Raw genomic sequence first — 143,187 nt, forward strand, 5'->3', positions numbered from 1 at the left:
TTTTCATAAAAGTATCCAGAAAAAAGTATTAGTTTCCAAAAATAAATACATAAATGAAGTAGTATATTATAGTATATAGTATTTATAGTATATTAAATCAGAAAAACAATATTTGAAATTAAAATAATATCTCACAAAATCACATTTTTTTTCTTCTATATTTTGATCAAATAAATACAGCCTTGATGAGCACAAGAGACTCAATTAAAAAACATTAAAAATCTTGCTGATCCCAAACTTTTGAAAGGTAGTATGTCAGAGCAATCTGATTTGGGCTGTAAAAATACATTGATCTGATGCTTAAAATTACATGTTGCAAATTAATTAATTTTTTATATATTTCAAATAATTGATTTTAAGAAAGTTAATGCTGCTGTGTTCAAACTGCTTTATTTTAAAAGCAAATTAAGGTAACACTTTAGTATAGGGACCAATTCTCACTATTGCTTATTAGAATGCCTTTTATTAACATATTGGCTGTTTTTTCATACTTATAAAGCACATATTCTACATCCCTAATTTTACCCAATTCCTAAACTTAATACCTTACTTACTATTAATGAGCAGCAAATTAGGAGTTCATGGATAATAGCTAATGGTTTGTTAATAAGGAGAATTGGACCTTAAAATAAAGTGTGACCTAAATTAACAGTTGCTTTCCTTCCCAAATTTTTAATTATTATGCATATTTTGGAATAATTGGAAAATATCCATAGAAATGTGGTTTAACTAGCCTTCACTCATTCCTTATGTGTTATACACCATTAATATGTGGTATGTAATGTAACATAATATGACCTCATTTGATTTGATGATCTATATTCCCCTATACTGTACATGGATAAATATATAAAAAATGTATCCAAAACAGTTTTTGGGGGCTGTGAATGTAACGCCTAGTGTCTTATTTTGTCAATATAAACTGTAGTAAAAATTTTATTCAAAAATAATTATAAAGTCTTTCAAAACGCTTGAATATACTGATTTCAAGAATGAAACTCAAATCGAATAATTGTCTGAACAAATATTTACACTCCTACATTTAATTTGTCCAGCAGTCAAGTGACTGATTGTGTCCCAAGCTAAAAAGATTCTGTGTCAAGGTGTGTTTGTGCCTCTCATCCATCAGATGTTCAGGTACTAACTACCACATGTTCTGTTTCCTAAGGCCCTCTTGAGCATGCCGAACGACTGCCAGGTCAGACAAATTCGGTTTTCTCCAATTAAAATCATTGTTATTCTGACTGCAGGAGCTGCGGTCTGCAGAACTCACTAGTAACTGCCACTTTAAAGTTTACATATGCTTTGAATCAAAAATAAGAATCTACATTTTTCATGCAACTCAATTATATTTTCATTGAATATAAATAAATAATACACACACACATATAAAGTACAGATAGATTCAGACAGATTAAAAGCATGTATTTTAAAGTGGAGATTACTAGTTATGATAGTGCTTGAAGAGCCAGATCTCTCTCACACACACACACACACACACCTGCACTTGTGTCATCACACGTCTGTCTTCACTTCTTCAGCAACAAATCCCTGGAATACCAGATTCCAAAATCCGCTCTCTGAAACAAAGCAAAAACTCAAACAGGGACACGGTTCGTGAGCTGTTCACACAGACTTATCAACTGAATGCTGCAGAGGTTTGGCAGATGAGGGAATCTGTCCTCGTCAGGGTCTCGGCCCTACGGAATTCAATCACCACTGGCTAATCTGGTTTATCTGGCTTGGATGGGCGCAAAGGCAATTTCCAGTTAAAGGCATTAAGGGCTTACTTTAGCCAGGTAATTGATTGTTTGAGATGAGAGGGGAAATTAGATAACACAAATATAGAGGGAGAGAGAACAGCGTCCTCGTGTTTGCCATAGTTCTGTAAAGCTAAGTTAAGGACGAGAGTAAAATTACATTGGACAAATGTCACAGGTCGGGGTGGCCAAGCCTGACTGCACCCACCCCTGAAACCCAGGATCACCTCGGGGAGCGTACCAGAGAAACCAGACAAACGAGAGAGTATAAAAATGAACAAAGTTTTATTTAGTTAAAAGCATTTAAAAGTCTCTGTACTAACTCTATGTCTCCCAACCAGACCGGGATCGGACCTCGGACGCCGGGAGGGCGTGGAGTCTTCGGGCAGTTCGTGCCCAGAGGATCCTGCGATCTGCACAGCAGAGTAAGTAATCGCCGTCGGTATGTGTTCTTGAATGAGGGGTGGGCTTACGGCTGGGAGATACTTCGGTTAAGACTGGGGGAGGAATAATTCTTGGGTCCACCTCTTTTCACAGGGACATCACTTGCGGCGTTCGGCCCAGAGGATCCTGCGATCTGCACAGCAGAGTAAGTAATCAACAGCGGTATGTGTTCTTTAATGGATAATGGGGCTTACGGCTGGGAGATGCTTCGGTCGAGACCGGGGAAGGAATAATTCTTGTGTCCACCTCTTTCCACAGGGACATCACATGCGGCGTTCAGCCCAGAGGATCCTGCGATCTGCACAGCAGAGTAAGTATCAACAGCAGGTATGTGTTCTTGAATAAGTAATGGGGCTTACGGCTGGGAGATGCTTCGGTTAAGACCGGGGAAAGGAATAATTCTCGTGTCCACCTCCTTTCACAGGGACATCACATGCGGCGTTCGGCCCAGAGGATCCTGCGATCTGCACAGCAGAGTAAGTAATCAACAGCGGTATGTGTCCTTTAATAAGTAATGGGGCTTACGGCTGGGAGATGCTTCGGTTAAGACCGGGGAAGGAATAATTCTTGTGTCCACCTCTTTCCACAGGGACATCACATGCGGCGTTCGGCCCAGAGGATCCTGCGATCTGCACAGCAGAGTAAGTAATCAACAGCGGTATGTGTCCTTTAATAAGTAATGGGGCTTACGGCTGGGAGATGCTTCGGTTAAGACCGGGGAAGGAATAATTCTTGTGTCCACCTCTTTCCACAGGGACATCACATGCGGCGTTCGGCCCAGAGAATCCTGCGATCTACACAGCAGAGTAAGTCATCAGCATGTACACACACAAACTTCCCGCAAACAGGGAGCACGCTGAATGCTTGGGTGTTGGTTACGGCGATGGTGGTGGGCTTTCGGAGTGGTGAGCGTCCGGCATTAACTCCATATATATGTTCCCCACACTCTGTAACTTCACTTCAAACAATTTATTATGTAAACCCACCACTTCAGGCACGGCACACCCACTCTTCGTGCAATTAGAGCCAGCACTCACCCAACGATTGCTCCGTCCACTTCACAACGTTATTAATCCCAGTACAGGTGTATACAATTTATCAAAGTCCCAGATCAGGTCACTTATCTTCCCTCTGATGATGATGGCGCGGCCTGGTCTTCACTTGCTTCCCATAACTCGCACCCTTTCCGTCCTTAATATCTCCACTCGATCGCTGATATATCTGTTGCACAGCCAGATAGCCGAAACCCCACAATAGTCCTCAACTACCTTCACACGCCAGCCCAAAACGTCCAAGGGATTCACCTCTCCCAGGGGAACACATCCGAAGAGAAGAACAACATCCGGGGAGAAGACAACGAGGAAGAACAGCCGGGGGAACGAACAGCCAGTAGGAAAACAACAACCCTCATGGTCTCTGTACTTCCCTTTTTATATGGTTACTCCGCCTCCATAATCCTCTCACAGATCGCCACATCAAACTCTCCACACCAGACGTCAATCTGTCATTAGCGCTGTTATTGTGGCGTAATGCGCAACCCGGAAGTTGACCGGTGTTACCGCGACACCATCCCGGGGGGAACACAATTCCAGCGGGACTTAGTTCCGCTTCTCTTTCGTCACCCCGTGACATACCCCCCTGCCAAACCGTTCTAGTCCCTAGAACGCCTTTCAGTCGCCCATTCTCCATAGCGTGCCGGGGGCCGACCTCGGTTCTCCCTCTGGGACCGTCGTGGTGGCGAGACAGGGTCGATGTCCGCAGGCATATCCATTGGGTCTCTGGGGGCCATTTCTGCGGGGACATTTCCCCGTTCTCCTGGGATCACGGCCCATCCTGCTATCCACGGGGCTACAGCTTCAGGCTCCATTGGCGCCTCCTCTACTGGGCTGGGATAGTTCGGACAGGGGCGGATCATGTTCCGATGGACCACTCTAGCGGGCCCGGCTTTTCCTTCGGGCCGAATCGTATATACCGGCTGTCCCGGCCGCTGCTGGCCCTCGACCACATATGGTGTACTCTCCCATCGGTCACTGAGCTTCCCCTTTCCCTGTCGCCGGTTGTCCCTTACCAGGACCCTTTCTCCTGGGAGGAGGGGGGCTTCCCGAGCCGTCCGGTCGTACAGCCTCTTGTTTTTCTTCCCAGCCGCTCGGATCCGTCTCGAGACTTGCTCGTATGCAAAATGGAGGCGTTGGTGGTGGCGCCCTACCCATTCGGTTACGTTCCCCTCCTCCTCGGTTGCTACTGTCCCCAGCAATAAGTCGGTGGGCATCCGCACATGCCTGCCAAACATCAAATAAGTGGGGGCGTAGCCCGTGGTACTGTGCGTACTGTTATTGTAGGCCTGAATCAGATTTGGTAGCGCACTCACCCAGTCGCTCTGATGTTCTTGATCTAGCGTGCCGAGCAAGTTCAATAGGGTCTGATTGAACCGCTCGCATCCGCCGTTTCCCTGGGGGTGGTAAGTAGTGGTATGGATCTTGGTGCAGCCGTACACTTTACACAGCTCTCTGATTACCCGAGACTCGAAGTTTGGCCCTTGGTCCGAGTGTAGGAACTCGGGGCAACCGAACGGCTGGAAGACAGCCCTCCACAGAGCAGTGGCGGTGGTATTCGCCGTCTGGTCCAAGGTAGGAATGGCCCAGGAGTACTTGGTGAACAAGTCGGTAATGACAAGGATGTTCTGATAGCGGTCTGCTGGCCGACCCAAAGTCAAGAAGTCCATTGCGACTATGTGGAGAGGAGCCTTTGCCTGGATGGGGACCATCAGTGCTCGTGCCTCCTTCCTGGCTTTGAACAAGGTGCAACGAGGACAGGCCCGAACGAAGGTACGTACCGTTGCTTCTAGGTTGGGCCAGTAGAAGTGTCGCCTCAAGAGAGAGACCGTTTTCTCGTGCCCTTGGTGGCCCAGCTGATCATGGTACGCTATCAAGAGCTCTTGCACCTGGCCTTCGGGGACAACGATCTGTCGGAGTTCCTCGTCCAGCCCCGGATCTCGGACAGACCTACAGAGTACTCCCTCCTTCACCTGTAGTCTGGCCCATTGTCCCAACAGCTTCCTTCCTGCTCCCCCTTGGGCCCGTTGTTCGGCCAACGTCGGTTTTCGCCCCCGTTCCAGCCATCGCATCAAGCCACTGATCTCCCTGTCGGCCTGCTGTCGCTCTTTCCAGCGGCAGGGGTCCCATCCCCAACTCACAGGCATCGCCTCACGTTGAGTCCCCGGCGCCTCCACAATGCCCACCATATACTCCTCTCCCTCGGGGTCTGGCGTGGGTTCCGGTGGGTCCCTCGGACCTTGAGCTTCCGGGAGTCGGGACAGGGCGTCAGCGTTGGTGTTCTCCCGTCCTGGCCGGTACCGGAGCTGGTAGTTATAATTGGCCAACTGGGCCACCCAGCGCTGTTCCACTGCCCCCAACTTCGCCGTCTGTAGATGCACTAAGGGGTTGTTATCAGTTACTACCGTCACCTGGGCACCCCACAGGTAATCTTTGAACTTCTCGCTGAGTGCCCATTTCAGCGCCAGCAACTCTAACTTGAAGGAGCTGTAATTTGCGTCATTCCTCTCTGCTGGATGAAGGCTCCGGCTTGCGTAGGCTACGACCCGCTCTACATCGCCTTGTTGCTGGGCCAACACGGCCCCCAAGCCCAGGTTGCTCGCGTCTGTATATAAGACAAAGGGCTTGGAGAAGTCCGCATACGCCAGAATCGGCGCCTGCAGCAACTCGTGTTTCAGTCGCCGGAACGCAGCCTCACACTCGGGGCTCCACAGGATAGCCGGTGATCCGCGACCTCGGGGGCGTCCTGTCCCAGCCAGCAACTGATTTAGGGGCTTTGCGATCTTGGAGAAGTCCTTGATAAAGCGGCGGTAGTACCCCACGAAGCCCAGGAAGGACCGGACCTGCTTCACCGTCTGTGGGGCAGCCCACTCTCGTACCGCCGACACCTTCTCCGGGTCGACCGAAACTCCCGCCGCGCCCACACAGTGTCCCAAGAATTTGACCTCCCGCCGTAACAGATGGCACTTGTCCGGCTGGAGCTTCAGCCCATATTTCTCCATGGCCCCGAAGACCTGCTCAAGGTGTTGTAAGTGGGAGTCGAAATCTGGGGAATAGACAATCACATCATCCAGGTACACCAAGGCGGACTCCATCAACTGACCTCCCAGGCACCGCTGCATCAGCCTCTGGAAGGTGGCAGGAGCGTTGCAGAGGCCGAAGGGCATCCGGTCCCATTCAAAGAGACCGAACGGGGTGGTAAAGGCGGTCTTCTCCCGGTCGGCCTCGGCCACTTGTACCTGCCAGTAGCCACTTGCCAAGTCCAGCGTGGAGTACCATGCCGAGCGTGTCAAGCCAGCCAGGGAGTCCTCGATCCGGGGTAGGGGGAACGCGTCCTTCCTAGTGACCAGGTTCAGCTTGCGGTAGTCAACGCAAAACCTCCATGCGCCAGTCTTCTTCTGTACCAACACGATGGGAGCTGCCCACGGGCTGCTGCTCTCTCTAACAACCCCTCGATTGAGCATACCCTGCAGCAGTGTGCGGACCTCCGCGTACAGGGTAGGTGGGACGGGTCGGTACCTTTCTCTACTGGGCTCTGCATCTCCGGTGGGGATCCGATGTTGCACGACGTTGGTGCAGCCGTAGTCCTCTTCGTGTGCCGAGAAGACATGTTGCCACTTGCTCAGCAGGTCTCGCAGCTTCCTGGCCTGTGCCGGTCCCAGCTCCTCCCCTTGCAGGGTACTTCCCTTCAAGTGGCCGGGCACCTCCTCCCCTAGACTCTGGGGCGACGAGCTCGCTTGGGTAAGGGCCACTTCCACCACCGCGGGGTGTACTTGGCGAAAGCTCACGTCCTGGTCCTCCCGCACCTGATGGGGTTCTACCGGCGTTACCTTGACCAGCCGCTGGTGTTTGTATAGGTGCACGACGTGGGGCGTCCCGTTCCGAACTCTCACCGGGATCCGTCCTCTTCGTGCCACGGCCAAACCTCTGGCGACTTCTACCTGCTGGCCATCCCAGTGGGGCTCCACCAACACCCATTCCTCCGCTCCTACGTCCCGCTGGGGGACTCGTACCCATACTAGGGCCTCGCTGTTCGCTGGCACGGACAGGGCATACCAGCACGCTACCCGACCAGTCCCTTCGCGGCCTTGCCGGGCCCGGGACATCTGGATCCGTCGGCAGTCAGCGGCGACGCGTTCCCATTCCTGTTGTTCGGCCGGCGAGATCCCTCGAGCGGGCTTTGCCCGAAACAATTCTTCCCAACATGCAGATAATACATTCATACCTAGTAAGGCCCGGTGACTCCCCAAGCAGTGGTCCTTTACGATGATCACTCCCTTCTGGGGCACGATCACTCCATGGATCTCCAAGTCCGTCAGCCTGTAGCCAATGTAGGGGATGTCCAGACCATTTGCTCCTTTCAGGGAGAGCCAGGGAGCCTCCGTCCCATGCATCCTCTGGTTTCCAAACAGCTCTTGCGACAGGCTCTCCGCGAACAGGGTCACCTGGGATCCGGTGTCGACGAGACAGGGCACCTTCACACCGCACACCTGGACCTCCACCACTGGGCTATGCCCGACCAGCCTGTCCTTGGAGCCTGCTCCGATGGGTGGGTCATCTAAGGGGGTCCCGACCACACGACCCACTGTGGCCGGTCGACCTAAAAACCCCCCTCCGAACCTCTTCGAGGGCCACACTGTCGGCTGTAATGGCCTGGTTGGCCACAGCGGTTGCAGATAGGTCGTCCTTGCTCGTCCCACTCAAACTGGGGTCGGTTGGGCCGGTTAGGTCGCCTCCCTGCGTCCCTGTTCCCGTCCGAGTACACCCGGTCCCGCGAGATGGGCCTCACCTCTGGCCTGGTAGCCCCGAGACGCAGCTCGTCCACGAGCGTCTTGGTTAGCTCCGCCATCTGCTCCCGGACATCCTTTAGGAGTTCTAGCTTCAGAGTCTGTTTCCACTCCGCCATGTCGGGGACAGCCACTACGGAGCTACTTACGGCCGCACACACAGGGGGCTCTTTCACCTCAGCCTGATCAATCTCCAATGCCACCGCTTCCTTCTTTAGGTCTTCGAAGGTGAGTTCCGGCTCCCTCCTAAATTGGACTCTAAGTCCCTGGCGTACCGGGCCTTCCCTTAGCCCCAGCAGGAATTGGTCTCTCAACAGGGTCTCACCCTCTCCGAGACCATGGTCTGGGCGCCCCTGCAGCCTGGTAACTTGCTCCCGTAGTTGGAGGGCGAAAGCTCTGACGGATTGGCGGGGGCCCTGCTTGCTGCTGAAGAACTGGGCCCGGAGAACCGCAGTTGGAGTAGCGTCACCATACCTTTCCGTCAGGAATCTGAACACAGACTGGGCGGTGGTTCGGACAGCTTCGGGGGCGGCTTGGACTTCCCGCCGTGCTTCCCCGTCAAGGGAGTTGAGGGCAAACTGTAGCTGTTGAGTCGCGCTCAGTCCCTGTAGCCCGGCCAGATATTCGATCTGAGCCCGCCATTCGGAGAGGCGCACCTCTGACTCACTTCCTCCATATTTCTGGACCCAGGGGTTTCCCATGAACACTGGCATGACTCGGGGTGGGGCCCCCAGTGCCTCGTCGTCGGCCATCTGAGAATCCCTGGTCGCTCAACCCGAGGTGAAATCCTGCCGACTACGCCAAATCTGTCACAGGTCGGGGTGGCCAAGCCTGACTGCACCCACCCCTGAAACCCAGGATCACCTCGGGGAGCGTACCAGAGAAACCAGACAAACGAGAGAGTATAAAAATGAACAAAGTTTTATTTAGTTAAAAGCATTTAAAAGTCTCTGTACTAACTCTATGTCTCCCAACCAGACCGGGATCGGACCTCGGACGCCGGGAGGGCGTGGAGTCTTCGGGCAGTTCGTGCCCAGAGGATCCTGCGATCTGCACAGCAGAGTAAGTAATCGCCGTCGGTATGTGTTCTTGAATGAGTGGTGGGCTTACGGCTGGGAGATACTTCGGTTAAGACTGGGGGAGGAATAATTCTTGGGTCCACCTCTTTTCACAGGGACATCACTTGCGGCGTTCGGCCCAGAGGATCCTGCGATCTGCACAGCAGAGTAAGTAATCAACAGCGGTATGTGTTCTTTAATGGATAATGGGGCTTACGGCTGGGAGATGCTTCGGTCGAGACCGGGGAAGGAATAATTCTTGTGTCCACCTCTTTCCACAGGGACATCACATGCGGCGTTCAGCCCAGAGGATCCTGCGATCTGCACAGCAGAGTAAGTATCAACAGCAGGTATGTGTTCTTGAATAAGTAATGGGGCTTACGGCTGGGAGATGCTTCGGTTAAGACCGGGGAAAGGAATAATTCTCGTGTCCACCTCCTTTCACAGGGACATCACATGCGGCGTTCGGCCCAGAGGATCCTGCGATCTGCACAGCAGAGTAAGTAATCAACAGCGGTATGTGTCCTTTAATAAGTAATGGGGCTTACGGCTGGGAGATGCTTCGGTTAAGACCGGGGAAGGAATAATTCTTGTGTCCACCTCTTTCCACAGGGACATCACATGCGGCGTTCGGCCCAGAGGATCCTGCGATCTGCACAGCAGAGTAAGTAATCAACAGCGGTATGTGTCCTTTAATAAGTAATGGGGCTTACGGCTGGGAGATGCTTCGGTTAAGACCGGGGAAGGAATAATTCTTGTGTCCACCTCTTTCCACAGGGACATCACATGCGGCGTTCGGCCCAGAGAATCCTGCGATCTACACAGCAGAGTAAGTCATCAGCATGTACACACACAAACTTCCCGCAAACAGGGAGCACGCTGAATGCCTGGGTGTTGGTTACGGCGATGGTGGTGGGCTTTCGGAGTGGTGAGCGTCCGGCATTAACTCCATATATATGTTCCCCACACTCTGTAACTTCACTTCAAACAATTTATTATGTAAACCCACCACTTCAGGCACGGCACACCCACTCTTCGTGCAATTAGAGCCAGCACTCACCCAACGATTGCTCCGTCCACTTCACAACGTTATTAATCCCAGTACAGGTGTATACAATTTATCAAAGTCCCAGATCAGGTCACTTATCTTCCCTCTGATGATGCTTCCCATAACTCGCACCCTTTCCGTCCTTAATATCTCCACTCGATCGCTGATATATCTGTTGCACAGCCAGATAGCCGAAACCCCACAATAGTCCTCAACTACCTTCACACGCCAGCCCAAAACGTCCAAGGGATTCACCTCTCCCAGGGGAACACATCCGAAGAGAAGAACAACATCCGGGGAGAAGACAACGAGGAAGAACAGCCGGGGGAACGAACAGCCAGTAGGAAAACAACAACCCTCATGGTCTCTGTACTTCCCTTTTTATATGGTTACTCCGCCTCCATAATCCTCTCACAGATCGCCACATCAAACTCTCCACACCAGACGTCAATCTGTCATTAGCGCTGTTATTGTGGCGTAATGCGCAACCCGGAAGTGGACCGGTGTTACCGCGACACCATCCCGGGGGGAACACAATTCCAGCGGGACTTAGTTCCGCTTCTCTTTCGTCACCCCGTGACACAAACATTTAAATAGCCTTTTTGTCACTTAAAAATGCAATGTCCCTGTCTTTAATTGAACTCATTACACCGTTATAAAGAACTGTAGGCCTTTCAAAACTAATCAAACTCTTCTGCACTGGGATTAGTCGTACAATCAAAAGGATTTTAGCGCATCCTCATGCTCAACTGGTGTTAGAAAGGTCGGGTCTGTGCGCGTGCGCCACCTTTGACATGTCCGCATGCGCAGAAAGTGTGAGAGTGTAGGAGAAGTGCAAAGACTGGGCGTGGGTTAATGTGTGTGTCACTGAACAAAAGTAAGTTATCTGATTATTAAGTTAGTAATAACTGCTAGTTGAACAGTTAATTATAAATGTGTTTATTGTGTCTGCAATGTTAGCACGTTGTTTAAGCATTTATCAGTGTCATGGGGTGGTCACACTGCACTTTTCGTTCCATTGACTTCCATTCATACGCATGCGAATGCGTCAGACCGGAAACGCAAGCTCATGCGAAAAATTTCGCATTTCGCTGCATTCCAAAGTTCAAGTTTGGTGAACTCTGACCTGCGAATTCGCATCACGTGAAGCTGTGGGACAAGTAGAAGATCGATACGTCACTGCGTGAACTCTCTGTAACGTTACAGAAATTCAAAAATGAAGGAAGTGCTATATAACTTTAGCTGTAGCACAGCGTCCTATTTTATATAATACATATTTAAAAGATTATAAAAATAAAATAAAAAAGAAGCTGCATGGTTCGCAGTGTCGGCGGAAACAGGAACAGATGGTACATTTGAATGAAGACGTTTTATAATTTTTTATTGCTTAGGGTGTAAGTAGTCCAAATGGTAGTTGTGGGAAGTCGTGGCCTAATGGTTAGAGAGTCGGACTCCCAATCGAAAGGTTGTGAGTTCGAGTCCCGGGCCGGCAGGAATTGTGGGTGGGGGGAGTGCATGTACAGTTCTTTCTCCACCTTCAATACCATGACTTAGGTGCCCTTGAGCAAGGCATCGAACCCCCAACTGCTCCCCGGGCGCCGCAGCATAAATGGCTGCCCACTGCTCTGGGTGTGTGCTCACAGTGTGTGTGTGTGTTCACTGCTCTGTGTGTGTGCACTTCCGATGGGTTAAATGCAGTGCACAAATTCTGAGTATGGGTCACCATACTTGGCTGAATGTCACTTCACTTCACTTCATATATTTATATAGAGAGGGAGATACAGAGAGTACAAAATAATAAGACGCTTTCGACGCCATCGCAAAAGACACAGTACAAGCACATATTAATCCATGTGATAATTGAGGAGAGACCTCAATTTTATCTTGCTCCCGCCCATATTCACAGCGGCGTCCGAAATAATTTCACACGTTTAAAGTCTAGTGTGACCGCCCCTTTAATCGCCAATCGCACACGTTCATGCACATTTGAATATGCTTTGCTGTCATGATCATAATGATTCGAGTTCTCTCAAACTAAGGTGTAATGATGTGAACGAATGTCAGATTTAGTATCCCACTGTGTGTAACTGCCATATTAGTAACTAAATCGCTGTTTATTTGATCTTTATGGATGCGATGTTCATGTTTATGTGCAGTTTATGCAAATTACCTCATAAGCGGTTCGAGTATGAAAGCAGTTTCCATTTCTAACCACAAATTGGTAGTGGTGTTATAATGTTTCATTTTTCATAAAGTGTTCTTTGATAATTTAACCTGAGAATATAATAAGAAACTAAGTATTTAATGTGAATGTCTTTGTAATAATATTTTTGAAACATGTAACTTATTACAATTCTTAATCCTTTTCTATTGTAGACCACATACACACCCACTCTCACAACAAATACCCAATTGATCACCTGTAATGCCCATGTACAGCTGTGTTGTGTGATAAGTCAAGCTCCATGATGAATGGCCGGTTGCCTACGAGAGGGAACCATCCTTTCAGAATGTGGATGGCACTAAACTGCAGCCACCTAGTCCCAGTTACACCCCACTGCAGTCTATTCACCATCATCAGCCTTCTCCATATTACCGGCCATGGGAAGTTCAGCAGCCCACTCCTTTACCACAGACATCTTACACTAAAGAGGATAGGCTTCCTATGAACCGTGAAGTTGCATCTTACCATCAAGGCTCTACGTTGACTAAGTCAAGGCTCCAGCCAATCTATGGTCAGCAACAACAGGCAGCACCCTCCCTGAGGCCACCCCAACCCTTTCCTATTATGACTGGAGGCTCCTCACTCAGTTTGAATCAGGGGACTGTTTATCAAAATCTGCCCAAACCAGCAGAAGGAAAAACTATAGATCCTCAGATTGACTCTAACATGCTAGCCATTTTGGGTAAGATGAATGAAATCCAAATCATGAAAGATCAGATTCAGGCTTCTACACCTATTAGACCACAGATAAATCCAGCCCAGTGGGGTGAGTGCAACTACCCAAGTCCCTCTCCTTTGCAGTATCCTGAGGAAACCAGTTCCATTCCTTATCAGAGAAGAACTCAGCCACTATCGGGTCACCAGCCAGATAATCCTGTCTCTCGTCAGTATTAGAGAACATTGTATGAGTACCCTGGAAATACTTTTACACATCCTGAAAAGGTGCATTTTCAGTCCAAGCAGACCACTGGGCCAAAGCCAGCTCAGAGAGCTCTTTATTTCTCGAATACGAATCCAGCAGGATGGGAAACAACATAGCGTGGTCCAGTGCCAACCATACCAGACTTTAGCACCAAAGATCCTAGTGAGTTTACACGGTTGAAGATAGCCCTTGAGAACCTCTTACCACCTGACACTACAGAACTATTCAGATACCAAATCCTGTTAGATCATCTGAGGCTGGATGAAGCTCGCCTGGTGGCAGACTCCTACCTCAATTCATCATTCCCATATTCAGACACCATGGCTGCCCTAAATAAAAAAAGGTTCAGCCAGCCACACAAGTTGGCACTTAAGAAGATCGCCAAAGTGATGGATTCCCCAGACATAAGGCGGGGAGATACTGAGGCATCTGACAATTTTGCTTTGCAGATAAGGGCTCTTGTTGATATGCTGGAGACTCTTGCAGATAAAGGTGAAGCTGAGCTTCAATGCGGGTCACATGTGGAGAGACTACTAAGTAAGTTACCTGCTGAGATGAGATCAGGATTCCGAAGACAGATGTACCACCGTCCTGGGTCAGTGTATAACCTTTGTGAGTTCTCTGAGTGGTTACAGTATGAGGCCTGGTGCCAGAGCAGTGAAGCACAGGTCAGTTACAAAGTCCAGAGAGTGGAACAGAAATCAGAGCGCAGACGAGAGACAAAACCAGCTGCACGTTCAGCCACTATCCTCCTTGGAGCTGAGGACATTGTTGTTAAGGCACCTGCTGAGCCATGTCAAGCCAAGCCAGCTAGAGCGGAGACCAAAATTCCAAATAAAGCCTTTTGCCCATACTGCGATAAAGAGGACCATTATCTTAGTCAGTGTGCAACCTTTAAGTCCTTCAGTAAACAACAAATGATAGACTGGATCCGAACAAATAATCATTGCTGGCGTTGTGGGCGGACACACCAGGCAGCTCAATGCACACTTAAGAAGCCTTGCAGTATCTGCCGGGGTGAGCACTTACAAATCTTACATGAGGTCAACACTAAGGCTGCCAAAGAAGATTCCTGCCTTGTCAGCTTGACTGCAGAGACCTTGTACTTGGATAGACCTGTCATCAGAGTCTTGCTACGCTACGGAGGTAAAACGCTCGACACCTATGCTGTCATGGATGACGGGTCGGAGCGGACTATACTTCTTCCTGATGCCGCCAGTGGACTCGGAATACAAGGCCAAGCTGAAAGCATAGCTTTACAGACAATTCGCCAAGAGGTGCAGACTGTCAGTGGTGCATTGGTTTCCTTTCACATATCTCCAGCAAATCAGCCTCAGAAGATGTTTAAGATTACAGCTGCCTTTACTGCCAAACGCCTTGGTTTGCTAATCACTAGTATCATTTGAACATCTTTGAGAAATATAAACACCTGAGAGATCTCCCTCTGCAGACCTTTGAAAAAGTATGTCCTCTACTGTTCATTGGGGCTGATAATACCCACCTGATAACACCAATAGAACCTGTCCATCTTGGCCCACCAGGTGGTCCGGCTGCCAGCAAAACAAGGCTTGGATGGACCCTGCAGGGACCAGTTAAGCTCCTGGAGACTTAGTTGCAGCCACAACAGTGCCTTTTCCTGTCTCTTAGTCCCGCAGAACTGGAACTCAAACGAGATGTTGAGAAGTTATGGCAACTTGATGTTCTGCCTTTCCGAAGTGAGAAGCAGGTCACAAGATCCAGGGAGGATCGGCAAGCCATTAACCTTCTAGAGACCAGGACAACTCGTGTGGAGGTAAATGGGATATTACGCTATGCGACACCCTTGCTACGCAGAAAGGTTTTTCCCACTGATTCAAACTCCTGAGAAAGCAGCCATATACAACACAGAGATAGAGAAGTTGGAACTGAATGGCGCAGCTGCTAGACTCCCCCCAGAAGGAGGCAGTGTAACAGGGGAGTCTTGGTATATACCACACCATTTGGTCAGCCATAATGCAAAGCCTGATATCTATGAATGGCGAGTACTGCCATTCGGCACCACATGCAGTCCCTGCTGTGCATCCTTCGCCCTTCAAAAACATATCTCATTGCACAGCATACCAGATGAAGACGTGAGACATTCCGTGGAGAGATGCTTCTATGTGGATAACTGTTTTCAGAGCTTACCATCTGCTCAAGAAGCAAGGCAGTTACTGGACAAACTTTGTAAACTACTAGCAACTGGAGGGTTTGACATCCGCCAGTGGGCCAGTAATGTGCAAGATGTCATCAGTCACTTGCCAACAGATGCCAAATCTTCGAAGTTAGAACTATGGCTTTCACATGATAAAGTAGATCCACGTGAATCCACCTTAGGATTGAGTTGGCACTGTGAGTCAGACAACCTAGGATTCAAGCACAGACCTGTTAACTATGGAGCTCTGACAATGCGGAACATATATCGTGTGTTAGCAAGTCAGTATGATCCCCTTGGTGTCATTCTTCCCTTTACCACTCATGCAAAGGTGATTGTTCAGCAGCTTTGGGTCAAGAACAGAAATTGGGATGACCCACAACTCCCTGAGGACCTTCAACGAGCATGGAAAGTATGGGAAGCTGAGCTTCAGTATTCACCTCTTGTAGTACTCCCTCGATGCTACACACCATACAGCATGGACCACCCTGAAGTCACTCATGAGATCCACATTTTCACTGATGCTTCAGAGAAGGCATATGGGGCAGTCGCTTACCTTCGTTCCGAAGATCCTAGTGGGAGAGTACACCTTTCCTTTCTCCTGGCCCAGTCCCGTGTTGCCCCACGTAAGCAGTGCTCCATACTTAGGCTTGAGTTGTGTGCCGCTCTTGTAGGAGCACAGTTGGCCAAACTCATTGGAACTGAACTTACCTTGAAGGCCCAAAAGGTCACATTCTGGACTGATTCAACAACTGTACTTCACTGGTTACATTCAGAATCCTGCCGCTTCAAGGTATTTGTGGGTAACAGGGTAGTGGAGATTCAAGAATTAACAGACCTTAAGGCATGGCATTACATCGACTCCACAAGGAATCCTGCAGATGATCTAACCCGTGGCAAGAATCTGAAGGACCTCACTGAACGGAATTGATGGACCCAGGGACCAGAATTTTTCCTCCAACCTCAGAGTACTTGGCCATCACCTCCAGCTAAGCACAGCCTGGAATCTGATGATAAAGATGAGTTAAAACGAGCTATCGTCTGTGGTGTGATTAACTCAACACCACAAACTGCAGATGGTAGTAAATTTAGTAGCTGGAAGGACTTGATTGAGTCGGAGGACGATTAAGACATGTAAAATGCCTCGATCCAAGTGCAGTACACCCTATTGTGTTGGATCCCAATCATCCCAACACCCGTTTACTCATCAAAGATCATGATACTCGCCTTTGCCATCCAGGACCAGAATGAGTGTTTGCAGAGCTGCGCCGAAGTGTGTGGATCTTGAAAGGCAGAGAAGCTGTAAAGAAACACCAGCGAACATGTCTTGAATGCTGTAAATGGAGGTCAAAGCCAGCTTCACAGAAAATGGTCGAGCTTCCTCCATCTAGACTTCGGTTATTCAAACCTACGTTCCATTCAACTGGAATGGATTGTTTTGGACCATTCTTGGTCAAGGTGGGACGTCGGACAGAGAAGAGATGGGGCCTTTTATTCAAATGCCTGACCACTCGGGCCGTGCACCTCGAAGTTCTGACATCGATGGATAGTGATGCATTCCTCATGGGACTGCGATGGTTCATAGGTCGACGTGGGAAACCGGCAGAGTTATACTCAGACCAAGGCACCAACTTCCGAGGTGGTGAGACAGAACTTAAAGAGGCATTTCGTCAGCTAAGTCAGGATCTACAGCAGCAGTTAGCTAAACAACAGATTAGCTTTCATTTCAATCCTCCTTCTACTCCACACTTCAGAGGGGTGTGGGAACAAGAGATTTGTTCAGTTAAGGCTGCACTTTACACAACTCTGGGATCAGATACAGTGACTGAAGAAGTTCTTCAAACTGTCCTCATAGAAATCGAGGCCATCTTAAACTCCAAACCACTTGGGTACGTATCAGCGGACATTGCTGATTTAGATCCGATCACCCCAAATTGCCTTCTGATGGGGCGGCCAGATGGTTCCCTGCCCCAAGTTATCTACCCAGTGTCAGAACTCCTAGGAAGACGGAGATGGAGGCATTCACCAGTGTTGGCCCACTGTGTGTAACTGCCATATTAATAACTAAATCGCTGTTTATTTGATCTTTATGGATGCAATGTTCATGCTTATGTGCAGTTTATGCAAATTACCTCATAAGCGATTCGAGTATAAAAGCAGTTTCCATTTCTAACCACAAGGTGGTAGTGGTGTTATAATGTTTCATTTTTCATAAATTGTTCTTTGATAATTTAACCTGAGAATATAATAAGAAACTAAGTATTTAATGTGAATGTCTTTGTAATAATAACTGATCAGACCCTGTGTTTTGACTGACACCCCTTGAGCAAGGCTAGATATCAGACCTCACCTAATACAGTCCTTTTAGTCATACTCCAAAACAACTGGAATTAAATCACATCAAATTGTATCTCTTACAGTCTTGGGTTTAATTAAAGGAAGAGTGCAATAAATCAATAAATAAATAAATAAAAAATATACTCACCCTCAGGCCATCCCATGTAGATTAGTTTTTTTTCTTCTTTACAACAGATTTGGAAAGTTTTATCATTACATCACTTGCTTCACTTCAATGGATCCTCTTCAGTGAATGGGTGCCGCCAGAATGAGAGCCCAAGCAGCTGCTAAAAACATCACAATAAACTCCATCAGTTATCACCTTATGAAAAGCTGCATGTTTGTAATAAACACAATTGACATTAAGATTTTTATCCTCTATATTGCTTTCCCCATGAAAAAGATAATAATAATCTTGTCTGAACCAGAAGAGAAATATGCAAAGATCAAGAACATCCAACATCCAAAACAGTTCTATTGTCAGTGATAAAAGAGGACAAATTAGGAAATCGATTTTTCACGGCAAGAAACATTATTATGGATTTTGGCCAAAAGCAGTGATTTAAAGTTTTAATGTATTGATTCGCTGTTTACTTCACTAGACAGTATTTATGTACTGTAGCTGTGTGGATTACTATGTTTTCATCAGCCGTTGGGACCTATTCACTGCAGAGGAACCAGTTATGTAATGTAATGCTAAATTTCTCCATTTGTTCCGATCAAGAAACTCATCTACATATTGGAGCCCCATTTATGGCCCTAACAGCCTGAAAATACAGAGTTGATTTAAATAAAATCCTCTTTTGAAATAGACAATCACCAAAAAAGTATTTCAAAGTCATATGGATCGTTGTGCTTCTTGCATTAGTAAAGGACTCTGTCCCTCCTGCTGTAAGTGGAAGGTCAGTGCACAGCAGCTGGGCAGACGCCGGCCTCTCCTGTCCCAGCTGGAAACATTAACACAATAAATGGACTGAAGGACTCCAAACAACCACCCACAAGTGTCTGCCCTTTGCTGCTTTGTGTTCTAATATAGCTATATTGATTTTATGTTTCTCTATGAGGGGAAAAAAGAAAGAAAGGCAGGAATCTTCCTTTATTGAAGTCCATTAATGACAGCTGTAGTAAACCCAAAGGAAGAAGAAAAAAATGCAGGGTAATGGAGCTTTCAAGCTTGTCAAAGGATGCAAAGCACCATTTAAGTATTCATCAAAGCAGTCCATGAAACTTGAACTTACTTTCAAATTCTTCAAAAGCCATATCATTAACTGAAATGTCTAGATTTTCAGATGTCCAGCTGGTGGAAAAAGTCAGATCTTTTCGAAGAATCAATTGATCTGCTTTGGAAAATCAGTCTAAATTATTAATTTACAAATCAAATCTGGATGATCCAGTTTCAATCGAGCTCACTGGAGGGAAAAAGTATACTAAAATTAATGACAAAGCTATAGCATATGAATTCAGAAGGCTTGAAATACATAAATCACCTTTTGATTAGGGTCTCCAGACCTAAAGTATAAAACTTAAATTTAATGCATTTTATTTTTCTGGGATTCTCAGAATCACAGATTTCACTGGGCACTGAAATGCTTTTGATAAATGCTTTTGTTTTGTTATGGTCATCAGCTGCAAGAAATAAGCATTCCTCATTAACGGCAAGACATAGGCATTCCTTTTGTTATTGTTGTTTGTTCATTTTTCTGTACTTTGTCATGTCTAGTCAATTTATTGCATTAAAGACAAAACAACAACAAGAAATAAGAACAATGCTAAATACAACTACCAATTTTTTTGTACATTTGTCTATTTTGTTTTATTATATTTTCTCCTATACTTCTTTGCTGATGGACCACAGACATGGGATTGAACCCAAATTAGATTCAATAGGCTATAGTTTGAGCATAATTTTCAAAATATATATACTTCAGTTTCAAAATCATCTGCTGTTAAATCTAATCGATAACTATATCCAGAGTCAGAAAGATGATGATAAAAAAAATTTAAAATAATGTTTTCATACCATTAACTGTTATTGAGAGCTGCTGGTAATGCTGTAAACACTGGAGCAACAGTGAACACGTGGAACGCGTTTTAATTGTGTTGGTGCCACCTGGCGGACGATGCAAGTAAGTAGTGCAGAGGACAGGATTTGTTATGAGTATATGATGATCCGATTTACCTTCGAGTCACAGTCATGGCTCGTCTTTTAGATAAAATCTAGAACGCGACTTCTATGTCGTTACGTCGCATTTTACTTTGGTGTTGGGTAATTTAACCCTTATATAATAATACATAAATAAAGATTATAATATACAACTTTTATAGTTATTGTAATACGTAAAATTAAAACGTTTTAACATGTGTTTTTCAAGAAAATCCAACCGTTTCTTATAAATCAACAGCGCATTTTTTTATTGGCCTCAGCCATAACACCAACACAAACTGTTCACCAAATGAACACATATTAAACAGTTTGTTAATCACATCATTTTCACCTCTTGCCTGACTTTGGTACATTTTCACTTACTGTTGATATAAAACATAATTTGACTCACATTACAGGTTCCTGTGTGTATGAGAACAAATGTGAAAACAAAAAGCAAAAAGTGTGTAAACTCTTAGCTTTATAATATTAACCCCCAAGTTAAATGATTATGATGCAATTAATGAAGCATTAGACATCCTGCTTTCAGATCTCTTTTCCACGTGAGTCTGGAAGTGCACTTTCAGATAATATGACTGTTGAAATCTTTTCGCGCAGTCCAAGCACTGGAAGGGTTTCTCTCCCGTGTGAATCAACAGGTGTCTCTTAAGGCTGGAAGAACTGAAGAAACTCTTGTTACACTGAGAACACGAATAAGGCCGTATGCCTGTATGGTGCCTCGTGTGGACTTGCAAGTAGCAGGCTTGTGTGAAACTCTTTTTGCAGTCTGGGCATTGGAAAGGTTTATGTCCTGTGTGGTAGCGCTGGTGCTTGAGCAACTCTCCAAGGGAGAAAAAGGCCTTTCCGCAGTCTACACAAAGGAATGGTCTTTCTCTGGTGTGTGTGAGTTTATGCCGGGTCAAGCTGGCCTTGAACACAAATGGCTTGTCGCACAGAGTGCAATTAAAAGTTTTCTCTGTGTGGTGGCTGTCTGAGTGTGAACAAAGAGAGTTCTTTATATTAGAGTTCTTACCACATGGATTCTTTTTGGAGTGGGTCCCCTGGTTTTTGCCCAAAGCCCCTGGGTACAGAAAACCCTTCTCACAGACCATGCAATGGTATGGTTTCTCTTCCAAATGGATGCGCTGATGAGCCAAAAGAGCACCACGGTACGTGAAGCCCTTCCCACAGTTACAAATTAATGGTCTTTCTGGTTGATGGGTCAGCATGTGTCGTTTGTACGAGGTTATGCAAATGAAGGTGGACTCACATTCGGTACACTTAAAGGGTCGTTCCTCTGTGTGGATTCATTTGTGTCTGATTAGAGCTGCCTGACAGCTGAGCTGCTTCCCGCAGGCGTTGCAGTGATGCACTGCTTCTTCAGGGTGGGTCTTGTAATGGTCTCTCCTGGCACTGTGTGAGCTGAAGGTCTCTACACAGTACAAACAGTCATAAGTTTGGGATTCTGGCTTTTTTGATTTGTTTTCCTCAGGAACATCGTTTGGTGATGTTAGGATGTGCTTGGCCACATGAACGAGTCTATGGTGACAGAGGGCCTGGGAATGGGAGAAACTACGGCCGCAGTTACCGGACAGAGGAAAGGATGCTCACCGGTGTGGGTGCGCTGGTGGGCTTTTAATAAGCATGGGAAGCGGTAGCTTTTGCCACAAACATGGCAGCTGTTGGGCAAAGAGGGGTCGAATGCAATCTCACTTCTCATAAACTTATAGTGGAGTGGACTTTCTTTATGTGACTTCTGAGGTTTTCCTCCTGAGGGTGGCTGAATGGACAATGCAAGCAGGAGAAGGTGTGAGAGGATCCATCTGCAAAAATAAACAATCATCAGCATAGTCATTCATTCATTTTTTTATATGTACCTCTATGGCATCTGTACATCACAACCTCAAAATAATCTAAGTAATCTAAGGTGCAATCAGATGTGTCAGACTCCACAGGGTGACCCCGAAACCATTTAATAATAGCCACAATGAATAGATGTGCTTGGTAAGATAAACACATGTTAAGGTTGTGAAATGTCAAGTGTTATGCGACTCTTCAAAAGCGTTATATATATATATGATGTAACATTAGTCATTTAACTGCTTTTCTTGAAGTCAAATCGCTCATTTATACTGTTCAGAATTTACCACGCGAAGTTACGGTACATCACAGGTCTCTGAATATTATGGATTTGAGTAAACAACACAGAACAAAGCTCTGACGACATTATGAAATAGTGTCAAAATAAAACCTCGAGTCGTCCGCTACAATTAAACGAAAATAATAGTAATAATAATAATAAAACGATAAAATAATGATGCTACAAGTGCTTCAGTGTTTAAAATAACAAACGAAGATGCTTTACTGCTATGATCATGACATTCAGATTTTATGAATCAAAAACTGTTTATGTAAAAAAAAAGAAATATTTGTAAATGTAGATGTATTTGTTGCAGTTATTACTATAGATATATAATGTCATTCATGTTTTTTAAAAAACAGAAGAAATCGTAAAAAAAATACTAATGTCTGAAATTGCTATTATTTTATAATTAGTTTATTATTTTTAATAATAAAACTTATTATCTTTCGAGATTTCCCTGTGGCTAGAAGGGAGCTAAACCCGGAAGCTACCAATACATTTAATTTTCTACCTATTAGATTGTGTTTTATTAACGTCTACACCTGTTTTTATACAGTCTATGGTCTACACCTACCCGAACCCTAAACCTACCCCTTACAATAATGCCAAAATAGTCATTATTGTTATACAGTGTAACAAAAATTGCGCTGTATTGATGTGCGCATGCCCAGTATGTTTCCCTTGAATCCCTCTAGCCTTAGGGGAAGTCTGCTTGATGTTGGAATGATGTTCACCTCTGCACCTCCTCCCAAAGGGTGTTTCCAGACCTGACCAATCAAATCCACTTACAAACCCACGTAATAGAAAAGCTTCAGAAGAAGAGGCTGCTGCTGCAGTTTGGAAAGGCTGTGGACGTGTGTGGACTAACAAGTGCTCTATATTAGGTCTAATAAAGTGCTTTATATTAAAAGTCACCATGACATTTGTAACTCTTAATAATGGAGCTAAAATGCCAATTTTTGGACTGGGAACATGGAGGGTGAGTATTCACAATTCTTTTTTTTTTTTCTTCCTTGTACAGTACAGTTTCATTCTGGATGGTTTCATTCATAGCATTTGTGTTTTCTTCCGTTGTTTATTGTAGTTTGCCAATTGAACACTGGAAATAGTTCTATTACATATTAATTATTTTCACGTTTTATGTTTCATTTTTGAGATTTTAGCATATTTGCAATGTAGCCTACATTACATTAGATTTAATAGAAACATTCTGAAACCTGCTCCAGTCTGCTCCAGGTGAGGTCACAGAGGCTGTAAAGACAGCCATCCTGGCCGGGTACCGCCACATCGATGGGGCTCATGTGTATGAAAATGAGAATGAAGTCGGGGACGGAGTCAATGCTATGATTAACCAAGGAGTGGTGAAGAGAGAGGAACTATTCATAGTCAGCAAGGTTGAAGCACATCTAAAAATTAGTATCTGAGGCACATGACAGGAGTCAAGGTCTCACAAGACCAATCATGTGCCTCACACAAAATCAAACCATGTCACAGATCATGCACAAGGCATTTGTATAACATGTATTATTGTGTGTTATAATCCACTGTTACGTCATGCTTTGATTACTGAAATATATTTCATGGTTTAACAGTTAAACATGTAGAAAAATGCTCAAGTACATTATTTGAAAGGAACTTTGGCCATTAACTAAATCCTGCATTTTTTACAGCTTTGGTGCACTTACCATGAAAAACACTTGGTAAGAGGAGCCTGTGAAACGACCCTAAGTGACCTAAAACTGGACTATGTTGATCTCTACCTAATGCACTTTCCCATGGGCACTAAGGTAGTACTAATAAGTATATAACTAATGATAAAATAAGAATTGCTTGTTTTTTCTGTGCATAATTAATGCGGATTTAATTCGTCAGCCTGGAAAAGAGTTGTTCCCAGTCGATAAGGATGGCCACGTAATTCCAGACAACAGCAACTTTCTAGAAACATGGGAGGTAATACATTAGAGTTTTGTGTTACTCGCATTTGATAGCTGATAAAAGAATTGCTGTAATGTCTTCTCACAAAGGCAATGGAGGAGTTAGTGGATGCTGGGTTGGTCAAGGCCATTGGTGTCTCCAACTTCAACCGGGATCAGATTGAGAGAATCCTCAATAAACCAGGACTCAAGTACAAACCTGCCAACAATCAGGTATTGTGTTGTTGGCAGTAAATCTGAAGAACTTAAAACGGATTAAGACTTTGTGGTTTACCGGTGCCAAAATCTTTCCAATAACTGCTTTTCACCTCCAGATTGAGTGCCATCCATATCTGACTCAGGAGAAGCTGATTAACTATTGTCAGTCCAAAGGCATCACAGTCACTGCATACAGTCCTCTGGGTTCCCCAACCAGACCATGGTATGTACTCTCATTCATTAGTTAATTAATAGTGAGATGGCTATACATTACTTCATGTAGATTTGACTTCCTTTAGGGCACAGGCAGGTGAGCCATCACTGTTGGAGGACCCAAAGATCAAGGCCATTGCAGATAAGCATGGTAAAACCACAGCACAGGTAGGTGTAAACTTGCATTTTTTATTAGTTATGAAATGCTGACTAAATTCACGTATCCATCAGCTTTGAAGTACAATGTTTTAATGTAAATTGACCCTTGCTAATATTTGCATTATTACAAATGCCTTCATTATATGACATTATATGCTAAGCAAGGAGCGTTCTTTCCAGGTTCTAATCCGCTTCCACATGCAGAGGAATGTTGTGGTCATTCCCAAATCTGTAACCCCTAAGAGAATCAAAGAGAATTTCAAGGTATTTCCATTTGAATTAAACCATGTTCTACATGTTACAGAAGTACACCAGATATAAAAGAATAACCCAATCAGATTTTGTAAATGGTCAACATATACTTTTGTCCCTACAGGTCTTTGATTTTGAACTGAGTAAGGACGAGATGAACACCATACTGAGTTTCAATAGAAACTGGAGAGCTTTTATGCTGGAATGGTGAGTCATCGTTATGCATATTGCAGTGGACTTTGTATCCATTTGTGTAGTATTAGGTCTCTAGAAGTTTTTACTTATGGCCTCCTTTTCCTTATTATTGCAGGGCTTCCAAGCATAAGGATTATCCATTGAATGCAGAATACTAAAGTGGTATTAATCCTGTTTCTAACTGCATCAGGGATAAATGAAGTATGTCAGTAATCTGCATGAAAGACATGAGCAAAACCACATTATCAACATTTATGCAAGTGTAATACTGTCATTTGAGGGTAAGTGTGGTTAATTTTAAGGAAATTCTCAAGTGAGCAGTTCAAGACACGAGAAACACATTTACAAACATATGCAGAGAGCTGTTGCAGAACTTTATTTGGATTTTTAAAAGCATACATCAATATACAGTATGTAAACAAGAGCTGCACTTGTGAACTGGAAGTGCTTCTATTGACTTTTTATGAAAATGAGTGTATTAATATTAAAAGAAATTGTATTCAAAGGACCAATACTTTCTCATGTTATCTGCCTAATTGTGCAAAGTGAGTGACATTGTTAAAAAAGAAAAACAGTTACTAGTATCTTCTTAGACTTTCTTATAATTCATTTGTGTTGTTTTATCATAATACATTTAATGCAAGTGTTTTTACATTTGTACTATAGTAATAGCTTAAAATTGTCATAGCATTAACAAATATAACTTTATGGGCAAAGAAAGAAAATTAATTTGAAGTTTATTGGCTGCTATAATAAGGCTTGCATTAAATTCCAAGCCTGCAAATCACATAAAACAGTGGCTCTGTTAGGAAGTTTCTCAGTAACTGGAAGATTCGTAAAGCAAAATGAAGAGATTTTCACATGACTCACTAATGTTTTGCTTAAACAACATGTTCCAAGAGTTCTTCTTTTAATACTCAGCATTAAATGGGTAGTCTTTGTGCTTCACACCCCTGCGTTGACAGAAAAACGCATTGTTAAATGATGAATAAATTACACAAAAATATTTTTTCCCTTTTCATATATGTGACCCTGGACCCCAAAAACCAGTATTAAATCGCTGGGGTATATTTGTAGCAATAGCAAAAAATACATTGTATAGGGCAAAATTATAGATTTTTCTTTTATATAAATAAATAATTAGGATATTAAGTAAAGATCATTTTCAATGAAGATATTTTGTAAATTTTCATAAATATAGCTATTTCTAGTAAACTAGATGACTGCAAATTTCAAGACTTATTTAGGACAAAGTAATGTAAATTGAAGGAATAAATTGAATGGAATACAATTATGGACTCTGAATGTAAATGCCTTGTATTAACAAACCTTCAAAGAATGTAACAATCAAGAGATCACCGTTCTATTTTGATTCATTTTACAAAAAAAGAAAAAAAACTCTTGAAAACCTCTGCTCTCAACCACTAGAATATGTAAATAACTTTTTTTAGACTTGCTTGATGAGATCAAAATGTAGCAAGTTTTTGATTAAAACAATATCTGCCAATGAGTTTTGAAAAACCTACTTAATTATCTCAAATGGAAAACAAGTAAAAAAAAATGTTTTTTTAATTTAATTTTGTTACATTTCTCAGAAAACAAGACAATATATCTTTAATTTGCACCTCAAGTACGGTAAATGCATCTTAATTAAGAATATTTAGATATTTGTATTGGAAAACAAAACAACAGTACTGAAAATATTCACCTTTTGCAGAGCATGCAACATTTAATGTCATGACATTTAATTTCCATGACATTTCTAAAATTACATGATGACCATAACCTGGGAACCCTGTGAAACATACTCACCATTGCATTGGACAAGCCCTGAAGTTCTTGTTGAAGCCCAAAATGGTCTTCATGTCCTCCTGACTCAACTCAAAATCAAAGACCTTTTGGTGTAAAAAAAATATAAAAAAGTAAAAAAATCAAAATCAATAATAATAATAATAATAATTCAGCATATTGATACAGTACTAGCAACACTATGATTCCAAGACCTTAATGAGGATGTGATTTCTGAAGATGAACTTACTTGAAAGTTCTCTTGAATCCGCTTAGGTGTGATGGACTTGGGGATGACGATCACATTCCTCTGAATGTGGAAGCGGATGAGGACCTGTGCATGGATGTCAAAGAAATATTATTCTATAAGTCAAGAACAAGCTTTGACATAAGTAGGATGGAGGTCTCCTCACCTGGGCGGTAGTCTTTTTGTGCTTCTCTGCAATGGCCTTGATTTTTGGGTCATCAAGCAGTGAGGGATCTTCAGGTTTACCCCTAAGTTTGAGAGAAAGCTCAAAGGTTATTCACAGAAAACATATATAAACTGCACATTGAACCCTCATAGCAAAAAAATGACACAGCTTCAGTATCTGGGAACTTCGGCCTACCAAGGTCTGTCTGGAGAACCCAGAGGACTGTATGCAGTGACTGTGATGCCTTTGGACTGACAATAGTTAATCAGCTTCTCCTGAGTCAGATAGGGGTGGCACTCGATCTGGAGAAGAAAAATAAAGTATAAAAAAAACAGGATTTTGATAATCACTAACTAATGTAATCAATCAGTGTCCCACGATTTATCAGAAATCATTCTAATAAGCTGATTTGATGCTAATGAAACATTTCTTATTACTAACAAAATTAAAAACGGTTGTTCTGATTACCTTTAAAAAAAAAATGAATTGATACAAATGCAGTTTTTTTACTTAGATATTCGAGATTATTCATACATGAAACAAAACATTACTGCACTCCCTATAACAAAATCTCCCTTAAAACAAGCATTAGGCCTGCGGACTAAAAGTTAAGCCTATATCTAGACAAATAACTGTGCCTGTTCTTGACAAGTAGCCGGAGATTAAAGGAGCATTGGATTACACAGTTGCTGTAGGCGAAATGCTGGTCATTAGATCAGTGTTGGGGAGTAACTAGTTACATGTAACGGCGTTACTTAATTTAATTACAAAATTATTGTAACTGTAATTAGTTACAGTTACTACGAAAAAATGAGTAATTAAATTACAGTTACTTATGAAATTTTTAACGATTACAAAGGGGATTACATTTGAATATTTACACACATCCACATACAGATTTAACTGATTTCTTTCCCAAATTGCGCTGACTATTCTGAGACATACCGCCCTAATAATTTCCGGGATGCGGAAATACAGTCTGTAGAATCCAGTCATAAAAACGGAATGCCTAACGCGGACAGAATATGCCACATTTTGGATGACTAAATCAAAAGTAGGTCAGTACACTTGAATCAAAACATGACATCGACTAGTGTCTGTGAATATTAAGCCCCAAAAATGCAATAGCCTATATGCACATTCTGCCTGTCTGTGGAAATCAGGCGCGGACTGGACACTGGGAGAACCGGGACAATTCCCAGTGGCCTGGCAGCCGATTTTGCCCCACTATTTAATATCATTATTGTATAATTGCCTGCCGAATGTACTAAAGCGATCATTTGCGAATCCGCCATTTGATAATTAAATCTCTAGTAAGTCATGAAGTGTTAGTCATGACTCGCGCGCTCTCCGCGCCTACGCCAAACGGTTTGGATCAGACTCCGAGTAATCAATGCGAGAGAGAGAGTGGACTGTGGAAGCGCACAGCTGGAGCAGAGAAGCAGAACTACTGTTCAGGGTTTCAGGTCAGTTTCATCTGTAAAGATGCTTTTTTGTCTTTGTTTTTTTATTTATTTAATCAAGCAGCAGCACGTTGCTCACCAGACATCACTCAAAATACTATATAAAGGACATCATTATTATCAATTGTAATGTTACAGTAGGAATTTATCTGAAAAAAATTCCGCTTTTTTTATAGGTTTAGGGGGAGCTACGACAGACAACAACACAACCCTTACGAAAATTTACATTTTAATATTTAACTATAAATCCAGAGAAAATGGTTACTATTGTTTAAATGTGGTAACCAAAAATGTAAAATTATTTTACAAATGTATTTATTTAAAAATAAATACAAATCCATTTGCAAAAAAACAAAAACAAAACAAGGTTATTTTACTTTTATATAGGCTAATAAAAGCAAGGTTAATTTTTGTAAGGGAAAAACATGACTCGTGTACAGTATTAGGATTTTTCTATAAAGATATTGTAGTATTGTAGAGTATTGTATTGTAAAGTATAGTTTTGTTCAATCTTGAGTATTAAAGTCACGAGAGAGATGCATAACAGGGCAAAATAAAGAGACTGAAGAGAAAAATGGAAGTGAAGGTGCAGTTCAGGAGAGAACTTTTAATTATTTTGCATGTCCCCAAATTAAAGATTTAAACCTTTTTTATGTCAGGTCCATACAAAAAAATAGTTTTGTCCATTAATTTGTTTGTATGAGTTTGAATTTTCCAGTCTGAATTTTTTTCCCAGTCCGCCCCTCCTGTAAATTAATGGCAAAGACATGGTTTCATTTACTACACATAGGACTGAAGCTCGCAGTGTTTTCAACCTCTGCCATCTCAATATAGGAGTACACGAGCACATAATTTCTAGAACTGCTTTGTGTCACTTAATGTGCTTTTTACTTATTTTGAGAAAACTATCATCATATACAGAGACAGCAGTTTAAAAAAAACACCAATGTTTCAGGAGTTTAGTACACAGAATACGTCACATGCTTATTAGATAACTGTATTTAAGTTGATGTATATGCTTTTATTTATTATTCTTTAATTTTCACAAATTTAGAAAAGTAATCAAAAAGTACTCAAAAGTAATTAGTTACATTACTTTAATAAAGTAATTGAAAAAGTTACACTACTATTACATTTTAAACAGGGTAACTTGTAATCTGTAACCTATTACATTTCCAAAGTAACCTTCCCAACACTGCATTAGATACATAGTGATCTTTCTCTGTCCGTCTGTAATTGTGTTTAAAGAGAATATTGTACCGACCTGATTGTTGGTAGGTTTGTACTTGAGTCCTGGTTTATTCAGGATGGCTTCAATTTGTTCTTGATTAAAGTTGGAGATGCCAATGGCCTTGACCAGCCCAGCATCCACTAACTCCTCCATAGCCTAACAAACATTGCTATAATTACACTTAATTAAATACAGCTAAAACAATAACTGGAATTGGAATAAAAGCTGTTATGAATGCAGAAATATGTAAAACAGATGAGTTTGTTAAAAAGGAATGTGAATGTTTACAAATCAAATCCATGTCCTCATACCTCCCAGGTGTCCAAGAAATTGGTGTCATCACCAATGGTTAACCCTTCACTGTCCAGTGGGAACTGATCTGGCCCTGACTGAAAAGCAATGATGAATGTATTTCTGAATATTGTTACAGTGAAAATTTAGCTTTTCATTGTGAAGATCAACAATAAATACTAGAAATAAATGACAGACAGGAAGGCGTTTCATATGGAATTTCTCAAAACTTTTTAATATATCACCTTAAAGCCCATTGGCCAGTGAACCAGGTAAAGATCCAGGTAGTCCAGCTTCAGGTCACTTAAAGTCTTCTGGCAGGCTCCTTTCACTAAGGCCTTCTCGTGAAAGGTGCACCAGAGCTGTGAAACAAAATGACATGCAATGAATTCGTCTTTCCTTCATCTCAAAGCTACTAAATCAGCACATGACCTTCCATTACATTAAAACAAAAAAAAACAATTCTTGAGATAAATGATGCAAGCTGGCATACCTTGCTGACCACAAAAAGTTCTTCTCTTTTAACCACACCATCTTTTATCATGGCCTGAATTCCCTCTCCGACCTCGGTTTCATTGTTGTAGACGGCGGCACCATCGATGTGTCTGTACCCTGCAGAGATGGCTGCCTTCACAGCCTCTGCCACTTTACCTGGAGGAGACTGGGAAGACAACGACAGAATATAATCACCAAAAAGGAAAGGAAAAAAATTGAGTGGAAAGGAAAGGAAATATAAATGATATGGGAAAGGAAAAAAAGAAAAATTAAATGGAAGGAAAAGCAAAAACAAATAACTGCACAATGTAAACTGTTTTTATTTTTTCCCCCAAATATGATTCTGCATATGGAGAATAGCAACAATGTTCTTTCCTCATTAGTCACTTTAGTATAAATTTACCTCTCAGTATCACATATTATCTATCAAACAAAGCACGTACTGAATGTTATCAGTTAACAGCCACAAAAAAGAATGATAAGAGGTAAAACTGCTTACTCACTTATGACCAAACTACTTTCTCTAGACACAGGCATTCATATTTTGAGAATTGCTCAATATAGTTTATTTGTCATCATTACAAACCGTCTCTGGAACTTATCTCTTCTGAACTAACGTTACGCCCTGTAAGATTCATTTAGCACTTTTTGCTAACTCATTATTACGGTGCAACATAAACATATTATTTTAAAAGTGTATTATATATTCTATTCTAATTATATTTCAATACTGCATGCAAAAAAAAACTTTTGGGCGTGAATTCCACATGCAACGTGCCAGCTGAATGAATGCACTTGTGTAATCTGCCACGATCACTCAGGGTGCTTTCACACTTGGTTCACTTGCCTGGTCCGAACCAGAGTTCGGTTGCTCCCACCTCCCCCTGCCCCCGCTGGACTGTGTTCATATTATAATATTTGAGTCCGAACAGCGGTTTGCTTGCGTCATCAAGCCAGCAGCTGTTTACCCCGTTGCTTGGTAACGACAGCGCAGGAGAAGGCGGCAAATGCAACGAGGCTGACTCCAGCTCCTTATTCGCCAGCTCCTTATTCGCCGAACTATCCGTTCCACCTTAAAAATTTCGGGTGGTTGTTAATCCTTCCCCCTCAGTGCTATTGGTTGTATTTTTTAAAGGAACAGTTGCACAAAAATGGCATGCTCCAGATAACAGTTAATAATGAAAGGAAAAAATACATAGTTCTGTAAAAATGTATTGTATGTTTCAATAAATGATTCACGTGACTAATTCAGGCAGAGTTCTTTTTTTATTTAAACTCCATGCATTACACAATGTCTTTTTCAACATACCCTGTATGAATGGAACACGATAATATTGTTTGCAGCTGTGATGTAATGGTTTTGTCATTTCAGATCTTTATTAAAATGTATCCATTACTGTAAAAGATTTTAAAAACATACATTATTTAACTGTCGCACAAAATCTTGTTTTACTGCAATTTCTGTTGAAGAAACATGTGCCCTAGTCAACTGTATTCTGACAAAGCAGAGTGGGCATGTCATCATTTTGTTATTTCAAAGGTTCTCTGACATTTTCTGATGTTTTATTATGGAAATATGACCCAGACAAAATGCCCTCCAAAGCATCTGTATATGCCGAAAAAGCACATTGGGCATGTCATCATTTTCTTATTTCAAAGGTTCTCAAAAAAAGGAGCAAGTAGAGGGCAGGAGTAATTCACTTTCTAACGAAATCCTGCATTCGAACATTTTCTGATGTGTTATTATGGAAATATGACCCAGAGGAAATGCCCTCCAAAGCATCTGTATATGCCGAAAAAGCACATTGGGCATGTCATCATTTTCTTATTTCAAAGGTTCTCAAAAAAAGGAGCACGTAGAGGGCAGGAGTAATTTACTCTCTAACGAAATCCTGCATTAGAACATTTTCTGATGTGTTATTATGGAAATATGACCCAGAGAATATGCCCTCAATAGTAACTTTATGTACTGAAAAAGCATATTGGACATGTCATCATTCTTCTATTTTAAAGGTTCTCAAAAAAAGGAGCACGTAGAGGGCAAGAGTAATTCACTGTCTAACAAAATCCTGCATTAGAACATTTTCTGATGTTTTATTATGGACATATGACCCAGAGAATATGCCCTCAATAGCAACTTTATGTGACGAAACAGCATATTGGGCATGTCATCATTTTCTTTTTTCAAAGGTTCTCAAAAAAAGGAGCAAATTGAAGGCAATAGTAATTCACTCTCTAACAAAATCCTGCATTAGAAAATTTTCTGATGTGTTATGGAAATATAACCCAGAGGAAATGCCCTCCAAAGCATCTGTATATGCCGAAAAAGCACATTGGGCATGTCATCATTTTCTTATTTCAAAGGTTCTCAAAAAAAGGAGCACGTAGAGGGCAGGAGTAATTCACTCTCTAACGAAATTCTGCATTAGAACATTTTCTGATGTGTTATTATGGAAATATGACCCAGACGAAATGCCCTCCAAAGCATCTGTATATGCCGAAAAAGCACATTGGGCATGTCATCATTTTCTTATTTCAAAGGTTCTCAAAAAAAGGAGCACGTAGAGGGCAGGAGTAATTCACTCTCTAACGAAATTCTGCATTTGAACATTTTCTGATGTGTTATTATGGAAATATGACCCAGAGAATATGCCCTCAATAGTAACTTTATGTGACGAAACAGCATATTGGGCATGTCATCATTCTTCTATTTTAAAGGTTCTCAAAAAAAGGAGCACGTAGAGGGCAAGAGTAATTCACTGTCTAACAAAATCCTGCATTAGAACATTTTCTGATGTGTTATTATGGAAATATGACCCAGAGGAAATGCCCTCCAAAGCATCTGTATATGCCAAAAAAGCACATTGGGCATGTCATCATTTTCTTATTTCAAAGGTTCTCAAAAAAAGGAGCACGTAGAGGGCAGGAGTAATTTACTCTCTAACAAAATCCTGCATTAGAACATTTTCTGATGTGTTATTATGGAAATATGACCCAGAGAATATGCCCTCAATAGTAACTTTATGTACTGAAAAAGCATATTGGGCATGTCATCATTCTTCTGTTTTAAAGGTTCTCAAAAAAAGGAGCACGTAGAGGGCAAGAGTACGTCACTGTCTAACAAAATCCTGCATTAGAACATTTTCTGATGTTTTATTATGGACATATGACCCAGAGAATATGCCCTCAATAGCAACTATATGTGCCGAAACAGCATATTGGGCATGTCATCATTTTCTTTTTTCAAAGGTTCTCAAAAAAAGGAGCACATTGAAGGCAATAGTAATTCACTCTCTAACAAAATCCTGCATTAGAACATTTTCTGATGTGTTATTATGGAAATATGACCCAGACGAAATGCCCTCCAAAGCATCTGTATATGCCGAAAAAGCACATTGGGCATGTCATCATTTTCTTATTTCAAAGGTTATCAAAAAAAGGAGCACATTGAAGGCAATAGTAATTCACTCTCTAACGAAATCCTGCATTAGAACATTTTCTGATGTGTTATTATGGAAATATGACCCAGACGAAATGCCCTCCAAAGCATCTGTATATGCCGAAAAAGCACATTGGACATGTCATCATTTTCTTATTTCAAAGGTTCTCAAAAAAGGAGCATGTAGAGGGCAAGAGTAATTCACTGTCTAATAAAAAATCCTGCATTAGAACATTTTCTGATGTTTTATTATGGACATATGACCCAGAGAAAATGCCCTCAATAGCAACTTTATGTGCCGAAACAGCATATTGGGCATGTCATCATTTTCTTTTTTCAAAGGTTCTCAAAAAAAGGAGTACGTAGAGGGCAAGAGTAATTTACTGTCTAACAAAATCCTGCATTAGAACATTTTCTGATGTGTTATTCTTGAAATATGCTACCCAGAACTTGCCTCACCATTTAACTTTATGTGCCGAAAAAGCATATTGGTCATGTCATCATTTTCTTGTTTCAAATGTTCTCAAAAAAAGGAGCACGTAGAGGGCAAGAGTAATTCACTGTCTAACAAAATCCTGCATTAGAATATTTTCTGATGTTTTATTATGGACATATGACCCAGAGAATATGCCCTCAATAGCAACTTTATGTGACGAAACAGCATATTGGGCATGTCATCATTTTCTTTTTTCAAAGGTTCTCAAAAAAAGGAGCACATTGAAGGCAATAGTAATTCACTCTCTAACAAAATCCTGCATTAGAACATTTTCTGATGTGTTATTATGGAAATATAACCCAGAGGAAATGCCCTCCAAAGCATCTGTATATGCCGAAAAAGCACATTGAGCATGTCATCATTTTCTTATTTCAAAGGTTCTCAAAAAAAGGAGCACGTAGAGGGCAGGAGTAATTCACTCTCTAACGAAATTCTGCATTAGAACATTTTCTGATGTGTTATTCTTGAAATATGGTACCCAGAACTTGCCTCACCATGCAACTTTATGTGCCGAAAAAGCATATTGGGCATGTCATCATTTTCTTGTTTCAAAGGTTCTCAAAAAAAGGAGCACGTAGAGGGCAGGAGTAATTCACTCTCTAACGAAATCCTGCATTATAACATTTTCTGATGTGTTATTATGGACATATGACCCAGAGAATATGCCCTCAATAGCAACTTTATGTGACGAAACAGCATATTGGGCATGTCATCATTCTTCTATTTTAAAGGTTCTCAAAAAAAGGAGCACGTAGAGGGCAAGAGTAATTCACTGTCTAACAAAATCCTGCATTAGAACATTTTCTGATGTTTTATTATGGACATATGACCCAGAGAATATGCCCTCAATAGCAACTTTATGTGACGAAACAGCATATTGGGCATGTCATCATTTTCTTTTTTCAAAGGTTCTCAAAAAAAGGAGCAAATTGAAGGCAATAGTAATTCACTCTCTAACAAAATCCTGCATTAGAACATTTTCTGATGTGTTATGGAAATATAACCCAGAGGAAATGCCCTCCAAAGCATCTGTATATGCCGAAAAAGCACATTGGGCATGTCATCATTTTCTTATTTCAAAGGTTCTCAAAAAAAGGAGCACGTAGAGGGCAGGAGTAATTCACTCTCTAACGAAATTCTGCATTAGAACATTTTCTGATGTGTTATTATGGACATATGACCCAGACGAAATGCCCTCCAAAGCATCTGTATATGCCGAAAAAGCACATTGGGCATGTCATCATTTTCTTATTTCAAAGGTTCTCAAAAAAAGGAGCACGTAGAGGGCAGGAGTAATTCACTCTCTAACGAAATTCTGCATTAGAACATTTTCTGATGTGTTATTATGGAAATATGACCCAGAGAATATGCCCTCAATAGTAACTTTATGTGACGAAACAGCATATTGGGCATGTCATCATTCTTCTATTTTAAAGGTTCTCAAAAAAAGGAGCACGTAGAGGGCAAGAGTAATTCACTGTCTAACAAAATCCTGCATTAGAACATTTTCTGATGTTTTATTATGGACATATGACCCAGAGAATATGCCCTCAATAGCAAGTTTATGTGACGAAACAGCATATTGGGCATGTCATCATTTTCTTTTTTCAAAGGTTCTCAAAAAAAGGAGCACATTGAAGGCAATAGTAATTCACTCTCTAACGAAATCCTGCATTAGAACATTTTCTGATGTGTTATTATGGAAATATGACCCAGAGGAAATGCCCTCCAAAGCATCTGTATATGCCAAAAAAGCACATTGGGCATGTCATCATTTTCTTATTTCAAAGGTTCTCAAAAAAAGGAGCACGTAGAGGGCAGGAGTAATTTACTCTCTAACAAAATCCTGCATTAGAACATTTTCTGATGTGTTATTATGGAAATATGACCCAGAGAATATGCCCTCAATAGTAACTTTATGTACTGAAAAAGCATATTGGGCATGTCATCATTCTTCTGTTTTAAAGGTTCTCAAAAAAAGGAGCACGTAGAGGGCAAGAGTACGTCACTGTCTAACAAAATCCTGCATTAGAACATTTTCTGATGTTTTATTATGGACATATGACCCAGAGAATATGCCCTCAATAGCAACTATATGTGCCGAAACAGCATATTGGGCATGTCATCATTTTCTTTTTTCAAAGGTTCTCAAAAAAAGGAGCACATTGAAGGCAATAGTAATTCACTCTCTAACAAAATCCTGCATTAGAACATTTTCTGATGTGTTATTATGGAAATATGACCCAGACGAAATGCCCTCCAAAGCATCTGTATATGCCGAAAAAGCACATTGGGCATGTCATCATTTTCTTATTTCAAAGGTTATCAAAAAAAGGAGCACATTGAAGGCAATAGTAATTCACTCTCTAACGAAATCCTGCATTAGAACATTTTCTGATGTGTTATTATGGAAATATGACCCAGACGAAATGCCCTCCAAAGCATCTGTATATGCCGAAAAAGCACATTGGACATGTCATCATTTTCTTATTTCAAAGGTTCTCAAAAAAGGAGCATGTAGAGGGCAAGAGTAATTCACTGTCTAATAAAAAATCCTGCATTAGAACATTTTCTGATGTTTTATTATGGACATATGACCCAGAGAAAATGCCCTCAATAGCAACTTTATGTGCCGAAAAGCATATTGGGCATGTCATCATTTTCTTTTTTCAAAGGTTCTCAAAAAAAGGAGTACGTAGAGGGCAAGAGTAATTTACTGTCTAACAAAATCCTGCATTAGAACATTTTCTGATGTGCTATTCTTGAAATATGCTACCCAAAACTTGCCTCACCATTTAACTTTATGTGCCGAAAAAGCATATTGGTCATGTCATCATTTTCTTGTTTCAAATGTTCTCAAAAAAAGGAGCACGTAGAGGGCAAGAGTAATTCACTGTCTAACAAAATCCTGCATTAGAATATTTTCTGATGTTTTATTATGGACATATGACCCAGAGAATATGCCCTCAATAGCAACTTTATGTGACGAAACAGCATATTGGGCATGTCATCATTTTCTTTTTTCAAAGGTTCTCAAAAAAAGGAGCACATTGAAGGCAATAGTAATTCACTCTCTAACAAAATCCTGCATTAGAACATTTTCTGATGTGTTATTATGGAAATATAACCCAGAGGAAATGCCCTCCAAAGCATCTGTATATGCCGAAAAAGCACATTGAGCATGTCATCATTTTCTTATTTCAAAGGTTCTCAAAAAAAGGAGCACGTAGAGGGCAGGAGTAATTCACTCTCTAACGAAATTCTGCATTAGAACATTTTCTGATGTGTTATTCTTGAAATATGGTACCCAGAACTTGCCTCACCATGCAACTTTATGTGCCGAAAAAGCATATTGGGCATGTCATCATTTTCTTGTTTCAAAGGTTCTCAAAAAAAGGAGCACGTAGAGGGCAGGAGTAATTCACTCTCTAACGAAATCCTGCATTATAACATTTTCTGATGTGTTATTATGGACATATGACCCAGAGAATATGCCCTCAATAGCAATGTGACGAAACAGCATATTGGGCATGTCATCATTCTTCTATTTTAAAGGTTCTCAAAAAAAGGAGCACGTAGAGGGCAAGAGTAATTCACTGTCTAACAAAATCCTGCATTAGAACATTTTCTGATGTTTTATTATGGACATATGACCCAGAGAATATGCCCTCAATAGCAACTTTATGTGACGAAACAGCATATTGGGCATGTCATCATTTTCTTTTTTCAAAGGTTCTCAAAAAAAGGAGCAAATTGAAGGCAATAGTAATTCACTCTCTAACAAAATCCTGCATTAGAACATTTTCTGATGTGTTATGGAAATATAACCCAGAGGAAATGCCCTCCAAAGCATCTGTATATGCCGAAAAAGCACATTGGGCATGTCATCATTTTCTTATTTCAAAGGTTCTCAAAAAAAGGAGCACGTAGAGGGCAGGAGTAATTCACTCTCTAACGAAATTCTGCATTAGAACATTTTCTGATGTGTTATTATGGACATATGACCCAGACGAAATGCCCTCCAAAGCATCTGTATATGCCGAAAAAGCACATTGGGCATGTCATCATTTTCTTATTTCAAAGGTTCTCAAAAAAAGGAGCACGTAGAGGGCAGGAGTAATTCACTCTCTAACGAAATTCTGCATTAGAACATTTTCTGATGTGTTATTATGGAAATATGACCCAGAGAATATGCCCTCAATAGTAACTTTATGTGACGAAACAGCATATTGGGCATGTCATCATTCTTCTATTTTAAAGGTTCTCAAAAAAAGGAGCACGTAGAGGGCAAGAGTAATTCACTGTCTAACAAAATCCTGCATTAGAACATTTTCTGATGTTTTATTATGGACATATGACCCAGAGAATATGCCCTCAATAGCAAGTTTATGTGACGAAACAGCATATTGGGCATGTCATCATTTTCTTTTTTCAAAGGTTCTCAAAAAAAGGAGCACATTGAAGGCAATAGTAATTCACTCTCTAACGAAATCCTGCATTAGAACATTTTCTGATGTGTTATTATGGAAATATGACCCAGAGGAAATGCCCTCCAAAGCATCTGTATATGCCAAAAAAGCACATTGGGCATGTCATCATTTTCTTATTTCAAAGGTTCTCAAAAAAAGGAGCACGTAGAGGGCAGGAGTAATTTACTCTCTAACAAAATCCTGCATTAGAACATTTTCTGATGTGTTATTATGGAAATATGACCCAGAGAATATGCCCTCAATAGTAACTTTATGTACTGAAAAAGCATATTGGGCATGTCATCATTCTTCTGTTTTAAAGGTTCTCAAAAAAAGGAGCACGTAGAGGGCAAGAGTACGTCACTGTCTAACAAAATCCTGCATTAGAACATTTTCTGATGTTTTATTATGGACATATGACCCAGAGAATATGCCCTCAATAGCAACTATATGTGCCGAAACAGCATATTGGGCATGTCATCATTTTCTTTTTTCAAAGGTTCTCAAAAAAAGGAGCACATTGAAGGCAATAGTAATTCACTCTCTAACAAAATCCTGCATTAGAACATTTTCTGATGTGTTATTATGGAAATATGACCCAGACGAAATGCCCTCCAAAGCATCTGTATATGCCGAAAAAGCACATTGGGCATGTCATCATTTTCTTATTTCAAAGGTTATCAAAAAAAGGAGCACATTGAAGGCAATAGTAATTCACTCTCTAACGAAATCCTGCATTAGAACATTTTCTGATGTGTTATTATGGAAATATGACCCAGACGAAATGCCCTCCAAAGCATCTGTATATGCCGAAAAAGCACATTGGGCATGTCATCATTTTCTTATTTCAAAGGTTCTCAAAAAAAGGAGCACGTAGAGGGCAGGAGTAATTCACTCTCTAACGAAACCCTGCATTAGAACATTTTCTGATGTGTTATTATGGAAATATGACCCAGAGAATATGCCCTCAATAGTAACTTTATGTACTGAAAAAGCATATTGGGCATGTCATCATTCTTCTATTATAAAGGTTCTCAAAAAAAGGAGCACGTAGAGGGCAAGAGTAATTCACTGTCTAACAAAATCCTGCATTAGAACATTTTCTGATGTTTTATTATGGACATATGACCCAGAGAATATGCCCTCAATAGCAACTTTATGTGACGAAACAGCATATTGGGCATGTCATCATTTTCTTTTTTCAAAGGTTCTCAAAAAAAGGAGCACATTGAAGGCAATAGTAATTCACTCTCTAACGAAATCCTGCATTAGAACATTTTCCGATGTGTTATTATGGAAATATGACCCAGACGAAATGCCCTCCAAAGCATCTGTATATGCCGAAAAAGCACATTGGACATGTCATCATTTTCTTATTTCAAAGGTTCTCAAAAAAGGAGCATGTAGAGGGCAAGAGTAATTCACTGTCTAATAAAAAATCCTGCATTAGAACATTTTCTGATGTTTTATTATGGACATATGACCCAGAGAAAATGCCCTCAATAGCAACTTTATGTGCCGAAACAGCATATTGGGCATGTCATCATTTTCTTTTTTCAAAGGTTCTCAAAAAAAGGAGTACGTAGAGGGCAAGAGTAATTTACTGTCTAACAAAAATCCTGCATTAGAACATTTTCTGATGTGTTATTCTTGAAATATGCTACCCAGAACTTGCCTCACCATTTAACTTTATGTGCCGAAAAAGCATATTGGTCATGTCATCATTTTCTTGTTTCAAATGTTCTCAAAAAAAGGAGCACGTAGAGGGCAAGAGTAATTCACTGTCTAACAAAATCCTGCATTAGAATATTTTCTGATGTTTTATTATGGACATATGACCCAGAGAATATGCCCTCAATAGCAACTTTATGTGACGAAACAGCATATTGGGCATGTCATCATTTTCTTTTTTCAAAGGTTCTCAAAAAAAGGAGCACATTGAAGGCAATAGTAATTCACTCTCTAACAAAATCCTGCATTAGAACATTTTCTGATGTGTTATTATGGAAATATAACCCAGAGGAAATGCCCTCCAAAGCATCTGTATATGCCGAAAAAGCACATTGAGCATGTCATCATTTTCTTATTTCAAAGGTTCTCAAAAAAAGGAGCACGTAGAGGGCAGGAGTAATTCACTCTCTAACGAAATTCTGCATTAGAACATTTTCTGATGTGTTATTCTTGAAATATGGTACCCAGAACTTGCCTCACCATGCAACTTTATGTGCCGAAAAAGCATATTGGGCATGTCATCATTTTCTTGTTTCAAAGGTTCTCAAAAAAAGGAGCACGTAGAGGGCAAGAGTAATTCACTCTCTAACGAAATCATGCATTAGAACATTTTCTGATGTTTTATTATGGATATATGACCCAGAGAAAATGCCCTCAATAGTAACTTTATGTACTGAAAAAGCATATTGGGCATGTCATCATTCTTCTATTTTAAAGGTTCTCAAAAAAAGGAGCACGTAGAGGGCAAGAGTAATTCACTGTCTAACAAAATCCTGCATTAGAACATTTTCTGATGTTTTATTATGGACATATGACCCAGAGAATATGCCCTCCAAAGCAACTTTATGGGCCGAAAAAGCATATTGGGCATGTCATCATTTTCTTGTTTCAAAGGTTCTCAAAAAAAGGAGCACGTAGAGGGCAAGAATAATTCACTCACAAACGAAATCATGCATTAGAACATTTTCTGATGTTTTTGTCATGATTCTGCCTTCTTGTCTCTGATTTTTCCCTAGTCTTGTGGCAGGATCATGACAGGCCCATGTTTTATGTGCAAGCACATGGCCATTTGTTTGGGCCATGTGCTTGCGTTGTCTCGTTCCCTTGCCCCGCCCCCCTTGTTACCCTAGTTTTGTCTTCATTGATTTATCTGTTCCACCTGTTGTGTTCATTAGTAGCCTCCCTTTATAACCTCGTGTGTTTCTCTGTCCCTTTGTCGGTTCATTGTTTAAATATTGTCACGTTGTTTAAGATTGTCTACTGTTGCTACCAGTTGTGATTTTGTCAAGTCTTGTCTAAGTAATTGTTTGATCGTGTTTTAGTCATAGTCTAGTTAAGTGCAGTGTTAGTCTAGTTTTGTCTTCCTTCGTCTGTCTAGCCCTTGTTTTGCCCCCTCGTGGGTTTTGTTTTCCTGTTTTTTGTATAATAAACTGTGTTGCTGTGACTACTGTCTGCATTTGAGTTCATCCCTCCACCACCCACCCTGACAGAATGAACCGACCAAGAAGGAACTCAGCAGACAGGGGGTCCTCCGAACTCCAGCGACAACTGGAGTTCCGCAAGCAGTGCTGGCTGTCCTCCCCTACTGACAAGAAGAGGGTCACCCTCCCTTACTCGTCCGAGGGTGAGTGGATCCTGCAGAACTATGCCCAACTATGGGAGAGTATCTCCCAGGAGGAGCCGCAGGTCTCCCCCTCGAGGTCCCCACCTTCGGCCAAGCTGCCAGTGATCCCAGAGGGTCGTCTCCTGGCCGTTGCAACACTGGGGGATCAGGCACATCCCTCCTCGAGTCCTGAGGCGCCTCCCACGCCTGTTAATCTTCATGGTAAACGAGGGAGACGGACTTCGTGGGATTCTTCGTCGGAGTCATCCTCGGCTGAGTCAGCGCTGTCTGAGACTGCCCATCCAACGCAAGTCACAGATCCCGCTGAGCTTCTCCAACCGGTCACAAGTCCGGCTATGACTACCACACCGCGACCTAAGAGGAAGAGGAGGAGAAAGGGAGCCTCTTGCCCTTCATCTCTGCCGGTCCCAGAGCCCGCTACTGCAAGCGCTCTCCCAGGTGCTGTCCCAGAGCCCGCTATCGTAAGCGCCGTACCCCAGTCGGCTGCCGTGAGCGCCGAACCCCAGTCGGCTGCCGTGTGCGCCGAACCCCAGTCGGCTGCCGTGAGCGCCGAACCCCAGTCGGCTGCCGTGAGCGCCGAACCCCAGTCGGCTGCCGTGAGCGCCGAACCCCAGTCAGCTGCCGTGAGCGCTGTTCCAGAGACTGCTACAGACAACGCTACTGACAACGCTGTTTCCAAGGCGGAGATGTGGAGCGTGGGTTCTGAGTCAGATTCTGTGAGCTCCATTCCTCTCTCCGCTCCTCGGCCGCCTGCTACACCCCCAGTCATGTGTCCTGTTGTGTCCCCTGCTGTTTCCCCGGTCGGGTTTCCTGTTTCTTCGCCCTCTGTACCCCTGTGCGTTTCCCCGGTCACCCCTGTCACCACATCACCCCAGACTGTTCCTCATGTGTCCCCATCGAAGTCTGCCCGGACCCCTCGCCATCAGCCATCGTCCTGTCCACCCAAGACCCCCAGTCCACTTGTTCACCCTGGACTGCCCCCTATGAACTTTGTTGTACCCCCACCCCCCCTCCCGTGTTTGTTATTTTTGTTGTTTAATCCCAACCTTGTTTTCGTGTCTGCCTTTATTGCTATTTGTCATGTTTTGTTGGTTTGTGTCCTGGTCTCAGTCTGTCATGTCACGTGTTTAGTGTTCCCTTAGGGAGCGTCTGGAAGCCGCTCCTTAGGGGAGGGGTTCTGTCATGATTCTGCCTTCTTGTCTCTGATTTTTCTCTAGTCTTGTGGCAGGATCATGACAGGCCCATGTTTTATGTGCAAGCACATGGCCATTTGTTTGGGCCATGTGCTTGCGTTGTCTCGTTCCCTTGCCCCGCCCCCCTTGTTACCCTAGTTTTGTCTTCATTGATTTACCTGTTACACCTGTTGTGTTCATTAGTAGCCTCCCTTTATAACCTCGTGTGTTTCTCTGTCCCTTTGTCGGTTCATTGTTTAAATATTGTCACGTTGTTTAAGATTGTCTACTGTTGCTACCAGTTGTGATTTTGTCAAGTCTTGTCTAAGTAATTGTTTGATCGTGTTTTAGTCATAGTCTAGTTAAGTGCAGTGTTAGTCTAGTTTTGTCTTCCTTCGTCTGTCTAGCCCTTGTTTTGCCCCTCGTGGATTTTGTTTTCCTGTTTTTTGTATAATAAACTGTGTTGCTGTGACTACTGTCTGCATTTGAGTTCATCCCTCCACCACCCACCCTGACAGTTTTATTATGGAAATATGACCCAGAGAAAATGCCCTCAAAAGCAACTTTATGTGCTGAAAAAGGGCATGCCATCATTTTATTTTTTCATTGGCTCTCAAAAAAAAGAGCACGTAGAGGCCAAGATAAATTAATTCTTCTAACAGTCCTACATTAGAACAATTTCTAATGGTTTGTTATGAAAATATGAAGCTCATAACCATGCCCATGTACTGTAGGTAACTTTATATATCAAACCAGTTAAAAGTGACTATAGGGTGCTACATAAAATTATCTGACTAAAATTACACTTGATTATGGAAATATGAGTTGCAGATGACCGCCACCTACAGCCAGGCTTTATGTTTGTTCAGATTAGGGATGGGACGGTATGAAAATTTAATATCACGATTATAGTGACTAAAATTATCACGATTATCAATATTATCACGGTTTTGTTGAAACAAGATGAAAGTGTTCAAAAATAGTTGATGCTCACACTGAAAACATTTCAGCAAGTTTTATATTTAATAATCAAAAAACAACTAATAAAACAAGCAACTCTATGCACTTAATTTAAAGAAAGATTAAATTCTGTGGCATTTCCTTCCTTACAATGAAAAGTGTAGAAGCATAGAAAAGCATAGAAAAGTCACTGACTTTCGCCATTCCTTCTCGAAAAAAAAACAAAAAAAAACATTGTGCGCTGCGCTTGCGTCAGACTGTTGCTGGCTGGACATGATTTAATAGTGAGTTATTAAAACCGCGATAATCAAACACGGTTTTAATGATAATTCATTTTTAAACGATATTACTAACCTTCAGCACATTTTATCACGGTTATCAATAAAACCGGTTATCGTCCCATCCCTAGTTCAGATTGTGCAAAATAAGCTCAGTCTGTAGAGGGCGCCAAACGGTTTCCTATATTAGCGGTAACATTTCCTTTAATTGCACATATCTGAGTTAATTACACGTGCATTTCCTGCAAATTCTTAGAAACAATTTGAACATTCTTTAAAGAACTGAAGTAGTAGAAAATGGGATCATTGCTGCGTAGCTATTTATAGTCTCACTGGGACTTTATTTTACCTGATGATTTCCTTTAATAACCTTATACTCAAATGTAATCCATAACCATAGTGCATAATCACAGAGGATACATTCTTACTATTTTCCTGCTCAAGATGACAAAACCACGTTACAGGTCAGTGAATTTTAATTCAGAAGTTTTAACATGAGTTTCAGACTTTAAGTTCTAAGTTTAAATCTAAGTTTTGGATTGTTTAATTTTGTATAAGTTAAAATGATTTGTTCAAATCTTAATAATAACTAATGCCTAAAACTTAAATACCTTTCATAAAGCTTTCTTCAGTTTGATACAATTGATCCATTTGGCTGATCACAGTTATCTTCATTCTCTTATTCTAAATTGTAATTGTATTACATACAGCAATCATAAATATATATATATATATATATATATATATATATATATATATATATATATATACTCTATCTTCTAATATAGCTTTTATTGTTACAGGTTCAAAGTCTTTGGGAACGTAAGTACAATTATTAATAGCATCACATATATCTGAACATATATCTGAACACACACACACACACACACACACACACACACACATTTATTTTTTTAAACTTTCAAATAATGTAAGTTAGCACTCCATTAATACAATGTCAACATATATGGTTACCTAGGAGGGCTGGGTTCTGACCAACATATTTTTATAACAAAATATTATAAAATGTTTTTATACAGCATTTCATTGGAGAATGAATTGTGAATTATTATTATTATTGAGAACGTGTAAAATATTTAAGTTGTGATGCTCTCTACACTGTGTCGGCACATACATATGGTTTGGAGGGCATTTCCTCTGGGTCATATTTCCATAATAAAACATCAGAAAATGTTCTAATGCATGATTTCGTTAGAGAGTGAATTACTCTTGCCCTCTACGTGCTCCTTTTTTTGAGAACTTTTGAAATCATAAAATAATGACACCTCAAAATTGCTTTTTCGGCATATACAGATGCTTTAGAGGGCATTTCCTCTGGGTCATATTTCAATAATAACACATCAGAAAATGTTGTAATGCAGGATTTTGTTAGAGAGTGAATTACTATTGCCTTCAATGTGCTCCTTTTTTTGAGAACCTTTGAAAAAAGAAAATGATGACATGCCCAATATGCTGTTTCGTCACATAAAGCTGCTATTTAGGGCATATTCTCTGGGTCATATGTCCATAATAAAACATCAGAAAATGTTCTAATGCAGGATTTTGTTAGAGAGTGAATTACTCTTGCCCTCTATGTGCTCCTTTTTTTGAGAACCTTTGAAACAAGAAAATGATGACATGCCCAATATGCTTTTTCGGCACATAAAGTTGCATGGTGAGGCAAGTTCTGGGTACCATAATTCCATAATAAAACAACAGAAAATGTTCTAATGTTGGATTTCGTTAGAGAGTGAATTACTCTTGCCCTCTACATGCTCCTTTTTTTGAGAACTTTTGAAATCATAAAGTAATGACACGTCAAAAGTGCTTTTTCGGCATATACAGATGCTTTGGAGGGCATTTCCTCTGGGTCATATTTCCATAATAACACATCAGAAAATGTTCTAATGCAGGATTTCGTTAGAGAGTGAATTACTATTGCCTTCAATGTGCTCCTTTTTTTGAGAACCTTTGAAAAAAGAAAATGATGACATGCCAATATGCTGTTTCGTCACATAAAGTTGCTATTAAGGGCATATTCTCTGGGTCATATGTCCATAATAAAACATCAGAAAATGTTCTAATGCAGGATTTTGTTAGAGAGTGAATTACTCTTGCCCTCTATGTGCTCCTTTTTTTGAGAACCTTTGAAACAAGAAAATGATGACATGCCCAATATGCTTTTTCGGCAGATAAAGTTGCATGGTGAGGCAAGTTCTGGGTACCATATTTCAAGAATAATACATCAGAAAATGTTCTAATGCAGAATTTCGTTAGAGAGTGAATTACTCCTGCCCTCTACGTGCTCCTTTTTTTGAGAACCTTTGAAAAAAGAAAATGATGACATGCCCAATATGCTGTTTCGTCACATAAAGTTGCTATTGAGGGCATATTCTCTGGGTCATATGTCCATAATAAAACATCAAAAAATGTTCTAATGCAGGATTTTGTTAGACAGTGAATTACTCTTGACCTCTACGTGCTCCTTTTTTTAAGAACCTTTGAAACAAGAAAATGATGACATGCCCAATATGCTTTTTCGGCACATAAAGTTGCATGGTGAGGCAAGTTCTGGGTAGCATATTTCCATAATAACACATCAGAAAATGTTCTAATGCAGGATTTTGTTAGACAGTAAATTACTCTTGCCCTCTACGTACTCCTTTTTTTGAGAACCTTTGAAAAAAGAAAATGATGACATGCCCAATATGCTGTTTCGGCACATAAAGTTGCTATTGAGTGCATTTTCTCTGGGTCATATGTCCATAATAAAACATCAAAAAATGTTCTAATGCAGGATTTTGTTAGACAGTGAATTACTCTTGCCCTCTACGTGCTCCTTTTTTGAGAACCTTTAAAATAGAAGAATGATGACATGCCCAATATGCTTTTTCAGTACATAAAGTTACTATTGAGGGCATTTTCTCCGGGTCATATTTCCATAATAAAACATCAGAAAATGTTCTAATGCATGATTTCGTTAGAGAGTGAATTACTCTTGCCCTCTACGTGCTCCTTTTTTGAGAACCTTTAAAATAGAAGAATGATGACATGCCCAATGTGCTTTTTCGGCATATACAGATGCTTTGGAGGGCATTTCCTCTGGGTTATATTTCCATAACACATCAGAAAATGTTCTAATGCAGGATTTTGTTAGAGAGTGAATTACTATTGCCTTCAATGTGCTCCTTTTTTTGAGAACCTTTGAAAAAAGAAAATGATGACATGCCCAATATGCTGTTTCGTCACATAAACTTGCTATTGAGGGCATATTCTCTGGGTCACATGTCCATAATAAAACATCAGAAAATGTTCTAATGCAGGATTTTGTTAGACAGTGAATTACTCTTGCCCTCTACGTGCTCCTTTTCTTGAGAACCTTTGAAACAAGAAAATGATGACATAACCAATATGCTTTTTCGGCACATAAAGTTAAATGGTGAGGCAAGTTCTGGGTAGCATATTTCAAGAATAACACATCAGAAAATGTTCTAATGCAGGATTTTGTTAGACAGTAAATTACTCTTGCCCTCTACGTACTCTTTTTTTTGAGAACCTTTGAAAAAAGAAAATGATGACATGCCCAATATGCTGTTTCGGCACATAAAGTTACTATTGAGGGCATATTCTCTGGGTCATATTTCCATAATAACACATCAGAAAATGTTCTAATGCAGGATTTCATTAGAGAGTGAATTACTCCTGCCCTCTACGTGCTCCTTTTTTTGAGAACCTTTGAAATAAGAAAATGATGACATGCCCAATGTGCTTTTTCGGCATATACAGATGGTTTGGAGGGAATTTCCTCTGGGTCATATTTCCATAATAACACATCAGAAAATGTTCTAATGCAGGATTTTGTTAGAGAGTGAATTACTATTGCCTTCAATGTGCTCCTTTTTTTGAGAACCTTTGAAAAAAGAAAATGATGACATGCCCAATATGCTGTTTCGTCACATAAAGTTGCTATTGAGGGCATATTCTCTGGGTCATATGTCCATAATAAAACATCAGAAAATGTTCTAATGCAGGATTTTGTTAGACAGTGAATTACTCTTGCCCTCTACGTGCTCCTTTTTTTGAGAACCTTTGAAATAAGAAAATGATGACATGCCCAATGTGCTTTTTCGGCATATACAGATGCTTTGGAGGGCATTTCCTCTGGGTCATATTTCCATAATAACACATCAGAAAATGTTCTAATGCAGGATTTCGTTAGAGAGTGAATTACTATTGCCTTCAATGTGCTCCTTTTTTTGAGAACTTTTGAAAAAAGAAAATGATGACATGCCCAATATGCTGTTTCGTCACATAAAGTTGCTATTGAGGGCATATTCTCTGGGTCACATGTCCATAATAAAACATCAGAAAATGTTCTAATGCAGGATTTTGTTAGACAGTGAATTACTCTTGCCCTCTACGTGCTCCTTTTCTTGAGAACCTTTGAAACAAGAAAATGATGACATGACCAATATGCTTTTTCGGCACATAAAGTTAAATGGTGAGGCAAGTTCTGGGTAGCATATTTCAAGAATAACACATCAGAAAATGTTCTAATGCAGGATTTTGTTAGACAGTAAATTACTCTTGCCCTCTACGTACTCTTTTTTTTGAGAACCTTTGAAAAAAGAAAATGATGACATGCCCAATATGCTGTTTCGGCACATAAAGTTACTATTGAGGGCATATTCTTTGGGTCATATTTCCATAATAAAACATCAGAAAATGTTCTAATGCAGGATTTTGTTAGACAGTGAATTACTCTTGCCCTCTACGTGCTCCTTTTCTTGAGAACCTTTGAAATAAGAAAATGATGACATGCCCAATGTGCTTTTTTGGCATATACAGATGCTTTGGATGGCATTTCCTCTGGGTCATATTTCCATAATAACACATCAGAAAATGTTCTAATGCAGGATTTTGTTAGAGAGTGAATTACTATTGCCTTCAATGTGCTCCTTTTTTTGAGAACCTTTGAAAAAAGAAAATGATGACATGCCCAATATGCTGTTTCGTCACATAAAGTTGCTATTGAGGGCATATTCTCTGGGTCATATGTCCATAATAACACATCAGAAAATGTTCTAATGCAGGATTTCGTTAGAGAGTGAATTACTCCTGCCCTCTACGTGCTCCTTTTTTTGAGAACCTTTGAAATAAGAAAATGATGACATGCCCAATGTGCTTTTTTGGCATATACAGATGCTTTGGATGGCATTTCCTCTGGGTCATATTTCCATAATAACACATCAGAAAATGTTCTAATGCAGGATTTTGTTAGAGAGTGAATTACTATTGCCTTCAATGTGCTCCTTTTTTTGAGAACCTTTGAAAAAAGAAAATGATGACATGCCCAATATGCTGTTTCGTCACATAAAGTTGCTATTGAGGGCATATTCTCTGGGTCATATGTCCATAATAAAACATCAGAAAATGTTCTAATGCAGGATTTTGTTAGACAGTGAATTACTCTTGCCCTCTACGTGCTCCTTTTTTTGAGAACCTTTGAAATAAGAAAATGATGACATGCCCAATGTGCTTTTTCGGCATATACAGATGCTTTGGAGGGCATTTCCTCTGGGTCATATTTCCATAATAACACATCAGAAAATGTTCTAATGCAGGATTTTGTTAGACAGTGAATTACTCCTGCCCTCTACGTGCTCCTTTTTTTGAGAACCTTTGAAATAAGAAAATGATGACATGCCCAATGTGCTTTTTCGGCATATACAGATGCTTTGGAGGGCATTTTGTCTGGGTCATATTTCCATAATAAAACATCAGAAAATGTCAGAGAACCTTTGAAATAACAAAATGATGACATGCCCACTCTGCTTTGTCAGAATACAGTTGACTAGGGCACATGTTTCTTCAACAGAAATTGCAGTAAAACAAGATTTTGTGCGACAGTTCAATAATGTATGTTTTTAAAATCTTTTACAGTAATGGATACATTTTAATAAAGATCTGAAATGACAAAACCATTACATCACAGCTGCAAACAATATTATCGTGTTCCATTCATACAGGGTATGTTGAAAAAGACATTGTGTAATGCATGGAGTTTAAATAAAAAAAGAACTCTGCCTGAATTAGTCACGTGAATAATTTATTGAAACATACAATACATTTTTACAGAACTATGTATTTTTTCCTTTCATTATTAACTGTTATCTGGAGCATGCCATTTTTTGTGCAACTGTTCCTTTAAAAAATACAACCAATAGCACTGAGGGGGAAGGATTAACAATCACCCGAAATTTTTAAGGTGGAACGGATAGTTCGGCGAATAAGGAGCTGGCGAATAAGGAGCTGGAGTCAGCCTCGTGCAAAACGCATAACATTACTCTCTGCACTTTTACTCACCTTTACGTTTTTGAACTGTTCGTTTTGTTTATAAAGCTTCGGTACATAACGGCACTTGCGTCTGTCTTACGAATGTACTGAAAATGCTGTAAAGAACGATGAAGGCGAACATAAATGAGATGCACAGCTCTCTGCTTGCAGCGCGTCAGTCATGCTCATCAGGAAAGTGAGTGAAACACTCACAAACACACATTTTCATCAAATAATTTGTCATTAAAAGCGGTTCACTTCCGCGATTTGGTACGATTGCGTTCGGACCGCCTTGTTCACGCAATGATTGACATGGCGCGAGGGGGCGGACACGTGATCGGCTCGGAATGCATTTTCAATGTGCACATTGAATTTTGCTCCATTCATTGCTGGACACTGAATGAAAATGCAATCGTAAGTGTCTTGACTGTGAGTAAAAAAATAGCATTTGAATGATAATTTTCCCACAGTTTTTGCTTGAACATGTTATACATATCTAATCATTTCTGTAATACATTTTCATTTTTAATTTTGCAACTTATAAAGCGTTAAAATTACTATTCATTTTACATATTAAAACTAGTGTGAAATGGCAAATGAAAATGATGTAATTTCATTTTCATTTTGCACCAAACGTTGCACAAATGTATTGGAAAATGTAAATACAGAAATGCATTGCCATTTTACATATTGCATTGTCGTTTTGCATATTACATTCCAAATTGAATATTGCTACCCATATGCTTCGATAGGTACGGTTCGCCGATGTGCATCCGAGTACGGAAGACAGCGTTCTCATCATCCAAACGGACCGAACTCTGACATCAAACGAACCCGGGTGCGCACCAAAAGTGCTAGTGTGAAAGCACCCTCATCAGATAAGTTAGACCATACCTTCCATGTGCCCAGTCCGACGATGGGCATGTCTGCCCCGTTATTGAGCTTCACAGACGTTGCCATGGTGAAAGAGAGATTAAACTTGCTATTTCAACAGACCAGCTCCAAACTCAACCGTCCGTGAGGTGAAAGAGTTCACTCTTGGTCGATTTCTCTCGTCTGGCGTTTTGTGTCGACGGAGCGACGTAAGGTGACGTCACTGAATATTTACCAATAAAACCGTGCTGTCGGGAGAAATTGTTTTTTCATTTGCTTCAGTTGTAGAACATTGTGACGTATAATTATTTGCATTTTAAATAACACTGTAAACAAAAATGTACAAAAAGGCAATGTCTTTTCTTTATTGTTTGACCAATAATTTATACATTTAACAGTGACACTTGACTTAAAAATATGTGATGCATATTTTTTCTTATTTAAATCTAATTACATTTCTGTTGGCTATTTGATTTAGGCATACACAAATTTTGGCATAAGGAAGTAAAGGCAGATGGGAAGAACAAGAACACACAAAAAAGGGTCAGATAAATAGGCTAGATAAGGTTTGGATTCATCCCATTACATATTTTTTTCTGAAGTAAATCCTCTCACGCCTATTCCACACTCCTGCTCATTGACTGGATTGATCTGTCCTTCATCTACCCTCCCTCTTCCTCATCCTCATCCTCCTCATCTTCCTCCTCCTCCCCCTGCGCTGGCCCTCGACTAATCTTAGGTCCCTTGCAGATTTTGAGGTGGCGTGTGAGGTGGTATTTAGTGAGAAAGCCCTTGTTGCACTTCTCACAGTTGAAATCCCGTTTCCCATCATGAGAGTTCAAGTGTTTTTTTAGATGGTCTGTCTTCAAGAATTGTTTGTCACACTTTGGACAAGTTATCTGACGGTCTCTGGAATAAAGAAAGGATAATCAAGGAAAAAAGGTGGCTGTTAAAGCAGGTAAGAAAATGATACGTGAAGAAAAAATTACGAATATGATAGGTTTACATTATTCCATATACTTGTAAATCATATTTTTAAATGGTTTTGTTGGGGAAAGTAAAATATTTGGAGAACATACAACATTCTCAATGCATTTTAAATTCATAATGTTATATATTATGTAAATGTTACATATTACAATGAAATTAATTTATTGTATTTAAATAACATTTTTTCAACAGAAAAAAAATGAGGATTTGATTGGACTATGAAATGTCAGAATCTATTAATAATAGTTAATATTATTTACATTACTATGATTTTGCATTATTAGTTACATTTTATATTACATTAAAAAAAAGTAAAATATAAAAATATATTTATATATATATATATATATATATATATATAAATAATGCATATCATTAATTTATACATTTTAAAGGGATATTTCAAATGTATACTTTAAATAAAATATGAAATCTAGCCTTACAGTGAATGTGAATACATGTGCTGTTTGAGATCTTGTTTCCTCACAAACATCTTGTCACAATGGTCACATTTAATGTTCTTGGCACCAGTGTGTATAACCATATGAGATTCCACATGTGCCTTCTGAGTAAAAGACTTCCCACATACTGTACACCTGAAGTTCTTCTGACCTGCAGAAAAAAAAACATATATATTTCATGAGCAGAGCAGTAATGATGACAGCAACTTTTTCTGGCCAATAATAATGTAATTTCACTGAAAACAAATTAACCTCAGGTCATTTATTTACCAGGATTCATAAACCACTGTTTCTAAAATGTAATGCATTTCTAAGTGGCATCGGATGTAATTTTATCCATCAGGATTTGATTCTTTGTATCATTAAATCATAATGGATAAAAAAAGTTATTTCCTTGTTATTATATCAAAATGGCTTGTTACTACAGTTTCACAATTATGAACAGTTTCAAATGCAATTTTCTAATGTGCATTTACCTGTGTGGATTCTCAGGTGTTTTCTGAGATTGCTGGGATCACTGAAGGCTTTGCTGCAGTAGCTACACTTATGTGGTCTCATGCCCATGTGCCCCATGAAATGCACATTTAGCTTAGTGGACGTAGTGAACGCTCGTGTGCACACGCTGCATTTAAACTTTCTCTCGCGACCGTGTCCAATGCTGCTGCTGCTGCTGGAATGTTCATTCACATCGGAGTGGCACTGCCAGTGTGGGGAGGAAGCGGACTGGGACGACTCACTGGTCACCTTCTCCTGTGACTGAGATTGGTTGTGTGTAGCGTGAGCAGGGTGGTCCTGAGTGGGGCTGTGCCTCTGGGCATGGCTGTTGAGGTGGGATTTAAACTCTGTGAAAGAGCCACATTCTTTTCCACAATGACATATCTGGCCTTCTGGCACTCTGGGCACACCTGATGAGACACAGAGATTAAGAGATCTTATATGGATATTGTTGTATATTGTGTTGATGCTTTATGTGACTACGTTTCCCATGATGCACTTTGTACTTATGTTTCCGGTTATGTTTCCGGTGTTGTTATGAAAGTGCTGTTGAGAGAATAAACAGAACAGTCACGTTAAGTCTGTGTGTGTGTCATACTGGTCTGCATACGCCGTTATACTCTTCTAAAAGACACAATAAATTGGCGACGAGGACGGTGTTAATCCGCGTGTGTGATGTAATGCGGAAATGAAGCGGCTCCATGGCGAGATCGCTGGAAATGAGAAAATACGAGCCTGCTGCTAATCAACGTGTTGACTGAAGAGGGGGAAGAAAGACAACGATTCAGATAAGTGACTGAATTAACTGAAACGACAGAGTACGGCAAAATGGCAGCAGTTTTTGGCAACATTGGTCACTTTGATGAAAGTAGTGAGCAGTGGAGCTCTTACACAGAAAGATTTGAGTACTTTGTGGCAGCGAATGCTATTACTGAGGAGAAAGTGGTACCCACTTTCTTAAGTGTGATGGGTCCAAAGACATATACACTACTGCGTAACCTCCTGCAGCCAGAAAAACCGGGAGAGAAAACATATGATCAAATAGTGGGCACTCTTAAAGCACATTTCTCTCCAAAGCCCTTAGTAATTGCAGAGCGATTTCGATTTCACCGACGAAATCAGCTGGAAGGAGAAACCGTGACAATGTTTGTAGCGGTGTTAAAAAAATTAGCTGAACACTGTGAATTTGGTGAAGTGCTAAATGACACACTTCGAGACAGATTAGTCTGCGGACTCCGCTCTGAGGGCATACAAAAAAGACTGTTAACGGAGGGCAACCTGACACTACAAAGAGCTATTGAGCTAAGTGTGTCTATGGAATTAGCTGCAAAGGAAGCACAGCAACTGAGCTCAAACAGTAAAGTGTATAAGATGGAGACCGAAAAACAAACTGAAAATAAAGGCCCATGTTTTCGCTGTGGTAAAACGGGACACTCACCTGTTTCATGCTGGTTTAAAGATGCGGAGTGCCGCAGCTGCAAGAAAAAAGGACACATTGAGCGGGCATGTAAAAATAAAACAGAAAGAAAAAAAACGCTACAGAAACCAGTATACAGAAGGAAGCAAAAGCAACATGTGTTTGCAGTTGAGCAGGAAAACGAGGTTACTGATACATCTGATGAGGAATTTCCTTTGCATGTGCTCACTGTCGCAGGTGGAACCAAGGCTTATAAGGTCACCGCGCTGCTGGAAGGACAGCCTGTGAAAATGGAGATTGACACTGGTGCTGCTGTGTCGCTCGTGTCGGATGCGGTATACAGTGAAATTCTGAGCCATCTACCACTCACACCACCTGATGTGATTCTTAAGACTTACACTGGGGAAGCGGTGACCATGAAAGGACTCACTCAGGTAACAGTTGAACTGAACGGACAAACAAAAAAACTGCCATTGTATGTGGTTTTGGGTGGTTACCCCTCGTTGATGGGACGTTCGTGGCTGGAGCAACTCAAGGTGGACTGGCCAGCTATACATATGATGACACATAAAACACTGGACCTTGAAGGTATTCTCCGAAAACACAGTGATGTTTTCAAACAGGAGTTGGGCAGCATGGAGAAAATCAAGGTGAAATTGACTGTAGAGCCGGGAAGCCAGCCAAAATTTTTAAAGGCCCGGCCCCTTCCATATGCGCTGAAACCCAAGGTAGAAGCAAGCTTAGCTGAGCTCAGGAAGGAGGGGGTGCTGGAACCAGTCAGTGTGAGTAAGTGGGCAACACCCATTGTTCCAGTTTTAAAGAAAGATGGAGGCATAAGGATCTGTGGGGATTTTAAAGTCACTGTAAATCCAGTGTTGTCAGCAGAACAATACCCCTTGCCTCACATTAATGATCTTTTTGCTGGGCTGACTGGAGGGCAAAAATTCAGCAAAATCGACCTCAACCAAGCATACCTGCAGATGCATGTTGAGGAACAGTCCAGAGAACTTCTCACCATTAACACCCACAAAGGCCTATTTCGGTATAAGCGGTTACCATTCGGAATTACTTCGGCTCCATCCGTTTTTCAGCGTGCGATGGATCAAATTCTGGCAGGGCTTCCAGGAGTGGTGTGTTACTTAGATGACATTCTAGTGACTGGCACTGATGACGAGTCGCACTTACAACATCTTGATGCTACCCTTGAGAGACTGAAAGAATACGGATTGAGAGTGCGCAAGGACAAATGTGAATTTTTCCAGTTGTCAGTCGAGTACTTAGGACATGTCATTGATGCCTCTGGGTTGCATACATCTCCATCCAAGGTTAAGGCCATTGTGGATGCTCCAGTGCCCGAAAATGTAAGCCAGCTGCGGTCTTTCCTCGGTTTGCTAAATTATTATGGTCGTTTCATCCCAAACATTGCTACGTTGCTGAAACCCCTGCACAAATTATTGTGTCATGAGAAAACTTGGAGGTGGACCTCTGAATGCCAGGAGGCATTCAAAAGAGCAAAAGAGACACTTTTAAGGTCAAATGTCCTCACTTATTTTGACCCTGCTCTTCCCATTCAGCTGGCCTGCGACGCTTCTCCATATGGTGTGGGAGCTGTCTTGTCCCACATCATGCCAAATGGTCAAGAGAGGCCAATCGCATTTGCTTCCAGGAGTCTGAGTAAAGCAGAAACAAACTATGCTCAGATCGAGCGAGAAGCGCTGAGTATTGTGTTTGGAGTTCGCAAGTTTTATCAGTACATTTTTGGAAGGAAGTTCACGTTGCTGACCGATCATCGCCCACTCACTGCAATTTTTGGCCCACACCATGGCATTCCCTCTCTTGCTGCCAGTAGGATGCAAAGATGGGCTTTGATGTTATCCGCTCACACCTATGACATCAAATATCGGAAGTCAGAATTGCACGGAAATGCGGACGGTCTGTCCAGATTGCCTCTCGCAGACAGGATAAAAGAGGCTCAAGTTGCAGAAATTTTCTACTTCAGCCAGGTGGAAAGGGCCCCAGTAACAGCTGTGCAAGTACGTAAGAGCACACGCAGTGACCCTGTCCTGTCCAAAGTCATGGATATCGTCATGACAGGAAAAGGGGAGAGCGATGACCTGGAGCTAAAACCATACATCTCTCGACGTCATGAACTTTCAGTGCAGTCAGGCTGCTTGCTGTGGGGAAGGAGAGTGATCATTCCCCCGGTCCTGCGCAAGCAAGTGCTAAAACAGCTGCATGTGGGACACTGTGGAATGGTCCGAATGAAAGAAATTGCCAGGAGTTACTTCTGGTGGCCAGGAGTGGACAGCCAAATTGAGGAAAAGGCAAGAACATGTACGTCATGCCAGCGCATACGTAATGTACCACAACTGGCACCGCTGCACCCATGGGAATATCCAGAGAATCCATGGCATCGCATTCATATTGATTTTGCAGGTCCAGTCGAGGACAAAATGCTGCTGGTTGTCGTGGATGCACACAGTAAGTGGCCTGAGGTGGCTATCATGAAATCTACCTCAGCTGAAAAGACAATTGAGAAACTGGGAGAAATTTTCAGTAGATTTGGATCTCCAGTGCAGCTGGTCTCAGATAATGGCCCTCAATTTACATCTCAGGAGATGGCCACATTTCTACAAGCAAACGGGGTGCAGCATATCACGTCATCACCTTACCATCCTGCAACAAATGGGTTAGCAGAAAGGTTTGTCCAAACCATGAAACATGCGTTGAAAGCTTCACTCGGACAAGGGACAATTCATCAACGCCTTCATAGCTTCTTGTTGTGCTATCGCAGTACTCCGCACGCAACTACCAAAGTGTCACCAGCGTCTTTGTTGTTCAATAGAGAGCTCAGGACAAGTTTTGAGCTGCTTAAACCAGCAACACTCAAAGAAACTGTCTTACGACAGCAAAAGAATCAGGTACAGCGACGGAATCTGCGAGCCAAGGACAGAACCTTTTCGGTAGGCTCACCAGTGCTGGCCCGGAACTATGGTGGTGGTCCGAAATGGGTTCCGGCTACTGTGGAGGCCCAGACGGGTCCAGTCTCGTATAAAGTCAAAACGGCTGGAAATCTTTCTTGGAGGAGACACACGGATCAGTTGCTTAAGGGAGCCAACTCATTAAAGGATCTTTCCGAAGTTGCGGATGTCACTGATCAAATTAGTGACAGTACGCCAGCTCCTGAAGTACCCATTACTGAGTCTACCAAGACCTCAAATTGTCCATCTGTAAAGGAACAGGTATCACCTGTTGTACCGATAGAAAATGGAAACCAGACAGGCCGCCGATACCCAGTTAGGGAGCGGCACCCACCTCACCGTTTTTTGGATTATACTTAGTTAGGAGCTACCCTTATTGTGTCGGGGCAGAATAATCCCCAAAAGGGTCAGCTAGGGTTTGAGGTAGTCTACCCTCACTCCCAAGGAATTAGTTGTGTTCATACACTTAAGGAAATCATAAAAAAAAAAAAAAGCTGAATCTTCTGAGCAAAATAAATACTTAATAATAAATGAAAAAAAAAAAAAAAAAAAGAGAAAAGAAAAGTTCGTAAGAGAAGTTGAATTTCATAAATTCATGACTACTGATATTACAGTTAATTTGTAATCTCTGTGTTAGACCTCAAAGAGTAAGGGGGAAGGAGATGTTGTATATTGTGTTGATGCTTTATGTGACTACGTTTCCCATGATGCACTTTGTACTTATGTTTCCGGTTATGTTTCCGGTGTTGTTATGAAAGTGCTGTTGAGAGAATAAACAGAACAGTCACGTTAAGTCTGTGTGTGTGTCATACTGGTCTGCATACGCCGTTATACTCTTCTAAAAGACACAATAGATATACTGTACCTTCTTACCGGTTAAGGCAGAGGGTTCCATGTAAGAGGAAGTCCCACCTAACTGTCTACTGTAGTCCCTGCTGTAATAAAACAACAGCTCCTGATCTGGCAGAATCTCTCTGGATGTGCAGAAATACAGCTTCCCGTCGTCGGTATATGCCACGAGATTCTGTTCCTCTGTAGTCCTGCAAATAGAGTTGATTTTGGTGTTCAACTACCTGATTGTTTTCATACAATGCATGGTTTCAATATAGAGCTTCCTGAAATAACTGCCATGAAAATAGTTTCTGGGGATGTGGTTACCTTGCTTTCCGTACAAACATCATCCAGTTGCATGGCTGGACTGGCCATTGGGCATACCGGGCATTTGCCCGGTGGGCCGACGTGCTTTTTGGGCCGATATCTCAAACTCATAATTTTTTTTTTTTTTTTTTTTTTTTTTTTTTTTTTAAACGGCCCATTAAATTTGTACATCGGCGGCCCATTTGTTTTGTTTTGTTTTGCTTAATTGGCGGCGCTGGGTTTGTGCCGGTGTAGTGCATTGGTCAAAGTCAGTGTTAGTTTTTTTTTCTGACAGACCAGCCCATGAAACACGTAGATCAGCGGCCCATTGGCTCTTTTCTTGATTGACACTGGGCTGGCCCAATCACAACTTTAAACGAGTGAGCGAGCGGCAGCAGTGTCAGTGTGTATCTGTAAAAAAAGATGGAGAAGAAACGCAAGGAATGTGCAGATAAATAGCGTGAAAAAATAGAACCAGGTCCTTAAAGCAGACACTGTAAACTGTGTCCAAATATATGTTTTCTGACCTTCATCAGCTCCTGTGGCAGATGATGATAGTGAGGACGGAGGATTAGGAGAGAGATGAGAAAGTGTAGAGCCTGCGGTAAGCATAACTACTTTCAAAACACTTAGGCCATGTCATGAGTGTAGATTATTTCCACATCTGCATAGTTGACAATTACCGCAATTCACTAGAAATTTAATAAGAGGCGTTTGTAAACCATGTTTTCCGCCAAAATAAAAGCTTGATGCAGTTTGCGTCAAAATAAAAGATCATGTGCTTATCTCTTTCAAGTATAGAAATTGGTACAACTAATTAAGAAAGTTTCCCTTATTTTTTTTGTGCATTTGTTTTACAAAATATGGCTATTACTGTCACTGGATTAATATTATAACTATTATTATGTATAGGTGTAATGTAAATAGACACTGTAACTAAAAGAGGTTTGAATTTTTCTTTGTTTAATTTGCACACTGAATATGGGGGACATTCTACCAGAAACGTACATTTGCTGTCCTGGCACTACTATTGTTTTATAAAACTGGTGTAATCCACATATTTCCCAAAACTGTCATACAGTGAATTAATTTAGAGAGTTTTACAACAGATTATGTTATGTATTTGATTAAATTGTTTTTTATTTTTGTTTAAAAAACCCTTTTTAAAATTAAGAACCCCTAAAATGTACTGTCCCAGGTCAAATCTCAATTCTATACATCATATAAATAATAATTATACATTTGAAATTCATAGAAAAAACAATACCATAGCACATTTAAGATGTTATAATTTGTATTATTCGATTAAAATCTTCAGTAAAATGAATTAATAATAAATAAATCGATTTTTTAAAAGTGTCCCCGGGTTTCTGTCATGCCCTGTCACACTTGCATAAAAGATTCCAAGAAAAGTGTGTGATATCTCTTTAAGGTCCCAAATCACAGGAAGTGACCTCATTTGCCTCTCATCACACACTGACACCAACCAGAGGTAAGTTCTGTCCTTGAATTTTGTAATTTTAAGCCTTTCTGCATGTTTTTACCTGAGGTCGAGCTACTACGTCAGTTCCTGTCACGCAATAATGTCCCAGAAAATGTATGTCAATAGGTTTAGATTTGGAACAAATTAAATCTTTTGTGTAAATACTCTCTGAAATGTTGTCAGTTTTTATGCTAACATGCTAAATTGCTGAGTCATAGCTATTAAAATGGCTGACGGTCAGGCCCTGTCACGTCAGGCCCTGTCACATTTCACTGTGACAGGGCCTGACATTCTGTGACGGGGCCTGATACATTGCTTGTTTGTAGTGAATACCACAGGTAATCTTCTTGTTTCATTGCAGATGAATATGTTGACTACTGCTAACATTTGTTTATTTATTTATTTATTTATTTATTTTGAATAAACGCCTAATTTCAATTCAAATTCAATTTAATTTTGATGCTGCAAACGCTCATAAATGATATATACAAATCTCTCTTTTGTCTGCGACAAAGATGAGCTGCATTTTAAGTTGTTTTGTTTATAAAAAAACGAACAAATGTTTATAACTGTATATTTGCATAATAATGAGTAATCAATGAAATTCAAACAGATTTCAATGGCACCAGTTAGTGCAGCGGAGAGGCAAAGACAGTGTCGGGCCCGTCGAAATGCTGATCCAGATAGGAAGGAGAGGCATCTTCAGAAAGAGAGGGACAGATGGAAACTGAAAAATAGCAGGAAGAAAAGTATTAAGGAAATGAGTGAGAGAGAACAAAGGCATAAGCGCAAGTCATGGCGGGAACAACAGAGACGATGCAGGCTGAACCAAAAGGCCACTGATTTGCAGCCACAAGGAGAGCCAGAACCAGGGACAGAGCCAAACTCAGGGCCATCATGGTTAGCAAGGACCAACTTTCTGATGACTCACACATAACATTATGAATAACTCACTATTGAAGTAATACAGCATTATACCCATTAAACGTACATTTAAGTTAGTAAGAAGGTGGTCAATTCAGAACGTCGGTTCATCCTTCGGTTCTTCCCCTTCAGTCACACATTCACACTCTCTCACTGAAAACTCTGTCCCTCTCATACACACTAATTATTAATTTATATTGAATTGTTTTCTAATGTAATCTATGTTTTTGGCAGGCAAAAGTTAGCTGGACAAAAACATCCCAAGAAGACGAGGAGAAAGCTTCATGTTGAACTAAAAGTACTGAAAAAGTTGCTTTGTGATGAGAGAAGAAAAAAGGAAAAATATAAAAAAAGGTTCGAGAGATTGCTCAAAAGATCAGGGTCCCCGAATACAAAGAGACAATACACTAGGAATGGAACCAAACAAGATCAACATGAACGTTTCCAAGAAGCATTGGTTGAAGACCTACAAAAACGCGTTGAAGAGGCACAAGGAACTGCAAACATGAGGGTTATCACAAGCCTTTTGTCAGGGTCAATTCTAAAAAAATACAAACTGAAAAAATATGCCCAAGAAACTTTAGGTTTTACTCGGCGTCGCTGGAAAACGATCGGGGGGGATCCATATGCCTTCTCAAGAAAGAAGTGTGTCCGCATGTCGGAGGATTTAAAAAACAATGTAAAAACATTCTACTTGAGAGATGATGTCAGCCGCATGACCACTGGTAAAAAGCAGACCGTCACAAAAGTGAAGATAAGAATGCAAAAGAGATTTCTCTTAGATACACTCAGGAACCTGCATATGAAGTACTTGTCGGATAATCCAGAGAGATTCTTCTATTATACAGCTCTTAAGTTACTGATTCAATAAGGAATCTGGGTAAAGATATATGATAACATATAGGATATATTAATGAATTTTACTTGTAGCATACACAGGTTTAAAGAGGCTGATAATAGGCCTATTAGAGAATTAAAACACTGTTCACTTTTTAAAATCGAGACTATCTTTTCCCATTGTTAATTGTGTTTGGTTAATTTTTATTAATAAAGACTTATCCACTATTTAAATACAGATTTTTAGTATATTACTACAAATTATAAACATTTAGTTTTTTTAGTTTTACAGAGAAAATCTGGTCATTTTAATGTAAATCGTAATGCTTGATGGAAAAAATGTCAGTCCTGTCACAACATTGTCAACCCTGTCACACCATGGTCAGTCCTGTCACAAAGTATATTTTAGTCCAAAAATGGCTATTTTGATTATAACAATTATTGAAATGGGTATATAGTGATAGTAAAGACTGGATTATATATTTACAATAATGCGTTGGTAACAAACTTTACCCAAAAAGCCCCTTATTCAACAACATTATGTGAACCTGATGGTCATTCTTTATCTAAGAGCCCACAAAACAAGCAAAATCAGCCTGATAGCTGTGTTTTTTTTAATGAATTATATGTTTCCTTCAATAAGGGACAGATCCTCATTAAAATGATGATATTTGTACAGAAGAGAGCATATTCTTTAACACACTTACAATATCAGCCATGTCTGTGACGGAGCCTGACATTTTAAAGAGTAACTGCATATTAAAATGCTTATTATTCAAAAATTATTATGTGCAGAGGTGGGATTTCAATAATTTACAATTATTCACTATCTCCTTTGTTAAAATCAGTGTTAAAGTTGAAGGTTAATACTACTTTTTGTTTGTTTCTTTTGGGATAGAAAATGTACGTTTCTGGTAGAATGTCCCATGGGTTGGAGCTTTTAATTTTGAACTCTCAAAGTGCATCAGATTAATGAATTTAACATTAAAATGCACAAAATTTTCTCACGGGGGGGGGGGGGGGGCATGAACCCGAACCCCCCCTAGAAGGACCGAGGACACACCACCATAGTTTTAATAAAAATCCTGTAAGAAACACTGGTATTGCTATGCCAGAGCCGCTTATAGCTTGTTTTAGGATTCACCGCTGTGGAGTATAGTTCAACTGTATTAATAAATATAACATTTTGACTTATTTCATCTGTTAACTCTCACTCGTTCCTATACTCACTCATTACATGGCATTAGTGGTTTTAATGAATAGGAGTTGGTATGCATATAATTAAGGGCGTGCAAAGATGGGTGGTGATTATGATCATATAATGGGCCGGTCTGGGCAAAAATGCCCGGGCCGATTTTTTGTCCCAGTCCAGCCCTGTCCAGTTGCATTCATGCTCATCTGTCGTCACAATAAAGAACTCTTGGATGTCATTGTGGAACATCTACATTAGATTAAATGCACAGTGACCTATTAAAGCTATTTTTAGGATAACAACATGACATGTCAGTGTAATTAATATTGAATAAAAGGATGCGATTTAGTAGTATGCACTAGCTTGCTAATGTTTGGGGTATGTAAAACCTTTTACCATTTTTGAGCCTTTGATTCTTTTTTATTTTAATCAGTTTGGAAATGTACATTATTCCTCTGAATGCAAAGCTGAATTCTCAGCAGATCCAGTCTTCAGTGTCACATGATCGTTCAGAACTCATTCTAATATTCATGTGTTGGGTTTCATGTACCTTCCATATTTGGGGGGTATCTTTATCAGACCAGTCTGTAAGTTCTACACTGCTACAGTGCTGTCCAACCATCGGCCCAAAGCAGGTCCTGGAGGGTATGGTCTCTCTAGCAAACACACCTGAAGGAAACAAAAAATGGCTTCAGCAATCAAACAAAATCCTTCCCACAACACCACTTCCCATTAACTACAATTAACAAGCTAACTGTCAAGTCACATTGATTACACTTTATTTTAAGCTGCCTCTGTTACAGTGTAATTACATATTTAACTACTAAGTAACATTAATTTACAACATGTACTTACTATAGTGTTAGGGTCAGAATTAGGGCTTGGTTAACTAAATTGTTAACCAAACATCTTTAATAATCAAAAGTAGTAAATTTTTTCTGGCTAAATTTTACTAGCAATAAGATATTATATAGCTATTTCCATAATTTATTGGCAGCATGTAGATTATTGGCTGATATTACAGTTTTTTTTTATTTTATTGGTATCATATTGGATATACTGAAAGTATAATTATATAAATAAGTTCTGAGCAATATTAATTCACATCATGTACTTATTAGAAGGTTAAAGTTTGGTTTAGGGTTATTTGCTTGTAGTCTTGCATAACTTACTGTTATTGATATAATAACTACTGTAACATTTATCATAAGGACTTTACACAATAAAGTATTAACTATATTTTGAGAATTGAACACAAAGTATGTACCAATGGGTTCATCGGCTACAGAAGTGCGGAGGCAGAGGGGGCGGGGCAGAGAGAGGCGGGCTCTGCTCTGAATGGGCGTGTCTGGGATGAATGTGACGGGTCCATGCTCAGGGCAGTCCGACGGATATGATCGCTCACATAAAGTGCACCCTAAAAAAAAGATCAAATGCATGAAATTGAATTAAAACGCATTTCAATACACAAAATCAGCAAACAGATCTTACATATGTTGAAGGCAGTGGCCATGTTTTCCTTATTAGATGTTGAGTCTTCTAGTTGTAAAGTAGAGTTCACTAGCACTAGACTGTTGTCCGGCCCAAGAGACACTTCTGCGGTGATGGGTGACACATTAACAGGCTCGAGCCCCATTCCTGAAGGTCCATGTAGAGATACCTGTTCTAGTTGAGCCTGAGGCGGCATGGCCCCCGTGAGCACCACACTAACCACCCCAGAGTTCAGTTCTGCAGTGGAGTGCAAGGCTTCACCCAGCGTCCCTGGACCGCCTGCTCCTGTAGTGCTGTTTCCTACTCTGCTGCCCATGTGCTCCTGCTCCATCACCACCGGGAGCTCCAGGCCTGCTCCATGCAGGGGCATCACTCCTCCTGAGGAGTTCACACCTGCCAAACCCTCATGAGGCTGAGGTCTGGTACCCAGCTGCTGCTGGGTCTCTGCCACCACGACACTCTCCATGGAGGCCAAGTCCTCTTCCATTCCATCAGGAGACATCGGACTACTTACACGTGACTCCATGTTTAGTCCTGTGGCGTCTAGTTGAACATCGTGAGTGCCTCCTTGGTGGAGATCAGCCTGGCCTCCGACCTGTCTTGCGTCTAGGGTCACCAGGCCTTGTTCTAGAGGGCCGCCGGGGCCACTGTATGGGTCTAATCCAGAGGGGTTGTTGTTGGATACGGAAAGAGTCCCATCCATGTTAAGGCTGCTGGGATGAATGTATTGGGGAGGGGGACGATCTGCCAGATATGACAGAATACCTATATATAAGAGATTAAATAAAGAAGGTTGGATTTTATTTATTTGATACATGAATATAAATACATCTAAAGCCCCCTAGGGTTCCGTAAAGGTACTGCATGGGGTCAGTGAATTGATAAACAATTAAAAATATATTTTAAGTGAGCATAATTTGCTCTTAAGCTTCATTAAATACATTTTGGCAGAAATCTAATGTTTTATATGATATATTACTCTTGCCAACAGTGCATTTTAATTAAAGCTTTACAGCAAACAAACCATGTAAAAACAATATATTAAAAAAAGCATTTCTGTTGATAGAACTGATTTAAATGTGCTCAATTTGCTCAAACGTTTTATATAATAAAATGTGTTGTTTGTTGAAATAATATAGTCTAAGCCATAATTATTTCTACCAACAAAAATGAATCAAAATGTATCAGCTCTAAAGCTTTATTTAAAATACATTTCAACAGAAATATAGCAATTTATAGAATATTTTATTTCACAATTTTGTATGTAAAATACAGACTTTGTATTTAAACACTGATTTAAATTTTTTATAATTCATTCATTAATTCGTTCACTTGTTCATTCATTCATTCCTATATAAAAAAATATATGTATTTTAAATTAGCTTAATTTGCCCTAAAGCTTGATTAAAAATGTATTTTGGCAGATATAAAATATTTAAATATAGTAATATAATTAAAAATATATATATTAATGTTTTTAAATCATACTACAAAAATTATATTTTTTTATATTTATCTTTTAAAATATATACTATTAAACTTTATATTTGCCTACAAAAAATACAAATAAATTTGTTCAAAAGCTTTATATGAAAATAGAATATTTGATAGAATAAATTATTTCTGCCAACAAGAGGTTAAGATAACTCTATAGAGCAAATTAAAGACATAATTCTTTTTTTTAATATATACTTTTTATTCATTATACTTAATCTGGAATAATTAAATAAACATACATTTCTCTCGGTTTGACACTAAACAGTACGGCACAATAAATCAGGATCCTTGCAAAAAGTTGTAAAGATATGTTAGTCATTATTATAAGAAATTATAATATTATTATGAAATTCTAAATTAGTTGTACATTAAGGGAATTCCTAGGTCCAAAAGTTTGTCAGCCACTGGTTTAAAATGCACATTAACATATTTTCAGTAACATTACCTGGAAGGATATGTCTGAAGTAGCTGCTCTCCAGGTGTGGGTATGGAGGAGGTGGTAATGTATAATTTCTTTCTGGAAGGCCACACATAACGCCTCTGTCCCCTAAATGACCCATGGGTAACATCAGGGACAGTGCAGAAGGAAGAGGCCCAAGTGATGGACCCAGGCTGGGTATAGCGACTGGCATGCCTGAAATAAAACTGACATGTTACTTCTCCATACTTCTCTAGATATACACACACATCTAAGAGGCATTTGATTCCTGACCTGGAGTGGTGATGGGATTGTGTGTTGGGGATGTGGGGAGGCAGAGGTGACTTGCACTCACAGGCGGCACGCTGAGCTGGTCCATGCCCACTGGGCTGAGGTTCATATCATTCATGCTAAATGAAAGAAAGTTATTGCATTTCAATTACAGCTCATATTACAAGATCATATTGCTTGTGCGGAAACAGACATGTGAATAAATTATGTTTGTTTACCTGACAGCACAGATCACTTAAGGCACTGATTTGATGGATGCATTCTAGGATCTGGAATAGGGAAGGATTCATCTTTTTAGCAATTACGGCAGCGTTTAGTTTAGATCACAGGATTCAATTATCAGCCTCTTTAAGACAAGTTTTATAGTCATTCTTGCATTGCATTTACTTGACACTAGTAAAGACGCTGTCTTGGTCACTAAACCGATAGCGAAATACTAATAACTCATATTAAACACAAATATATCTATATAATATTCAAATATATCTATATATCTATAGATATATAGATATAAGTAGTAAGTAAGCGCACATCGACAAGACAGAGCCAGTAAGTTAATGTAGCCAGTGTTTGAAGTTTGATTTTAGCCAGTTAACTAGTCTTAAGAGAAAAGCAGTAACAGAAGGGGTTCATTGCAAGGTACATGTATTATTTAAAAGACAAACAAATAATTTACCTACTATAAAGAACAAATATTAATCCTTCAGTGGAAGATTTGTGGTATGAAAACAAAAACATGGATAAAGGCAAAACAGTGAATGACTCAAGGCGGGGTTGTGTTTCAAAATAAGATATGCTTTGCTCAATATGCTTTGTCAATTTAAACATAATACCAGGCTGATTTATTTATTGATTTACGTGTGTGTGTGTGTGTGTGTGTGTGTGTGTGTGTGTGTGTGTGTGTGTGTGTGTGTGTGTGTGTGTACATATATATGCACTACTATAGATAGAATAGTGTGTGTAAAAAAGTTATAGCGAATTAAAATAAACAAATAGGGAATACAAATTGGCTCGCTTTCTCTCTGAATTGGTGGGGTACTTTTATTTTGAAATACAATCGCAGTTTCCTGTGTTCTTTCGCAGCGGAACAGAAAACCTGCTGTGTAATATTGACTGAACAGTCACTAACCGAGTTTATTACAAAGAAAAAAAGCAGTCATGCCTGATTATTTAGGAACCGAGCAACGCAAAGTAAAAGAAGAGGAGAAAGAAGACAAACCAATTCGAGGTATTATTGCGAAGACTTTCGGGTGGATTTTAGATTATAACAGACAGATTAGCATTTATCGACTAGCCGCTCTGCAGTTGGAATTTGTCAACAAAAGCCGAATCTACTAAACTAAAACTATTTTAATGTTGTGTCATCCTTTACTTCACATATTTACTCTCCCACGTTCATTATACGAGCTGTCAAATGTAACAGTGTTGTTAGTTATGTCAGTCTGTGTTAGCCTGAACAGACTTATCAGAGAAACGTTATGTGTCTGTCGTTCTGTAAAATGATGAATATCTTGTTTAATTATCTTGATTTGTTTTATTTCGCAGCGTTGGATGAAGGAGATATTGCACTTCTGAAAACCTATGTAAGTATTAGCACTAAAAAGCTGCATGTTTTAGCATTCAGATGACTTTCATTTAGCAGAAGTTACAGCAGTGTTATGTGTCATTTATTCACTTGCTTTTGTTTGTGAATAGGGGCAAAGTACGTATTCCAGACAGATCAAACAAGTGGAAGATGATATTCAACAGCTTCTGAAGAAAATAAATGAGCTCACAGGTAATTGTGCTGTAATTTCTTTGTGAGGAGCTAATATTATATTTTAAGGGGAAGTTGTTGCCTAGTGGTTAGAGAGTTTGACTCATAATCCTAAGGTTGTGGGTTCTAGTCTCGGGCTGGCAATACCACGTCTTAGGTGCCCTTGAGCAAGGCATTGAACCCCCAACTGCTCCCCGGGCGCCGCAGCATAAAAGGCTGCCCACTGCTCTGTGTGCACTTTGGATGGGTTAATGCAGCGCACAAATTCTGAATATGGGTCACCATACTTGGCTGAATGTTACTTCACACTTTTTTCACACTTCACATTATGGCTCTTTGCTTTGTAACACAAATGCATCGATGCTGTATTTTGTGTGTCTGTCTGGCAGGTATTAAAGAGTCAGATACAGGTCTGGCTCCTCCGGCATTATGGGATCTGGCTGCAGACAAACAGACTCTACAGAGTGAACAGCCACTGCAGGTGGCCAGGTAAGACAGGACAAACACATTTCACTCATTAAGGGTTAGCCTAAAAGAAATAGATTATTTGCTTATGACATACTAGCATTTTAAACTTAAAAAAAAAAAATAATAATAATGCTTTCATTCAGTAGGGATGCATTAGATTGATTAAACGTGACACTTGTTCAAAAGATTGATTAAAACTTTGATTGATTGATTGATACTGGATTTATTGAATAAATGCTGTCCGTTTTAATTTGTTTCCAGAAAAAATATTAAGAAGCACATCTGGTTTCAACATTAAAAATAATAAGAAATGTTTCTTGAGCATTAAAATGGCATATTAGAATGACTTCTGAAGGATCATGTAAGATGAAGGCTGAAGAAATGGCTAGTCGCAAAAATATTCAGCTTTGTTTTAAATTACTATATTTTACAATATTAAATTTTTTCCTCTATTCTTGATCAAATAAACGCAAACAAAATAAATAAACTCATATGTAGTTTTATTTGTTCATAGATGCACCAAGATAATCAGCTCTGACTCTGAGGATCCGAAGTACATTATTAATGTGAAACAGTTTGCCAAGTTTGTGGTGGACCTGAGCGATCAGGTCGCTCCAACTGACATTGAGGAAGGAATGAGGGTTGGGTAAGCTCACATGATGGATTAGACACCTCATAATTACTTCATTGCCAACTTTTCAGCTTGTATCTAAAAGAGTTGCATTCTGTTAACAGGGTTGACAGAAATAAGTATCAGATCCACATTCCACTGCCACCCAAAATCGATCCTACTGTGACTATGATGCAGGTACGAAACCGCTTGTGTTGTTTGGGATCATATACATCATCAAGGCAACACTGCAGGAATAATGATGTAATGTACATAAATAGGTGGAGGAGAAGCCTGATGTGACCTACAGTGACGTTGGAGGCTGCAAAGAGCAGATCGAGAAGCTGAGAGAAGTGGTTGAGACCCCCCTGCTCCATGTGAGTCGGGAATACCTCCATTTGTACCTATTAAAACCAAACAGGAGGTATTACACGTCTGAAATACTGATTAAGTACTAAAATCAATCTCTATCTTTATAATTCCAGCCTGAGCGCTTTGTGAACCTGGGTATTGAGCCTCCAAAGGGTGTTTTGCTTTTCGGGCCACCCGGTACAGGGAAAACTCTGTGTGCTCGAGCTGTGGCTAACCGCACTGATGCTTGCTTCATCAGAGTCATTGGATCCGAGCTGGTTCAGAAGTATGTTGGAGAGGTACGTGCCTTTTCCATCAACCTGTTTAAAAAATAAAGAAAAAAAATAGGTAGTTAAAGGAAAAGTTCACCCAAAAATGTAAATTGTCATCATTTACTCACCCTCATGTTGTTCCATACCTGTGTGAGATTCTCTCTTATGTCAAACATAAAAGAAGATATTTTGAAGAATGCTGGTAATCAAACAGTTGATGGTCTCCATTGCCTTCCATAGTATTTCTTTCCCTATAGAAATCAATGGAGACCAACAACTGTTCGATTGCCAACATTCTTCACTATATCTTCTTTTAGCTCGAACATTTTTTATTACAACATGTTTTTGTGTTTAATCCAGGGTGCCAGGATGGTTCGTGAATTGTTTGAGATGGCAAGGACCAAAAAAGCCTGTCTGATCTTCTTTGATGAAATTGACGCCATTGGAGGTAAAATTTCCTATTTGTAATACTCTTCTTTTGGCGGCCTCAAACTGTGTGGCTTGAGGTTTTGAGGTTCCTGTCTATAAGCCAGTCTTGAATATAGTTTTAGAAGTCTTAGAAGTATGTTATTAATATTTCCATTCTACTGTGCTTCTTTTCCATTATTTTATGTAAATACAATCTAGATGGACATGTTTGATCATTGCGTTCATGTCCTTTGCAGCGTCTCTTGTATGACAGGGTTGTAAAAGTGTGACATTCAAGTCAAACTCATCAAACGTCCATCTTGAATGTTTACATAGAAAAACAATGGAAAGGTAGCACAGCTTTGTGTGAATGGCCTCTTATTAGATTCAAAGGGATAGTGAAAATTCTGTAATTGTTTACTCACACTCGTATATCTTTCCAAACTATGACTGATGTTCTTCTGCTGAACACAAAATATATTTTGGTAGTCAAGTAGTTCCTGCTGCCATTAACATTCCTTCTATGGACAAAATATGGGAACTACAAACTTGCCAACATTCTTCAAAATATCTTCTTTTGTATTCAGCAAAAGAAAGAAATACATGGAGGTTTGGAATGACATGAGGATGAGTAAGTGGCAGAATATCCCTATTTGGGTGGAACTTCCCTTTAAAATCTCAGCTTTTGTTTTTGTCTCACAGATTTGACCTCTATGTTAAGTCTCTGTGATGCTTACGCTGCCGTCTTACAGGTGCCCGTTTTGACGATGGAGCTGGAGGAGATAATGAAGTGCAGAGAACCATGCTGGAGCTGATCAACCAGCTGGATGGATTCGATCCCCGAGGAAACATTAAAGTCCTGATGGCCACCAACAGACCAGACACCTTGGATCCCGCTCTGATGAGACCCGGCCGTCTGGACAGGAAGATTGAGTTCAGCCTGCCTGACTTGGAAGTGAGTGTTAGCTACAATGGCTACCATTTACTGGCTAAAGAAAGACATGTAGTATAATCTCACATTCTGATAGATATGTAAACGTATGTAACCATTTGCACTCTGTTTGTAGGGACGTACTCACATCTTCAAGATTCATGCCCGCTCTATGAGTGTGGAAAGAGATATCCGCTTCGAGCTTCTTGCACGTCTTTGTCCTAACAGCACAGGTGAGTGCACACAATTTAAATAGACAATATTTGCATTGACCTAAAGGTGGAGGCCTTGGAGCTATAGTTAAAATTGCTGTGCTTTTCTTCTCTCAGGTGCTGAGATTCGCAGCGTGTGTACAGAGGCAGGAATGTTTGCCATCAGAGCTCGTAGAAAAATCGCTACAGAGAAAGACTTTCTGGAGGCCGTGAACAAAGTCATCAAATCCTACGCTAAATTCAGCGCCACCCCTCGCTACATGACTTACAACTAAACTTTTTCCTCATATGTGCTTTTCCCTGCATAAATGTTAGTTTTTTTGCCTGATTATTCAAGGATTGTCATGTCTTGTCACTTTTCCTTTGATATCAAATGATTAAATAAAAACTTTATCCTTACTAATTGTCTTCTTATTGCTTAATATTAAATATTTGTCCCCTTCATCACATTAGTAGACCTGTTACATGTAATAAATTAGTAATAAATGAAGAAAATTATATAAATAGAAATGCACCTTTGAGGAATAGATGTTTAATAATTTAGAGTACTGTTTTGCATTTATTATACAAAAATATCTTAAATCCTCACCAGCATAAAAATACAATAAAATGCACCACTTTATACGCAGGTGCAAAGGATTGTTGAGCTTTGGTCTTCATTACTGCAATGAAACAGCCAAAATAACTGTGTGTGTACACTTGATTTGAAACAAAAAGTGCTCAGAGTGGACATTTCATAGGCAGCATGTGTGTCAAACATGTCTAAGACCGTCTCAGCCTGTGGACTTTCCATGTAATGTTCTAAAGACAAGAACACCTGAATTTAATTTTCAAGACTTTGTGGATTCACAAAGTAACCACTAACTAAGACCTCTATATATTGATAATAATGTTAAATTGAAATTGGTGCCAAGAACCCCTGGAGCAACCTAGATAAGCCTTTAGCCAAATGTGTCACCTAAAACAAACCGATACAATCGATATCTGGCAAGTGTTTTCTCAGAAACATCAAACTGAAGTTTATATCATGAAACAAAAAGCAGCATCTTCACCAACAGTGCAATTATGGGATCAGGTCTTTAAAAATGTAGCATATCACCTCTTGTTTTACTGAAAACTACAGTCAGATATTTAAAAAAAAATAGAAAATAAAAATTAAATACAGCAAAAAGGAAAACTAGCACATGGTGTACAATTGTAAAACGTAATTTCTATCATAAAAATAAGCTTCCTGGAATGTCAATAAAAGATTTGAACCAGTGCTAAAAAATAAACACTGGTTAAGAATCCATCTACACTAACTGCACTTTCAAGAACTGAAGCTACAGAGTGTTTTAAAGTCATCAGTAATATTGCAGTGGAGCTTGGGATTATGTCTATTGCAATAAAACAACAGCACCATATCATCATATTAAGCTCAACATTTTCTGGTATATTCACATTAAATAAAGTGTTTCATTCTAAAACTTTTTGGCCTGCTGACTTGTAATCATGATATCCAAAAGTGATATCCATCACTAAAGTGACTTATGAGTAACAGTACTTGTGCTCGTTTGAGCACGACTCTATCCATATTCTGCCCCTCAGCTTGGTTTGTGTGTTCTCTGGACCTCAGGGCAGACTGGGACATCCCTCGAGTGCTTACAATGCAACACTGCGTCATGAATGGTGGGGAAAATGAGGTCAGGGGTCACGGGCTCACAGAAGAATTTTAGTGTCCTGAGTTCAGAGAGCAGAGTCCCTGTACAACACAAACATATAAAAGATCTTATAAGGATCGAAGAAAATTTGTTACATTAATATATAGTAGTATTAAAAATTAATTGTTGTTAATGTCAACATAAACATTAGCTTGACTTGTCCACATGAAGATTTGTTAGTTCCAACTCTAGGTGGAGATGTTTGCCACATTAAACAAATATATCAGAATGAACTTTAACCTAGATAAAACATATGGACTCTGGTGCAGTTCAGTCATATTATATCATTTTGTACTACATAATTTTTTAGAAATGTAAGTATGTATAAATGTAATTAATTATTTACTGTTACATCTAACAAGTATGAGTAAAAACAAATTTATTATATTAAGACACCAAATTGCCCTAAAAAAAACAAACATGTCAGACATTAACGATAACAAAACCAAGCTTCCAAAACATTTCTCAAAAAACTATTTCACTGAGTGGGACAAATAAAGGGAAAAAAACTATTCAAAGAAAAGAGGTTTGTTTATTATATTACATTATATAGAAATGTATACATGTGTAAATATAATTAATTACTGTAACATCCAGCAAGTTTTCACTCAAGACTAAATATTATATTATAAATATAAATTATGTAAAAATTAAATTAATTACTTACTGCTACATCCAGCAAGCACAACTTTCACATCGACTGTTGCAAACTCCTTTATCACCTGCAGAAGAAAAGAGGAACTATTTTAACCACAAATGACTCAATATGGTTTCTACAATGTTGTAGGAGGTTGCTAAGGTGTTGCGAAACAGCTTCTAAGGTGTTCTGAGTGTTTTTAGGTCACTGGACCTATGGTATTTCGCATCCACTGAGCAAACATCATGATCAGTATCAGTAACAACACACCCTTTCTCAACAAGCCATGCCATATCAATAGTGCAAACAATACGGGAAATCAGTGTCAGTGGTTTGTCCAAACGTCTAACCCATAAAACTGATGTAATAAATAAAACAAGCTTCTCAATATGCAACAGCGCAACGTGTGGTCTAATGTATTAAGCCAGATATCTCTAATCGGTCTTCAAGTGTCTTCTTTGGAAATAAAGGCTGTTGACTTACTGATTTAATGGTTTTGGCTCCTACAGAGTCAATAAAGTTAACAGGAGTAAAGTCCAGTATGATGGTGTGAATGGGGGTTAGACGCTGGAGAAAGAAGTCCTCCTCAGATTCAGACTCAGTGTGGTTCTCATTCATCTGTCCATTGATATACACATGATCCATCTGCTTCATTGGCCCAGCCACCACCTCATGAGTGACGCCCAGCTCCACATCCTATTGTGGCAACACAGAACATGTCAGTCAGTCACATACTCAGAAATGTTTCATCACTAAGCCGCCACATATATGGAAAGATTTTAAAGAGGAAAAGCTATAGTGTTTTGTTTTGAAGTTTTGTGATTGCACAGTGAAATCTGTATAGCTCTGAAATAACATTTGGCTTGCAAACAAATTTAGTGATGCATCAAAAAATATCAAAAGGATCAAATGCTTTTGTAAAGGTCATAGGTCACAGATCAAATATATTTAGATGAAAAAACATCATACCAATAAGACAACTGCATTTTTCTTCACTGAAGAGCAGTGGTTTACAGCCTTCTTCTCCCCATTGTCTCTTTTTGCATATTTTAGCTGTGATTTCCTGCCAGCGAGCAGTTGTGCTGGGTCAATTCCAGTCTGTAGTCACAAAAATAAAGTGTACTGAACTATGAAGACAAAGGCCTGCTGCTCATAGGAATCTCTCTACACAGCGTATATTTAATAAATACTCAAGGACAGAACCATAAAACACACAACATTTTAAGTTAATAACAACTTAAGCATTTGGTCTCACCTTTGCCTTGAGGGCGCTCACATACAGGTCACTGTTTGCGAAGTATATGGATGTATTGGACTGAAAAATCTTGATCCCTGAGCATTCCTCAGCCTTGAGAAAGAGAACAAACGACTGATAAGAGGACAAAGATTGTGGTGGAAAAAAGGATGACGGATTAAATCAGGCCTAATTGAGTGCCTGTGACTAAGAAAAGCTTGAGAAGAACGCTTTTGGAATGAAGCAAGTTAAGGATCTAGGTTATTAACGAATACGTTAAGATGATTGAATGCATTTTAAAGAAATGTCCTACCTCTTCATACTCATCCACATCAAAGTACAGTTCTGTATCTGGGATTTGTCCAAGAAGAGCATTTTTAGGGCTTAAAATAAATAAGAAGATAGGAATTAGACATTTCCTTTGGCAAGTACGAAAGTAATAAAATGGTCAAAATAATCCAAATAGAACCCATAATCCAAACAATGCATTAAAAAAGCTGAAATACAATTATACAGAATTAAATATACATTATATTATAATATATATATATATATATATATATTATAATATATATATATATATATATATATATTATAATATATATATATATATATATATATATATATATATATATATATACACACTTCAATTAAATATGTAAATACAATTCTGATTTATTTTTCATAAAATACTACATGATTTAAATTAATTTTTAGAAAATGAAAATGGGAGAAGTTGATTGCTGAAATGTTAAATAAATATGGATCTCAGGTTTGATGTTGATTTGCTATATTTCAGCATTAACTGCCATTAGAGCAGTATGAATTAATGCATCATTTAAATCTTATATGTAAACACAAACTACTTAACAGATACTTTACAAACTATTATGTATGTATTACACATTGTTATTAATACATTTAATACAATTAATATACATGTATATAATAGATACATTGTTTTAATTCAATATCAAGATTTCATACTGACAGACAAAAAAAGGTTTTCAAGCTGAATTTTGTTATCAGTTGGTATCAGAGCAGTAAGACATGGTGTTTTACCATTGTGTTCTGTAAATAACTGTGAGTATGGCAAAGCCCATGGCAACCACCAGACCATAATCCAAACCCAGAAGAACAGATGCAAAAAAGGACACCAGCCAAATCGCCTGAAAAAAAAAAAACATGTCAGACATAATGACAAAACCACATTTCACCATGCAAAAAAACAAACATGAAATGTATTGACTGGGAAGTTTAAAAAGATAAAAAAAATGGTTCATTTAAATAGATTGCAATCAGTAAAAACGATATGATGAACACAACCAAATGAAGTGCATCTGAAACTCACCAGTTCAATCTTGCTGGTTCTCCATAATGCAGGAATGTCTTTCAATTGCTTAAACATCCCCAGGAGATTGACCATGATGATAGCAGCCAACACAGTCTAATGAGAATACAAAGATGACAATAATAAACACCAACTGATCTCTGACCTTTGTCCTTTTGCACTAAGAATGCTCATGTTCTGCCAAGAGGGCTCTGGTAACAAGTTAGGACTGTCCTTCGCACTTCCAAAAAAGACCAAGATGTTTGAAACCATTTTTTTTTTATTATTATTAATTTTTGCACAAAATCAATAAGCTCCACGGCAAGCATATCAGATAGCACTTCACTTACTGTTGGCAATGGCTGAAAGACAAATCCAATGGCCACTACCACCAGTAGCACAAGTATGGACGCCAACAGTCCTGCAATCTGCAGACAAACACATCAACATAATTCAATTGAGTCTTTCAGGATGCACGACTGTTTCATCTTATCTTTATGGGTTTATGGCAATGATACAGTCACTGAGATGATGTCATTATGAAAGAGACACTCCCATTTCAGGAAACGCATTTTCGCGATCATCAACTGCATTCATGAGTACGTATCACAGATATGGCATCTTCACAGATATGTCTCACTTACTTCAGTATGTCCTCCTGTGCTCTCCTGTACCAGGCTGCGAGACATTGAGGCGGTAACGACAAACGTGTGGAAGAATGAACTCATAAAGTTACAAAGTCCCAGCGCGATGAGCTCCTGCAGTCACATTATACGCAAAATGACTTCATTAGACCATGTGATTTCATGTCAGGATCATAATCTTACCGACCAACTTTGAAATGGTAGTGTACATTTAATTATACTGTAGAGTAGAGTAGTACGTTAACATGCTATTCCGAACATAGCTCTAATTTTCTATATTAAAACAAAATTTCCTAGTTTCTATCGCTTGTGCTCATTAAGTTCATGATCTTGGCTACTCACACAAAAATGTGTCCTAAACAGGCAAACTTGTGAGTTAATGAGGTCACAATCCATCTCTATTACTGTTGTTCACTTAAGCATGCCCCTCTGCACAATGTTGCCCCATATGAACTTTCCCTGCAATTAGTGCACTATAAGTCACTTTGGACAAAAGGATCTACTAAATGGCAAGTAACTAAGTAACCGTAGGGTCAGGACATTCAGCTGCAATGACTTGGAAATTCAGCTGCAACTTAAAGCCATAGAAACTAAAATAAAGGGCAGGTGAATAAAATCCAACGTTAACATTTTCTTTTATCCTCTACCTGATTTCCATCCACACTGTAGCCATGCTTAAGAGCAAAGGTTTTGGCTAATGATATTGCAATCGAGAAGCCAACAACAGATATAGCGAAGGCATCTGGGAAGAGGTTAGGAAAGACAGAGAAGTCTGGAATCTTGGGTGGCAGCAACCTTAAAACAAAACATTAAGAAAGAAATATTAGAATGTAAACATTTGTAAAAATGTAAACCATTTCAGTTCGGTATGTATAAGTAAAACTGCATGTTCTCACCCTGTGGGAATTTTACCCACAACTTCTACTCCATAGTTTTCAGACATAACCATCCCATACGAGACTCCAGTGGACACAATTACCTTCAGAGAACAAGAACATCATGCATTCACACAAAGAGATTTTGAGTACATGTGAGTAATATGTTTCAAACGTTTAAAGATTTACCACTATGATTTCTCCAGGGATGGGGATAGGTAGCTTCTTTTTGAAGCGTTCATTGAGATCTTTGATGATGTACAGGAATACCATACACACCAGTCCAATAATTAGCGTGACAACATTAGTGCTTGCAATGTTCCTGAAGACAGCATCAAGACTCTGGGGGAAAACAAAATGAATAGAACATAAAGCTATACAACCACACAAAAAAAAAAATATATCACTGTTAAAAGAGTTTTTAACTCTTAAATTAGTACTATTTGTACACTATTACAGGAATTTATTATTATTATTGATATACATTTTTATAGAAGAATTTATATTTTACATTATTGTGACTTTTCAGGGTATTTTTTTTACTTTTTATTTTTAGCATTGTTTTAAAATAAAAAAAATGTATCAATGTAGCACTTTAACATTTTATTTCAGTTATTTAGTCTATTTTAATTATTCATCTAATATTTACATTTGATTTCAATTTATGAAGCTACTCTTTCCAACAACAACTGGCCTTGAAAAGACCTTCATTAATTTGTGATTAAACTGATAAAATAAACACCAATGAGAATATGTGAATATGTGTTTATAAAGTAATATGAAGTGTGTTTATAGGTGCAAAATTGTCTCATATCAACAAAAAACACCCTAAGGTTTCCCAAGAGTCAAAGGTTACTCACATACACTACAGAGAGAGGCCCGTTGAAGCGTGCAGTGTGCACTCCCAGCAGGTACTTGACCTGCGACACAGAGACGTGCACAGCAGCAGCTGTGGTGAAACCTCGCACCAGCGGCTCAGTGAGGTAAATCGCCAGGAAGCCAAATCTCAGCAGACCCAGAACAAGCTATGGGATATCAGAACATTTATGTTCCCAAACATCAATCTGAGAGTACCTCAGGCTACAGTAACTTTAGGAGGTTTACAGTTTTCCATGAAAGGACATGAGAAAGAGAACACTCTTGCAAAAGAATGTTTTTCAGCTGGTTTTCTACAAAAGATGGGGGTGATCACAAACATGCAATGCTGTACGCCTATTTTTTTTAGGAATTTAACTGTATTCCAAATACAGATACTGGAGATGCACTGGTCTTGATCAACTACAGTTGGGTTAAAAAAAAAAGACAAATAAAGATGAATTTAGCATATCAAGAGAGAGAAATAATAAACTAGTTCTTTCTTTGATATAAGATATTATACACATAACCCTTAATAAAAATTAATATAATAGATATCTAAATAATAGATACTACACTCATTTTGATTTTCAAAATTGCAGGTAAAACCAGATAGCAGCCCACCTGAATGATTCCTACAAGGGTGGTAAGAGCTACAACCACCTCCACTCTTCTGGCATCACGAGCCTCGAAATCCACAACCTGTGACGCATTGGTCCCGTTGACTGCAAACATGGAGTCCGGGGCCTCTCTTACAGCAACCCCGCCAATCATCAAACTGATTACTGCAAAAGTACCTGAAAAAATTTCAAAATTACAATAAAACTTAAGGAAACTGTGCTAAAGTTAAGTATGGATCACAAATTATTTTTGTAATTATTTACTGTGTCATAAGCTTTCTTACCAGACATCATATATGCAAATACTGTCAATTGTTTAACAATAACTACTATTACATCATTTAAAACATCACAACCTCTTTGTGAAATGCTATGCTTGAAAAATGTGATTTGGCTATTTTCATACATGCAAAAAAAATTATATATATATATATATATATATATATATAATATATATAAAACCATATAAAACAATATCTGCATTTATAGCTAATAATATCGGATAATATTAGGAATAGTATTTTTTGCATCTTAAATCATTTACATCTATTAGTATTGCATTATCACTTTTACAGCAGAATAATAATAATAATAATAATAATAATAATAATAATAATAATACATCTTCAAGCAGTAACTACTTAAGCACTTTAAGGCATTTAAGTGCACGCATAAAAAGATACAATGTACTATTGGGAAACCCCGTTTCTACCTAAATCAGTGATGAACATTTTTATCAACAATTTTTAGCTATAGAAAAACAGTGCTTTATATTAAATATATAAATATATATATATATTTAATGCAATGGGATTTATACTATTTAAATTGTATCTTAAGCCTTACAATGTAATTGTGTAAGAGTAACAGGTGGTGTAATCGCTCTTGGGTACACATTTCTCAGTGGTTCAGTGTTTTCACAGGAAAAGGAGCTCCTTTATTATGTGAGCAAGTATGTCCCAGTGTAATTATGAAAATTAGCTCTGCCTTGGATCTTCATCTAGATAAAGCCCTCTGCATCTGGGTCTGTTTTACATTGCCCATAGAGGGACAGAAGGTGAGTGTTGTTTAAACAGGAGGCAACATGCTTCTTTGCAGCAGGACCTCATGCCAATTCTCTCGCTCTCAAGTGTAGCCACGGGGGCCGAGAAAACAAGATGTTGAAGCAACAACTCTGGTTTGGGTAACTTTTTTGACTTTTGAACCTTTGATCTATGTTCTTGGTGGTGTTTCTAATATCCTGCAGGGATTTCTGAGGATTTAAAGATCCCCACATTAAACAGGAGAAAAACAACTCTGCAGGGCATCTACCCACCCATAAAACAGTACAATGATGTCTGCAACAACACTAATAAGGTTCTTAGAAACGCCACTTTCATTTCCTGCTTATGAAAATCAGGACATTGCAACCAGAGCAGCTTTAGAGCTGTCAACCTGTACAATTGGTAGGAACAATGAAAAACTGACTTCCTGATGAGACTTTGCCACAGGAGTTCAGGAAGCGCTGGGAAAAACAGACTAAGGATTTTAGATCTTATCTAATTGGTCTGCATTTGTTTAGTTTGACAGTAACGCTTTGCTTATTAACACTGACTTAGCAAAACTGTAGAGAGGAATGTCACATTTCAGGTAGTCACACGCACACAGACATTTAAAAAAAAAAAGGCTTAAATTGCAGTGTAATCTGAGCTCATGTGACCAGCATGTGTAGCAACCAACCGCAGTTTCATTTAATGCAATGCGTAGGGTTTATCCATTTAAAAAAATATATATATTTAAGTACAATAATAGACAGGTGTAGTACAAAAAAACAAAAAAAACACTGTGCATGGCAGTCTACACAAAGTACCACTGCATGAAGTCATTGTGAAGTTTCAGCCAATCAGATTACAACTTCCCAGACCAAGGAAGATTTTTCAGTTTATGTGAGCAATATGCACCAGCAGACAGTCAACGAACCAACCGTGGGTGGTCCGTCTGGGGCTGAAACTATTTTTTAAGTCCCAAGCATGTTATTAAAAGCCTGGCATGCACGCCATTAAGTCTCACCTATTGATATATGTTTGGAGGTACCAAAGAACGTGTATAACAGAACAGGATAAAACGATGAATATAAACCAAACACTGGAGGAACAGCTGCCAACATCGCATATGCAAGACCTGTTGAATGCAACAAATCAAAAGAAAGAGAAATCATCAAATTAATATGCACATTGATTAATGACATAAAATAAATTAAAATAGAACAAGTAAATAAGTAAAATTATTTAATAAACAACAATATTTCGTTGATATTGTTTACTTTATTTATAATAATAATTCTTATTATTACTATTAAAATAAATTAAATTACTGATACTTCTAAATAGATACATTTAATAAGATTTTAAAATAATTATTATTCATTTTTAAGATTAACCAGTTTTCAGTAACATCTGACCTTGAGGTAGCTGCATTACACCTGTGCTGATTCCAGAAACTATGTCTCCAAACAAGTATTCCTTTAGTGGATATGATGGCAGCCATGTTAAAATGGGCAGGAATCCAAACACAACAGATTTGGCTTTCTCAGAAGAACAGCTGAAAAATAAGAGAGAGATGACTTTTAGTATAAATATGTCATATGTTTTTGTTGTGCATATAAAAATTCTGCAAAGAGAATTGAATTTAATTCTGCAAACTAGTGTTAATTTCGTCAGACGAGACGAGACGAAATATGTTCGTCAACAACCTTTTTTTTCATGACTAAGACGAGACGATGACAAGACTGCACCACTGTCCAAAAACGCTGACTAAGACTAAATTAACATGCATTATTGTTGACGAAAAAAGACGAGACGAAAATGTTTTGCTTAAAATAAAAACTAAGATAAAATCTCTCTTCATTTTCGTCTACAATCGTCTCTGCTTTTTCATCAACTGTTACGCCTTTAAAAATTCAGAACGAGTTTGCGGCTTCGCGCTGTTGCTCAAGTTACAGGTCTCATACTCCTGTTGCTGCCAGCCTGTGGCTGCAACACGAAACTGCTGAACACACAACACCTGAAGCGAACACGAATGATGAGCGAGCGACGACGACATGCTAGGTCGAAGGAAGAGGCTCGATATTTGTGTGTTATAGTTAGCAGCGGTCTGTTATCAAGAAATAAAATAGTGTGTGCGTAAAAAGAATTTGTCCACACGCCGCTCAAAAAATACAAAATAAAAAAAATTCCTGAGCGCAAGTCCACCGTCTAGGCAGGCTTATTGTGTTAAATTATATTTCCTGTTGCTGCGCAGGCTCTTTTATTGTATATGACAGCTTATGTCCCGATGACCGGTCTCTGCATTACGATTAAAAGCAGTATCAATAAAGTAAAAAATTGTGATCAGGTTAATCATTTGTGAATGTGTCTCCTAAATCAGAATTTGAAAACCAGACACATTTAACATTTGCATCCAACAAAAATCATTCAACAAGTGTATTTTGTCAGGTAATTATGACATTTAACCAATGTTTGAGATATGTGAAACACTTTTTTTTACTGAAGTGTTTATCAGTAATAATGTATTATTTAAAAAAAAAAACACAAAAATTTTTTGACTAAAACTAGACTAAATGACGAGACTTTTAGTCGACTAAAACTTGACTGACAAAAAAAGATATGTGAATGACTAAATATGACTAAAACTAACAAGGACATTTGGCACAAGACTAAGACTAAGACTAAATTAAAAATAGGTGACAAAATTAACACTACTGCAAACATTAAGAGTGGAGGAGAAGATTATCAGTTAATGACAACTTAAATTATAGTCCGCCTTTGTCTGTTAGGAAACTGAGTCATCAGTTTATCCAGCTCAGACTGGGATAAGCAGGCTTAACAAAAGTAATGTCACAATTGTTGTGTAATACTAGTAGTCCTGCAATATTATATGGAGGATATGATAAAATAATAAGACTGTCATAAATGACAAATGGTTGTTTACTTAGTCAAACAGTTGTTTTATCAGTCCAAGCTGATTTTCTGAAGTTCAGATAACACTTGAACCTGATAAAATTGTTATAGTTCAAACATACAGCCAAGAAAGTCACAATAACGTGATAAAAATCTGATTCCACTAATGCTTGTATTTAGATTTTTCATTACTACTACTACAACAATTTTTCATTACTACTAAAGTCATCAGAATAACAATTTGAGGGAAATGTTGAACTGAAAAATGAACACAAATGTCAGAATGTATTTGGTTTCCCGCATTCTTTTTTTTTTTTTTTTAAGATTCAAACTGCACGAACTCCACAAGTGTAAAACTGATGATCATGCCCTCGTGCATGATTTGAGAATGATCACCTTGTGCTTCACTGGATCTTATCATCTGTACAAATAGCTGCATGATCAATGTCAAAAATGAGCTTGTACGATTAGTAACCTATAATACATTACAGAATATTTCTCAATATTGTCTCAGACTTTTGGACTTTACTGTAGATCAGGAAAAAACACAGAAGTAAGAAGCAACACACAAGCAATGTTTTGAAATAGCCCTACCGGAGATGCTCGGCTATTCTCCGTTGAACGGACTTGGATGTCCTCTTCTTCCTATGCAGAAGCTCCGAGTCAATATAGCCTTCATTGAATACAGGACGTTCCACGTGGTACATCAGTGCAACAGATGGTTCCTCACTAACAGTTACGTGCTCCATAGCAGTGGTGGAAACACAGGCATGTCAGGCTATGATGACCTTGTGAATGCACTCGTGTACTTGCTTTACTTCCTCTTCCTGTTTTCAATGAATGGTAGAATGAGAGCACTCTGTGAAGAAAGAACAGGGCTAAGAATACAACTAATGTACACAAATGTATTTAATTCAAGCATGTTTTGTTGATCAGCTATTAGGTCACAAAACTTTTAATGTCACACTTACAACCCCCTTGGTTTTATTTGGAGACTTGCAACTCTGCTGGTGTTTAATTACAAGCCCTCAAAATAATCATGAATGACAGCCAACTTTAGCTCGTACAGTGATGATCTATCATGCAATGACAAACTGGATATTTAATATACCTAAATGCTGCATCAAAAGTAAGCTCAAAGAAACCAGCCTGCAAGCCTATTGGCCTACAGTAACCTGCAGAAAATAAATAAATAAATAAAAATAAAATAATAAAAACAAAAATCTGATAAATATGTTTTGCTTTTTTTATATAATAAAGATGATGATAATAATAAGTTCATTTTATCCATTCAGAGAAACCGAAAAAGTTGCATGAAAATTACATTACACGGTTCTATGATTTAATGTGTGTTCAAAACACACAACCTGTCCTGAGGACACGGTGTACAGCTTGAGCAATAACAACCCATCCACAGATCCAGTCCATTTTTAGCACAGTCCTCTGCAAATCACAAGACCATAGTAAAATGAATTGTACTGGAAGTGACTGATGCCAGTGGTGTAGGCCAATGTTGACAAAGCACTGATATAAACATTACAAACGACACAAGATAAACCCATGACATGAAAAGGGTCATTCTGTGAAACGCTCTCTCATCCATTCTGAAACGGTTGATTTTTCAAGTTTTTAAAACATTCGGTCACAAACAATGGGTTTAAGTGTTAAGAACTGTGTCACCTCAACTTAAATGCAAAAAATACAACAATGATGTAAAGCTAAGTAACAGGGATGACGGCATCAGATTTGCCAGATTTACAGTTGGCAAAATATGAAGTGATCTTTATAAATACATTTAGTTTTGTTTGGTTTGATAGGAGAAGCTAACTTGTCCTATAAATGTCCACATCCTAAATACATTATATCAGTATTCCATTTTATTTTCATTATTTGACTTTTTAATTAAATTAATGTCATGGTACACATCTTGTGGACACAACTTTGAGTCTTTTAGTAAAGAAAGTCTGAAATTACAATTTTGTTGATGTTGTTGTTGATTTTTCATGTAGTGCAGATTTAAAGAAAATTTGCATTTTTGCTTATACATTCAGAAAAAGTCGGATTCACATCGCTAGGGACAGACTAAAAAGCTTTCTCCTGAAGAAATAAGTTACTGGATTAACTGGATTTGAAATTATGCATTTAGAAAAATGCCTATAACAACACACAGTAAAAGCTGCTTTTAACTAGTAACGTTAGTCGTTAAAGTAACGTTAGCCTATTCGTTTATACATGTTTTTGAGGAAACATGAAAATAAACAAACAGCATCTGACATATGCACATGTCAACAGCACAATCATGATGTAATGACTAAGTGACTTCCAACATCGTACGTGTCTTTCTGCCACACTCTGTTCCCTCACACTTTTATGAACATAAGGCAACCAGAAATTAACATTTTTGGAGAGCGTCCTCGTTCTGTTCAACCCTACGACTCCACAAACCTGTTAAGCAGGTACAATATAGCTTAACTAAAGGGCTTTGCGCATTTATTGTAGTTTAAATGGTGAGGGGGGAAAGCCTAAGCATCTTACCTCTCACCACGTCCGTCCTGAAAATGACCCAAGGTCGGTGAACTGAGCTGAGAAGAGCGTGAGCATCGACAGTCCTGTTACTGTATAACATTTGAGAGCCCTTTAACTGCCGACTATAGCTGCGTCATCCGCTGCGCTGATAAGCAAAGCGCGACGTACCTCATGCGTCACCACTGACGCCAGAACAGCATCATGGGACATGTAGTTCTTCAACTCTAACGCTAACAGATAAACGAGAAAAATAATGTACATAAGATATGCGGTAGATTCTAGAAAGATTGTTAAACATGTAATTATAGTTTTATAAGTAACTGTGATCAGAACAAGCGAATTTTATACTAAATAAATAATTTATTCTGATATTACGATGCAAGCTCGTAAATGCAATGTAAGCGCGCCATCTTGTGTAACAACTATTCAACAACAAATAATTCCAATGTAGGCTATTATGTGTATTTAGACTAGTCTTAGCTGGTTGAAGCTGGTTAAATATACTCTAAACACAGATTACAAATATTTTTTGATAGTTTTAAGTTGTTTGATTTTTTTTTTTAATTCTCCAAATAGCTTAGCACCTCATGCCATACACTTTTAAATGTCTAGTTAAATAACCTAACAGAATTTGGGCAAACTGGGACCGAGTCCAGTAAAAATAAAAGTATTAATATAAAAGTATATTAGAAAAAACTCATTTCTGATATCTTAAATAAAAATATAGCCTATCACAACATCTCCTGAAATTATGTCATGATTAACAAGCCTTTTCGAGTCATTCCATGCTAGTTTAGGATGAACTTAATTTATTTAAAATTGTATACATACACCATCATCATAATCGTCATGATAGTAAGGATGATTACACTGTCCTATGTAGTCACCCTTGAGGCCTTCAAACGATCAGAATCACGTTACACTTTTAAAAGTAGAATTATTAAAATGATCTTACCTGTAGAGAAAATGTTAAGGTTTTAAAACTCCAAATCAGCATCTAGACTACTGACTTTGTAAAAAAGGCACATAAAACAAGAAAATAAATATAACAGTGGTGCACTGAAGCTCCTCGGTGACAGATGACACCAGTTACTCCAAGACTGCACATCCTGGAGTTTTGAAATGCTATTTATAGGGTAGCTGTTCAAGCCCATTGAATTTATTGCACAGAAATATGGAATTGCAATACTGATTACAATGTATTGTGCAATTGTTGAGCAGAGAGGATGCCATTAACCTTGTTCTGTCCCATTTCAGCTCCAGAAGAACCATTTCTTCTTAGTGTGAATAGAATTTCGATAATCTGTAGCTTTTTTCACTATGAAAATATTTTTTTATGCAATGCAAATATTTTTATGGATGTTAAAGGCTCTTCATGGAACCGCAAATTACAAAAAAGAACCTTCATTTTAAATACAGGTGGGCTTGTGAGGGGTCTCCAGGAGGGGTCAGCACCTCCATATAAATTCAATAAGAGGCTAACTAGTTCGTTAAGTATATACAATGAGCATATAATGTTTACAGGAGTATGTTTTGCTAGGTCGCACCTTAAAAAAGACTCAGAGTCTCTCACAGGTGACTTGCATAGTGGAAAAGAAGAAAGTAAACGCCCACTGGTGCTTCTAGCTTTCATGCGATGGGTGTTCGGCTTTCTCTGAGTTCACTGACTGGTAATCAGGAAATGCCTGTTAAGACACAAGCCCAGATTCAGTGCGACAGACTGTGATTTTAGTCGCTCGAGGGTGTTCAATGATCAGGAAGAGACTGGACGAGACGTTTTAGAAAGAGCCGAGCGAATGATTTAATTCTGCAGTATGAATATCTAGATTGATAATGTTAGGTGAGGGCTGAAGGTTTGTAGGTGAGAGACATCACACACCTTCGATCATGCCAAAAACGAAAAGCGACGAGGAGTTTACTTTCGTCAGTCCAGTGGTGAAATATTTACTTTTCTTCTTCAACATGATATTTTGGGTAAGTGTTTCTCATTATATATTATATTATAAACATTTTATAAACAATACATTTATTTTTCAAGTTTTTGAAATATTTGTTTAATATAATATATAATATTAGTAGACACAAACACTTTTCTTTTTAAATATGTACACTATATTATAGTACCCTATGCACTCACTCACACACACAAACACACAATATACTATTTTAGAAAAAGACTAAACACTGCATATGTAGAGTTGTTTTTAACTCCTCCACATAATGTGATTAATGTTTTACCTAATTTTTAATGCACAACCACGAAGCAAGCTTTGCATTTAGACAAAGAGAATCAGTGTACTTAGTTGACGCTCAGACTGAATGATGGTCAAATTAGTCTAACAGAGATTTAAAAGCAGCTTGACCTGTGTATTCATAAAGAGCAACCTGCTTTCATGATGTTTAATATGAACAAACACTAAAAAGATCACCCATGGCCATGGGCATGCCTCAACACCAGTGTGGGTGTCTCAAGCGCACCACAGGGTAGATTCTCAGAATACCTCAAACAACACAGAACAGTTCATGACACACAGAACAGGAGCCTAACCTGTTTGATCTTGACTGAGAAACACTCGGGAACTGCCTGCATTTTCGCAATAAATTGGGCCTGCTGTGCAATAAGATCTTTCTAGAATAATAATGAGTTCATATTAGACCTCATCAACAAAACCCTCTTTTGTGAAGTTCTTGATAGTGCCAGTTTACTTTCCCAAACTTTTTTAAACTTGTGGCTGTTGCTAAGCAGCGGGGTCTCATTGATTCATATGCTGTTAGAGCAGAGGGTGTTTGGATGAATGGGGGCCCGTGCTTACTTTATTTGTTGCCCTGTAGCATTTACTGAATAGTTGACCTAAATGAATACCACCTCTTCAGAGCGAGAATCAGACACCCAAAATATTTAAAACAGGCTTTTGTTATGTCAGTTGTTTGCAGAAAAGCATAAAAAATACTATTAAGCTCCTTACAATTTATGGACAGCTGACTGAGATATTAGTGTATTGCATTCTGCTGGTGCAAAAAATGCACATGCAAATACCTAAGGAGATTTCATGCTCAAAGGCTCAAAAAGAACTCAGTTTTTACAATAATGTAGTTTAATACTGAGAAATTGCATCTAGTTTCAGAGTGTTGATCATTTGTGCACATTTGTGCTCCTTTTAGTGGTACAAATCGCATCTTACACTGGATCGGCATATCATAGAGATTGTTTCTTTACTCTTATAATACGAAAGTTTTTTGGGGGGAGGTGGGGGCACATAATGAATAGATTTTGAATAAATGATTGCTGCAGTGGATGACTAAAATAAAAATGAAGATGCACGAGGATGCATGGTTTTCAATAACATTATTATGATAAAAAAATAGCAAAGCCCTATTTTTTGCTTAACAGGATTGGATTGGATGAAAGTCAGATCAAATTATTATGTACATGTTATTTAATAAATAAATGTTTTATTAAATGTATAAATAGCTCCTTCAAGTTACAACTAAGGGGAAAAGTCGTGGCCTAATGGTTAGAGAGTCGGACTCCCAATCGAAAGGTTGTGAGTTCGAGTCCCGGGCCGGCAGAAATTGTGGGTGGGGGGAGTGCATGTACAGTTCTCTCTCCACCTTCAATACCACGACTTAGGTGCCCTTGAGCAAGGCATTGAACCCCCAACTGCTCCCCAGGCGCCGCAGCATAAATGGCTGCCCACTGCTCCGGGTGTGTGCTCACAGTGTGTGTGTGTGTGTGTGTTCACTGCTCTGTGTGTGTGCATTTCGGATGGGTTAAATGCAGAGCACAAATTCTGAGTATGGGTCACCATACTTGGCTGAATGTCACTTCACTTATCACTTATTGAACTAGAATCTTTTCTAGTTTTAAAGGGATCTCAGTCTAAGAATACAGACACTGATTTCTCAAAAAACGATAGGAGTTTCGTAGTAACCTGATAGCTGTGTCAGTAAAAGGGGCTACATTGTGTCAGACAAACTGGGACCTTTTGTTGTGTGAGAAACAGAAAGTGAATGAACCTTCCCTCACGAAAATGAACAAAAGCATATTGCATATTTGTTAATTTGTGGTTATCATGGTTTCCTGTACTCTTTTCTTCTCATGAACTTTCACAGATACTGATATAAGTGCATACAAACTGCACAAATCCTCCGCTCTTTTAGTTCTTGGCCTTGGTCAGGTTTTTTCCATACAGTTTGAGGTGCAAAAGGCCCCTCACTAAACAGTGACCTTAAACTTGACAATAAGATTATTTACTTTTCTTAGTCAAGCCATTTACACACTTTAGTCCTTTTTTATTTAGAAAAACTAATGAATAAGGATTTCTTCCTGCCACACCCTGAAGAGAAACCATGTTAGAATCATCCTGTGTTTCATCTGTTTTAACACACACTCACGGTTTATCTGTGTCACAGATAATCGCACTGATCCTGATATCTATTGGAGTTTATTCCAGGACGGTTAAACATGGTAAGTGTGTTTACTCGAAAGACCACTGGACAGCAGAGTAGAGTTTATAACCTAAGATATCTGTATTTATGTAGCTTTCGTCCTAGACGTTGAGGCTACTTTATATGGTGATGCTGCTAGCATATACAGTTTTTCCACAACAAAGTGTAAAAGCAGCACGCAAGCTAAGCAAAAGGAGCTTATAAATGTTATATTACTTTATTTAATGAATATAAAAGAAAGGATTTGTAGCTTGCTTCAAGTTTTAGCCATATCATCAAAGATTTTCACTTGACAAAGTTTCAGGAAGTCTGATTTAGCATGGCAACCATCGGTAACTTATACTGACATCTGGTGGTTGTAAAGGAGCATCACACAGAAGTAATAGTTTTCAGTAACCAGTGCTTTTATAGAAAGTCAGGCATTCATCATTTAATCCACGACGTCTATTAATATAGGGTTTACCAAGATACCGTGCATCTTTTATAAATCAAATTGTGTATATACTGTATAATAGATAATGCCATAGTGCAAAAGCTGTCCATCTATCTGATAAATCTGTTTTACTCTACAGAGACAGCGCTGGCCTGTCTGACGGTGGATCCTGCTCTATTACTGATGATAGTGGGCATTATCATGTTCTTCATCACATTCTGCGGCTGTGTGGGTTCTCTGAGGGAAAACATATGCTTACTGCAGACGGTCAGTACTAAAACCAGCTGCCTGATCAGATTTGTTACATCAGTACAGGACCATTTCTTTGTCTGCTTTTCAGACATTTAAGATGGTTTTGATGATAATACAGTACAATTTTGTGTTATTTGTGTTTTTAAGTATCTCAAATGTGCCTTCTAAATGTATATTTTTAGTCTGGGACACAGTTGGCTCTTAGTGGAGATAAAACCACAAGATACATTTTACATGGAAATTGAAAAAAACATAAAACAAACCCTAATATCAAACTCTAATTCCCTTGCAGTTCTGCATCATCCTAACTATCATCTTTCTGCTGCAGCTAGTGGCTGGTGTTCTGGGTTTTTTCTTCTCAGACAAGGTAAAAAATCATCATGAATGACATTAGTATACTAATACCAATGCCACAAGCCTGGATATATATTAATGTGAACTTGGGTTGTATTTACTCAAGTAGCCGATGCTCTTGTAACGCTAAACTGTGTCTTTAATTTGTTTGATTTACCTTTAATTCTTCAGATTACAGTATCGTATATTTTAGTGCACTGTTAAATCCTCCTGTCTTTGTGTAGGCTTTGTATAGACAGGCATAAGTACACTGTTTAAACAGTCTGGGCATGCCTTAACAAAACCCACAATCACAAACATTCTGGATTTTTAGTTGACATGTTGCTCCCTCTACTGTCTGTCTGTCATACCGGTGTGATGTGTCTAACAACAACAAATGACCAAAGATTAACAAGCACTAACATTAGATGACAATTCTAATATATATACTAATGTTTTCAATTAAATTGATCCTCTACAGGCACGTGGAAAAGTAACAGATATGATCGACAACGCCATCGAGCATTACAGGGATGATATAGATCTTCAGAACTTCATCGACTATGGACAAAAACAGGTCAGGGTTGTTTATACATGTATAAAACATCATAGTAGTTGGTAATAGTTGATAATGATGTCTTTGTTTTATGATATGAACAGTTTAACTGCTGTGGTGGAATCTCCTACATGGATTGGTCTCAGAACATGTACTTCAATTGTTCAAAAGAGAACCCGAGCAGAGAGCGCTGTTCTGTGCCCTTCTCCTGCTGTCTGCTCTCCAAAGAGGAGGTGAGAAAAGGCTCCGAAAAGGATGTTTGCAAATTTTTTTTTTTTTTTGGATTATATATGTAATATACGACCCTTGACCACAAAATCAGTCATAAGGGTCAGTTTTATGAAACTGAGATTTATACATCACATGAAAGCTTAAAACAAGCTTTCCATTAATGTAAGGTTTGTTAAGAAAAGATTTGGCTATTGGAAAATCTGGAATCTGAGGGTGCAAAAACATCTTAATATAAAGAAAATCGCCTTTTAAGTTGTCAAATGAAGTCCTTAGAAATGCGTATTTCTAATCACAAATCAAGTTTATATATATTCACGGTAGCAAATTTACAAAATATCTTCATGGAACATGATCTTTACTTAATATCCTAAAGATTTTTGGCATAAACAATCCCGTACATTATATTGTTGGCTATTGCTACAAATATACCCGTGCTACTTATGACTTTGATTTTGTGGTCTAGGGTCACATATATTTAAATAAGTCCTAAATTATATTTGAAATGTATTAAAATATAATTAAATCATTTAATAAATATGTTCAATATTATAATATTTAATTATCATGTTCTAAATATATTCAATCTAATTAATAATGCTGTAATATATTGTAAATATTTTACTAATATATTCAATCTCCCTTCCCCTAATACCACTTTGCCTTTTTTCTGTTTTGTCAGAATGTTATAAATACCATGTGTGGTCATGGGGTGCAGCAGCTAAAATATCTTGAAGCTAGTGCCTTCATTAACACCAATGGCTGCATTGATAAACTGGTGAACTGGATCCACAGTAACCTGTTTCTGTTGGGGGGTATCGCACTGGGCCTGGCCATCCCACAGGTACCTCTTGACATGGAATAAGCAGGCAGTCTGCTTAAAATTATGTGTTAAAACAATCGAAATATCATTGTGGGTGACCTTAGATGTCATCCGATCGCAAACAGACTTACTTTAAGCGTCTATGAGTGAATTTCATTTGTACTGACAGCTTGATCTCTGCTCTTTTTCAGTTGGTTGGGATTCTCCTCTCTCAGATTCTTATTAATCAAATCCAGGATCAGATTAAACTACAGAATTACAGCCAACAACATCGCTCAGACCCCTGGAGCTGAAACAGTCGAGAAAAAACATTAAATGCATTTTTATAGAAAGCTTAGGAACTCATTGCTGCCTGAAGTGACTGACATGGACTGGATTCTGAATAAGGAGAACTGGGCTTAAAGGGATAGTTCACCCAAAAATGAAAATTCTGTCATCATTTACTCACCCTCATGTCATTCCGAACCTCTCCATAGTAGGAAAAAAAAAATACTATGGAAGTCAATGGCAACCACCAACTGTTTGATTACCAGCCATCTTCAAAATGTCTTCTTTTATTTTCAACATAAGAAACCAACTCATACAGGTTTGGAACAACATCAAGGAGAGTAAATGATGACAGAATTTTCATTTTTGGGTGAACTATCCCTTTAAGAACAGGCAACCAAGACACATTTTCATATGCAAGGTCAATTGTATGATATTTTGGGATAGTGTAAAAGACAAGCTAAAGATCAAGAGGTCAATAAAACTATTTTGTAATATTTTATGAACACAAAATATTTTTAAGGTTTGTGATCCTAGCAAAGGACGGTGTAAACTTACTGATTTCCAGTTTGGACATTTTTTAAAACAAACTTGTATTGGTAGATATTATGAACATTGAAGATCTATATAGAAATGAAAGTATTTTTATTCACAATTATATTTTGATTAATAATTCACTTTAACAAGTCTGTACAGTCATATGTCCTTCTTAATTTCCATGTTATTTAAGTATTGTTTCAAGTAATTTATTTTTAAAATGCACAAAACATTTAAAGGTTATATTATAAAATAGCTCACTAACCAAATCACTCCATGCCATTTGGCTGTGATCTTTCTGGAAGGACTAAATATGGCCATAAAAAAACCTGCTTATAGTCTGAACAAACACAACATGCTTGAGTTGCCAGAGATTCAAGTGTTTACTTTACTTTTGATACGCAGACAGTGGTGAGTGTCATCCTTCTGTTTGTACAAAATCCTGTTCAGAGTGGATCTCAATCGATACACACAATAATGGATGTTACTGTTTCAGTGGTGTTCTTTTTATTATTTCTTTTTATATAAAAAATTAAATTTTTTATTAACTTTTTATTATTAATGAATATATATATATATATATATATATATATATATATATATATATATATATATAAATAACAAAAAAACCAATACTTTTATAATTAATACATTTTTATATTCTAACATAAGGAAACTGGTTTTCTGTTTTAATAACATTATTATTACTAAAAATACACATTTCATACATATTTGAACAGAATGAAACTTTGTAGGTATTATTATTATTATTTTGGTGTTACAGAGACATAAATACACATACAAACATAATTTTTCTCAATTTCATTAGCCTCTCTATTCAAATAATCCACCTGCAGGGCATATTCCAAGGCTGGAATCTGACAACTGAGTATTACTGAGTTGTACATGGATGCTCAGGGTTTTTTTTATTTAACATTACAAAGACGCATTCATAGACATGGAAGGAAATGCATACCAGGTGCAGTGAAACCAAGAGTGAAGTGTACTGAGAACAGCCAAGAGCCAGTAACTCATAAGGCCTTTTTTTAACGAATTCATTTTTTGACAGTGTGGGTAGACACCTTCAGTTTGTTAATGTTGTTTAAACACCAGTGTAAAAAAACACTGAAATATAAGAACAATGCAGAGGTATTTTATGTCAGTGTATAGGAAAGCAACAGATAGACTGTGCGTGTGTGTGAGAGAAGGTGAGGGAGGTAGAGGTTTTGGGCCAGGCTCTCCCATTTAGAGCTGGAGTGTGTTTGTGTGTGGTCCCCGGTCTGTGCCTCCCTCTGACTCATTCTACAGCAGCCATGTTAGACGGGCTTCTTAAGGAGGCCCTGTGTTGGGAGCAAGCAGCATAGTTTACCAACCGCATCGACACCAACAAGTGCTGCTGTCTAAATCTGAAACACCGAACTACACAAAGTTTATTCCCATCCCTTTACAATTTCTCTTAGTTTCCATGGAACCAGACACATTTGAGCTTTGTATTGTACCCATGGGAATAAGATGAAAATAATGATTTGAACGATTAAAAAGAGATAAACGCATGTCATGAAACACAAAAACAAGATTCTCACCAATGTAAAACATGCCACAAGGTTTCACTCAAACTGACACCATTACTGTGGATTTTTTTTTTATGTGTGTATGTATTGTGTATCCAGTACATTGTGTTCTTCATTACACGACAGTACAGATCTTTTACCATCATTACATTTGTGTATATAGTATACTGCCAACATCCTGTTCCTCTCTTATCACTATGGAAACTCATTTCCACCACAAAGGGGGGGGGGGGGGTAATTATCACATAGGAGTCATAAAAAGTTGAAATTATTAGACCACAAGTCATATTCATGACATAAAGTCAAATTTATGAGATACTTAGTTGCAACAGATAAAGAAATAAAAATGTTGAGATACTAAGTAATAAAAATGAAAAAAAAAAACTTACTAATATGAAAGAAAAAAAGTCAAAATTATGAGATTCAAAAAATTCTGAAAAAGTAAATTATAAGATTAAAAAATTTCAATTATGGGATTCTAAGTAATAATTAGATGAAAAGTTGAAATTGAAATTCTGACATAAAGTGACAACTGTGACATAAAACATTAAAAACATTGACTATTTATGGCATTAATATGGTTTACCAAAGAATTACTTTTTTCTTATGTGGCATTAAAGGCAAAATGACCGAAAATATTAAAAATAGAAGGCACTCTCTCTTTCTCTCTCTCTATATATACTAGTTACCATTTGAAGGCGATATATATATATATATATATATATATATATATATATATATATATATATAAAGAAAAAATAGATACTAAGTAATAGCTAAAATGAAAGAAAACATTTTTTGAGATAAAAGTGAAAATTTGGAAAAAAACAAATTTATAAGATTAAAAAAAGTTTAGTCAGTCATTCGTGTGTTTTTTTATGACAAATAAAATGCAGAGGGTAAACACGATAAGATCAGACATGAGGGCAGGTATGAGTGAAGCATGTAAATATTCTGTAGCCTGGCATGGATTGCTTTTCCCCAGCATGAGGGGGATGGGAGGGGAACAGAAGTTTTTGTTATTTGTGTGCATGTGCACCCCCTCCTTGTGAATACCAGAGTCAGGGAAAAACGGATTCCTCTGAAAGTGTAAGACATTTTGGGATCACTGGATCTCAGGTCTCTGTCTGACGCGCAGATGAGTTTTGACAACATTTCTCGCAATGGATTTGCTGTAAACTGGGGAGCGCGGGGGCGCGCTCGAGGGGGACGGAGCGCGCAGCCCCAGGATCAAGTTACAGTCCTAGTCCCAGTCCCATACTTTTCAAGGCAACATTTTTTCCTCCATCACAAAAGTGGGGGATGGTGAACGTTATTTGGTTTCTTCAAACTTTAGAGTAACGAATACCGCAGCTGGGATAAACTTTGTGCTGGAATTTAAAAAGCAACTTTTGTTTACAGCTTTCACGCACCGCGTTTGTACGATGAAGAGATTTTTAATAGTAAGTGAGAGAGAAAGGAGGCATAAAAAACTTTGGAATCGGACGAAAATACATGTAGACAATGTGGAATCGCGAATCTAGGAAATATCCAAATTGTGACTTGGTTTGAAACCTTCAAGCGCACCGCGCACGAGCGGAGACCGACGGTTTGTTTGGAAACATTTGATGAAACATCGCTAACGTTACATTGTTGGGTCTCCAAGATGTCCTCCAAGCGCCTCTGCTCCATTGTTGGAGGCTTTTGGATGCTTTGGATCTGGGCAGCAACCTCTATAATCGCCCAGGCGGTCATCTTGCACCCAAATGAAACGATATTCAACGACTATTGTAAGAAATCCACTACTTGTGAAGTATTAAAATACAATACGTGCCTTGGTTCACCTTTGCCGTACACGCACACGTCTCTGATTCTGGCTGAAGACTCAGAAACTCAAGAGGAAGCCTTGGAGAAATTAGCCATGTGGTCTGGTAAGTTACTGTTTTATTATGTAATACATATAAATGCATTTTTTATTCCTACGTTCCCATTTAGAGACAATTAAATAATTTAGTAACTGTAAGTCTGAATAAAATCAATTAAATATAAAAAAAAATTAATTGTAGGTTGTGTATTATTGAATATTGCTGAACACAGTATGTTTGCAATGCAATGCAAATTGGTTGGAGTAAAAGAACATAAAACTTCTTTTTTTTTTGCTTTTTAGATTTTGTCATTCATATTAAACAAAGTAAATTATAATAAATTATATGACAATATACAGCTTTAAAATGACAGTTGCATCAATGCCATCATGTTCTTAATTTTCACAACAACCCCATAATGAGCAATTTAACTCCTTCCTCTCCCATTCACACCTTATTCCCAATGTTTCCTTTATTGTTCCTGAAAGTCCATTGCCCATGGGTCACTTCCTATAAATACGAAAAATAAAACTACTGTACCTAGGCTTTAAATACCCACTAGATGCAGATAATTTTATAAATATCCTCACTTAACACTATAAATATTATTTTGATGAACTATCAGATGTTAACCAGACAGTCAATGAGAATTAGACACTATTTTCTCAGACAATCTCCCAATCGCTTGTGCTCAGGGTTGAGAAATGCTCCTCGCTGCTGGGCCGTCATTCAACCATTGCTGTGTGCCGTTTACATGCCAAAATGTGAAAATGGAAAGGTCGAACTGCCCAGCCAGCACCTGTGCCAAGCTACACGCAAACCTTGCAGTATTGTGGAGCGGGAGAGGGGCTGGCCCAACTTCCTCAAGTGTGAAAACAAGGAGCAGTTCCCTAAGGGTTGCCAGGTTAGTCACCCATTTGCATACGGCCAAAAAGTTTGGTCTGGATTGCACACGATGTGACCAAATTGTGACTTTCAGAATGAGGTCCAGAAGATCAAATTCAACACTTCAGGACAGTGTGAGGCTCCCCTGGTCAAAACCGACATCCAGGCAAGTTGGTACAAGGATGTGGAAGGTTGTGGGATCCAGTGCAACAATCCACTGTTCACGGAAGACGAGCACTCAGACATGCATAACTACATTGCCATCTTCGGCTCCATCACTCTCCTATGTACCTTCTTTACGCTGGTATGTTAACCGGTGAAGATGGCTTTTCATAGTCTCAGGCTAGCTGACTTTCTGGTGTGCAGTATTTCTGACAGGATCTAGTTCAGGTTTGGGCTGCAGTCTTTAATTTTGGATGTTATTCCTGCTTACAATTTCCCACAGGCCACATTTCTCGCCGACTGGAAGAATTCCAACCGTTACCCCGCTGTGATCCTCTTTTACGTCAACGCATGTTTCTTTATCGGAAGTATTGGATGGCTCGCTCAGTTCATGGATGGAGCCCGCAAGGAGATTGTGTGCAAAAGCGACGACACTATGCGGCTTGGAGAGCCGTCGTAAGTATGAAGCCAGTGGAAAATCCACAGGTCGGATTTCATTAAATTAGAGTTATGCTGTATATTACAAATATTGACTGTCAGGAACATTTGATAGCCAAAAAAGTAACTGGACTGAACAATAATAATAATATAATTATGACTTACAGGAGAATATTTCAAATGAATTAGTGTGAGTAATGCCCATTTTCCATGGTTTATTTTTCTCTAGATCCACCGAGACGCTGTCGTGCGTGATTATCTTCGTCATTGTGTATTATTCGCTAATGTCTGGAGTCATTTGGTTTGTTATGCTCACTTATGCCTGGCACACATCGTTCAAAGCCCTGGGCACCACCCATCAGCCTCTCTTTGGAAAAACATCCTATTTTCACCTGGTCACATGGTCTGTTCCTTTCATTCTGACAGTTGCTATATTGGCCATTGCAGAGGTGAGGCTGCACTTGTCATTTTATTTTTTGTTGTTGTTTTTTTTTATGGTTAATATCAGCATATTCAGAGTACTTTATATTGACTCTATGAAATATTCCACAGGTGGATGGAGACTCGGTTAGTGGCATTTGCTTTGTTGGCTATAAGAACTACAGATACCGTGCAGGGTTTGTGCTGGCTCCTATTGGGGTGGTCCTTGTTGTTGGCGGCTATTTCCTAATAAGAGGTGAGAGAGACATTTTCAATTTGTTTGACAGTTGCACATGGCATAAAAACATGGTTTCATCAATGTGGATTGTTTTCTAGGGGTTATGACATTGTTTTCCATTAAAAGTAACCATCCGGGGCTGCTCAGTGAAAAAGCTGCTAGTAAAATCAATGAAACGATGCTGAGGCTTGGTAAGTTTCAGATTCCTGTTTAAATTTTTTGCATATTATACAGCTTGAACAGCTTTCATTAAGAACAAAATGATAACCACCCCAATTATATAAATATTCATTTAAAATACAACCCATATGAAAGTACAAATGTCAGTAATAAAGGTGGACAGTAAGTACTTACACTGCAGCCGTCGTAATAATATTATGCTATTTTATTATAATATATATTTAATAGAAATACTTTTAATATAATAACATTCTCCACAAACAATGTAACACAACAAGTGTGTGTGCATATGTGAATAGAGTAAATATCCTCCACAAACAATGCATTTTACATATAAAGATATCCACTATACATAATATAGTTTACTTGCGAATAATATTTTTAGAGATTCTTTGCTCTTGATGTAAATTCTGTGAATCATTGACTTGATTGACAAGAATGAGTAAATTCCATTTTTTTCCCATTTCTCAGGCATATTTGGATTCTTGGCCTTTGGTTTTGTTCTCATTACGTTTGGCTGCCATTTCTATGACTTTTTCAACCAAGCTGAGTGGGAAAAAAGCTTCAGGGAATATGTACTGTGAGTCTTTTTTTTCTATCTATTCTTGACAAAGTAGCATTTTATAGACATGTGTCTATAACATGTGTTACCTTGTCTACTAAATATTGTTTAGGGGTGCACAATAAATATTGGCTGATAATTAATGCGCATCTCATCAATAAAGCCAGTTCTCTAATCAGCGGTAAATTCCATCTGAGAACCGGCTTTACTGACGAAATGCCCATCAATTATCGGCTGATATTCACCATGCACCCCTAATATTGTTTTATGGTTGTGATAATGTAGAGGGGTACTAATGCTGTCATGTAACGAATCTGGTTTTGAATACAGATGTGAGGCGAATGTCACCATTGCTCACCAGACTAACAAGCCGATCCCAGAGTGTGCCATCAAGAACAGACCTAGTCTGCTGGTGGAGAAGATCAACCTCTTCTCAATGTTCGGCACAGGCGTCGCAATGAGCACATGGGTTTGGACGAAGGCCACCATCCTTATCTGGAAACGCACCTGGTTCAGGTAGCTAACAAACATACAGAGACAAATATGTTTCATTAATTAAAAAATGTTATACATTTTATACAAATTTTAAGTAATACATAATATGCATTTAATATAAATTTTTATTGAGATTATGTAATATTTTTTGTTTTAATTAATTAAAAATTCTAATGTGAACCATTTTCTCTCCATCCAAGAACCATTGGCCGAAGTGATGATGAGCCGAAACGCATTAAGAAGAGTAAAATGATTGCCAAGGCATTCTCAAAGAGAAAAGAACTGCAGAAGGATCCAGAAAAAGAGCTTTCCTTTAGCATGCACACCGTTTCTCATGAGGGACCTGTGGGTAAGCACCTCCTCTTATATTCTAAAGCTCATTTTCTAAATTTTTAGGAGCACACTAGCACAGAGATGACCTCAACGCTAGTCAATCAGTCAAAAATGTAAAAGTGTTTTGCTCCCTATTTTAGTCAAAAATCAACAACATTCCATTTTTTAACCATTTGTACAGCGGGTATCAACTTTGACCTGAATGAGCCATCAATGGAAATGTCTTCTGCATGGGCCCAACATGTGACCAAGATGGTGGCTAGAAGAGGGGCAATTTTACCACAGGATATCTCTGTGACGCCCACTGGAACACCTGGTTAGTGCTCTAGTTCTTAAACAACAATTCATTAATATATAATCAATAGTTAACTGTAACCAGTGACCAGTAGTAGCTGTTTTTTATAATTAAACAAAAACAATATTAATAACAATACATAATTTACTATAAAAAATGAATGCATTTTTCCCTACAGTTCCGCCTCCAGAGGAAAGAAACAAACTTTGGATGGTTGAAGCAGAAATTTCTCCTGAAATGATGAAAAGAAAGAAGAAGAAAAAGAGAAGGAAGGAAATACGGCCAACAGGTCCTGCAGTAGACGAAGGGAATCCTGCCTACCACCGGAGGGAGTTTGGTCCCAGCTCAGTCCCCCGTCTCCCAAAACTTCCAGGTCACCGGAGTCTGGTGGCTAACCTTCGGGAGCAGCAGCGACAGCAGCAGGAGGAACGGGATATGCTACCTGGAGCATTCCCAGAATTCAGGCCTTCGTGTCCTCTTCCTTATCAGGAGAGGTATGGTGGTTTGGGATACTTACACAATAAACCCTCCAGCCTCCCCCTTGTTAATCCCCTGACTCTACGAGATAGCATGCAAGATGGTTTGGGCGGCTTCCAGCAGTCATCATGGCAACCAAATGGGGTTTTCCAGTACCTTGGGCAGGAGGCTTCCGCGATGGATGCTGGCAGGACTGCCGTTGTGCCACGGGCCGATGGCAGGAGGGGTGTACCAATACACTCCAGAACCAATCTTATGGAGGCTGAGCTATTGGATGCTGACTCAGATTTTTAAATATTAGGAGATGTTTGTGCAGTGAAAGGTGCTGGATACTCATGCCAAACAAAGAACTTGGAGCAGAAGTGGTTTTGAACTGCTGTGCTGGCTCTGCTTGTCTAAAGGATAACAGTTTTTTATGGAATTCTCATGAAAATATGAATTATGAACTGGATTTATTAAACATTATTAAATAGTCATAAAGACATTTGTGCCTTCAACATGGATTTTGTAACATCCTACATGTAATTGTGGTGTTCAGTTTGCTAGCTGAGCTAATATGACGTAATTTTGATCCCTTTCTAGGTTTGGAAACAGGTTAGTGTTTAAGGGGGCTTTATTAAAAAATGCCACATTATTGGGATCTTAGCTTAAAGAGGAATTGTGTAATTTCTGCAGCACTGGAGTTACCAAACAGAATCATTTTTTTTCCAGGTTTAAAAAAGATAGACCCATCCAGAAGACATGCCATTACCCGAGCCAGTGTTGCTGTGTTCGCGTATTTGAAAATGTTGCTGTGTTCGAATAATCTCTTGACCTGTAGGTGGCGCTGTCACCAAATTTTGTATTTGCCTTCAGATCATGATACTGATGAAGGATACCAAGTTTGGTTTCAAGAGATTAAAGCACTAATCCAATTTTGGGTCAACATTGTTAACTTAATCTCAAAAGGATAGTTTGCCCAAAAATGAATATTCTGACAGCACCTAAGGCTACGTTTACTATGGAATGATATTGCGGACATTATTCAAAAGGCATTGCAAATTGTATTTGCAATTGCGTTTTCAATTTGTGGACGCATAAAATTTGACATAATCCAAACGCAAATGCAAATCGCGCATTACCGTTTTCATTTTCGATTAAGTGAACGCACAGTGTCTGCCAAATTTAAAATGGAAATGCAAAGTCCGTTTGCAATTGTGTTTTCCATATCTTACGAGCTATGAGCCTGTCATATTTAAATAGCAATATTAATTACCACATTTGCCTTTTCACTCTCTCTGCACTGTGCATGTAAACTGCCAAAACTCAAATGGAATCGCAATACCTTTTGCATTTGAATTTCCAACGTCTACATGGAAACCTGTCAATCAAGTGACAGGGGTGGGGCCATTTTATTGGGCGTGTTTGCATTGGGAAGTGACGATCGTACTAAAATGTACCATGTTTTTACTAGGGTAAATATAAGTTAACGATAGTGTTTATAATTAAGCCACAGTAGCCACAAATGTACAGTTGTCTGAGACGTTATGAAATGTTCTTTAATATCATGAACCATAAAATGTAGTCAGTGTTCTGCTATTGTTTATTTTCATAATAGGTAAACACAGGCCACAAGTTAAGACGGTCACAGATCTGGTGCGGTTTCAGTGTAGCTTGGTAGCTGAGTGGTTAGTGACTGTCATCTCTTATGGCATACCGTCTTTTAGCGCGTGTTCGAAACCCGGGCCAACAGAGACGTTCTTTATTTTTTTGTTTATCCTACTAACTTCAGCCGCCAAACGGGCGATCATACAGTGAGGAAAATTGCAGTAGTCAAGGCGAGCTGACATGTTATCAAGTACGCTGCTGTTTGCAGAATTACCGGACCTGCGTCCTCGCAGACATCACACTCCCGAGTCGAATGCACAAAGTCTGAACTACTGAGGAGGCAAGTCCGAAATCAGCGGCTGAAGTTAGTAGGATAAACAAAAAAATAAAGAACGTCTGTGTTGGCCCGGGTTTCGAAAACGCGCTAAAAGATGGTATGCCGTTAGAGATGACAGTCACTAACCACTCAGCTACCAAGCTACACTGAATTAGCACCAGATCTGTGACCGTCTTAACTTGTGGCCTGTGTTTACCTATTATGAAAATAAACAATAGCAGAACACTGACTACATTTTATGGTTCATGATATTAAAGAACATTTCATAACGTCTCAGACAACTGTACATTTGTGGCTACTGTGGCTTAATTATAAACACTATCGTTAACTCATATTTACCCTAGTAAAAACATGGTACATTTTAGTACGATCGTCACTTCCCAATGCAAACACGCCCAATAAAATGGCCCCACCCCTGTCACTTGATTGACAGGTTTCCATGTAGACGTTGGAAAATCAAATGCAAAAGGTATTGCGATTCCATTTGAGTTTTGGCAGTTTACATGCACAGTGCAGAGAGAGTGAAAAGGCAAATGTGGTAATTAATATTGCTATTTAAATATGACAGGCTCATAGCTCGTAAGATATGGAAAACACAATTGCAAATGGACTTTGCATTTCCATTTTAAATTTGGCAGACACTGTGCGTTCACTTAATCGAAAAAGAAAACGGTAATGCGTGATTTGCATTTGCGTTTGGATTATGTCACATTTTATGCGTCCACAAATTGAAAACGCAATTGCAAATACAATTTGCAATGCCTTTTGAATAATGTCCGCAATATCATTCCATAGTTTACGCTAGTGCATTTTCAATTTAAAACACATAACTTTTGCTACGGTTACGTCAGTCATTTACGCTACTCAAAAACGGAGAATTTTGAAAATGCCGCAGATCCTGTTTTAGTTTGAAAACTTTGGGGTTGCGTTTCAGTGTAAATGGACATGTCAAATGTGACATATATTTTCGGTTGTGTAGTGTAGACGGAGATCGTTTCTGAAATGCAGTCAGAACGCCAGTGTTGACCAGGATCATTTTTATTTGTTAATACTGATTTAAAATTAAAATGTACTAGTGTAAACATAGCCTAAGATTATAAGAAAAATTGTTGAAGTTGTTATTTTTGTTTTCTTTGCACACAAAAAGTATTCTCGTAGCTTTAGCTAAAATTAAGGCTGAAACACTGATACCACATGGATTATTTTAATGATGTGCTTATTACCTTTCTGGACCCTGAACATGGTGTTTGCGTTGCTGTCTATGCAGGGTCAGAAAGCTCTCGGATTTCATCAAAAATATCTTAATGTGTGTTTCGCATTTGAACGAAGGTCTTACAGGTTTAAAACAACATGAGGGTGAGTAACAAATGACAGAATTTTTATTTTTGGTTGAACTATTGTGTCAGTGTCGTTATTATATTGAATGGAGCCCAAAAAAATGTTCAGTCACTTCATTCACTCCTCTCAATGATCATCTGGTCCAAATTTGGTAAGAATATTAACTGTTTTCGAACAGGTTTTCCTGTCAGCCATTGGTTAGTCTGAGAGATAGCTGTGCCCAGAACACATGCCATTGGTTGAGCCAATGATACTGTGTCAACATGCTTAAATAAACATACAGTGTATGAAACCGTGTACAGATGGCTTATTTAAAGTTGCCCCTACATATTAAACTGGGATAGGAAAAAATTATATTGAGTAACTTCATAGTCAATTTTTTCATAGTGGGCCTACAGGCCATTATATTACATTTGGTATGAAAAATTTTACAAACAAAAAACACACAGTCTGTACTGAATCAGTTGAAAAACCTCACAATTAAACATTCTTGGCCACATCTTGAAAATTAACTTACAAAAGTGTTGGTAAAAAAAAATTGCCTGGTGCAATTACAAACAAGTCCACCTCTCTCATTCAAAGAGAAAAAGAGAATATAAAGGGCATTGCTTTTGTTTAAAAACTGTAGTTGAAAATGGCCACGGTTATGTAAGATTTTGTTTCCATTGACAATTATTTCTGTACAGTGCTATTACAAAAACTATTTTTATATTTTATAGTCCTATTGTTTTTTTCACCAGTTTTATTGTATATTATTTTAAACTGTACATACTTCAGATCACATTTTTGTTGCTTACACCCATTGTAGTGATTTTTGTTTCATACACATGGATTTGCTTCTCGGTGTGAATTTATTTTCAAATGTTAAGGTTATTTACGCATTTTATTATTTTTCGTTTTCAATTTTTCTTAGAGCGTTGTTAATATCTGTGGCAATATTAACAAAAAAAGCAGCTGTGCAGCATTTTTTTCTGACAATTTGAAGCTGTCCTTCAAGAATGTATTTTAAGGAAAAAGTGTTTAATGAAGATGCTTGTGCTCTGCGACTTAAGTAATAAAAAAATAAAAATAAATCACTGTTGCTGTTATTCCCTCATAAGAGCCGGTCTGTCCTTATCAGTAGTATTTTATTTTAGTATTTTCATGTGTGTTAGTGATCTTTGCTATTTTCCTGCCATTCCATTGTATATATTTTTAATATTGACCTACCATTAATGGATAAAATGTACTGAAATCTAAAGGATTCAGATTATGTTGAATGCTTCCAAGGTTATTTTTATTACGTTTAGCATTACTGTATAGTATAACAATGTGACAGTAATTTTTTTATTTTGTAGAGAAACATATATCCAAACGAAATATACATATATGTATATATATATATATATGTATATTTCGTTTGGATATATGTTTCTCTACAAAATAAAAAAATTACTGTCACATTATTTATATATATATATATATTGTATAGAGGCTAAATATCACGTTATTGGGGTTCCTTCAACATGCGGACATGAAAGACACCCCATGGAAAGAATGTTTAAGTAGCCCAATTACGCAGGAAAACGGCGGACTTGGCAACACCTGGCGTTTGTTCCCGAATGAATCATTGCGTGAATGGTTCAGCGACTCACTCGTAAGGACAAGTAAAATTTGTCGCCACCTTCTGGCTTGACGTTGTAACCTTAAATCAATTTTTCGTCCAATCCAATATATAATAACGAGATAAAAGTTGTATCAATTACAGAATTATGAAATTAAAGATATTGTTTGGAAAATAACATCTCACAATTCTTTAATTGCTCATATTTTACTCTGCATATTTTAAACTTCAATTTTTTTACTTTTTTTCTCTATATATTATGAATTTATGTTGTTTTGCTATGACTATATTAATAATAATGTTAATAGTCGTAGTCTTGGTATATTGTGGGTTCAGATGGAATCTTGTTGACAAAAAAAATACAAAAAAAGTAATGATTCCAAAGTAATGAAGGGAGTGCTAAGAATCGCGTTCACAGCAGGCGTCGGTGGCGCGCACAGGCCTTGGCTACAGAAGAGCTGCTGGTGGTGGAGGCGCGCGACTGTAGCAGGATGGCGCACACCAAACACAGCATGTCCACTGATGTAGAGAGTCGCAGGCGACGGTCCACTGAGGGCTCAGGCGAGTATTACAATATTCTTAAAGTTATTCAGAAGCTCAAAGAAACTATAGTCTAATTGTGCATTAATGAGAACTGTTTTAATATATTTTTCTTTGCTTGTCTGCTTTGTTTGTTTTGCTTCCGGGGATTCTCCTAATATATAGAAATTATTTAATTTCTTTATTTTTTGCTCTAAATTAAAGACACTTTCACATCAGTTAGTCGTTTTAGTGAATGCAGACAAATTAGAAATTACTCCGATGTGTAGTGGGATTTTGGGAACGTGTGACACCTGTAAGGAGAGACTGATTTCACCGGTTCTACCAACGGCATTGATTAATGTTTTTTTTTTCTACTGTAAATACAAAGTTTAAAACATGTGATATGCAAAAAAAAAAAAAGGGGGAAATATTTAAGTATTTGTTTGTTTTTAATCTGTCACAAATTTAAAGGCCTTTTCCATAATTCTATTATCAAGAAATTGCTTAGATCTAACAAAAAAAAATGAATTTGCTTTTTTTAAATTTGTTTTTATTTATTGTTTTAAGGACACTGTACCTACCTTTTGTTTTGTTGGAATCATTTAGTATTGTGATCTTTGACCTCTAAAATATATGTAAGCATTTTAAGTATAACAATAAATTCATGCTCATAGGAACATTTGCCTTATTTTGAAATATGGTACTAGTTGTCTGTGGTTTAGTTATTTTTATTGCTTTGATGATTTTTTGATGATCTCATGCCGTGATATCAATTAACAGTGCAATAAGACACGGTTAATTCACTGATGTTCTGTGAGAAACTGATGCTCTTGTGACCATCAGGAGTCTTTCGTTAGTTCAAGACTGACTGGTTGGGGACTCCACCAAGTCATCAGATGACCATGAGAAACCTCTCAATCTGCAGAGACATTGATTTTTTTTTTCTCTGTATGACCTTTAGAGCCCTTCTGGGACCATGACCCCAGAAGCCGCCGCTGTAGCTCCCAGTGTGACAGACTGTGTGTAGCTGGAGCATATCTTGAGATCCCAGATACTCCTTCCCCCTGCACCTCCCAGTACCTTGGACACTACACTCCAAAATGCCTCTCTGCACAGAGTGAGTGTCTCCCTACAGTTTGTCTACTCAGTTCATAAGTGAAAAATAGTAATTAAAAAATTTTTTTTATTTATTTTGTTAAATGAAAGTTTCAGGGTTATTATAGTTATATATATATAGTAACCAAAAGTACAGTTCAGTTTAAAAAAAATAAATAAATAAATAAATAAATATATATATATATATATATATATATATATATATATACACATTTACATTTTTTATTTTCAGTTTGATTCAAATTATTCAGAATAATATAAATTTAATATTAATAGCTGATAGTACCTAAATTATCTAAAAATGACAATGAAAAGGGTTAGTAATCTGTTTGGGAAATTACAGCAATTTTAAAATGTTCATAATATAAAGCAAGTCAAATAACCTTCTAACTATTTCTATATTTACTGTATAGAAGTTATATATATATATATATGTGTGTGTTTTTTTCTCTTTTCTAATAATTTCCCCCCAAAATTGAGCAAAATATGCTTGAGATTAAGATTTTTGTTATGCATCTTTTCTTATACGGCTGCAATACTCTGCAAAATGTGTGAAGATATTATTTAATTGTGCAAATTATATGCAAGAAATATTAGCTATGAAATTTCCCCTTGAAAGAACAATCAATCACCCTTTTTATTCCAAAGAATTACTGCAGACTTTTCTCCAAAAAATGTTTTCTCATTTTGTTCTTTGTTTTCTTCAGGGCATTCACGGTGCACAGATGATGTCTGGCAGGAAGCAAGCATCAGAACCACCATCCGCGCAGAAAACGAGGTGGAGGCACATAAACTTGCCAACAACTACAGGGTGTGTAAATATGAGCGCTTATTAAATATTCCCATTTTAACAGTCAGAGATTTTTCCAGAGTGAGAGTGCAAATCCTTGGAATAACTGGAGGAACTGTTTCAAATGATTTGTTTATGTATGTATGCCAGTTTGGTTTCAGGAAATGGAAGAGTCATGTAACCGAAAGACCCATTGAAGACAGATCTGATGTCGTTAAAGAGCTCTATTCTGACCTCAACTATATCAAACATCATTCAGGTTAGAAAAAATTGAATAAGAAAATTTGATGAATCCCCAAAATTGCTGGAAATTAAAAATGTGTTGATGTCATCGCTAAAGATTAAAAATTGTAAAACAAAGTAAACTATGTATGTATGTATATGTGGTTTTTATATTTTGCAATCTATGCAGTGGCATTCCTTAACTTTTAAATTATAGTGTGTTTGTTAACTGTGATGTTTTTACTCCCTAGGATCACTGGTCTCTGTTGGGAACGTGATATATGTGTTGCTCTTTGGCTGGTGGATCTCCTTATTTTACTTTTTGGTTAGTCTGCTGATGTTTTGCACCATTGCTGGGATCCCATATGGTATGTCAGGGTTCTTTTGTTAACTAGTTCTTATTAATAGTCCATTCCAGTTGCACTTGACACTTTATTTCAATTTATTCTAATCATATTTCATGATAGGAAAGCTCTGTTTGCAGCTGTCAGGTTATTTCTTATGGCCATTTGGAAAGGCATTACAGAAAGTAAGTGAAAAATCTGCAGAACTTTCCACAAACACATACAGGTAGCCTATTCATGTACTGTATTTTTTTTTTTTTTTAATTCTGTCACACTGTTGAATCGATCTGAAAAGCCTAGTTAGATAAGTTTCTCTTAATGCCTGCAGCATGGCACATGACATTCATTCCAAACTCTGCGGTTTTCCACGTTTAAATCAATTTTGACTTCCAAGAATTCAGTGTCACTGATTCTAAATCCGAATGTGAATTCTCTCGGCTGACTGCACAATTTTTAATTATTTTTTCAGAGCATCAGCCTGGTGAAGAAATGTTGTATCAAATTCCCACATTGTGAGGCCATTCCGGAGGTGGATGAGAGAAAGGAGTCTTCGGAGGTGAAAGAGTCTACACCTCTGCTGCGCTCTGCTCCTGCGGTCACCGCAGAAATCCCTTTGACTGCGCTGCCTCCAAAACAGACTCGTTACTGGGTGAGACTGTCAGTTTTGAGCAGTTTATTAAGCTGATAGGCCTGTAAATCATTCTTGGGGTTTAGCAAGTTGACGATTGTTAACCAGAAGGTTTCTGGTTTGAAGACCAATGAGGGGTAAAACTACAATTTGAATTCCTAAATGGATATCTTGATATTTTCTTTCTAGTGTCGGCTGAGTACGTATGTTTGGCTGGTGTTGGGATACCCCCTGCTGGCTGTGGTTCATTTCCTGGCTATCTTCCTGTCCTGGATGCTGGTTTTCACCATCCCGGTGTCAAAGATGAACGTCAGGACCTTGAGCATCATCCTGCTTATGCCACCAGAGGAGGTCATAATCCGGACTGTGAAAAAAGTAAGCATTATTCTGCTGTTTACATTAGTAGATTTAATTTTTTGTACTAATGGTTGCCATGTTTTCTTTTTTTTTTTTTAGCCACAAGGTTGTGAGACCAGAGTTCTGCTGTGCTGTTACCGTGCCTTTAACTGGTACTACTACAAATTTACTGTGGATGGGATCAATGTGTTTGCTGTCAGTATCCTTTATAATGGGGTTTATAAAACTTGCTTACATAAAATGGTATCTTTTTTATTTCTGATTTATTTACATTTTGTGAAATATACAGGGTGGGAAAAAATATTGATAAAATCAAGGAGAAAATAAATAATTTTTAGTTTTTTCCCTCTTCAGATATTTAGCATTTATTTAATTTTTTTTTAATTGCCATTTCTTTGTACTTGTAAAATTTACTAGACATTTCTGAGTGAAAATGCTTCTACTAATTTTTTTTTTTTTTTTGGTGTATAAATAACATGTACAATTGGTACCTTTTGATAAATACATTTTGCTAGCTTTATTTTATTATTGATATGCACCATTTATTGTCATGGTAAGATCTTTAAAAAACTTTATTCAGATCTGTTGCCTCTGGTTATTATCACTCTGGTGATCGGCTATATAGACAAAGAGAATTATTATGTGAGCTCAGAGGCGAAGTTTGCCACTGCAGTGAGCTCTATTATCCCATTGTCTTACTACATTGGGATGGGGATAGCAAGGTAACATTAAAAATCCTTTTTATAATTTATATTACTTCTCTTACTACCTTTTACTAATAATTAATAACTAATAATTATTTCAAATAATTGATTAAAAAGAAAGCTGAATTTTACTTTGAGTTTTTTTTCCCTGTAGTATTTCCGCACAGAGTAACTTTGCAGTGGGAGCGGTAGTAAACGCCACGTTTGGCTCGATCACGGAGATGGCCTTCTACATCACAGCTCTGCTGCAGGGTCATCGCGCAGGAAGCAGGTGCTACGCAGAGATCGTCAAATCTGCTCTGACCGGCACACTGCTGGGCTGCATCCTCTTCATACCTGTGAGAGCCAGTGTGTGTGTGTGTGTGTGTGTTCCTGTGCTGCTGCTGCTTCCTCACACTCTCTAAATACTGCCACTCATACAGTACATGTTGTACATCATAACATTTCCTCTAACAGCTGCATTCTGTGTGAGTGTGTTTTAGGGCATCTGTATGATCATCGGCGGCTGCAAACACCGAGAGCAGCGGTTCAACAGCAGGTCGGCGGGAGTCAGCTCAGCTCTGCTCTTTATATCAATAGGAGGTGAGAGAGCTGAACAATTCACTGCATTAAATAGAATGAATTATATTTGACCTTTCACCTCTGTCTGACCACAGGTGTTTTCGCTCCCACGCTGTTTTCAAAGGCTTATGGAAACTTTATATGTGAGGGTTGTAACAACTCGCCTGGTAACGCCTCAAAGCCCTTCTTATGTAACAACTGCCATTATGACCTGGTATGTTGTTTACTTAATAAAATTCAAGTCATTCAAACATATTTTAATGATGCAAAGCACAGTAGTAAAATATATGGCCATGATGTTTTCCTACAGAGCGAAAACAACCGACCTCTTTTTTTGAGTCATATCGAGTGAGTATCTAAACGCATTTGTTTTACTACATAAAGACTTTTAAATGTCTAAATGACGTCTTTGTTTTCAGGCCTTTAGTGTACACAATCTCTGTCCTGTTGCCTTCTGCATATCTGATTGGTCTGATCTTCACCCTTAAGACTCATTCGCATATTTATGATATCCACATCAGTGATGCCCACTGTCATGGTGCGTATTAGTGGTTTTACTTTTGGATTACACCATTTTGGTTGAATGTTGTTAAATTGAATGTATTAATTGTTCTGTTTGTGTTAGTTGTTAGTGACCATGGCGCGGTGGTTCACTGGTCTAGAGCGAGAGCTCTTGTGGTGCTCATATTGGCTACAGTAATGATGGCAGCTTGTGCTGATCTCAGCACTGAGCACATCAAACCCATCATCTCCAACTCCAGTGTCTCACAGGTACATTTTTACTTCTATATTTTTTAAAATAAAATTTTATCTTGTAATCTTGAATATTCACTCATTATAAATATTGCAGTATTTTATTGGAGTTACTGTATTGGCTATGGTTCCCGAGCTTCCTGAGATAGTCAATGGGATCCAGTTTGCTCTTCAGAACAACATCAGCCTCAGGTTACAATAATTTGGTGTTAAAATAGATGTGCATTTCACTATTTCCACTATGTAATCTGGATGTGGCTTTAATATGGGTATTTGTTATCATGTAGCCTGGAAGTGGGGAGCTGTATTGCAGTTCAGGTGTGCATGTTGCAGATACCGCTACTGATCTTGTTCAATGCTTTTTATGTAAGTCACACTCAAAAAAATAATAGTTGTTTCAGTTACTCAGTTCTGCAATATGACACTTATAACTTCTTTCTGTTTTTCCCAAGGATGTTGGATTCGTTCTCATATTCAGTGATTTACACCTCTGGGCAAGCATCTTCAGCGTTATTCTGGTCAACTACATATTTATGGATGGAAAGTCAGACTACTTCCAGGGTAAGTGTTATTAGTATTATTGGTTTGTTCATCATTTACACACCCTCCTGTAACTGTACTATAGCTTTATGTAAGGAACAGCCTTGAAAATCCTGCCTGACAGCCCATGATTGCCATTTACTTTCATTGTATGAAAAGAAAAGCTTAGACATTCTACTACAAATAACTTTTGTATTCCATTGAGGAAAGTCATATAGGTTTGATAACGTAACATTTTTGGGTGGGCTAATAAAATAATATAAATTTAAGGTATAATGTATCAACTACGTATATCAGTTTGTTTATTGTGAATTTCTCTCGTGCTTAAGACCGTTAATAGCATCATTAAATATAATGCAGTTTGTTTAGGCAAGTACAGTTAGTTCAGGCTGCATTGTTACATAAAATAGTGATTAATAACAGTGATTAATAATTGTTGTTTTTCATTGAACAGGAACGGCTCTGGTGGTCGTGTACCTTATTCTTCTGGCTTTGTATTTTTTTGCACCTGCTCCTCTTGGATGTTGAGAAAATTGACTTTTTCCCTGTTAATTTTTATTGTTGACATGTTTGTAGTGTTTCTGTGTATTCTTGTCTTACATATGTATTGTAAAATTTTGAATATTTTCCAGCATGTGAAGCATGCAATCTCTTACTTGTGAGCCGGTCAGAAGCTGGGAGCAATTTCACTGTTTACTTGAAAATGCATAAAAATATTTTACATTCACCCCCCCAAAAAAAGATCACATCAAAATTAAACTAATAAAAAAAATGTTGTATTCCATTCATGAACTTTTCTTGAACTTGTGTATGTATGAATAGCAGAGTTCCAATGCAACCACCAGTTTGAACAAGTTTATTAATTTTTCAACAATAAAACACAAAACTGGAACACAAGTTACAGGTAACGGGTGAGTTTTGGACATTTGCTGCACAACTGAGGAATCGAAGTCCAGCGAAACCCCTAGTCTCAAAATAAAAACACGAATGTAGGGACTCCCGTCACTCCATGCAGACGGAGTGAAAATTTTCTCTGAAATAATTTCTGGAAATAAATGTGGAGTTGTCACTGTTTGCACATCGCCCGTATGACAAAGCACCCTTAAATCCTGACCCATGCAAACAGGAATCCAGTCATGCACAAAGAAAATGGCAGGTAGGCACATATTATGGACATGTATGTGATCTAATCCCAGAAAGAAGCTACTTCGACAACATAAATCAAGGGGTGTAATAACAGCAATTATGAATCTTTTAAAATTTTACTCCATTACATTAATTGCTGGTGGCTAATGAGTGTAGTTAAATAAATGGTCATGAAATGTAACCGGTTAAATAACCCAAGGCAAAATGCATTAACTCTGAATTCAAGATGCTGTATATGGTGTTTCGACCAGAGATGTTTTGAATTCAGAGTTTTTTTTTTTTTTTTTTTTTTAATAGGTCAGCATAGTAAAAGATGCTCCGCTACATTATTGCTAAATGATTCAGTTTTTCTGTACAGATATACACAAGGCCAAAAATATCATTAGCACTGCGCTGACCAAATAGTCTTAAATTTAAGTTTCATTTACCGCAAATATATCAAGTGCTAGAAAGCTTGATGAAAATAGTAAGTGTGCATCTTTGTTGTATTAGAAATTCAGGTCAGCTTTTTCTAGAATAGAATTTGAGTTAAATAATAAAGTGCTTTTAGCAAGGCTTTGTTTAATTTAGCACATTATCACATCTTGCTCAGTAAAGGCACTACTAGATCAATTAAATGTGTCAATGTGTCAGTTTAAACATTTGGATGAGGGATGATTCGTTTTAAGGAAAAACATTTTATTCAGTAAAAGCATGAAAAGTTAATTAAGGAGCACCTAGTTCACAGTGATGGAACGATTGGTTTACAAAACTGGGTGAAGCATGGGAACAGCTCTGCTATGACTGTACAGCTTTGTTCAAACATTACTCGGTCTGGTGTTTGTGCCTTGAGTGCAGACGAAACTGCAAATCTGAGCAACAGCATTCAACCTAAAAATCAACAATCTCTGTGAAAACCCATTTTGTTAAAACATTCAACTTTTCAACACTGTTTTGCACCGTTTTCATTGAAGTAAAACCTTAAATCCCAATCCCAAGCATCAATAGTTCTGCATAAGTCGGTTCAGATATCCAAACAGTTAATTGAACCCCGATTACATCACTTCTGATTGAATATTCATGCCGTGGTGTGGTGATTCATAAAACTTAAATAATTCTTTGACAGGAGAGGAAATAGAATTAAGATACATCAGTAAAAACAATATCACTACTGAAGGCCAATAAATAACAATAATACAATCTCAATAAGAAGAAGAAAAAAAAACAGCTTTCATTCAGGTCAACTGACCTGTAGTGTTTGAGAAAAGAGCCTTCTAATGGATATTTTTAACTTTTGTATTGATTTTCAAAACAAAGGCATCCTACAGTTTTTGGTTTTAAGGCGGGCTGTGTTAGGATGGGGTGCCTTAGTCGATTCTGTTTCTCTTGTCCACAAGCTGGCTTCAAGCGCCGTCGTCCTGCCCATAATGAGCTTCAAAAAATGAAAGAAAACTAAAATTTAAATAAAAAGGTACACACATAGTACATACACGATCTGTCTCTCACACTCAAAGCTCCCTCGCCTCTTTATTTCAAGCGTTCAATGAGTTCCTGGGTGAGGCCCAAGTTTAGCAGCTGTATCGGGGTAAGTTGGGCCAGGTGTGGGAAAGATTTGAGCAGACGCTCCCAGCACAGCTCTAGCAGACTGGGCACTACCAGCCAGATCTTAAATAAGGAACCAGTCCGCTTATTCTCATGGATGTTCACCACGCCGCCGTGGATGTACATGCAGCCGGCCTGAAAGATAAAAAAAAAAGACGTTTAGTATAAAAAAAGACCCTTACCTGTGTAAAAGAAACTCGGTTAACTCTTAGAAAATTGTTAACGCCATTAACAGCAGAATAAATGTAAATGTACGGAGACAACCAAAAAAAAAAAAATCCCTGAGCTGACCGGGGTAACAGCAGCACAATGGAAGTACGCAGGTTCAGGCATCACTGCAGGTAGTTTATTCCACTGAAAGGTTTGCAGGTTGATTTTCCACAGGTCGTCTAGTATTACTTCACCATTGTAACCTCCACATATAAATACATCTGTCACAGAGAACAACAGTGATCACACACAGAGCTCTACAAAGTAACTTAAATTAGATATTTACATTATTACCAGTTTTAATTTGCACACAACTATGACATCTCCGAGGCGCTGGGTATCCTGGGGGAAAAAAAAGCACAGAGTAAGCATGTAATACAAACACTCACAGTGTGCTTTCCATTGTCAGATGTCAAATTTATCAAGATGGGAATTGCATTACTAACCTATTCTTTCATGAGGCTTCGTTGTGATTTCCTCCCAAGAATTTGTTTCAAGGTTATATGCATGTATCTGATACAAACATTTGGGACAACGGTCATTTATAATAAAATTTGTAAAACAAAATAATGTATTTAATACATAAATTGTCTAACCTGAATACATATGACAACTGAATTACACAGATGTTTTCATGTTTCATGAGCAAGGTGCATTAGTTCACGTAAACAAATGAAGTCATGTAACACTGACTAAAACGGTGATTCATGGAAACATTTGTACCTTGTCTAATGGGTAGGAAGTCCAGGAAGTTCCCCCTCCTAGAATATATATCCTCTGTCCATCATGGGCTATCTCGTGCCTATATCTACACAAAACAAATTAAGAAGGAAGTTTGCGATATCTCCTCATAGACTGACATTTTATCATCAGACAGCATTCAGAAATGTGTTTAGTTGTTTAAAATAAAAGGTCAAAAGTCACTTACCGCTCCTCAGGCAGGTCATCTGGAGGGTTGTTGGGTTTCAGATGAATCCACTCACGTGTTGTCAGATCCAGTCTGTGGAGATCTGTGCTGTAGATGTAGCCTGTCGTACCTCCAAATACATAAAGGAAGCCGTTGATTATGGCCATCGCCTGCAAAACAAATCAAGGATTGCTCTATTAATCAATGCAAGTTAGTATGCTTACTAGTTCACTCACTTTTCATTAGTAGGTTACATCATATCAAGGCTTTTGTACCTGTCCATATATTCGATTGGGTTTCTTGCCCCTGCAGTTGAGGAGGGACCAACGTTTGTATTTAACATTGCAGACGTGAACATCATTTCCATTGTTTTCCCCAAAGGGGATTCCGGTCCCGCCAAACACAAGCAGGTTGTTTCCGTGCAAAACAGCTGTTTGATGTACACAGACGATGGTCAAGTGAGGGAAGAGGTTTAAAATACCTAAAAGATGTGTGGCATTTCTGCACATCCTCAAAAAAAAAAAAAAAAAAAAAAGCTAAATCTAAGACAAAAAGAATTAATGAAAATAAAAACCAAACCAATAAACTAAAACAAAAATTATTTTATATAATATACTAAAAACAAATTATAATATACTTTATAAAACAATTTCTATCTATCTATCTATCTATCTATCTATCTATCTATCTCATGTTACCTGACATTGAGGCCAGTTCAGTAGGCATAAAACCCTCGGTGCGGATCTGTTGCCATGTCCCTGTGGCGAAGTGGAACCTCCACAGCTCTCTGAACAGTGGGTAGTCTTCGTTCTCTGAGCCACCTGATTCGTCGTAGTCAGGGTTGTATCCTCCAAACACATAGAGGTTGGTGTTGTCAGCCACACAGCGATGGCCACTCCGGGCCGGAGGGGCTCTGTGACCTACAGAGACAGACAGCAGCCTATTGATGGCGAGACAAAGATAAATAGCTACACAGCTCAGTTAGTGGCGAAGATGAGATGTCCTCACTGAGTATCGGTTTTCAAAAGGTAGAAAGAAAGATTTAAGATGTGGAAAGAAAAAAAATATATATCTCCAATGTTTGCTGCTGGTTTTTGCACTGTAATTATTTGAGTAAGCACAATACAACATCAGTGGGACAGCTCTGGAGAGAAAATGGAAGATTAAAGACATTGGAGTACACAAAGTCACCTGTGAAATGAAAACTGCTATTAGTTTAGTTACAACACAGTCATTATCATTTTTACTAAATTTGAAAACAAGCATTTGAAAAAATAAAAAATGTACCTGCATTTCAGATTTAAATTAGATGAACATACTTATTTTTAATTAGATTGAGAGTTAGAGAGTGAGCAAATCTAATCCACCCATCCTACTTGAAATGAATACTTGAGGCTGTAAATTAAAACAGAGTAATCTCAATCTCCAACCAGATTTATTCATATTTAATGCAGCCGAATTTTATAACGGGATACAAATATGGACAGATGTGAAAGTGACTCGATTCAGGAATCAGGATTAGCCTTAGATGAACTTCTTTCTCTAAAGCAAAGCTTCAGAATGTGCTCTTTTGTACTTCACATATTTGTTCAGTATCAGATAAATACAAAAGAAGAGCATACATATAGGTAACAGTGACCCCAAATTAATTAACAACAAAAGCCCTAATTTATTGGCAACCCCTAGTTAATTAAACTATGTCAAAGTAGCTATGGGCCATGGACCCCAAACACAATGCAGAGATACACAAACAGGATCTTAGAAGAAACAACTCGGTTTCTAAATACATGCTTTTATTTATTTCTATTTATTAATATGGTAATATTAATATTATTATAATAATAAACTATATTTACATTATATATTTAAATACACTGTTTATTATGATTTGCATAATAAACAATATTTAATAAATACATATTTATATTTATTATTACAATAATCAATAAGAAAGAGAAATATTTAAATGTAAAATATTATAATTTAGCAAAAGGGCAAAAGGTATTGTAACATTTGCATACTTTTTTTTTTTTGTCCCAGTGTGCAAAACTTTGATAAGCTGACACCCAACTTGGTGGATTCATCTTTTGACTCTCTGAAAAGAATTGATCTACACAGTCCACATGTGCACTACGTCCACTAGAGCACGTGCAAGCTAGCAACCTCACCCTTGCAAATGTCTTGCCAGTGATTTGCCTTGAAACCCGGAAGCTGCACCTGAGTGAAAGCACCACAGGGAAGAGCTAATAAGGATGGGAGGGAACTGAAAAAACACACTGACACAAATCAATAAAAATAAAAAGAACCAATACACCTCACTCACAACCAGACGAACACTTTGACTCTTCCCGTTTTTTTTTTTTTTTGTTTTTTTTATTTAACACCCAAGCCATCCTGCCCCAGCTTTGCCCCCAAAGATAGTGTAGCAGAAAGAGACCTGGCGAAAGAGTGGTGGTCTTTTCTTTATTCACCACAGTGAGGAAAAGCAGTTTTGAAGAGAGGTAGGATGGGGACAGCATGGGGAGACCTCCAGATTTGCCATGTGGGTTTTCTTTTCGAAGTTCAGATAAAGGCGGATTTCGCCTATTACCCACCTTCTCTTAAAAACCTGTTAGGGATCCGTAGACTGGGGCAGGTCTGGCCAAGGAGTCTTCGAGCTTGTACCCAGGAAACTCTCTTCTTAGAGCCTGTTACCACAATCACCGCAGTCAGACAGACAAAATAACAACAACAAAAGGACAATGGCAAAATGAAGGACAACATAAACAGACAAACTCCCTGCCCAACACTCAAGTTGTCAACAAATGGATTTTGGGAATAGAGAAAGACTAATGTACAATAAAGTGAATTAGTATGTCACATCTCACGGGTAAATAAAAACTTCTGCATACGTTCCACAGTTTAAGTAATCTGTGCAATAGCCAAGAAAAACATTGAGAGGTGCATTTAAAAGGACCACAATATACTTAAAGGTGCCATAGAATGCAAAAACCACTTTTATAAGCTGTTTGAACAGTTGTGTGGCCGTAGTGTGTGAAAACAACCAGCCTATAAATGGTAAAAATCCACTCACTCATAGTTTTATAAATTCCAAAAAAATCATAAACAGTCCCTCCACACAAGCAGTTCCAGACTATAGCCCCTTTCACACTGCACGTCGGTCCCAGAAAATTGCCGGGTCGCCATGTGTGAATGCAAACAGTTCCCGGGATTGATTCCGGGATCGATCCCAGGTTGGGGACCTAGTAACATTGCTGGGATCAGTCCCAGAACGAGCTCTGTGTGAACAAAAGCCAGAACCAATGCCGTGTCGTAGTGATGATCCACGTCATCGTGCGACTCTTCTACCAGGTGTTTTGAAGGCAGATCAAATTCACAACAAAAAAAAAAAAAGTGTGTGCAAACTGTAATGAAGCAGAGATCAGTTAGCTCATCACTTTCGTCGACAGCTCGTTCGAGATCGTTCGACAGCTTAAAGGGATAATGGCAAAATGGCAAAATGAAGGACAACATAAACAGACAAACTCCCTGCCCAACACTCAAGTTGTCAACAAATGGATTTTGGGAATAGAGAAAGACTAATGTACAATAAAGTGAATTAGTATGTCACATCTCACGGGTAAATAAAAACTTCTGCATACGTTCCACAGTTTAAGTAATCTGTGCAATAGCCAAGAAAAACATTGAGAGGTGCATTTAAAAGGACCACAATATACTTAAAGGTGCCATAGAATGCAAAAACCAGTTTTATAAGCTGTTTGAACACAGTTGTGTGGCCGTAGTGTGTGAAAACAACCAGCCTATAAATGGTAAAAATCCACTCACTCATAGTTTTATAAATTCCAAAAAAATCATAAACAGTCTCTCCACACAAGCAGTTCCAGACTACAGCCCCTTTCACACTGCACGTCGGTCCCAGAAAATTGCCGGGGGGGCGCCATGTGTGAATGCAAACAGTTCCCGGGATTGATTCCGGGATCGATCCCAGGTTGGGGACCTAGTAACATTGCTGGGATCAGTCCCAGAACGAGCTCTGTGTGAACAAAAGCCAGAACCAATGCCGTGTCGTGGTGATGATGCACGTCATCGTGCGACTCTTCTACCAGGTGTTTTGAAGGCAGATCAAATTCACAACAAAAAAAAAAAAGTGTGTGCAAACTGTAATGAAGCAGAGATCAGTTAGCTCATCACTTTCGTCGACAGCTCGTTCGAGACCGTTCGACAGCTTAAAGGGATAGTTCACCCAAAAATGAAAATTATGTCATTAATAACTCACCCTCATGTTGTTCCAAACCAGTAAGACCTCCATTTATCTTCGGAACACAGTTTAAGATATTTTAGATTTAGTCCGAGAGCTCTCAGTCCCTCCATTGAAACTGTGTGAACGGTATATCGTCCATGTCCAGAAAGGTAAGAAAAACATCAAAGTAGTCCATGTGACATCAGAGGGTCAGTTAGAATTTCTTGAAGCATCGAAAATACATTTCGGTCCAAAAATAGCAAAAACTTTATTCAGCATTGTCTTCTCTTCCGTGTCTGTTGTAAGACAGTTCAAAACAAAGCAGTTTGTCATATCCAGTTCGCGAACGAATCATTCGCTGTAACCGGATCTTTTTGAACCAGTTCACCAAATCGAACTGAATCGTTTTAAACGGTTCGCGTCTCCAATACGCATTAATCCACAAATGACTTAAGCTGTTAACTTTAATATCTTAAACTGTGTTCCAAAAATGAACTGAGGTCTTACGGGTTTGGAACAACATGAGGGTAAGTTATTAATGACATAATTTTGCAAATTGGGCAAACTAACCCTTTAAGTGAAAGTACACGAAAACGCTAGGCACGTTAACATTACACGTCACGTCCTGACATCACTTGTCATTACGGGACCAAACGGGTTGTGTGTGAATGTGGTGTGAAAGGTGTGAAAGGGTCAAAATCTAGCGACCCGGGAACAATTGCTGGGAGACATTAACCGTGTATTATCCGGAATCGCAGTGTGAAAGGGGTTTATGACGACAGTGTCGCCCATTTGTGACGCTCTCTGCCCTATTAACAAATACACAGCCCTGAGTGAGAAGCTGCAGTCCGCCATTTCTGTTCTCTTGCTGTAGCTACTGGAGGTACAATGTCAGTGTCAAAGAGTCATGTGTTGGGATGCACCAACGCACATAGGAGTCTCCATAAACCGCTGAGGACCAGCTCATTGTCATTTAAAGGGCGTTTTGGCTCAAACCCTAAAAGTGGCAATTTCAACAAGGTATAAAATATTATCTTTGGGGTATTTTGAAATTAAACTTTGCATACACACTCTGGGGACATCAGAGAACAATTAAAAATATTGTATCAATGCATTCTGTGGCACCTTTAAGAGTTCAGTAGCATGTAAAAGCAGCATAAAACATAGTCTCAGCCTCAGACGTCATGCCCATGGACCATCGGCTAAACGTCTGATGTATATGGGACACAAAAGCAGAAACATTTCAGGAGAGTCGAAGTTGTCATCGGATTGGCTGAATTCTACAGGATTTCTGTGAGGTTTGCCTTTTTTTTTTTAAGGATCCATTAAATTGATCAAAAGTCACAATGACATTTACAAGGTTACAAGAGATCTTCCAAATAAATACATTCTGTTCATCTGAACATTCTATTTATCAAAAAAAAAAAAAAAAAAAAAAAACCTTAAGTATCACAATTTAAGCAAAATTATTATGGTTTTATTGCATTTTTGATTATAAAAATGTTGCCTTGGTGACAATTAGATAGTTTTCAAAAACATTGAAATAAATAAAAAAAACTAGGGATGCACCGCGCCCTGAACACGCGTAGACCGTGAAGAGATGTTCAGCTCAACTTCTCACGTGTTGGATGAGAAACGAAACGGACTAAACTCTGACAAAGCTGAAATGTTTTTTTTTTTTTTTTTTTTTGTAAAGTAGAACTTGCATACACGTTTGAAAAGCCAGAAGTAAACGTCAGTTCTGCATTAGGATGATTATTTTTTATTTTACCTTAAAATTACATAGACTTAATTTGATTTAGAAATCATCTGCTGTTTTTTTACTTGAGAAAATAAGTTATTTATTTTTCATTGGCTCATGTAAAAAAATATAGATGTGAATCATTACCCTATTTTTTTTTTATTGAATGATTGAAACAGTTTGCATCTTTGTTTTATTCGCACCAACATTAATTGTTTTTAACATTTTGGAATAATGTATTTATATAGCATACTTTTTAGTCTCACTGGTAAAGACCTTTTTTTTTATTATTTAAAACCAAATTTAAAAACTAAAACAAATACTGAATGCTGATTAAGAAACATCTTATTGAATGTGTGTTGATTGTGTTGTTTGGACTGTAGAACTACGGTTATTGACCTTTAATTTCACATGGTTACAGTTCATCTTTTCATTTAAGTCCAGTTCTATGTAGTTTCAACCCAATTCAAATACAAAAGCTAAATGCTGATGTCTGTACCATCTATGTTTGTATTAAATGTAGTCTACTAACTGTGCAGTTACTGCTGTTAATTTCAGATGGTTATTGTTTTCAATAACCAAAAGCCAGTTTGGCCTATTAAATACCAAATAAACATATTGTTTATATGCACACTTTCCTTCTTTCTTGTTTGTTGCTTAAAGATTAAAAAAAAATCGGTATCGGCCAGTTTGCTTGTCAAAAAAAAAATCCATGAAAAACCATGATCGCGCATCCCTAAAAAAAAATTTTTGTCACTTAAAGAGGGACTTAATCAGGATCTCCACACAATCCAACCAATTAATTTCATTTTTTTTTTTTTCTAAGCGTTTGTAATTACTGGAAAATGATTTTTAAAAAGGCATTTTACAAAGACTGGCAATTCATACACACACACAAAAAAATATTTTGAGATTAACAAAAATTTATATTTTCTTACAAACATATATTATTTTTGTATTAAATCCATAACTTTTCCTGGCCTGCGTAAAAACAAATCCTAATATTTACAGCTTTTCCATGCCCATTGGAACCCTGTTTAAGGTACTATGTTGATACATCTGAAATGAATTCAATGTTTGGAAACAACTGAAAAAAAAAACGATAACTGGTTTGCTTTGGTTTAAGCATTTATACTAGTATCTATTGGCTCAGCAGAAAGCAAATGATAGTTGCACACCAGTGATGTTTGACAGAGCATTGCTAAGCATTTGCTAAAACGTTCTGGATGGTTAGAAGTCACCCAAAGTGCGAGAACAGACAGTAAGCCCCCTCAAAAGAATGAAGATGTCCACTGAAGACATGAAAACCACCGGCCACGGCAGCACGTATTACTATTGCACCAAGCAAGTCACATGGTTAGATTTGAGGTTTTTAAGATTGTCATATGCAAAACATCATCCCAGGGAAACATTTACAATAAACCAGCTGCCTCCACACGAGCAGTGTATTGTGCAAAACACCAAACAGCCTCAAAATACAGGTTAAGAACAACCTTTGCAATCCATTTAACTAGGGCTGCACGATAAATCGCATGCAATATTTAATGCGCATCTTGTCAGTAAAGACGGTTCTGTAATCTCCATCACCTTTTTTAATCACTCATCATATGTAAACAGGAAGGAGGATACAGATGGCTAGATCTGCAGGCTATGAGATGGGTGGTTGAATATCATTAGATGTCCTAAAGCGACACTGCAGCACTGTTTTAAAGCATTAGAAACAATTGCTGTGCGTGTCTTACAGATGAAAGATTACACAATGACTTTGAGTAGAACCAGACTGGGCTTTATTTACTCTGAAATTGTATTTACCCATGTGCTGATCTGAGGCACTAGTTAACAGTCCAAACAAACGACCAAGTGAAATGCATCCCTGTATAGACTATAGACATTACACTAAACACTGAGTAATTCTGTGTATAAGTCTTGCCACATCCATTCTTTTTACTCCTGGTGTGCTTTAAAATCATTTAGTCAAACATGCAAACAAAATTTAGCTTTGACATTTAATCTAGAAATATAAATAAACATTTTGGTTACAAATTTGCCACATTTATTTAGTAGATCATTATGCTAACAAGTACAAAACGACTGCAAACAGGTTTGTTTATTTATGGCTGAAACAAATGAAATCTGGAAACCAAATGGATAAGCTAGAATTAAAGCATCAAGTGGTCTTATACATTTTAATATCTATATTGGCACCTTTCGTAGTATATTGGCACTTGACAAGCTGATCAAATAGTTGATAAAAAATAAGGAAACTCTATGTTCCTATCACTTCATTTACATCAAAAAATAGGTCTGACAGCTTTAACGTTAACATTAACTAAAATGCAAATGAACTCGTCAAGCTAGATCCACAAGCTATCAGTATTTAATGCAACTTTTTGATAGACAAACTAACATAAAATGACGACTACAATGCACAACCTTTTGTCAAATATAATACGCGCTAAACATAATAATAACATGTGAATTTGTAAAGTTTGTAATCAAAACAATGCCATTAGCGACACGGCTAGTGCTAGATGCTAGCAGCACTAGAGATGTGAAATATAAAATAACTTCATTTCGTGGTAAAAAATACAAAACAAATGTGTGTTTTGGGAAGAAATAATGTTATTTTTGTGCTTAATTCAAGCTGTTAACGGAGTCCTCACTGACCTGCGGCTCTCAGCGGAGGCCTTCCAGACAGCCGCTCAAACTGATTGAGTCTGTCCGGGCTGTGTGCTCCTTCTGCGGCAGACATCGCTCCAGAAATCACGCTGAAATCATCCACCTACACGCACTCAGATGTCGGGGCTTTCTTCAACAGACAGATGCGGACCGCAGAGCATAACTCAGCCCATTCTGGACCTGACCGGATCTCCTTTGCAATGAACGTGAAGGCAGAAACGCTGGTGAAAACCTTCAAGATGGCCACAAAAAAAACACTGGATGCTTTTTTATCCCGTTCAAATTAAAAGTCTTCATAACAAACGTCAAACTTTACAAATTATGGATCCAAAAAAATAAAAACAATGTAATGCTAACCCCAAAATGTCCAATCTTAAAATAAAAAAAAAAGCTTTAGCTTGTTGCATAAACTATATTTTGAATTTAGAAAAACATCAGTATGTAATAATAAATGTCATGTCAAATGTCATACAGTACATTCATTTCAAAATTAATTTAATGTATTATTCACTAAATCAGCAAAATACTTACTTGGGGGGAAAACTGAACAACATTTAAGCAAGTTTTTTTTTTATTAGTAATGCTGGTGCTTTAAGCTTAAAGAGCTGTTGTTCACTAGTAAAGTCTTCAGTTTACTGAACTGCTCAAGCATTTTATTTTTTGACTTAAGTGTGACTTGATTGTTAATCTCTCTCTCTTTTAATATTTAGAGAAGGGCTGAATTTTCAGGGTCATATTATTCATTTGAATATCTCACAACAAGATTATTTAATTGCACACAAACTAAAAAAGACTAAATCAAATTAAAAAATGCACTTGCTAAATAATTTTGCATATTGAGAACGGCTTAGATGTTAAATGTAAAATCTTTTCACAACACAACTGCAGTCTGACAGTGCAATTCAGTCAAACATCAATATGAGACATGTCTTGGCGTGGTTATTTTTGCTCACGGCTCAACCAGCTTGTGTCTCAGCTGAAAGTATCTGCTCACATTGAGTTGGACTGATTACAGAAAAACAAATTCTGTGTCTCTTTCCTAAACTGATAAATGTTATCTGTTACTGCACAAACACCCTGTTTGTATCAAGTTAATGTAATACTAATGTAGCCTAACAAAGAATTAATTCTCAACCCCATATTTACAAACTGTATATGTGGTTAAATCGTATACTTTTGTATTTATTTGTCTCTGATGAACATAAAATGAGATTAATGAGAGGAGCATGAAAACAAAACAAGATCATGGAATGCAGCACTATCAAGTGCTGAATAAACAATTAACAACAATTAAACTATTATTATTTTGGTGTTAAGAATCGCTGTCATCAAAATAAGAAATTTAGCAAAATGACAGAAGGTGTGCTTAACTGTTACCATGGTACGTTTTAGTAATGGTGGGGGCGGAACTGTGTAAAAATGTTGATAATTGATATCTTGCAGCGGAAGGGTTTGGAGACAGACACCGAACATGGCGGCGCTCGGCAGCCGTGCAAATCGCGCAGAAAACGGCGAAAAACAAAGCAAATCTCCACTAGTATCTCCCCTGAAAGTGAGAGAACTTCTCAACGAAGGGGTCGCTTCGGAAGACTACGTGTCAAATTGGTAAGAGTTCCGCTATAATGTGAAAAAAGTGGCAAAAAGGTGAGAATGTGTGCGAAGAAAACGGCAGGGGCGGTGAACAATTCAGCAAACGGAGAAGTTTTTACTGTAAACCCTGGTGGAAAATTGAACTGAAATGGTAGTTGTGTTTTTGAACGTGGGAGATGGTCCAAAATAAACATGAACTGATGTACACGGCTAGTAAGTCTTGGGAAATCAGCCATCTATAGAAGACTACCAGTTAGACTTTAGACTAGAAACAAACCACGTTACCAATCTACCTGTCAGTCTGATAGACCTTCTTAGACCAAAACAAACCAGCCACCAGCTCATCAAGCTGGCTTTTGTAGCATGGTAGTTGGAGCTGGGCTACCACCTTGTTTCAAATTAAAATCTTAAAACGTATTTTTCTGCAGAGTGATGCACGACTGATAGATGTGTTTGGGCTAATGCATGCATGTTATTTCCTTTTAGAATTAAATAAGTGCTGCAAAGGTACTTTGGTTCTATTTATGCCTGGAAAATATGGATTAACGGGAACATTGGCGGCATAGTTTATGCATAACACTGATTGAATTTCTTCCCCATATCTCAGTTCGCAGCAGGATCCAAACACACTGTCTCCAAATGGCCTTGGGAAAGCTCCTTGTGAAGCAGCAAACAAAGAAGCATTTTTCAACAGAGTGGAATCCTACTCTATATCCTTTTGAGTTGATTTGAGTGGCTTGATGCGAGAAGCTCAGAAGCAGTTTGTGTTGCATAAACTGGTGTAAAGATTATTCATAAACTGATTCTTCTCTCATTTATTGCTTTTGCAAAATTCATCCTTAACCTAAGCACTGTCTGAAATGGGCCGGAAAGCCCCATGCACTCTCGCCGCTCAGATGTGCGCGGTACGGCTGGATCAATGTAGACTGTGACATGCTAAAGTGTTCTAGTTGCCAGGCTTTCCTCTGTGCATCAATCCAAGCAACCTTGGACTTCCAGAAATGTAAGTTTTGAACTATTTATATTCTAGAGTGAAGGCATATTTTGCACACATTCACTTATTAAAGGGGTCATAAGATGCTTTTTGTAAAGATAATTATTTGGTGTAACAGAATATGTTGACATGCTTTAATGTTCAAAAAACACATTATTCTTCAAATACTGCGTCGTTTTCTACAAAGTCCCTTCTTCCGACAAGCGTAGTCTGCTCTGATTGGCCAGCTCACCCAGTGCATTGTGATTGGCCGATGCGCAAAACTCCGCATTTGAACATTCAGTAGCAAATACTTAAACTGATAACAAAACATACTTCCAGTAGCTGATTCAGAAGTGCCAGCTTGTCATAGCAAACCCAGAATGACCTTCTCTCCTAGATTCACGAAACGGTTGTCCATAAAATGTTGCAGTGTTCTGTTGTAAGTAATCTTAAAGATTCCTAAATGCATCTACTTTCGGAAGGCCAAATAAAGTGCTTTTGTTTTCGCCTAGATACACACAGCATCTCCCTGACATGGCTGGTTTAACACTAACTGTGGTTACTGAAACCACGCCTGCGGGTGTGTTTGAATGAGCCGTTTTATGGGGGCGTGGAAGTCTTAACTTTGATAAAGAATATCTCTTTGGATTTGAGACTTAGTCTTTGCAACTTTACAGATCTTCATTCACCAAAAGCTTGTAACACTCCAAAGAGAAAAGAAAAATTTAAATCGCATCATATGACCTTTAATTTTTCCCTTTTTTAGATGAAGGACGGATTTTGGAGTTGCTACAGCAGCTTCAAACGCAACATGAGAAATTCTGTTCCTGGCCAGATTTTCCATGTCCAGGTACTATCTTGAGAGGCCTACTAGTCTGTCTGAAATCTTAATCAGACATTTCTAGTAAATAGTGCGGGTTGTTTTTCAGATCGCTTCTGGATGGTTCCTGTTAATGAGCCTACGGTATTACTCAGTGCCTTTCTAGACCGTTACAAGAGTGCTTGCCTTCTAGAACAGCAGCTGCCTGCTATGAAGCCGGAGCAGCTAAAAGCCATGGTATGGTGTCTTAATTTAAAGGGAAGTCCAATAATAATTCTACTGTGCATTTGTAATTTTGTTGTTGTTTGTTTCTCAGACCTTGACTGAAGATGTAATAAGTGTCCTCCTTCAGCTGATTGAAGATGAACAAGTGAAGCAGGGTGGTTCTCCTTCTAAGGTCTCAACAGATCCATGCTCTGTACAGGTGGCAGCATGCATCACAGCTCTTTGTGGTTGGGCAGGCAGGTAAACATCCAACCAGTCATGTTTGATCCAGTCCTGGCAAATTTTCTGCTGAAAATTTGTTTCACCCAACTCATTCTGTGTTTCTATTTAGCCCGTCTCTCTACGCTATGAATCTGCCCATCCTCACTTGTTCTTACTGCATGAGAAAGGTAGGAATGTGGAACTTCTATCAAATGGACACCATTTCAGAGAGCGAAAACCCTCCGCAGTCTCCAACATCTACTACCGCCTTGACCCCATCTCAAGGCACAAGTGGGGAAAAGGGGATGCCCCCCTCACCATCCCAGTCCCCCACTCCATGTCGCATGAAGCTGCGTAGTCAAGACTCCACACGCTCTGAGCAGGTGGATCTTTCAAATTTTGACATAATTCAGTATGTATCTGGATATAGTAAATGTTTGTGTGTAATTTCTATACAAACAAAACTGGCAATGCCCATTATATTCCATTGATGTTCTTCAGTCATAACCATCTAAGCTTTGTCAACATGCATGTAGATGGAGAGTACACCGTCCCCACTGGTCCACCGTGCCAGAAGCAGGGACTCGCCTATCCCACATGAGGAGCTTCCCAGCCCTCTGTCCAGGGGCAAGAGACCCATGACCCGCAGCAGGGGCCAAGGAGATAACCTGGCTCTGGATGTGCCCTCCAGTCCACAGCGAAAGACAAAACGGCCACGTCTCTCCTCTGCCAGTGGCCCTGTAAGGACAATCTATTATCTTTTTTAAATATACTAATAATAACTTCTATTATAGTAATAATAATGTTTTACTATATTATTACTGTTATTATGATTGTAGAAGGATATTATATTATTAAATATATTTTGTCAGCATAACTATGTATTCTGTTTCTTTTATACACACACACAGGGTCTGTTATTATTATTACTGTATATAAAGTTATTTTTACTCTAGAACGATTTAATATTGCTATACATGTTATGTTTGTTTCTACCTTGACAAACACTATATAGTTTTAAACACCATATCTAAGCACTAAAGCCTGTTTTGTTTTTCTCTTATAGGAAGGGCCCATGCACAGAAATGTGTTTGACCCAGTAGCCCAGCACAGAGACTGGTGTCCTTGGGTGAGTGAGGAAAGAGAGGATAGCGGTGAAGACGGCTCTGTCTTTGTTGGCTGTGAGGCTGAGGTCCCTCAGCCAGGCTGGAAAGCAGCGCTTACTCTGTTCTTATCCATGAAAAGAAGCCTCAGTCCAGTCGGGGCCAGTCCATCTCAGGTGACCCAAATACGCCAACACTTTGCCAAAGCAATCATTTTCATCACTCTAATGCCCCGTTTTTTTATTATTATTTTTTTTTCATCCAGGGTCCTCATGACAAATCTAAAAGGGTGTTTTCGATATTCCGACAGTGGCAGGTATCTTCCCCATCCCAGTAGGTTGTTCCAGAAGGTGGACTGGGAAACCCTGGTGATTATTTTAGTGGTACGCTGTCCTTTGTAACAGTGACGGTGGTTTTCAGATTGTTTCTTGATCAAGTGAGTCTTGTTTACAGAATTGGGTTTGGTTGGGAAAGGGAGTGTAAATTCACATAGATCAAGCAGCCCGTGCTGAAAGACCTTGGGATGGAGGAGTGAAGCCTGATAGAGTTCTTCTCAGAAATTGCCATTTTAGCACACCGTTTTAAATCTGGGCCTGTCCAGTCGGCATCAGAAGACTGGAGACCGACGCTTCCTACCTCACATGGACAGCCAGACAGTCCTCACCACCTCCCTGGGTATGAGACTTCAAAGGGTTTTTAGGGAAAATTTTATTTAAATTTAGGGAAAGCTTTAGTGAAGCTCCATGAACTACACTGGAAGACATGTTAGTTGTATCAATGCTTTTCACATAATAGTTTAGCTGAGGAGAACCAGTGTTTTCAGGTTTGTGTGTGTTTTCTGCATTGTCTAGGTAGGTATATTATATTTACTTCCATAAATGTGAATGGGACGAACAACATTTTTATCTCTCTCATTTTTTAAAGGCGTTTCTCACCTTTATCATCTTATAGCCACATGCCAGCTGAAATGGATGCCATATTTAGAAAAGAGTGCCAATATAAATCATTTTGATTTTTGATTCACTTTCTCTGGAAGTACTGCTTGTAGTGCATCATGCATGTTAGTCTTGTGCATGTCTGCCTAAATTTAATAAACATTTTCCTTTTGCTGGTTTTCACTATGTATGTCTTGTCATTATGCTGTCTTAAAGGGGTACTCCACCTTTTTAACCTTTGATTTCTATGACTTGTAAAATGCTATATTATTAGTTAGTTATTATTAGTTATTTAAAAAATACAAATAAAAGAGGGGAATTGCTTTTTTATATATATTTTAGTACCAGAATTGATCACTAAATCCGTTTAAATACAAATACACATAAATACAAAATAAATATGTTTGGTAAAACAACAGCTTTCATAATAAAGATAATTGCATTGTAGTCATCCTAGACTACAATTTTGCAAATATACTACAAATGTGAGTCGTCCGCTGTTTATGACGTAGCCCGAAACGCCGCATAGAAGGAGGGGGGACACCTTTCGTCGAGCAGACGTGACGTCATCGGCGGAGGGATAGATAGCTGTGTGAGAGAGAGAGAGCGCAGTGTGGGCAGAGGACTACCAGTGCCATCCGCTGCGGACAGAAAGTGGAGGGCGAAAACTCTCGGAACGACAGCTTGCCGTGTGCCAATGTGCAAAACTATACAGTTTCGGTAGAGGCCAAGGGATCGAGAATCAGTCGCAAAAGATTCGAGCTTCGGTCATCGGAAAGAGGAGTATATAACGATGTCGTCTCCAAGTCCGGGCAAAAGACGAATGGACACCGACGTGGTGAAACTGTATCCTTTAAAATATAAACAACATAATTACTGTAACGCTATTGCCGTCAAACACCTCCAGTGTTCGTGAAAACAGACCTAAAACGCTTCTCCTACTGCTTTAAACACATTATGGGCGCCCGTCTGTTCTGAAAAACAGTTGTCAAAGCCTGTGTAATGGTTTATTGGATGGTGATCAGCTTTTGACGACAAAAGTGTTTTGATGGTTGCCAGTGCGGCCAAGCAACAAAGCCAAGACTCATAAACGTCCATTTCTCAAATAACACAACTTAACCTACAAATTTGATTTTTCTCGACGGGATTTGTTTGTTGTCAGCGTTCAAAGGCAGAAATGTTGAGGATTATTTATAGCAGATCTCTTGCTTAGTGTCCTTTGAGTGTTTTGTCATAGCTTTTCTCTCCAAATCCACCCCAGCGCTTGACATCCACAAAATTTAAACACGTATTTGTATAGATACCGATCGGATATCGATATTTGTATGATCTCTGACAAAACTAGACGTGTTTTTGAACAAAATGGTGAATGTTACTGTGCATTTGGCCTGCTAGCGAGCTAGCACAACCTCACAAGCCAGTTATTTATTTATTTGTTGATTGTTTTTGTTGCCGTATTATAATCAAAAACAGACATTTGTTAGCCCTTTCGAGATATTTTAAGACGGATCTGTGTGTATTACACGAAAACAAAAGAGATCGTCAAATACAAATTGTTGATTTAAATATACGTTAGACATTTTAAAATGCTCTTTAAATAACAACAAACTTCACATTCGGCGGCGTTTTATATTAATGTCTGAATGTGTTTTTCTTTTTCTGGCTTTTGTGAAGCTCGAATGTTCTCGTTTGGGGGTTAAATGTTTTGACAGGAAATTTAGCCTGTATTTAACAGTTACCATCTTTCTTTTTCTGATTTTAAACCTTTTGACAAGAGAGCAGGGGAAGTCGTGTTGTTGCTACTGTGGTTGGGTGCGGATGTTTGTCTCTATGTCACTAGTCCATAAAAATCATTATAGTTTGTATGACATAACTGACAAACAGCAAAAGTTTTGTGGAGTTGTTTTTCGTCCGCTTGTGCTCAAGAGTGCCGTGGCTATTATGCGTGTAACATGCCTTTTTTTCCTAATGTGGTTTGGCTGTGCTGTCAGTGTTTTTTGTTGAGGTTTTTGTCTAAGCATCTAGAACACGCAGTTCTTTTGGTCTTTTAAACGTGTGGTTGATCATTCATGAAGTGCAGTTATGTCGAGCTGTTTTGAACAAAAGAAACCCGCATTTATTTGTTTGCTTTAAAGCTCGAGAAAGTTGTCTTGCTTCTGACTGTCGTCATGCGACTCAGAGCTGTGTACTGCTTGTCTTATGTATTTATATTAAAAAGTAAATTATGAAACACTGTTTGAGATGTCTGTAAAGTCCTGAAAGGCTCTGGGAATGTCTCGTTATGTTTTTGTCTGGAGCAGTAGGAACTAGCCTTATGATTGGCCGCTCTGTTACTACCCGGAAACTGCAAGTAGGTGGGTTTAAACGTTGAGTTGAGTGACAGTATTTCCTAGTTAAACCCGAGGTTTGTGTTTTTTCCGATGTCAAATAATACTGTTTTCCTGTATAATATTAATTGACATTTATCTTTAAGCTATTGTTATTAGGTTAATTGCTCTAAATAAATAAAAAAAGTGTGAACGGTGTAGATCTGTGAAAACATTGCTGTTTGTATGTTCTAAAAGTTAATATCATTTATATTTCACTATTTTTGGCATTTTTGATTATGATAGGACTTTATAGGAGGTGAAGTGGGAGAGAGAGATTGGGAAAGGTCCGCTAGCTGGGATTCGAACTTGGCCCAGAAGGTCGTTAATGGATGTTGTTGAAGCCATAAATTCACATCATTTTAACTTTTATTTATTTATTTATTTATTTATTTATTTATTTATTTATTTATTTATTTATTTATTATTATAATAATTAAATTTCTAAATGTAATGTATTATTATTTTTTTAATGATTGTGTTCCGCAGCAGAATTCCTGGTGGACTTGAATGACGTAAACAAGTCAGTCTCCTGCACTCTCAAAACTTTTAATGTATAATATGCTTATTTTATAGTAAACAAGTATATTATTTCTGTAAGCAACATCTTTGAGTTATATAGTAATTCATCGTTATTTTTTGATTGTCATTTGCAGTGCTTCTTGGGATTGTAGTTCTTTCCCTCATTAAAGCTGATAAGTACACAATCTTGTACTTTTGTCTTTTTGCCCAGTTTTAAATACTTATATGCTTCAAATCAAAGTTTATAATTTTGAGATTCACCTTGTAGTTAAAAATATATATTTTTAAGGTATAAAATGAATGGGGGAAATACTAGCAACAAGGAAGCTAAGAAAAGTGCCCCTATGAGTTTAGGGGTGGAGTCATCGTTTATAAACCAATAGTACTAGGGAAACCTGTTTGGTATTGCTATTAGTGCAGAAAATACACACTTCTGGAGCTGAGGGTAGAGGTTAAAGGTGAAGGGCTTTAATAACTAAAAACAGCTGATGGCAGGGGCAACTTTTTAGAGCCCTTCAAGCAGGTGGCAAGAATGACCTAAAAGTTTCCTCTTAAAGTATTTTAAGGAAGTTCGGAGGTGCAATACACACACAAACACACACACATGGAGAGATAATTACAGTAATGATGTAATTTAGCTTCCTGTATTATTTTGGTCAGCTGTTCCACACAAACCTTTCACTAGGAGAACAAGGCCACTTTAATTGTCCAGGCTGTCCGGTGTGACTACCTGTTGGCTGACATATTAATGGCAATTGAGAGGAGTCTAATCACTCAAAACTGCTCAGTTTGGTGATGTTTGTCACATTTACATTAGCTTAATCATGTGAGAATTTATTCACAGGATCTAGAACAGCTATGCAACAATATGGTGGGTGGACAGTCACATTTGTCATTGCAAAACCCATGCAAAGAAGCCCACCCTCCCCCAGAATACACGCTGACAGCCATGAGAAAACACATTTTAAATACCAAATACCCTTAAGGGGAAACCGACAGACATGTGACAACTGGGAGCAGGTTTCCAAAGTGCCTCCTGTTGCTTGGGACAAGTGTTTGTAACTGGGATATGGAGCTTTCCATGTATAAGTTGTTTTCTGCATTCTCTTATGAAGGGCAAGCAGCAGTGCCGTTAAGTTGCTGTTATGATCGGACACCGTGATCCACGCTCGGTAATTTGCTGTGGGCAGCAGAGAGCTGCGGATCTGGATCACGCTCAACTGGGAATTCGCAAATTGTATGTCATAATGACCTCGCCGTGCCGAGCTGCCTTGAGCACTTCCTAAGCTCGAGCGAGAGAGAGATGATGACCCATCTTTGACATCAACAGATACTTCTGAAACATGTTAGAACAGGTCAAAGATGGCTGTTGGCTTTGACAGGGCAGCATGGAATAGCATAATGTCAATATGTTGTGTAATATCTGTTGCACTTCTCATTTAGCTTATCGTCTGTTCACTGAGAGATGGAGGTCTTTTGAATTTATTTATCTGGGACTTAAAGACCTCCTGATTTAATCAGTGTGGACTGAGCTCTAGTGGTTCTTATCTCAAGGTTTTCTTTTGCCAAACCAAGTCTTGATCTAATTAGCTAGAGCAACTGTAACCAAAGCGCTCTAGTTAGCAAGGTCAGTTTACCTACTGAGTGTAATGATTTGTCATTATGAAATGTATTCCATTACTAAGATTTCACTCGACACCTGAGAGTTTAACTAGTCTTTATCGCTATTATTATTATTACTATTATTATTATTACTATCATTATTATTTTGATCTACATTGATTTCCTAGTGCTTGAAAATAGGCCTAGCTTTAATTATAAAACCACTAAACTTTTGTACACCATTTGTGCTATGAACATAATTTATCATGTGAAATATGACTTCCACTTGTTGAATTACTGAACAGAAAAAGAAAAAAAAAATATGTATATAGATCTTTTAGTAACACACATATACATACATGTATATAAATAAGGAGTAAATAAGGAACCTTTGAGCAAAAACCCCAGCAATGCTCTTCAAAGCTATTTAGAACTCATTAACAGCCACATGGAATTTTGCAGAGACCTTTTCTTCAGAAAATGTATTTTTAAATAACTTAAGTTTTAGTGTTTGTTTTCACTGTCTCTATAGAAATATATAACACTGAATCTGAACTAGCCATGATAAGTCTCTTACATTAAATTTCAAGTTGTTAGATATAATGTAGTGTCATGCTGAGTAGTCTTTCCCAAAGTACAATCTCATTAGCCCAAACTTCTACTTCACATGGCTTATTAAATATAAAAAATGTTCTGATTGTGCCATGTCGTGAAGCCAGGTTCGAGCTTTGTATATCAAGGTGTGCAGTAGATCCAAGACTGCTTGTTATTTTTCTTGCACAACTCGTTGATCTGTAATCAGGGGATTTTTGTGCTGGATTTTTGTAAACTTGCTTCCACTGTGAGCAATAGTTTGGCGAATAAGAGCATTTAGGGCCTGTTTTATAGTCTGCAAAATGGCCACTGGCATCACTTTGAATATGCAAACACTTAAAATATCTAGGTGTTCCTATTGTGCAGTCCTTCTTTTATCTTGACTACTAAGAAACAAGTAGAGGATTATAAATTGAAAGCAAGTCTCCTTTAGGAATGCTTTGCGTTTCTATCTTCTTGTTTGACTGCCAAGTCTTTAGAGGAGCAAACAAAGGCCACATAAGGGATTGTACACAGGAAAAATAAAGAGATTGAGTGTTCGTTACAACAACGATTACTCAATCCCACCTTCTCTGAGATGTCCAGGCATCGCTGTTTGTAAACAGGATTTGTTAATGTGAGTGAGCTCTGTGGTATGAATTCCCCTGTAAAGCTGTTGGTTGTTATAATAGTTGGTTGTGTTTCAGTCATGTTGTCGGCCTGAACATTTCAGCTCCATGTATGTGAGGGGGAGGGGGATTCCTAGTGTACCAGCATCCATTGTTCGGCTCCGCTACATTGAGGAAAGATGCAGAGAGCAGTGAAAGTTTTCTGGGGCCCTTGCCAACATGGAAAACCAGGGACATTAGAAATGCCCCCTGTGTTTGTTGGAGTGGATCGGATCCCTGTGGTGCTGAGGCAGAGGCCCCGGTGTGTAAGACCAGTCGAAGGCTTTATCTGGTGCGATCGGCCTCTTTGTGCATGAGCTGACATCCAGCCTTCCCCAGCCTGCTTTCATATGCCCATGGAGTCTTATGACTGTGCTGCTGCTGTATTAGTACCTGTCTGACGGCTGCTACTGAACTATATTCCCCATCATTCTCATCTGTTTTTGCTGTTAGAATGTGCATGTTGAACTGAAATGGCTTTGAAAGGCTGACCATTGGTGTCAGGTTTACCAAGCATTGATATCCTGTTGAGCTCCACTGGTAGAGAATGGAGCTAGCAATGTCAGCATCAAAGGTTTGATTCCCAGGCAATGGGTTAATTGATAAGATGCAGCTTAAATTAACTGCAAGTTGTTTTTGATAAAACCAGATACATAAATTAGCAAATGCAATTTGAAAAAAAAATTTTTTTTCTAGAATAATTGTTAGTTTTTTATATTTTTTAGTGCTGGGCAATGATTAATAAATAAAAGTTTTTGTCTACATAATCTATTTGGCCCTATTGTGTATATTTATGTTTATATAAATACACATGCATGTATATATTTAAGAAAAATGTTTTGTTTATTTATATTTAATATAAATTACTATATGAATAGAAATGTAGAAGTGTAAATACAGATCAAATTTTCAAAATGTATAGTACATGTGTGTGTCTTTATACATGATAAATATACACAGTACACACACATTATATAAATAAAAACTTTTACTTTGGATTCTATTAATCACGATTAATCATTGCCCAGCACTAATAATTTTTTATATTTAGTATTTATTTATTAATTTAGTTGTTTTTATTTTATATTGTCTCTGTTATAATCATTCATTTTTAGTTATGAATTCATTTTATTTAGTCATTTATTTATTGTCATTTATTCATTTGTCTTTTTGTGTAGCTTTGCAAGTGGATTAGCTATCCTCTTTGATAGTGTGCACAGTAGCCTGAACATTCTGCTAAACATCTCTTTTGTATTCCTTGGATTGAGAACGTTATATGGTTTTTGGGCAGTGTTGAGGGTGAGTAGGTAAATTAGGACATCATTTTCAGTTTTGTATAAAATCTCTCTTTTCAGTTTCTATGTCAAAAGCGTATCATTTCATTTTCAAATTTCAATTGATCTACAAGAGTCTAAATGTAGATGAGCTTATTGGCTGTAAAGGATTGCTTCTGTTCAAGTGGGTTTGACGGACAGGGAGGGCAAACGGTCGGGTCGTGGATGCATCTGCCCCTTGACAGTGGGAGATTTGAGGCCCTCTGTAATCCCACAATAACACTGCAGTTTCCTGCACGCATGGCCAACCTCAGGCTGAAAACAGATGGACTGAAGTTCCTCTCTTTGTCTGATGTTTGGGGCTGCGCCACGTGTGCGCTTTTTTCCTTTTGAGAATGGAAGGGTTGTTTTACAGCAGTCCAAAACACACAACGATTATCTGTTAGATCAAATCTAAATGCTGCAGATGAAGTTGAAACTAGATAATCAGATAAGCTTTGATTGTATATGAATATCTTTGTAACCTATATTAGACTGTAATGGCTATACTTATGTATAATGATATGTCAATCTTAGGTGCCCTTATTTGACGGAGAATTTTGACGTTTTGCATTGGTACGAGTCGTGGTGTAATCAGCTGAGTGCACGGGTGTTTTATCGTGTAGCTGCAGGATGTTTCAGGTGATATGGTTGCTTGAGCCTTGGTGTGTTGCATGCTGATGGACCCTGCCCTTTTCCACCCACAGAAACCTGTTTGGAACAGCCAGAAAAAAAACCTATAGAGATGATGTCAGCAAATCTTGTAAAGAGACAATGTTAAGAAAAAAAAAAAAACATTATTGCCGACTGATCGTACTAATTCGATCGTTATGTTAGTAATTATATATATATATATATATATATATATATATATATATATATATATATATATATATATATATATATATATATATATATACAGTACAGACCAAAAGTTTGGAAACATTACTATTTTTAATGTTTTTGAAAGAAGTTTCTTCTGCTCATCAAGCCTGCATTTATTTGATCAAAAATACAGAAAAAACAGTAATATTGTGAAATATTATTACAACTTAAAATAATAGTTTTCTATTTGAATATACTTAAAAGAAATAATTTATTCCTGTGATGCAAAGCTGAATTTTCAGCATCATTACTCCAGCCTTCAGTGTCACATGTGACATCCAGTCTATCACATGATCATTTAGAAATCATTCTAATATTCTGATTTATTATGAGTGTTGGAGACAGTTCTGCTGTCTAATATATTTGATGAATAAAAGGTTAAAAAGAACTGCATTTATTCAAAAAAAACAAAAAAAAAATTCTAATATATATTCTAATAATATATTTTCTTTACTATCACTTTTTATCAATTTAACACACCCTTGATGAATAAAAGTATTGATTTTATTAAAAAAAAAAAAGAAAGAAAAAAGATTACTGACCCCAAATTACTGCCAGTAGTGTATATTGTTATTACAAAATATTTATATTTTAAAAACATAGCTTCTTTTTTTTCTTGTTCTTTTTTTTTTACTTTTTATTCATCAAAGTATCCTAAAAAAGTATCACATGTTCTGAAAAAATATTAAGCAGCAGAACTGTTTCCAACTTTGATAATGAATCATCATATTAGAGTGATTTCTAAAGGATCATGTGATAATGATCCTAAAAATTCAGCTTTGCATCACAGAAATAAATGATAATTTAAAGTATAATAAATTTAAAAACAATTATTTTAAATTTTAATAATATATCACAATATTACATTTTTTTTCTGTATTTTTGATCAAATAAATGCAGGCTTGATGAGCAGAAGAAACCTCTTTCAAAAACATTGAAAATAGTAATCTTTCCAAACTTTTGGTCTGTACTATATATATATATATATATATATATATATATATATATATATATATATATATATATATATATATATGAATTTAAACTTGTATATAACCTCTAGAGCCTTTAACATTAGCATTGTATGTGTAATTATTATGGTAAATATTTATAGCATAATAAGATTAGACCATTTTTTACTCCTCGAAAAGGTAGCATTGTTAATGTTTTGCAAGTTGTTAAAACTAAATTCTTGCTGCAATACTTTAATAGTATAAAACACTTTAGGAAATTCTATTTAATGCAATTCGGGTCAGTATGCCGAAGGAGGAAATAAACGTTTTAAGCAGCATCAGACAGGGTAATATTGATGAAAGCTCATTGTGGCACTCTGTTTTGTTGCTGTTTGTCTATGGAAATAAGAGCAGGGTCCACTTGGCCACAGCGTGTGATTGAGATTCTGGCAATGTTTGGCTGGTTTGTGTGTTCTCAGGAGCCGGCCCTAAGAGAGCAGGAAAGAGATCAAGATCTCTCACAGGAGATTCTGTAACTCAAAATAGCAGCGGAGCCTTGTGATGCCTCAACTGTAAACTTTATGGCCTCATTTATTTGTCATTAGCAGGAAATACGTTTAGTCAAAGTCACAGCTCCGTTTAGAAACTCTATTGATTTCACATGAACATTTTATGTCTGAAAGTACAAGTTGTGCTTAATTTTGTGTTCTTTGTGGAAATGCAGTTGAATTGTATACTGTATGCCAACAAGCTTTCTCGGGTCATCCGCGGCAAAGCACAGGTTGAAGTTTTACACACAAGGGCATTTCAATTTGGATTTTGATGCCTTTGAAATATGGGCTGAGACAGCCATTGATATGTAAAGTGTGCCCAGGCTTTTCTTTTCTCGTTTCTTTTTTCTCCATCAGTATTCACAGACTATGTTCAGGCCTCTGGGATCAGAGTTTTCATCTTAACAGAGCGCTTCAGATTACAGCATTCCACTCGGAATAAGAAACTTGTGATGTCTGAAGGGAGGTTAGCTGCTTTGGTACGGAGTAAAATCAAAACACATTTGGATCCTGTGCTACAGTAGATCAGAATACTTCTCCTCACTCAGCATGCCAGCAAATCACAGGCCGCTCAACCTTGAAGCAGTGCCGTATGTGACCGTTTCTTTAGGATTGTGTGTATGTTTCATAGATAGTTTGGTTATTAGAAGGAGACCATAATGTGTGTGTGGGGTCCTTCTGAAAATGGCTTTCAGGAAAAAGTAACACTGATTCCAAGTAGCAATCATGTCTCCTGCAGTGAACAATAAAGTGCACCTCAAATGAGTCAGAACCGTAATGAACTCAGCTGCTGGTGTTCGATTAAAAGCGAAGGTCTGTCGGGTCCCATTATATTGGTTTGTGCAAGAGACTATTGCTACAGACATGCACATCTGAAACCATTTTAACTGCAGAAAACGTGAGCCATGTCAGGTTCCATGATGTCATTTCCTGTCCTTAAGGTAACAACAGAGGAAATCATATGCAAGGCAGTTATTTTTTTATTGTTTATATACTATTATAGTATTTATGTTCAATTGGCCTTTATTTTTAAACTTTCAATTTTCGTTTTGAAAGTGTAAATTGTTTTGAAAGCAATTGATTTTTTTTTTACTTCAACGTAAACCTGTTTTATTTCAGTTAATTGGCATTTCTAGAA

General features: G+C 38.4%; 11 protein-coding genes across 14 annotated transcripts in view; 7 read left to right on the forward strand and 4 right to left on the reverse strand.

Annotated features, from left to right (window-relative positions):
* Positions 1–22,806: 22,806 nt before the first annotated feature.
* akr1b1.1 (aldo-keto reductase family 1, member B1 (aldose reductase), tandem duplicate 1) lies at positions 22,807–25,550 on the forward strand. The gene is made up of 10 exons (XM_059511087.1): positions 22,807–23,070; positions 23,318–23,485; positions 23,762–23,878; positions 23,964–24,041; positions 24,116–24,238; positions 24,340–24,446; positions 24,523–24,604; positions 24,776–24,859; positions 24,972–25,054; positions 25,158–25,550. The coding sequence occupies exons 1-10, from the start codon at positions 23,008–23,010 to the stop codon at positions 25,198–25,200; spliced, it is 948 nt and encodes a 315-aa protein (XP_059367070.1). The 5' UTR covers positions 22,807–23,007; the 3' UTR covers positions 25,201–25,550.
* Positions 25,396–52,283, reverse strand: akr1b1.2 (aldo-keto reductase family 1, member B1 (aldose reductase), tandem duplicate 2). The gene is made up of 10 exons (XM_059511086.1): positions 52,123–52,283; positions 30,722–30,889; positions 30,474–30,590; positions 30,249–30,326; positions 29,971–30,093; positions 27,439–27,545; positions 27,244–27,325; positions 27,081–27,164; positions 26,855–26,937; positions 25,396–25,995 (listed from the first exon to the last, which is right to left on the reverse strand). The coding sequence occupies exons 1-10, from the start codon at positions 52,186–52,188 to the stop codon at positions 25,953–25,955; spliced, it is 951 nt and encodes a 316-aa protein (XP_059367069.1). The 5' UTR covers positions 52,189–52,283; the 3' UTR covers positions 25,396–25,952.
* Positions 52,284–52,442: 159 nt separating this feature from the next.
* On the reverse strand, positions 52,443–68,478 carry LOC132105730 (PR domain zinc finger protein 4-like). 2 transcript variants are annotated; one of them, XM_059511085.1, is made up of 13 exons: positions 68,392–68,462; positions 67,934–67,984; positions 67,719–67,834; positions 67,452–67,640; positions 65,510–66,274; positions 65,286–65,435; positions 64,569–64,687; positions 64,204–64,267; positions 59,604–59,625; positions 59,358–59,485; positions 54,029–54,457; positions 53,535–53,703; positions 52,443–53,010 (listed from the first exon to the last, which is right to left on the reverse strand). In XM_059511085.1, the coding sequence occupies exons 3-13, from the start codon at positions 67,831–67,833 to the stop codon at positions 52,764–52,766; spliced, it is 2,397 nt and encodes a 798-aa protein (XP_059367068.1). In that variant the 5' UTR covers position 67,834; positions 67,934–67,984; positions 68,392–68,462; the 3' UTR covers positions 52,443–52,763. The 2 variants fall into 2 exon arrangements, with proteins under 2 accessions (XP_059367068.1, XP_059367067.1); XM_059511084.1 differs by lacking the exon at positions 67,934–67,984 and having other exon boundaries at positions 68,392–68,478.
* Positions 68,479–68,808: 330 nt separating this feature from the next.
* On the forward strand, positions 68,809–73,098 carry LOC132105735 (26S proteasome regulatory subunit 7-like). Its single transcript, XM_059511090.1, has 12 exons — positions 68,809–68,943; positions 69,261–69,298; positions 69,411–69,492; positions 69,861–69,960; positions 70,454–70,585; positions 70,675–70,747; positions 70,831–70,926; positions 71,035–71,199; positions 71,533–71,620; positions 72,333–72,535; positions 72,648–72,744; positions 72,841–73,098. Exons 1-12 carry the CDS (start codon positions 68,874–68,876, stop codon positions 72,996–72,998), a joined length of 1,302 nt encoding a protein of 433 aa, XP_059367073.1. The 5' UTR covers positions 68,809–68,873; the 3' UTR covers positions 72,999–73,098.
* A 141-nt stretch (positions 73,099–73,239) lies between these two features.
* Positions 73,240–87,249, reverse strand: slc26a5 (solute carrier family 26 member 5). Of its 2 annotated transcripts, none has more exons than XM_059511088.1 (19): positions 87,092–87,249; positions 85,151–85,415; positions 83,059–83,198; positions 82,668–82,778; positions 80,623–80,795; positions 80,004–80,168; positions 79,333–79,485; positions 79,165–79,247; positions 78,916–79,063; positions 78,269–78,382; positions 77,975–78,052; positions 77,646–77,741; positions 77,357–77,463; positions 76,608–76,677; positions 76,316–76,408; positions 76,030–76,158; positions 75,544–75,756; positions 75,091–75,145; positions 73,240–74,464 (listed from the first exon to the last, which is right to left on the reverse strand). In XM_059511088.1, the coding sequence occupies exons 2-19, from the start codon at positions 85,303–85,305 to the stop codon at positions 74,307–74,309; spliced, it is 2,241 nt and encodes a 746-aa protein (XP_059367071.1). In that variant the 5' UTR covers positions 85,306–85,415; positions 87,092–87,249; the 3' UTR covers positions 73,240–74,306. The 2 variants fall into 2 exon arrangements, with proteins under 2 accessions (XP_059367071.1, XP_059367072.1); XM_059511089.1 differs by lacking the exon at positions 87,092–87,249 and adding an exon at positions 85,668–85,690.
* Positions 87,250–88,647: 1,398 nt separating this feature from the next.
* Positions 88,648–95,498, forward strand: tspan33a (tetraspanin 33a). Its single transcript, XM_059511091.1, has 8 exons — positions 88,648–89,056; positions 91,496–91,550; positions 92,104–92,231; positions 92,509–92,583; positions 93,031–93,126; positions 93,210–93,338; positions 94,016–94,177; positions 94,348–95,498. The coding sequence occupies exons 1-8, from the start codon at positions 88,970–88,972 to the stop codon at positions 94,447–94,449; spliced, it is 834 nt and encodes a 277-aa protein (XP_059367074.1). The 5' UTR covers positions 88,648–88,969; the 3' UTR covers positions 94,450–95,498.
* A 2,073-nt stretch (positions 95,499–97,571) lies between these two features.
* Positions 97,572–103,344, forward strand: smo (smoothened, frizzled class receptor). Its single transcript, XM_059511092.1, has 12 exons — positions 97,572–98,441; positions 99,071–99,279; positions 99,355–99,564; positions 99,706–99,878; positions 100,090–100,309; positions 100,413–100,536; positions 100,617–100,709; positions 101,170–101,278; positions 101,591–101,776; positions 101,956–102,104; positions 102,270–102,404; positions 102,562–103,344. Exons 1-12 carry the CDS (start codon positions 98,177–98,179, stop codon positions 103,152–103,154), a joined length of 2,466 nt encoding a protein of 821 aa, XP_059367075.1. The 5' UTR covers positions 97,572–98,176; the 3' UTR covers positions 103,155–103,344.
* Positions 103,345–108,150: 4,806 nt separating this feature from the next.
* cax1 (cation/H+ exchanger protein 1) lies at positions 108,151–115,013 on the forward strand. The gene is made up of 20 exons (XM_059511107.1): positions 108,151–108,286; positions 109,209–109,364; positions 110,071–110,174; positions 110,304–110,412; positions 110,627–110,743; positions 110,843–110,904; positions 111,189–111,368; positions 111,537–111,722; positions 111,804–111,903; positions 112,285–112,426; positions 112,563–112,746; positions 112,891–112,990; positions 113,065–113,183; positions 113,280–113,317; positions 113,389–113,507; positions 113,595–113,740; positions 113,820–113,914; positions 114,010–114,088; positions 114,175–114,283; positions 114,717–115,013. The coding sequence occupies exons 1-20, from the start codon at positions 108,217–108,219 to the stop codon at positions 114,788–114,790; spliced, it is 2,289 nt and encodes a 762-aa protein (XP_059367090.1). The 5' UTR covers positions 108,151–108,216; the 3' UTR covers positions 114,791–115,013.
* Positions 115,014–116,065: 1,052 nt separating this feature from the next.
* The window catches only part of klhdc10 (kelch domain containing 10), a 216,414-nt gene continuing 189,292 nt past the window's right edge, over positions 116,066–143,187 (reverse strand). The window contains exons 2-11 of one of the 2 annotated variants that reach the window (XM_059511108.1): positions 126,755–126,946; positions 120,701–120,793; positions 118,805–119,026; positions 118,382–118,536; positions 118,128–118,276; positions 117,923–118,007; positions 117,646–117,712; positions 117,494–117,541; positions 117,281–117,420; positions 116,066–117,124 (exon numbers count right to left, since the gene is read on the reverse strand). In XM_059511108.1, the coding sequence (XP_059367091.1) occupies positions 116,915–117,124; positions 117,281–117,420; positions 117,494–117,541; positions 117,646–117,712; positions 117,923–118,007; positions 118,128–118,276; positions 118,382–118,536; positions 118,805–119,026; positions 120,701–120,793; positions 126,755–126,839 (1,254 nt within the window). In that variant the 5' untranslated portion in view covers positions 126,840–126,946 and the 3' untranslated portion in view covers positions 116,066–116,914. The remainder of the gene's footprint in view (positions 117,125–117,280; positions 117,421–117,493; positions 117,542–117,645; positions 117,713–117,922; positions 118,008–118,127; positions 118,277–118,381; positions 118,537–118,804; positions 119,027–120,700; positions 120,794–126,754; positions 126,947–143,187) is intronic. The other variant, XM_059511109.1, reaches the window with a different exon arrangement.
* zc3hc1 (zinc finger, C3HC-type containing 1) lies at positions 128,201–132,802 on the forward strand. The gene is made up of 10 exons (XM_059511094.1): positions 128,201–128,371; positions 128,964–129,066; positions 129,209–129,359; positions 130,099–130,182; positions 130,262–130,389; positions 130,469–130,617; positions 130,709–130,961; positions 131,115–131,318; positions 131,645–131,857; positions 131,947–132,802. Exons 1-10 carry the CDS (start codon positions 128,238–128,240, stop codon positions 132,016–132,018), a joined length of 1,491 nt encoding a protein of 496 aa, XP_059367077.1. The 5' UTR covers positions 128,201–128,237; the 3' UTR covers positions 132,019–132,802.
* ube2h (ubiquitin-conjugating enzyme E2H (UBC8 homolog, yeast)) overlaps positions 133,181–143,187 on the forward strand; it is a 24,003-nt gene continuing 13,996 nt past the window's right edge. The window contains exon 1 of the mRNA XM_059511095.1: positions 133,181–133,462. Within this exon, the coding sequence (XP_059367078.1) occupies positions 133,410–133,462 (53 nt within the window). The 5' untranslated portion in view covers positions 133,181–133,409. The remainder of the gene's footprint in view (positions 133,463–143,187) is intronic.

This window comes from Carassius carassius, chromosome 26 (assembly GCF_963082965.1).
Source record: "Carassius carassius chromosome 26, fCarCar2.1, whole genome shotgun sequence".
NCBI lineage: Eukaryota > Metazoa > Chordata > Actinopteri > Cypriniformes > Cyprinidae > Carassius > Carassius carassius.

Coding starts and splice junctions, on each gene's coding strand:
- zc3hc1 (XM_059511094.1), top strand. CDS start 128,238: ATGGCGGCGCTCGGCAGCCGTGCAAATCGCGCAGAAAACGGCGAAAAA. Junction 130,183..130,261: donor GCCAGATTTTCCATGTCCAG/GTACTATCTTGA, acceptor GTTGTTTTTCAG/ATCGCTTCTGGATGGTTCCT. Junction 131,319..131,644: donor TCTCCTCTGCCAGTGGCCCT/GTAAGGACAATC, acceptor TTTCTCTTATAG/GAAGGGCCCATGCACAGAAA.
- akr1b1.1 (XM_059511087.1), top strand. CDS start 23,008: ATGACATTTGTAACTCTTAATAATGGAGCTAAAATGCCAATTTTTGGA. Junction 23,071..23,317: donor TTGGACTGGGAACATGGAGG/GTGAGTATTCAC, acceptor AACCTGCTCCAG/TCTGCTCCAGGTGAGGTCAC. Junction 24,239..24,339: donor ACAAACCTGCCAACAATCAG/GTATTGTGTTGT, acceptor TTTCACCTCCAG/ATTGAGTGCCATCCATATCT.
- akr1b1.2 (XM_059511086.1), bottom strand. CDS start 52,188: ATGGCAACGTCTGTGAAGCTCAATAACGGGGCAGACATGCCCATCGTC. Junction 30,327..30,473: donor ACTGGCCAATGGGCTTTAAG/GTGATATATTAA, acceptor ATTGCTTTTCAG/TCAGGGCCAGATCAGTTCCC. Junction 27,326..27,438: donor GGTTCTCCAGACAGACCTTG/GTAGGCCGAAGT, acceptor TCTCAAACTTAG/GGGTAAACCTGAAGATCCCT.
- cax1 (XM_059511107.1), top strand. CDS start 108,217: ATGGCGCACACCAAACACAGCATGTCCACTGATGTAGAGAGTCGCAGG. Junction 110,175..110,303: donor AACTTGCCAACAACTACAGG/GTGTGTAAATAT, acceptor TATGTATGCCAG/TTTGGTTTCAGGAAATGGAA. Junction 113,741..113,819: donor CCAACTCCAGTGTCTCACAG/GTACATTTTTAC, acceptor TAAATATTGCAG/TATTTTATTGGAGTTACTGT.
- LOC132105735 (XM_059511090.1), top strand. CDS start 68,874: ATGCCTGATTATTTAGGAACCGAGCAACGCAAAGTAAAAGAAGAGGAG. Junction 70,748..70,830: donor CTACTGTGACTATGATGCAG/GTACGAAACCGC, acceptor GTACATAAATAG/GTGGAGGAGAAGCCTGATGT. Junction 70,927..71,034: donor TTGAGACCCCCCTGCTCCAT/GTGAGTCGGGAA, acceptor TTATAATTCCAG/CCTGAGCGCTTTGTGAACCT.
- slc26a5 (XM_059511088.1), bottom strand. CDS start 85,305: ATGGAGCACGTAACTGTTAGTGAGGAACCATCTGTTGCACTGATGTAC. Junction 77,742..77,974: donor TCTTTCAGCCATTGCCAACA/GTAAGTGAAGTG, acceptor TATTCTCATTAG/ACTGTGTTGGCTGCTATCAT. Junction 74,465..75,090: donor TGTGCTTGCTGGATGTAGCA/GTAAGTAATTAA, acceptor TGTGTTGTACAG/GGACTCTGCTCTCTGAACTC.
- LOC132105730 (XM_059511084.1), bottom strand. CDS start 68,453: ATGTTTTTGTTTTCATACCACAAATCTTCCACTGAAGGATTAATATTT. Junction 54,458..59,357: donor GGACTACAGTAGACAGTTAG/GTGGGACTTCCT, acceptor GTGTCTCATCAG/GTGTGCCCAGAGTGCCAGAA. Junction 53,704..54,028: donor ACACCTGAGAATCCACACAG/GTAAATGCACAT, acceptor TTTTTTCTGCAG/GTCAGAAGAACTTCAGGTGT.
- smo (XM_059511092.1), top strand. CDS start 98,177: ATGTCCTCCAAGCGCCTCTGCTCCATTGTTGGAGGCTTTTGGATGCTT. Junction 100,710..101,169: donor TGAAACGATGCTGAGGCTTG/GTAAGTTTCAGA, acceptor CCCATTTCTCAG/GCATATTTGGATTCTTGGCC. Junction 101,777..101,955: donor TGGAAACGCACCTGGTTCAG/GTAGCTAACAAA, acceptor TCTCCATCCAAG/AACCATTGGCCGAAGTGATG.
- tspan33a (XM_059511091.1), top strand. CDS start 88,970: ATGCCAAAAACGAAAAGCGACGAGGAGTTTACTTTCGTCAGTCCAGTG. Junction 91,551..92,103: donor TTCCAGGACGGTTAAACATG/GTAAGTGTGTTT, acceptor TTTACTCTACAG/AGACAGCGCTGGCCTGTCTG. Junction 93,339..94,015: donor GTCTGCTCTCCAAAGAGGAG/GTGAGAAAAGGC, acceptor CTGTTTTGTCAG/AATGTTATAAATACCATGTG.